The 119243-nt window shown below is 44.4% G+C and overlaps 1 protein-coding gene across 3 annotated transcripts; it reads left to right on the forward strand.

Moving 5' to 3' along the window:
* The first annotated feature begins 34635 nt into the window (after positions 1 to 34635).
* Positions 34636 to 112863, forward strand: ppp1r37 (protein phosphatase 1, regulatory subunit 37). Of its 3 annotated transcripts, XM_056283734.1 has the most exons (13): positions 34636 to 36371; positions 80381 to 80478; positions 92877 to 92922; positions 93420 to 93520; positions 96825 to 96944; positions 101481 to 101631; positions 101885 to 102040; positions 105520 to 105632; positions 109391 to 109532; positions 109625 to 109791; positions 110017 to 112003; positions 112146 to 112243; positions 112463 to 112863. In XM_056283734.1, exons 1-12 carry the CDS (start codon positions 35690 to 35692, stop codon positions 112232 to 112234), a joined length of 3852 nt encoding a protein of 1283 aa, XP_056139709.1. In that variant the 5' UTR covers positions 34636 to 35689; the 3' UTR covers positions 112235 to 112243; positions 112463 to 112863. The 3 variants fall into 3 exon arrangements, with proteins under 3 accessions (XP_056139709.1, XP_056139710.1, XP_056139711.1); XM_056283735.1 differs by lacking the exons at positions 92877 to 92922; positions 93420 to 93520; XM_056283736.1 differs by lacking the exons at positions 92877 to 92922; positions 93420 to 93520; positions 96825 to 96944.
* The last annotated feature ends 6380 nt before the right edge of the window (positions 112864 to 119243 follow it).

Consider the following 119243-nt stretch of genomic DNA (forward strand, 5'->3'; position numbering starts at 1 on the left):
AAGGGAAGAAAAATTAGACAATATGGAGCTATCAGGTAATGGGTTTTCAGTTGATTGTGAATTATTGTGTATGGCTTTTTTGATTCTTTTTCATTTCTCATGTTGCTGTAAGTATTAGTTGTTGAGTAACTGACTGACAGACCATCTATTCTGTCTATTTATGTTTGAGTAAGGGGCAGGCAAAATAAGATTTTCTTCTCCCTGCTCCTTTTTAATCATGGAATGTGTAAATTGAGTTGTGTTTGAATTGCTTGTTTCTTTCTGTAGCTGTGCATTACCATGAGCGGAATAAATAATAATGAAAGGAAATTTCAAGTTATGCTGTTCAGATTCAGTTTATCAATGCAGTTATCCAAGTTAAACGATACAAATTCAAATTATGTGATTCAACTTCAGTTTTTTAATGCAGTTATTCAAGTTGAGCAATTCAAGTAGCCATCCATCCATTAGCTGAACTGCGTATCCTGTTCTCAGGGTCGCGGGGATGCTGGAGCCTATTCCAGCAGTCATTGGGCGGCAGGCGGGGAGACACCCTGGACAGGCCACCAGGACATCACAGGGCCGGCACACGCACACACACACACACACACACACACACACACACACACACACACACACACACACACACACACACAAACATTCATACCTAGGGACAATGTAGTACGCAATTCAAATATAAATGATTCAAATTCAATTTCTAGTGACATATCTCTGCCCATAGATATGATATCTGATATACTTTAATGATCCCCATCGGGAAATTACGCTCTGCATTTAACCCATCCTAGTTGTGTAGCTAGGAGCAGTGGGCAGCCACCGTGCAGCACTCGGGTTCCAACTCCAGTTTGTCTTGCCATGCCTCAGTCAAGGGCACAGACAGTAGTATTAACCCTAACGTGCAAGTCTTTTTTGATGGTGGGGGAAACCAGAGCACCCGGTGAAAACCCACTGCAGACACGGGGAGAACATGCAAGCTCCACACAGAGGAAGAGCTGGGATGACCCCAAGGTTGGGCAACCCCGGGGTTCGAACCCTGGACCTAGCGACAGCGCTAACCACTGCGCCACAGGGGAGACAGGACAGGGAGATTTTGAAACGGCTCATCCACACTGTGGTGTTTTTGGGTAAGTAGGAACTACCGTTTAGAGGACATGACGAGAGCAGAAAATCGGCAGACAAGGGATATTTGGAGATGTTGGTCTACTTATCTGAATATGACGCAGGGCTCCAGGCAAAAAAAATATATATCTAGGAGCCCCTAAACCCAAAATATCTAGGAGCCAAATCAAATTTTCAGGAGCCAAAATATAGTTATATTGTATGCTACAATGTTAAAGGGCTGCCTCACTGCCTTTTCTTTCCCCTCTGTACCGTCTGCCTTTGTTTGCTCTGCCTTCCATAGTCTACACCGACGTTTCCCAAACTTCTCCTGGAGGACCACTTGTCCTGCATGTTTTAGAGCTCTCCCTGCTCCAACACAGCTGATTTAAATGATCAGTTTGTTATTAAGCAGCTTCAGGAGTTCATAACAAGTTGATCATTTGATCAGCTGTGTTGGAGCAGGAAGCAATCTAAAATATGCAGGACAAGTGGTCCTCCAGCAGAGGTTTGGCAAACGCAGGTCTACACAATAGGTGCAATGTTCAATATACTGCAATCATATAACCATAAATACTTAAATGGCAAGTCTTGTTTTTTTTTCGTTTTTTTTTTTTTTTGAGTATATACAATTAGTTCTTTCCTGCTTATTCAAGCTCAGAGTCCGTATCTCCCACCACCACTTGGCCAGCCAGTGTAGTCGGGTCTTTGCCTTCTTTGGCTTGCAGACAACCAGTGCTTCACACTGGGCTCTGGGTCAAACTGCTCAAGGGAGGGGCCCTCCATACTGATCCTCACCAAGTCTTCCAGTGTTGTAACACTTAGGGAACTGCGCACTTTTGACTTGATTCTTATTTTGTGCTGAAAATCCTCTTTTGCACTGAGCTGCAGATATGGGAAGCACCAGCATAATTTCAACTAAGCGAAGAATGTTCTTAAAATCTGTTTTTGGATGTGGCTGCCAGGGGCTCCATGTGATGATGCACAGCAGTGTATTGCCCCTGCCCTGTTGCGTAATTTGACTGAAGGAAAACCGATAGTGCCCGATAAATGTGTGGCAGCCAGCGCCAAGTTTTAACAGCCGAAGGGTTTTGTACTGTACAGCCCAATTCTGCACCCATTGCCTCCAGTTCCCGCTTGCTTTTAGGACTGAAGTGATATGTTTTCCACACAGGCTGCAAAAGGTCATAGACTCTCTTAATCTTGGGCTGAACTTTGAGTGCTTAGCATTGCCAGTTCCATATGATGAGGTAGACAGTCGAAGCACAGGACATGTTCACCTATATCACCTCTGAAACGTGCCCCTGTTCCCCCTGTTGCACCCATGTTAATGCTTGCACCATCTGCTCCAAAAGCACTCATTTTGTGTACCCACCAGTTTGGATTGGGTGGATCTGCATTTTCAAGCAGCGACTTGATAGTATTTAGGGTTCCTTCTGCATGACTGTGATCAAGTTCAGCCAACCCTACTAGACGGGTTACAGCTGTTCCATTAGATAATACAGTATACAATAACATTGTCTTTTCCTGAGACATCTGTTCCACAATCAGTTATAACATGTAATTTGCCTTTAAAGTGTCCTCCACCACACTGCTTTTCAATTCATCTGCAATGCAACCTACAAACTGCACATGCTATATCATTGTCAAAGTTATTTAGGAAAATTTGCTTCAGCTTCTGCCCAAACTTGAAAAAGGCCTTAGCCAACAACAGGGAATGTATGGCACAACTCAAAACAGCAATCTTCTTAGGCTTTTATGTTTTACTGAATTAGTTTCAACTGTTAAGTTTACTGATGATTGTGTCGTTAGGTTGAAAACCTTTACAATACAAAGAGGAAAAACAATGCTCTTGAATGAAAATAAAGCTCCTTTTATCCTTTTACATAATCATTCTTTTAAGTTTATGAACCAAATCACTCTCTCTCATTTTTACCAAATTAAATCCATATCTAAATCATACCTATGTACTTCAATTGCACATAACATGGCTAACTGAATTACACACGAGATAAACTACACAATAAGGCAATCTGAGTGATTAGCCAAACGTTTTAACATTAGCTTAATAACAGAATACTAACTAGCAATGAATTCTAACAGCAGTGCTAACCAGCAATGAATTCTAACAGCAGCAAAGGATTAATTAGCCCACCAGTGGCATCCCTGTAGACGGCCAAGAAGATGGAGCTCTCCTCGCTCCAATTTTGGTTAGTTGGCTCTCAGCTAGCACTTACCCGCAGCTCATGCCACACTCTCTCCACTCGCTCCGTCTTTTTGTTTTTCCTCCTCCTCCTCCTCCTCCTCCTTCTTCTTCTTCTTCTTCTTCCTCTTCCTGTTCCTCTTCCTCTGGATTAATGGTGAATTGCAACCAGATGGAGCATTATCGCCACCTACTGTTGCATTAAAGACTCCTTTAATTTATATCCTCTCCACCAGTCCAGTATCCCTGAGCTGAGATGCCACCTGGCAACATCTAAGGTGTTTGCATGTACGTCAAGCAAAATCCAGAATGACCAGATCAGTGCCTCTGCCGAGGTGTTATGAGATGCAATGAAAGATGAGGTGAGGAACACACCATTTGTAGCGGTCATGGTTGATGAGACAACCGACGTGAGTAACTCAGCACAGATGTCACTTGTGTTACGTTACATCACTGACAGGTCGGATGCACTTCAGAAGTAGTTGCTTAGTGTTATGATGGAGTTGCGGTGATGGCCTCTGGTCTACATGGAGTTCAGGCCAGGGTAAAGGAAACAATTCCACAGGCATTGTTCGTTCACTGTTATGCACACACACACTGTATTTGGTCATGTTTCAAGGTGCTGCAAAGATCAAGGAATGCAAAATCTCTTTTACCCATCTCAGTGGCCTGGCAGTGTTTTTCTCAAGATAACCTAAATGCACAAGATTATTGGATGCCATATGCCCGCGCCGACTACCCAGAGTTGCCCCAACACAGTAGACGTATTCATCTCGCTTGATCAACACAGTGTATGAAAGGACAGAAGAGCTATGAGAGCTGTTTGAGCACATTGTAGATCATCACAAGGACTTTGACGCTGGCAGCGTTTGCTATGTAGATGGGTATGTCAACCTTATGTCCAGCTTCGAGTTCCGTTTCCTTCTGGCTACCTTCAACTCCATCTTTGCACACTCGGATGTACTGTTTGACATTCTGCAGGCTAAAGTGTTGGACATGCAGTTTTGTCTGAAGAGGATTAGTGACTTTTGTGACACCATTGAGAGGGAGAAGATGCCATGTATGAGGAAACAGTTGGTGAGACTGGGGTACCCAGAGGGCAGCAGGCTGAAGCACAGTATGACGTGCGCACTCATTACCAACAACCACACAGTGGGATAGTGGACACCTCTCCTCTTAACCTAGCTTCCAGTACTCTTTCCCAAATCTTCATGCTGTGGCTGATCAACTTTATACCTTTGCAGTTACTACAGCTCTGCACATCACCCTTATTCTTGAAAATCAGTACCAGTATGCTTCTTCTCCACTCCTCAGGCATCCTGTCACTTATAATTCAGTTCAATTCAATTCATTGTCATTAAAAAAAAACGTGCAGGCACATGTGTAAAAATGAAATGAGGGCTGCGGCTTCACCAAACAGTGCAAGACAGACATGGACAAACATAGCAAACATAGTATAAGATCTATCCAAATAAACACTAAAAGCTAAAGATAAAATTTAAAAAAAAACATGAGTATAAACATATTTACAGAAATTCAGTGGGTAGGCAGGTTCAGGTAGGGAACAACTTGGGGAAAGAAGCTGTATTTGAGCCTGGTAGTGCGGGCTCTGAGGCTCCTCTAGCGCCTCCCAGAGCGCGGGGGGGGGGAGCACAGTCCATAGTTGGGGTGGGTGGGCTCTCTGCTGATGCTGAGACCCCTTTGAAGGCAGCGTTTGTGATAAATGTCTTTTATGGCTGGGAGCTGGGTACCAGTGATATGCTGGGCCGCCTTGACGACCCGCTGCAGAGCTTTCTGGTCTACTGACGTGCAGTTGCCTTACCACACTGAGATGCAGCTGGTCAGGATGCTCTCTATGGTGCAGTGGTAGAAGTTGGTGAGAATTTTAGGGGATAGACGAGCTCTCCTCAGCCTCCTCAGGAAATGCAGGTGTTGTTGGGTCTTTGTCACAAGGGCCTCGGTGTTTGATGTCCAGGAGAGGTCCTCGCTGATGTGGAATTTAAAGCTGGCGACACGCTCCACTTCCACCCCATTGATGTGTATGAGGGAGTGGCTGCAGCTTCTAGACCTCCTGAAGCCCACAATCAGCTCCTTCGTCTTCTGCACGTTGAGGACAAGATTGTTAGTGGTGCACCATGATGTGAGGTGCTCAATCTCATCTCTGTAGGCTGTCTCGTCATTGTTGGTGATACGACCTATGAGTGTGGTGTCATCTGCAAATTTAACAATTGCATCTGAAAGGTGGGTTGGTAGGCAGCTGTGGGTAAAGAGGGAAAAAAGGAGGGGGCTCAGAACACAGCGTTGAGGGGCACCTGTGCTGAGGGTCAGGGTGGAGGAAGTGTGGTCACCTAACCTAACAGACTGTGGTTTGTTAGTCAGGAAGTCCAGGGTCCAGTTACAGAGGGAGGGGTTGAGGCCAAGGGAGAGGAGTTTGGCGGGGATGATAGTGTTGAAAGCAGAGTTGTAATCTATGAACAGCATCCGGATGTATGTGTTGTTAAGTTCAAGGTGGGTCGGAGCAAAGTGCAGGGCAGTGGCATCCTCCGTAGACCTTTTGGGATGGTAAGCGAACTGATGTGGGTCGAATGTGTGTGTGTGGGGGGGTAATGTTTTTATGTGAGCCAGAACCAGTCTCTCAAAGCATTTCATGGCAATGGGAGTGAGTGCTATGGGTTGGTAGTCATTCAGATATGTGGGTGTTGATTTCTTGAGGACAGGAATGGTAGAGGTGGTGTTGAAGCATTCCGGGACTATGGATTGGGACAGTGAGAGTTCAAATATAGTTGTGAAGACCTCAACCAGCTGGTCGGAGCACTCCCGGAGGACCCGGCCAGGTATACCGTCCAGTCCTGCAGCCTTCCGTGTGTTCACTCTGCACAGTGATTCTCTGACCTCTGCGATCCATAGAGTTATCACCTGGTTTTCTGGATGGGTGGGGATTTTTGTGGGCTGAGTCAGTACTGTCCTTGTCGAAGCGGGCGTAGAAATGATTTAGCGCCTCTGGGAGGGAGGCATCATGGACAGTGGGACCGCTATTGGAGCTTTTGTAGTCTGTGATAGACTGAATGCCTTGCCACGTTCGCCGGGGATCAGAATTATTGTGAAAGTGGCCCTCTATTCATAGGGAATCGTTATGTTTGGCTGTTCTGATGCCCATTTTGAGGTTGGATCTGGCTGTGTTGTAGGCCTCGCAGTTACCTGACTTGAAAGCTGCACCCCAGGCTTTCAGCAGCTGCTGGACCTCACTGGTCATTCAGGGTTTCTGGTTTGGAAAGATGCAGATTGATTTTTTTTTTGACACTCTCAGTGCAAAAGTTAATGTAAGGTTGCACGGTGGATGTCTGTTCATTAATGTCTATATGGTTCTGAAACTTGGTGGTTTATGCTTATAATAGAAAGTCCAGTTACATGCTCTTGCTTCATGGTAGACCTCAGATATGTTTTTATCAGTTTAAGCTTAGAGAAGTTCCTCTCTGCAGCAACCATTGTTATGGGAAGCGTGGCAGAAATTCTCAAAGCTACCCACATATTAGGATAGATTTGCCAGCTTCTTTTCATATAGGAAAGGCAGAATTCACATTGTAGTCGTGTTACTTGATGGCAAGTTGGAAAACTGCTCCAATTCTGAAGCCAGTTCGCTATCTTTACCTTTTTAACATCTTTCTTCCTCCTCATTCTTTCTTTATCTCCCCTGGGCACCAGATAATTTAATTCAAGTTTTAATTTGTTTCCTTCATTAATACCCTCGGGGAAATTCAGTTACTGCAAATTAACCCATCCTAGCTGTGATCTGTGTAACTAGGAGCAGTTGACTGCCACCTTCATGCAGCGCCCAGGGACCAACTCCAGTTCTTTTCCCATTGCCTTGGTCAGGGGCACAGACAGGAGTATTAACCCTAACACGCATGTTTCTTTTGATGGTGGGGGAAACCGGAGCACCCGGAGAAATCCCACCACTGACGCGGGGAGCAAACTCCACACAGAAGATGACCTGGGATAACCCCCCCCAAGTTTGGACAATGCTGGGGTTCGAACCTAGGACCTTCTTGCTGTGAGGCAACAGTGCTAACCAATGGGCTATTTAGACACTTAACCATCATTGACATCAACCTCAACAGCAGAAGTCACTCAATCAGGACAGGTAGTTTAGGGTGGCAACATCCCCCCTTAATCACCGCACATTAATAGTGAGAATAGGGGGACAGTGCCAAGTCCAACATCCAATCAACAAAAGTATTTTGTTTGTATATAATGTAACATTTTTAAAATGTGTTTATATTATATTGATAGGGATAAAAAAATAAAAATAAAAAATATTTTTTTCGGTCAAAGTTGTACGCTCCCGAGGGCATCTCGCATCCCTAGCATTTGCATATGCTGCCTATGGAGTGGGCCGGCCCTGGCCATCGCAACAATGGCATGGCACTGGCGTCACGGGGTTGGTTGGCTTGGCTGAGTTCAACAGAGACCATGATAAAAGATGGAGAAAGTTTAACACTGAGGTGCCACAGGATAGAAGAAGACAAAAGAGGCCACTATTGTATTGTTCCTGGATGTAAAAATGTGTTTTACAGGGTTATAGCCAAGGACAAAACAGTCCATTTTCATCAACTGTTGCTGAAATGGAGAACACTACTCAATCATTTCTATACTGTCAGAATTCTTCATTCCGTCAGATTCCAGAATACGCCCACTGTGTATTGATGATTTCACTCAAAAGTTATTAAGGAAAAAACCAGCTGAAAGCCTGAATAGCCAACATCAAACTGTCTACACCATGGTGTTTTGACTGTGCTACCCAAACGTTGGTTACATAGCGTGCTGCGCAATGTGATGTAAACAAACAACACATACCAAGTGTTCATGTGGCATCATATTGTCATTCAACATAGCTACTTAAAAGGAGCTGGCCCTCCACACTTTTCTGCATGGACTCACACCGGAGCAGTTACACCAGCATGTTCGCTCTCACCTCTCCACGCCTCAGTCCCTCAGCGAGGCTCTCTGCAAAGCTGAATGGGCCGAGGTGATACTCTCCACGCGGCTTACCCAGCAGAAGGCCCCCGCTTTTCGACCACCTGTCAGGTTGGCCAACGATGAGGAAGAGGTAGAGGAGATCTACTAAGTTCGGCTTCCACCACAACGGTCTTGGCGATGGCCTCCAACATCCAGGCGACGTCCATCCCAGCTGACCGACTGCTGTTACCAGTGCGACGAGCCTGGACACATAGCCTGCAACTGCCCAGCACTGGCGCCAAAAGCCAGAGTCAACTGGCTGGTTGGGAAATGGCGGAGTGGCCTAGTGAGAGGACTGCCACTCCAGTCTCTAGCCCCCCTTCAACGCTGATGCATGCACACTGGTTGGCCGCCTAGGTCATACCAAAGGACTGTATTTGGACTGCCAACTCGATGGTCAAGCCTGCCGGGCCCTGGTAGACAGGGGGTCTACCATTTCCCTGATGCGACCTGACGTCCTCCCGGGCACCACCGGCCAACACCAACCAACACTCAGCTGATAATGGTGACAGGGGAGAGGGAGTGAGGGAGACAGCTAGGAAGGTACTTGGTGTGTCATCAGGACAGAGGAAGGAAGACAAGGAGACTTGGTGTAGGAATGAGGAAGTACAGCAAACGATACAGAGGAAGAGGCTGGCGAAGAATACGTGGGATTGTCAGAGAGATGAAGAAAGTAGACAGGAGTTCAAGGAGATGCAGTGTAAAGCAAAGAGAGAGGTGGCAAAGGCAAAGGAAAAGGCATATGGTGAGTTATATAAGAGGTTAGACACTAAGGAAGGAGAAAAGGACTTGTACCAATTGGCTAGACAGAGGGACAGAGCTGGCAAGGATGTGTAGCAGGTTAGGATGATCAAGGATAGAGATGGAAATGTGCTGACAAGCGAGGAGAGTGTGCTGAGAAGGTGGAAGGAGTACTTTGAGGGGCTGATGAGTGAAAGAAATGAGAGAGAGAGAAGGTTGGATGATGTGGGGATAGTGAATCAGGAAATGCGGTGGATTAGCAAGGAGGAAGTGAGGGCAGCTATGAAGAAGATGAAGAGTGGAAAGGCAGTTGGTCCTGATGATATACCTGTGGAGGCATGAAGATGTTTAGGAGAGATGGCAGTGGAGTTTTTAACTAGATTGTTTAACACAATCTTGGAAAGTGAGAGGATACCTGAGGAGTTGAGAAGAAGCATACTGGTACCAATTTTCAAGAATAAGGGTGATGTGCAAAACTGTAGCAACTACAGAGGTATAAAGTTGATCAGCCACAGCATGAAGATATGGGAAAGAGTAATAGAAGCTAGGTTAAGAGGAGAGGTGACAATTGGCGAGCTGCATTGTGGTTTTATGCCACGAAAGCGCACTACAGATGCAATGTTTGCTTTGAGAATGTTGATTAAGTATAGAGAAGGCCAGAAGGAGTTACATTGTGTCTTTGTGGATTTAGAGAAAGCATATGACAGGGTGCCAAGAGAGGAGGTGTGGTATTGTATGAGGAAGTCGGGAGTTGCAGAGAAGTATGTAGGAGTGGTGCAGGATGTGTATGAGGGAAGTGTGACAGTGGTTAGGTGTGCAGTTGAAATGACAGATGGGTTCAATGTGGAGATGGGATTACATCAAGGATCAGCCCTGAGCCCTTTCTTGTTTGCAATGGTGTTGGACACATTGACGGACGAGATCAGGCAGGAGTCTCCATAGACGATGATGTTCACGGATGACATTGTGATCTGTAGCGAGAGTAGGGTGCAGGTTGAGGAGAGCCTGAAGAGGTGGAGGTATGCACTGGATAGAAGAGGAATGAAAGTCAGTAGGAGCAAGACGGAATACCTATGTGTGAATAAGAGGGAGGACAGTGGAATGGTGAGGATGCAAGGAGTAGAGGTGAAGAAAGCGTATGAGTTTAAATACTTGGGGTCAACTGTCCAAAGTAATGGGGAGTGCAGAACAGGGGTGAAGAGGAGAATGCAGGCAGGGTGGAGTGGGTGGAGAAGAGTGTCAAGAGGGATTTGTGACAGAAGGGTACCAGCAAGAGTTAAAGGTAAGGTTTACAAGATGGTTGTGAGACCAGCTATGTTATATGGTTTGGAGACAGTGGCACTGACGAAAAGACAGGAGGCGGAGCTGGAGGTGGCAGAGTTGAAGATGCTAAGATTTTCATTGGGAGTGACGGAGGACAGGATTAGGAATAATAATATTAGAGGGACCGCTCAGGTTGGACAGTTTGGAGACAAAGCAAGAGAGTCAAGATTGAGATGGCTTGGACATGTGTGGAGGAGAGATGCTGGGTGTATTGGGAGAAGGATGCTGAATATGGAGCTGCCAGGGAAGACGAAGGCCAAAGAGGAGGTTTATGGATGTAGTGAGGGAGGACACGCAGGTGGCTGGTGTGACAGAGGAAGATGCAGAGGACAGAAACGGACGATCCACTGTGGCGACCCCTAACGGGAGCAGCCAAAAGTAGTAGTACTAGTAGTAGTACTAGTAGTAGTAGTGGTAGTAGTAGTAGTAGTAGTAGTAGATGATAATGCAGCCTGTATTTTCTGTGATTGTCATGTAGGCAGGCTTAATACTGAGCAGGATAGTATGGGTGATGGTGAGTTTTATATTAAAGTGCTGTTGTATTAAGGAAGCAGAGGGAGGTCAATGGCAGTCAGCAGGTGGGACGAGGTCAAGAGGACAATGAGCAGGCCGGACCTAGCAGCAAAGAGCTGAGTTACAAAGGAGACTGCACTGAAAGATGTATGCCATCATACCAGATATTTAGGCAAATAGTGCTTTCAGAAACTGATGGGATGCACAACAGTCATACCCTAGTCTTTCCCACTAATAAGCTCGGACTTCTGATGAAGTGTTGGCTACTGATAGCAAAGAAAGTTCTGGTACAGCATTGTGTGGGTCTGTGTTTGAGCAGAAATGATGGTCTGCTGTTGTTATGAGTATGTCTGACTTGCTGGCAGTTTTGCTCAAGAATACTTTGTTTGTGACCCCTGACTACAAAAGTTGTTGTGTGGTACGTGCCCCATGAGCTGGTGTAATGGATCTGATAGATCATCATCTACAGACTGCAGACATTACGTTAAACAAGCAAGACACGGTAATACTACTACTACTTCACAGACACAGACACACACTTCACAGACTACTACTTCACAGACATGTCAAGACACTGTAAGGATTGTAAAAGTTAAGGTCACTGAAGCATGTACCTGCACCTTACTGGGTTCCCTTTACACCCTGGAGAAAAAGTTAACCCCCCCCCCCCGATTGTCATTATATAATTCGCACTCTGGCGGAGTCGAAGGGTGGCCGGTTCGAGGGGCCCAAAGGGTGGTCTGATTGAGGAGCTGAGACTCTGGGTTGGGGTACCGTCTCCTTGCAGAGGAGTCTTTGCACTCCATCAATTCCCTCTGTGGTTGCGGTACTGAGAGGGAGGATAACAAAAGAGAGACAAAATAGAGCACGGGGTTGGGAAGGGGGTGAGATGTGAAAACTGAGGAACAGGGGGAGAAAAGGGTTAGCTGCACTTAAGTAGGCACAGGTGTAGGAGGATGGTTAGATTGTTTGAGGCATGGTCTTTGTACCTAAGCTTAGTTTAGCAAAACACCATGTAGTGTATCTGCACACAGGTATTTTAGATAGCGGATGATTTTCATTGATTACCTGAGAGCAATACACACACACACACACACACACACACACACACACACACACACACACACACACACACACACACACACACACACACTAGTGATGCGCGAGTCAGCTCTGGAGCCAACTGAACCTGCTCGCAGCTTTGATGGACCCGCCCACAACACAAACTGCAGTTGGCCAACAGACGTCAGCATAGACTTTAGGCTGCTTTGGCAGGTCCAGAAAGGTCAGGGTAACGCAAGTATTTAAATTGCAGATTTATTTACATTGAAAATCTGAAATTGTAAACCTGATCCGCCCACATCGGGTTTATTCAAAGTTCGAGTCAGCCCGCGCATCACTAGGACACACAGAAAGAAAGAGCGTGCCGGACACAGTGCAATCCTTCTGTCAAAAAAAATGTCTAACATTTTCCACCATGCTGCTGCTGGTCAGTCACCAGCACCATCGTTTTTATCGTCATTTCCCCGGCCACATTACACAATCATGGCACGAATTTTCTGACACTGCGAAACTCGCCAAAATCGCAGTGTGTGGGGGCCTTTTTTTCCCAGGTGCCAGATTACTACCAAGTCACAACGGGGTGTGTATTGTTGGAAGTGTTTGTGTATGGGGGGCGGGGGGGAGGGGAGGGGGCCACAGTTTACTATGAAAAAGAGACAGAAAAAGTTACCGTCTAATAACGCCTTGACTGCCAGCCTCGCCTGTGCTATAACAACGTGTACCTTGCCCCTTTCCCACGTACCCCTTCCTCTTTCAAACCACATTTTCTCTCCCATCCTTCCCCGTTCCAGGTGCGATGGTTATAAAGTCCTGAGGCCAAACTTGCCGAGCTACATGAAGCAGAAAGACAAGGCTACGGTAAGGCTTATCTTGTCAGCTGTGCAGTCTCTCTGAGTCTGGATAACGGCAGTCTTGACCCAGTCAGCCCCTGGGGAACGCCTTCTCTCCCATCCATAAATCACATGGAGGGGGGAACAAGAAGGTACTCCTATAGCAACAGGGGTGCATGTACACAACAGCCGCGGCTAGGACCAGGTGCCTGGATTTATCTGTGATGGGCTCCAGATAGGTGCGTGGGGAGGGTGGGGAGGGAGGGAGGGGGGGGTGTAAATACCTCACGTTACAGTGAGCTCTTCACCAAAGGGGAGAGTGTATAAGGACTTCAAGAGGGATTCTGTGATAACCAGAACCAGAGTGCGATTCGTAGAGGCAGTGTACTTGCAGCAAAATAGATGTGAAGTAATTTTGGAAATATCAGCAAAGCGACACAGTGGTTCAAACTCTGGAACGTCGCTGACATATTTGAAATTGTATGTTTGAGGTTTTACACGAGTTAAAAGGAAAAAAAATCTGTTTTTATTTATTTGTTATTTATGTTCTCGTTGACAACATTCAACACGGGAAATGTGTTTAACATTTCCCTGTAACGGATATGACAGCATGCTGTGGAGCTGTTTGACCAGCCCAGAGGACACATTCTGGTTCGGAGTAATACAGACTTGGTGTTGACAGAGCCCATAAGGATGATGCTGAAACATGTTTTCTGATGTCTGAGCTTGCCAGCTTTACCGCCCGTACTGACAGGACCAAGGTGAACCATATGAGCAGCAGCCGCCATCCTCAGAATGTCCTGAAGACTGACAGGGAGGTCCCCGCCCACCCTGGCACGTGAATAAATGACTCTCGATACTTCATAGTTTCGATTCCCCGGTGCCATTTGTGCTGTCTGAAAAATTACCAACTGTTGGCTCAACTGTTAGGACAGCCCCACTCTGCATATGAAAAACAAGAATGCACGGTGTCCGGCATCTGGGTAGCGTAGCGGTCAACACGGGGATCACCAGTTCAAATCCCCATGTTACCTCCGGCTTGGTCGGCATCCCTGCAGACACAATTGGCCTTGTCTGCGGATGGGAAGCCAGATGTGGGTATGTGTCCTGGTCACTGGACTAGCGCCTCCTCTGGTCGGTCAGGGCACCTGTTCGGGGGGGGGGATTGGGGGAATAGCATGATCCTTCCATGCGCTACATCCCCCTGGCGAAACTCCTCACTGTCAGGTGAAAAGAAGCGGCTGGCGACTCCACATATATGGGAGGAGGCATGTGGTAGTCTGCAGCCTTCCCCGGATCGACGGAGGGGGTGGAGCAGCAGCAACTGGGACGGCTCAGAAGAGTGGGGTAATTGACTGGATGCAATTGGGGAGAAAAGGGGGGGGGATAAAAAAAATTGGGGGCGAAAAAGGGGGTATAATCCAAAAAAAGAAAAAGAAGAACGCATGGTCTCACAGATGCGAAGCTCAGCCGTTGGCTTGCTTTGTTGTGAACAGAACGATATGGGATCATCGTCTCAAGTTTGTAATTGGAAGTAGGCCTAGTACAGACCGGGCATTTTCAGTTGAGTTGTTAACATTAATTAGCTTGTAAATAATATCCTGACTGGTCACTTGACATTGCCATTGTTAAATAGATGCTTTTGCACCAGTTCGACAGAGACAGCTCATGTGGATCATGTTTTTAGCTAACCAACAACAAGAGTGTGTCTGTGTTCCCACAACCCTGCTTCACTGAACGTACCTAAACTTAACCTAACCTACCTTAACCGGACTTAACCTCAACCTCTACCTAACCCTAACCTTAACCCAACACCTACCTTAACCTAACCTTAACCAATAGCTATTCGATAGCTAACCCACAGGGCTGAGGGAACATGGGGCTGACCCCCTCCTGACAACCCAGAAAAGCTAGCTGACACGTCAGAAACACTTCAAAACGTCTAGAAAAAGACCGATTTGTTTCAGCAGGTTAAAGGTGACAGAGCGCGTCTTGGGATTTCTGTGGAAGCCTACCTCCATTGACACTTTATGGGCAATACCAAGCGGTAGAATACGAAGGAAGGGCTAAGAGAGAACAGTTGTGGGGGTTGACAAAAGGATACATTTTTCCAATTTTCTAGTCAAAGATGAATATAGTGTTTATAAAAGAAAACCTGCAAAATGTGTAATATAGCCCCCCACCACCACCACCACCACCCCTAATCTACACAGGTGGTACTGCTAAACGTGAGACTGACCGTCACTTTGTGAGTAGGCGAGTTAGAGACCAGGTTCATGAGGTTCTTAAAAAAAATCACTCTATAAATACCTACCATAAAGAATAATACATAGTCATTTTGAATTTTGGGTTTTAGGTTTGGGGTGGGGGGGGCCCTCCAGTTGCTCAGGATAATGTGAATACTTTTTACAGTTTCCCTTGTAACGCAGTTTCCCTTTCTTTCAGCCATTTTTTTTTCTTAACCTAGCATTATTTAAGTTACATGTTGCATCCAACAGAAATTACTGGAGCGTTGGATCAAGTTGAGATAATTGCCAAGTGCTGGTTAGTGGATTACCATGTCATCATTTTGTAAACAGGCAGTTCAACAGTCTGTTCCCACAGAAATAATGACTAATTTAAACATAAGAAAGGGCAATTGATCCCAAGCGAGCACTTTGTGTCTTGGCGCAAGAGTTCACCCTTTGCACCACCCTGTCACATTGACACACCCAAGTAGACAAACGTGCGCACACACTCACTCAGTAGATTACATAGAACGGCATGAAAAGCTGGAAAGCCTCTGCAGTATTGGCTCCACTGCCAAAGAATTTGAAATGTCGAATGTCATGTCTTATCCCAAAGGTTTATTCAGATATTCTTTGGAGAACTTTATTTCCATTGCAAAACATCTGTGGGCTAAGCAAAGAAGGAGATACAGGGGTAGATTCCACAGATACTCCTGTGCCTCTAGGCCTTTTAAACAGTGGTGACATATGAAAGCCATGATGACATTGATATACCAGGAACAGAAGGACCAGGGCATCACTTACACTGCTGGGGTCACAGATCTATATGGCTGCAAAATATTCCATTTTGAACACCAGAACTAGTTTTCAATCATAGCGACCCCATAAGTACAGTAAATTGCAGTATGATACATATTGTGTGTCACACAATAAAATGATACCGTCCCAAATCACCGTAGCAGATGTGGACGGAGGTTCCAGTTCTGCGCTGCTGCTGAGTTGGTGGTTTCTGTGTGGAACACATAAAACAGATAGCGAGGGTTTTTGGTTTCTGCTCTGGCCTTCAAAGAGAGAGCCATGCTGAAACTCTGAGGACCAAAACTGGGACCTCTGGGTTGCAGAGAGAGGCAGGTGCAAAATGTCAAAATGTTGGGGAGGCTGACCGGAAAGAGACTTGTCATGAGGCGGAATGCTCACCCCAAGCCAGACGCTGGAAGTTTCTGCCTGTATACGTTTACCCCCCCCCCCCTTTCTCTCTCTCTCTGTCTCTCTCTTGCTAGCTAGCTAGCTCTCTCTTTATGTGTGTGTTTGGACATAGTAGGGCAGAGGTTGCATAAGGACCAGATGGTGGTCTCCATCATCTATGGGAGTCCATTTAAAATCTCACCATGAAGATATACTCTATGCAGGATGCTGGATAACATCCCAAGCAAAACAGAAAATAAAAGGCAATGAAAAGTGGTTGGACCAAAGGGTAATAAACTGTAGATAAACCCGCCTCCTAGTGCCACCAAAAGCCACAGTCATACCACATCCTCTCTTTCAATCTTATGTGGCCTGTCCATCTCCTCATTTACCTCACTCTCTTCATCTCATCTCATTCTCCACCCCCCACCCCCATCGCATTCCCTCATAGCGCAAGGATGAAAAATGATGTTTTTACAAGTGTCTCACGATGCGGATGTCAACCCTGCTTGAATGGAAATCGCATTCATTCCTTCCCTCCTCGCTCACAATTCCTACCTTCTCTCACCACCTCTGATTTGCTTCCGACGCTCAAGGCATACATTTAGAGGACTAATATCACAAGGATGGAGAGAAGAGGAGGAGGAGGAGTGGGGCGGGGGGGGGGGTTGCAATGTCCTTAAGTGCAGCTTTATAAGGATGAGTGAAAAAGTTTTTTTGGACACTGACGAGCTGCAGCCCCCCCCCCCCCGCCATCTCTCAGCTCTCTCCAGGCACAGTCTTTGTGAAGGCCCGCGGCTCCGTCGGACACCCAGAGAAGTACCAAAACACAGTTTGAAGAGGCACCCTGTTAATCTACTCAGCCTGTCAGTGAAGCCATCATTCAGTGTGTGTCCTTAATGTCCTAGCTCACTCAGATCATGAGGCTGTGCCCAGCGTGGTAACAGCGGTGTAAACACATCCATCAGCCCATGGCAGCTGGTCGTTGAGCCAGCGGGGAAGAAGTATGGGCTGGTATGGGAGGGTGGGGTGGGCGCGAGGGGCCGGGAGAGCGTGTCACCCAGACAGATAGACTTACAGGAAAGGAAAGTGCAAGATAAAAGTATGGAGAATAGAGTGACACAGAGAGAGATGAAGAGGAAAGGAGAGGAGCTGGCAGCCAGCTGTTGTGTCTGTTTACTCGGAGGATGTCACTCTTCTCCAGATGTTTAGAAGCGCACAGAGGAAAAGGAGTAGGGAGAAGGGGCGAAGGATGGAGGGAGAAAAGAGAGAGGGGAGTGACTGAAGGAGGGTGTTTGGAGGTGGTTGCCAGGGCAGAATCATCATCGGATGTGTTTTATGACTCTCACATTCAAAGTGCTGCTTGGTCGCGGACGGGGGGGGGGGGTCACCGGAGGGAATGCCCAGTCGCACTCACAGCCCGGCAAACACAGGAAACAAACACCCGGCCCACAAGCCAACGGCAAAGTCCCTCAATCCTCTTCAATCATCCTGAGAGGTGAATAGAATGCATTAGTTCTCATAAGGTTGCGTATCAGACAGATTTACCCCTGAAACATTTGAAAAGTGTTGCGCTGGACAATGGCCGTGCTTTCTATACGATGTAAATGCATTGAGATATGATCTGTCAACCCCATGAGTGATTGAACCCTAAAGTGCTTGTGCAGAGGGAATGATTTACTGGTCTATTTAGTGGTCTAGTTCTTCCCACTCTTTCTCATTTACCAAATTAACCTGTGGCTAGGTTTCCTGACTTTGTGACGCTGAGAACTTTTCTGATAATGCCTCTTTGTTCCCTGTCAGAAGGTGGAAGGAGGTTTAAAAACCACAGGATTTTGGTCTGCCGTTACACTATGCACAGCGAGAATAAGTCGCATACACATAACATCCGTTGAATCGGAGGGAGCTGTCGCTATATTTCAATGCGGCTACTGTGCAACGCAGAGTCCCCTTCCTCTCTGGCAAGAGATGGAAGGTGGGGAGGAGGAAGGGCGAAAAGGCAAAAGGGGGAAGTCGGGGCGGAGAGTGACAGCAGAGAGCGTTGACATTAAAAGTCAGCGTTTGTCCTCAAAACATGTTTATGTTAATTTCCCTAGAATAAGAAAGTTGTGGGGACCCCCCCCCCCCGTGGTTAATGAGAACCATATGATAACCACAACACTTTTCCCTTTTCAGTGTGTGCAAAACACCGCGAGCAAAAGCCTCTCGACTCGTAAGCTGTCCGAGAGTTAAAAGGGAGAGTTCATCTGTTGTAATGAACAATCACCATGGGGGGACATTGCTAAGAAAATGCCCCCCACCATCCCTGCCCCCCCCCGCCCATCCTTTCTGAGGCAACTTTGTGTTGAGAAGTTATCTTTCATTACGCTCGTACTCGTTTCCAGACTTCCTCATTGCAATTGCACATGTGTCTGAGTCAGAGAACAGGGCCGATAACAGGCGCATGAATAACCGCGGCCCATCTCCGCGCAACAGCACACGGTGCTCCTGAGATACATTAACATAGGCAGCAGCCTTTCCAACCAACCAGAAAAAAAAGAAAAAAAAACCAAGAGGAGGAAAGGGAAAAAAAACTCGAGCGCGGGAGAAGGAGAGGCAGAGAGAGGAGGGAGAAGGCCTGGCATAAAGATTAGATTAGCACTTTAAAACATCTGTGAACTTGTCCGGCCCAAGCTACCGCTTCCCCACAGATTTGGGCCTGATCTCACATTCTCCTTCCTTCCCTACCCTCCCTTCTCACCCTCACCCCCCCACCCCGCCGCCACAACCCCTCGTCCGCCCCCCCCTTCCCTCCCCCCTTCTTTTTTTCTGTCTGTCCGTCTGCTCTTATTCTCCTCTGTTAACGTGGGCCTGTTTGTTACCATTACTGAGCATTTCTACCATCATGACCCAAATTTCAGTGGCCTACGCCTACACAGTTTTTACTAAAGGTATTTGGAAAACACATGCGACGGTTTGGGACTGACACCTGGTCAGTACTGGTCAATATCAGCACCCAAACAACAAACCCAAACTCGTTATCCCGAACCAACCCGGATCAGCGATAGATTTAGGGCACGATGACGACGGTCTTAACTCGGCTCATGAATTTCCTATGGCGCATTCGCATTCTCAACACTCCCACCTGCCCCACGGGTAATGATATAGATCCAGCAGGACTGTTTTTGCAAAGTGTGTTAATGTGCGTTACATTAAACACCGTTCCCCAGGCCATCCATCCTCGGTAGCAAGGCTGTGGAAGGCTAACACTCACCTCTCCACACCATTCCTATCACCGCCGTGCACTGGAAAGAAAGCACAGGCCCGGGTTATAGAAGAAGAAAAAAAAACCTTCCTCCATTCCCATCCCCTTTAATTATCAGCTTGTTTCCAACACCACTGAGCTGTGACTCCAGTGGGAGGAAAGGGTTGGAACGGCATGAAGACAAAGTGATGGAGGGCCTGATAAACCCCCTCTCATCTCCACCGGTGGGCTGTCGGAGACTTAATTATTCTGGCGGAGGACGGGGTGAAGAGCTGCGACTCTGCTGGGAGGGGAGGAATGCTAAGTCATAACAGCGCTAACCACTAACATCAACTTAATATACCGTTAGAGGAACTCCATACCAATTCCTTCGTGCAAGGCTCGCACGCCCGTTTAGCTCCCACGCTGTTAAGCTGTCATTCAAGAAAAACCATTAAGTGTTGTTCAAGGCATTTTAATTAGTTGCTCAGACAGGCAATATCCGAATTTGTAATCATAAATGTTTCATCAGCGGCAACTTACGGAATAACGGGACATGCTAAACGACAGTGTGTAAACAAATCCTATTTACATGCACTTACTGAACAAGGAAATGTTACTTAGGACAAACACATGGAACATTTTTATATAAATGGTAGAAAACTGTGGTGATATTTGCTTGTTGACTTGGATATAAATTACATGACAAAGAAAGAAAAGTAAAAACTGAGTTAACTGGCTTGCACCACTCTGAAATGTTCAGCTTTAGAGAAACATTGACTTTGAGAGACCATACTGGTCTTTAAAGGACCATACTGGTGGGGTTTTGTTTTAGATGTTTTAGCTCATTTATACCAATAAAGTATACTTGACATTACTCCCAACCATCCCCAAAGCATACCAGAGTTGTTTTTTTTTATTACATTTTGAGAAATCACCCAGTTTCCCTCTTCCTTTTAATTCAAACATTCAGGTAAACCAACTTTAAAATTCCCTGCTTCTCCGGTTGAGTCATGCTCCCATTGAAGAAGTCGTGGATGTTTGAATTTCATGTGCAAAACAATCTTTTTTCCAAAGACTGGTTTATCAAATCAATCTGCGCTTTCAATGATGCCGTATAAAATTCCCAAAAAGATGCCTGAATAAATGTCCACTGAGGCGTTTTAATGCCGGCAGCCATACCAACATGTACCCTGGCTCTGCAGAGTGACAGAAGCTAAGCATGCGTCAGCTTGGCTAGTAGATGGATGGGAGAGAGACCTCCGGGAAGACCGAGTTGCTGCTGGAGGTGGTATTGGTGGGCCAGTAGGGGGCAGTCTTCCCTCTGGTCCTAATAAAAAAAAACGACAACAAAAAACCCAGTGCAGTGGCGATGACACTGTTGTAGGCGATGCCATCCTTCAGATGATACGTTAAACTGAGACTCTGGCTCGCTGTGGTCTTTAAAGATCCCATAACTCTTATCACAAAGAGTTAGGGGATCCCCCGGTGTCCTGGCCAAAATTCCCAACCTTGCTGTCTCCATCTGGCCTCCTAATCATCCCCCCATGTAATTCGCTCAATGATTCCTCCCTCTCCACCACAAGCTGGTGTGTGGTGAGTGTTCTGGTGAAAAATGGCTGCCGTGCATCACTCAGGTGGGTGCTAAACACTGGTGGTGGTTGAGGTGAAGCACTTTTGGTGCGTAGATAAAGTGCTATATACACTCACCGGCCACTTTATTAGGCACACCTGTCCAACTGCTCGTTAACGCAAATTTCTAATCAGCCAATCACATGGCAGCAACTCAATGCATTTAGGCATGTAGACATGGTCAAGACGATCTGCTGCAGTTCAAACCGAGCATCAGAATGGGGAAGAAAGGTGATTTAAGTGACTTTGAACGTGGCATGGTTGTTGGTGCCAGACGGGCTGGTCTGAGTATTTCAGAAACTGCTGATCTACTGGGATTTTCACGCACAACCGTCTCTAGGGTTTACAGAGAATGGTCCGAAAAAGAGAAAATATCCAGTGAGCGGCAGTTCTGTGGGCGAAAATGCCTTGTTGATGCCAGAGGTCAGAGGAGAATGGCCAGACTGGTTCGAGCTGACAGAAAGGCAACAGTAACTCAAATAACCACTCATTACAACCGAGGTATGCAGAAGAGCATCTCTGAACGCACAGCACGTCGAACCTTGAGGCAGATGGGCTACAGCAGCAGAAGACCACACCGGGTGCCACTCCTGTCAGCTAAGAACAGGAAACTGAGGCTACAATTTGCACAGGCTCACCAAAATTGGACAATAGAAGATTGGAAAAACGTTGCCTGGTCTGATGATTCTCGATTTCTGCTGCGACATTCGGATGGTAGGGTCAGAATTTGGCGTCAACAACATGAAAGCATGGATCCATCCTGCCTTGTATCAACGGTTCAGGCTGGTGGTGGTGGTGTAATGGTGTGGGGGATATTTTCTTGGCACACTTTGGGCCCCTTAGTACCAATTGAGCATCGTGTCAACGCCACAGCCTACCTGAGTATTGTTGCTGACCATGTCCATCCCTTTATGACCACAGTGTTCCCATCTTCTGATGGCTACTTCCAGCAGGATAACGCACCATGTCATAAAGCTCGAATCATCTCAGACTGGTTTCTTGAACATGACAATGAGTTCACTGTACTCAAATGGCCTCCACAGTCACCAGATCTCAATCCAATAGAGCACCTTTGGGATGTGGTGGACCGGGAGATTCGCATCATGGATGTGCAGCCGACAAATCTGCAGCAACTGCGTGATGCTATCATGTCAATATGGACCAAACTCTCTGAGGAATGTTTCCAGTACCTTGTTGAATCTATGCCACGAAGGATTAAGGCAGTTCTGAAGTCAAAAGGGGGTCCAACCTGGTACTAGCAAGGTGTACCTAATAAAGTGGCCAGTGAGTGTAAATGTAATCCATTATTATTTTGGATTTCCCCCCCTTTAATCCCCAATTGTACTTGGCCAATTACCCCACTCTTCGAGACGTCCCGGTCGCTGCTCCAACCCCTCTGCTGATCTGGGGAGGGCTGCAGACTTCCACATGCCTCCTCTGACACATGGAGTTGCCAGCCGCTTCTGTTCACCTGACAGTGAGGAGTTTCGCCAGGGGGACATGGCGCGTGGGAGGCTCGTGCTATTACCCCAGTCCCCCCCCCCCCCCAACAGGCACCCCGACCGACCAGAGGAAGCACTAGTGCAGTGACCAGGACACGTACCCACATCCAGCTTTCCACCCGCAGGCACGTCCAGTTGTGTCTGTAGGTACGCCCAACCAAGCCAGAGGTAACACAGGGATTCGAAATGGCAATCCCCATGTTGGTCAGCAATGGAATAGACCGCTATGCTACCCAGATGCCTCTATCCATTATTATTATTAAAGCAGTTGAGTTTCATACTGTACTGAAATGAACGTGGCTGCCTGGAATGCACTCAAATAAATCCCCAAAACACTATTAGGATCTTTGGAACATGGCTGGGGTCAGTGTAAAGTATACACCATTTGCAGTTAATGTGCAAAAAAAAATAAAATAAATAACAGTATGGTCCCTTAAGACCCTCGGTTTCTGTTGACTTTAAAAGTGCAACTCATCGTCTACATTCATTCTTTCAGCATTCAATTTCTCCTTTGTACATTTCTCCCTCCAGCCCTCCGCAGTTCTTTAACAAACACAGACCTCACCAGAACAATTCATCATCTCTCAAGACACCTCAAGCATCCGACCAATCTGGAGTAAAGATCAGCGCTTGACTGGAAGCATGTACGAGAAGTGCCCTCAGTAAACACAGACTAAACCACCACATGGCCTTGCTCTCTCCCCTAACTTGGCCTGAGTCACATTCAGGTGTGGGGCTGTTGTGTGCCTCACAATTGGCAGGGTCCGTCTAAAAGCTACAAGGAAGGAGGAGAGGAGAAGCCAGCCAAGAGGCAATGTAGCAGTTCCGTCCAGGCGCTTACGGGATATCAACAAAGCCCGTTGTAATAACAATGAGCGCTATACCAGATCTCCAAATTGTCCTTGTCTTAAAGACACCTGGCAGTGGTCAGCGATGACCAACACTTGAGAATTTCTATTCAGTATGAAAGCCTATTGTGTTTTACTGAAAGAAGTTGTCGTCCAGATTGTAACTCGTGACAGCATGGAAACATCAAAACATGCCATATAAACACCCCACTGGAACTTCTTATACTTAGGTGTCATACTTGGGATAAGAAAGGCCGAGAGTTGTGAGTCCTATCTACCCGCAAACAATTATCACCATTAGGGGTAAACGTGCTAGCACATCCATCACGTCCAAATGCAAAGAATCATGGTTAATCAAAACCATCAACAGCGTGATTAGCAAACTCTGGCAGCAGCGATGAACCAAGCGGTGAAAATGATGACCTCCACAGCTGCAAAATGTCCCATTCTTCATATTTTCCAACAAATCTTTATTCCATGAACTATCCATTTGTCCATCAAGAAAGGCTGGATGTTCGAACATGGGGCAGGCCTTGACCTCGCACAGCAGTTGCCTCTCACCGACCGACGGTGCAGGAAAATAACTCACTGCTAGAGGCCTCGCCGCTTACTGAGACTCGTTCCAGCATACGTCCGGCGTTATTATGCTCATATTGATATTCCATCTTCTCCGTTATTCATTACACACTTAATGTAAATCACAGTATTATAATGCCGTATCTACAACATTGATTTCACGCCAGTGTCGCGGTAAATCGAGGGGGAAACTCGGCTCTAAACAGTCAACATCTCAAAAGTCTCGCCAAGCTAGAATTGAGCAATCAACACCTGTCTCCTGCGAGCCACCTTTCCATCTCTGTCTCCCTCTTAATCCCTCTGTCTTGTTTTGGCCAACGCGAGAGCACAATAAGATAAATCACAGACCTGTTTGCAGCCAGAATGAGAAAACCAAGCATGAAGGTTTTAGAGCATCTGTTCTTTCCTCTAAGAATACAAACACACACACACACACACACACACATGCACCCACACGTACAAGCAAACAAACATAGTCCTGAGAAGGACCTTGGGCTGTCAACGGAGTAGCCTGTAACCTGCCACAGGTTACTTTCAATTATACTGACAGGCATGTAGGGAGCGATCCTACATGATCCAAGTAGGTGAGGGCAAAGGGTACCTTAAGGGTGTGGATGGACGGATGGACGGATGCATAGCTGATAAAAGTGCAAGAAAAGGCAGACGGAGAGCAAAAATTGAACATGAGCATCGAGGCAACGTGGGAAGCGCCACCGAGACGAGCCAGAATCAGAGTAAATTCAAATTCAGGCGAGTTCATCTCCAGAAATAAAATTCTGGGGATGAAGAAAAGTGGACATGTTCCCTCCCCCCTCTTCCCTGTGACACGGCAGACTGTGAGACAGGGTGGAAGGGATCCACCGTTAGACCAGATCCGTTCCAAAGACATCCATGTCCCCCTCTTTCCTTCCCTTTACCTCCCAGGCTACCGTGTGCTGTGGACCACCAGTGAGACGCTGGGAGCCTTCTTAACTCAGATTTGTGGCCGCCCTGAACAAGATGCGTCCCAAGAGCATGTGGCTTTTCTCGGCGTGTGTCAAATGTGTCAGCCTGGCAAATCTGATAAAAGAATTAGAAGATAAACATTCTCCAGTATGTCATATAAATAAATGTATATCTCTTCTGCGATAAAATGCATGGGTTCAATAACACATGTTGATGTTGAGCCGTTGGCCAGTCGCAGCTTCGTTTCTGGTATTCAGGAGCTTCCTGTGTGAAAACCAAGGGATTGTTTTTTTTCTGTCAGAAGAATTAAACAAATTCTTCTCACATTGGAGGTTGTGGTTGTGAAGTGAAGTAATATGTTGAGTTTATTAGAGGCAGGCGTTGTGTAGGTTGTCTTGTAAAGAGGAAGATGTTGTCTGGGAAAAGGCTTTAACAACAACAGTTTGTGTAACAGAATCCAGAGACTAGTAATATTAAATGGACAGTAACCTGTATGGCAGAATTCCATCATGAATATCCCTCTCTCTCTCTCTCTCTCTCTCTCTCTCTCTCTGTCTCTCGCTCTTGCTCTCTCTCTTTCTCAGTCGTACTATCTGTTGCTCTCTCTCTCTCTCTCTCTCTCTCTCTCTCTCTCTCTCTCTCTCTTTCTCAGTCGTACTATCTGTTGCTCTCACTCTCTCTGTCGCTCTGTCGCTCTGTCTTGTCCTCTCTCTGTCGCTCTCTCTCTGTCGCTCTCTCTCTCTGTCGCTCTCTCTCTCTGTCTCTCTCTTTCTCTTTCTCAGTCGTACTATCTGTTGCTCTCTCTCTCTCTCTCTCTCTCTCTCTCTCTCTCTCTCTTTCTCAGTCGTACTATCTGTTGCTCTCACTCTCTCTGTCGCTCTGTCGCTCTGTCTTGTCCTCTCTCTGTCGCTCTCTCTCTGTCGCTCTCTCTCTCTGTCGCTCTCTCTCTCTCTCTCTGTCTCTCGCTCTTGCTCTCTCTCTTTCTCAGTCGTACTATCTGTTGCTCTCTCTCTCTCTCTCTCTCTCTCTCTCTCTCTCTTTCTCAGTCGTACTATCTGTTGCTCTCACTCTCTCTGTCGCTCTGTCGCTCTGTCTTGTCCTCTCTCTGTCGCTCTCTCTCTGTCGCTCTCTCTCTCTGTCGCTCTCTCTCTCTGTCTCTCTCTTTCTCTTTCTCAGTCGTACTATCTGTTGCTCTCTCTCTCTCTCTCTCTCTCTCTCTCTCTCTCTCTCTTTCTCAGTCGTACTATCTGTTGCTCTCACTCTCTCTGTCGCTCTGTCGCTCTGTCTTGTCCTCTCTCTGTCGCTCTCTCTCTGTCGCTCTCTCTCTCTGTCGCTCTCTCTCTCTGTCACTCTCTCTCACTCTCTGTCGCTCTCTGTGATTCTCTCTCTGTCGTTCTCCCCCCCCCCTTTCTCTCTGTCTGTCCTCTCTGTCATTCTCTCTCTGTCGCTCTCTCTCTCTCTCTCTCTCTCTCTCTCTCTCTCTCTCTCTCTCTCTCTCTCCCTGTTGTCCTCTCTGTCGCTCTCTCTGTCGCTCTCTCTCTGTTGTCCTCTCTGTCGCTCTGTCTCTGTCGCTCTCTCTCTGTCGCTCTGTCTCTGTCGCTCTCTCTCTGTCGCTCTGTCTCTGTCGCTCTCTCTCTGTCGCTCTGTCTCTGTCGCTCTCTCTCTGTCGCGCTCTCTCTCTGTCGCTCTCTCTCTCTCTCTCTCTTTCTCAGTCGTACTATCTGTTGCTCTCACTCTCTCTGTCGCTCTGTCGCTCTGTCTTGTCCTCTCTCTGTCGCTCTCTCTCTGTCGCTCTCTCTCTCTGTCGCTCTCTCTCTCTCTCTCTGTCTCTCGCTCTTGCTCTCTCTCTTTCTCAGTCGTACTATCTGTTGCTCTCTCTCTCTCTCTCTCTCTCTCTCTCTCTCTCTCTCTTTCTCAGTCGTACTATCTGTTGCTCTCACTCTCTCTGTCGCTCTGTCGCTCTGTCTTGTCCTCTCTCTGTCGCTCTCTCTCTGTCGCTCTCTCTCTCTGTCGCTCTCTCTCTCTGTCTCTCTCTTTCTCTTTCTCAGTCGTACTATCTGTTGCTCTCTCTCTCTCTCTCTCTCTCTCTCTCTCTCTCTCTCTTTCTCAGTCGTACTATCTGTTGCTCTCACTCTCTCTGTCGCTCTGTCGCTCTGTCTTGTCCTCTCTCTGTCGCTCTCTCTCTGTCGCTCTCTCTCTCTGTCGCTCTCTCTCTCTGTCACTCTCTCTCACTCTCTGTCGCTCTCTGTGATTCTCTCTCTGTCGTTCTCCCCCCCCCTTTCTCTCTGTCTGTCCTCTCTGTCATTCTCTCTCTGTCGCTCTCTCTCTCTCTCTCTCTCTCTCTCTCTCTCTCTCTCTCTCTCTCTCTCTCCCTGTTGTCCTCTCTGTCGCTCTCTCTGTCGCTCTCTCTCTGTTGTCCTCTCTGTCGCTCTGTCTCTGTCGCTCTCTCTCTGTCGCTCTGTCTCTGTCGCTCTCTCTCTGTCGCTCTGTCTCTGTCGCTCTCTCTCTGTCGCTCTGTCTCTGTCGCTCTCTCTCTGTCGCGCTCTCTCTCTGTCGCTCTCTCTCTGTCGCTCTCTCTCTCTCTCTGTTGTCCTCTCTGTCGCTCTCTCTCTCTCTCTCTCTCTCTCTCTCTCTCTCTCTCTCTCTCTCTCTCTCTCTCTCTCTCTCTGTTGTCCTCTCTGTCGCTCTCGCTCTGTCGCTCTCTCTCTGTTGTCCTCTCTGTCGCTCTTTCTCTCTCTCTCTCTCTCTCTCTCTCTCTCTGTTGTCCTCTCTGTCGCTCTCTCTCACTCGCTCGCTTTCTGGCAATAAGGTGGGAATGAGACGGGATGGAGAGGGACTATGAACAAGTGCCAGGACTGCCACTTCCTACACAGCGGTTCTCAGGGAAGCAGGCAGGCTGGGAACAGGAAACTCCCCAAAACACATCACAGACAGACGGAAATGAATATTTAAAGAAATGGAGTGTGTGAATGCGCGTGTTTGTGCGCATGTTGGATGATGAAGTAGCAAGGGTGGAGAGGTGGAGGAGAAAAAGCACAGGAAGAGAATTAAATGAAAAAAATGAGTTATACAGTAGAGGATAGGGTGACAGGGAGCCAAAACAAGTTCTGGTTGAAAAGAAAGCGAGACAGGGAAAGTGGAGAAAAACAGATGGAGGAATAAAAAAATCAGAGAGGAATGGGAGCTTTGCACAGGTGGGATGGATGGACGGATGGGCGGTTGGATGGATGAATGAGACACAGTAGTGGAAAATGTCTTTCTCTCTCTGTCTCTCCCTCTCTTCTAATGACGTGGCCCAGCTCCTGGTCAGTCCTCACACACAGGTGCTCGGTGACAGATCAAATCCTGCCTTGAGTTTATATCTCCCAAGGTCCGCTCCATGTTTTCATGATGTTTAAAGAGGGAAGTGGTTTTATTGGGGAATCCGGGTGACATATGGTAGGTAGATATTGTAGCCATCGGAGATGACTTGGGACCTGAGGAGGACCGAAGATGAGGAGGGTGATGCAACATGGAGGGACGTTAAGCGGAGGTGAGGGATAAGATAGATGAGAGGGGACAGGGCAGGACTGGGTAATGTAGGGCAGGATAAACCCAAAAAACGGTAGGGGGGGGGGGACCCTATATAGTCTTGACGTGAAGACCGGGGAACTTGTGCTCGCCTCTCAAGTCCTCAAAAATCGAGAGGCTCCAGAAATAGTATGCACAGGAAAGAGGACTTCTGGAAACACATCTCTCATAGGCTTATTGCTTTCCCAGAACAAGACGAGGCCTATTTTCAGCCCGAGCGGAGTCAAACAGAAGTACCAAGCCTGGCCGTCCCTTTCTCGCGGCAGCCAGAGTCGGCAAACAGTCAAACCTTTACATTAACTGCATATTTTGTTTGCTTTACAATTTAGGGCGACCCTGTGGAGCGGTCCGTGCGACCTCTCAGATTCGACGTATACCTCGCGTGTGGGGGATTCAACTCTAGGAGGCACCACTGACCCTCCGAGGGGAGCGAGAACAAGTATACGAATTTCAAAAGGAGGTCGAAACCTGTGACTTGAGTCCGCCGTTGAGCCGAACACCAAGCGTCCCTGCGAGAGCACCGCGCTCGTGGACGAGATAAAACGCCGTAATGGGGGAGATCCTGAGTGTTTTGTGCGCCGCACGGTTTGCATTATTCTCTCCCGGTCTAGAATGTTCTATAGTGCCACATGTGACAAGAGGGATTCTCCTGCTTTGTTCAGCGTCCCCGGTGGTGTGTTGGAGGATCTGGAGCTCAGTCAAAGGACAAAGTTGGCCAATACATCAAGGACAAGGAACCGGGGAAACACACCTGGGCCTACTAACTCTGTGTGTGTGTGTGTGTTTTCAGTCATGTCCTTGCACATGAGTGTGTGCACATGTGTGTTTGTTTAGTTTGTTTACACGCCAGTCAATGCGCACTTGCGTCCCGTGGCTCTGCGGGAGTTTATTGTCAGAAATGTGGCGTATGCGATGTGTGCACAAAAAGGGCGGAGGCGTCCTGTCCCCTCTGCACGTCGCCGCCGTTTGTATTTGCTTCAGAACAATGACGTTCAGCCCAACGTGGTGGTACATGTGCGACGGCTGAGGGGTGTGATAAATCGAGGCAGTGCATTGGTGAAACATTTCATTTAGATCTTTGCAAGAGCATCCTTCCATCCATCCATCCTTCCATCCATCCTTCCATCCATCCATCCATCCATCCATCCATCCATCCATCCTTCCATCCATCCATCCATCCATCCATCCTTCCATCCATCCAATTATCTGAACCGCGTATCCTGCCCTCAGGGTCACGGGGATGCTGGAGCCTATCCCAGCTGTCATTGGGCGGCAGGCGGGGAGACACCCTGGACAGGCCACCAGACCATCACACAGGGCCCACACACACACACACACACACACACACCATACACACACACACACATACTCGCAAATCTATACTTGTGGTGCCCCCTCACTGACTACACTCATTTCCTAGCCCTTAACCCTAACCTTAACCACGCAAACTACATGCCTAACCCTAACCCTAACCCTTACCCTAACCCTAACCTTACCCTTACCCTAACCCTAACCTTACCCTCGTTCTAACCTTAACCCTAAAACCAAGTCCTAACCCTAAAATAGACCTTTTTACTTGTGGGGCCCCATAAAATGGCCCCACAAGGTAGGTGGTTTCTAGTTTTTCTATCCTAACGGTGACCAAATGTCCCCATTAGGATAGTTAAACATGACACATACACACACACACACACACACACACACATTCATACCTAGGAACAATTTAGTACGGCTGGTTTACCTGACCTACATGTCTTTGGACTATGGGAGGAAACCAGAGCCCCCGGAGAAAACCCACGCAGACACAGGGAGGACATGCAAACTCCACACAGAGAACGACCCGGGACGACCCGCCAAGATTGGACTACCCCGGGGCTCAAACCCAGGACCTTCTTGCCGTGAGGCGACCGCGCTAACCACTGCACCACCGCGCCGCTCCTTGTCAGAGCGACGCGTTAAAGCAAGTCACAGGTTTAAGTAGGGTGAGCTACTGAAGGCTGTTGATTTTATACACGCCATATGGCAAAAACCATGGACAATATAGGTCACTGTGTGTGTGTGTGGGGGGGGGGGGTTGGGGGGGGGTTGTAGAAAGCAACAGGTAAGGACCCGAGGACTTTATGAGGCAGTCTGGATGGCCGTGCAGTTTTCTCACTCTATCGATCACCCCCGAGTCACCCTCCAACTGTAGAAGCCCGGCAGTAGTAGCTGCCTCGTCACTCTCTCCAGATTACAAGGAGACCACACACGTGCGTTACCTGTTCTGCCGACAGCCCCTCCCCCCCCCCCCCCGCCCGCCCGCCGAGGTTACTGTTGTTCCAGAATCACTGAGAGGAAGGAAACATTGTTGAATGGACTATTAGCCATTGAGAAAAGTGTGTATTTGTCAAATGGACTTTAACAAATTTGAGGAAGTTCAGTTGTTTTGGCCCAGGGGTCATCGGCTTTTGAAGATTTGATTCAATCAGCAGTTTTTCCGTGAGTATATGTGTGTTTATCCCTGTGTGTGTGTTTATATGTGTGTATGTGTGTATATATATGTGCGTGTGTCATACATATACATATGTTTTTGTGTGTGTGTGTGTGTGTGTGTGTGTCCAAAAACAGGTAAAAGATTGACTCCTGGTTGTGGTTTATTCAAAAGATTGATTCCTTCCCTGGGACCTGGTACGATCTTCCCATATCCTGGGCCGACGTCTCCATAAAGCAAAGGAAAGGGAAACAGTAGGACTCAAAGTAGCAGCGCAATCTTGCTGGTCGCCACGTCCTTTGATTTATCGCCATCCAGAGAAAGCGAGACAGAGAGAGACAGAGAGAGAGAGGGAGAGAGAGAGAGAGAGAGAGAGAGGGAGAGAGAGAGAGAGAGAGAGAGAGAGAGAGAGAGGGAGGCCTCCTTCCATTGAGTGGAACACAGCCCATCCAGTGCTCACTTAAGTGCACCTGTCCACCTGTCTGGCACAAGTATACACACTGTACACACACAAACATACACACACATACTCCCCCACGCATGCTCTAGATGATGTCTTGTTAAGGCAATAAAGCAAATTGAATTGCAGGAAAAGACAGACGGAGAGAGACAAAAAGAGAGCGGGAGAGATATGAACCGTCTTTATGCCACAGGACTGTGGGGCAGTTCATTAGGATGCGATTTGTCTTCTTGTTCTTTCCCGTTTTTCCTTAAATCCCAGACTAATAAAGGACCTTTGCATGGTTTCGTATTGTCTTCCCTGGTCGTCCTTTCATCTCCTGTCTTCGCTCTGCAGCAGACTTCATGCTTCAGTGTTACTAGCTACTGTTGCTAATAAATACGGAGGCCCTTCCGCCCTTTTCCAGACAAAGACTCTCAGGAGAGCTACACCAAAAACAAATGGCTTGTCTCAATCCTGACAACTCACATGATGAAAACCTATACAGTCTTCTATACTGATATCTCCTCTGCTGAGTCAAATAAATCGTGTCGGGAACTTGCACAGCACGCAAACTGGCGTCGCTTCACACAGTCTCACCTGAAAGTCAGGCAGAGGAGGTACGTGGAGGGGAGCTGCTGTGTAGCAGCATGTGAGCCCCGTCCTGTCCTCCTCGTGCCAGGAGGATGTCGAGAGGCTGAACAGAATCACATCCAATCTGTCCAAGGACGACCTGCTGGGAAGGTCCCGGCTTAATTTGTCGTCCCACCACGCTGCCTTGGCCTCGTGCCACGCTTTAAAGTGAATATGAACTTTCTCTCAAAATGAGCTCTCTCCCTCTGTCCTTACTCTCTCTCTCTCTCTCTCTCTCTCTCTCTTGCGACCTCCATTTCATTCTTCTACTTATTGACTTTCTCTTCTCTCATCTATTTCCCCCCTACATCTTATTCTGTTCTTAGCCGAGGAAGGGGGGGGGGTACAAAAGATGCGATCGGCTGTGTTTAAACTTGGCAAGCGGGAGTTTGGCAGTGACAAGGCAAGCCATTTATGTTTGCAGAGGAAACTGTATAAGCCCAGAAAACCATTTTATTAAACAGGCGGCTTCATGTGCTTCCAAACTGATGTTAAAATATTTGCTTTTGCTCACCGGTGGGAGGTCTCGTTTTTCTAATTGACTGTCCTGGTATGCCACTGGCAAATTTCATCCTCATCTGTAGCAGAGGTCTGGGTGCGAGCAGATGAATTAAACTTGTTGGGTAACTGCTTTCAGGCCTTGTAAAAGCACAGCAAGTGTTACACAGCATATTGTGTATGTATGATAATGTGTTTGACTTGAGTGGCAGTGACACTGTTGGACGTACCCTAATTCTAATTAAGCTTTGCTTGATTACGGTTGAGTTTCTTTTTGTTTTTGTTAGTTAATTCCTGTCATTTTTATCAACGCTGTACCAGCCATTAGTTGCACAAGTTACAAAATTAGGCCAAAATGCTGTGGAAAATTAACAAAGCAGATAATGAGCTACAGTTTTTGTACTTAAATCATATTAAATCCTATTGATTTGAGGCAGTTACAGGAAACACGCTGTATTTTTAATATATGCTTCGTTCTTATTTGCTGAATACATAATCATCAAGATCTTAACCCTACCAGCACTCTTCACTGAAAACCACCATAAATGCTTCATTTGAATATAATGTAGCGAGCCTTTGCAAAATGACCCTTTTCTTGCGAAACAGCTCTGGCATTTTTGGTATTGGGCTATACAAATAAAATTGACTTGACTTAAGTACAATATGGGAACGATCCCAAATGTTCTCCAGACATGTCCAAACCAAAAGAAAAAAAAACGGGTTTTATTTATGAGGTAATCGCATAACGTAATTTTGAAAGACACACTGCTTTTTGCATGTTACGCATAAGTAGCAGATGAATCATCACACCCCAGTGCAGTTAGACATTTCTTAATGGACTCACTGAAGCAGTGCCATGAAGCAAGTGAAAGCAAATGGCACCAAGTGTGATTTTGTTACTGTTGATTATTTTTTTTGACAGTATGAGCAGCCGTAGAACAAAGGAGTATGCTGCCACCTGCTGGTGAAGTTTGTCTGCACTTGCACTACTGTACATATTGATCATATAGGACGAGAGCTCATACTCTGTTCTGACAAAAAAAGATTTTATTCTATATGAACATCCGGTTTTGTGTGTATAAAGGCAAAGCAACCGTTTCTCTACGTTTGTGTATCTTGCACTAACCACAGAGGTAGAATGAACCCGGAGTCACGCTTCAGCAGAATATTTAGCTACCATACTGGAAGATTTCAGTGAAAAGGTAGACTGTTAGGAGGAGCAAGGCTATGTCACTGCATAACCCTCGTGTGTTTACCTTTAAACGAACGAGGAAAAACGTGCCATTCAGGTTGGATAAATTAACGTGTTACTAAAGCCTGTTTACTTATTTTATGAGTTTTTAGAAATAGGTTGGCACAACATAGGTAGCTCTCTTCACATCCAAAGAAATCGTGTTAACATTTTGTTTACATACAACCGATTTATTACACCTAATTGACTTTTCTTTTTTAAATTTTGACATTTGCATCCAAACTGAATGGCTTTTAGGATGGAAGTATCGCATATTTTTTGTCTCTGAAATCAAATGTTATGATTATGCATCCTCTATTGCCGTCAGTTGATTCCACTAAACCATGTTTAGCTTATGACATCAATCGACTGTTCGAGTTTAACGTGCATTTTGAAAAACAATCAAACACAGACCTTTGTATATTTAAAAAAATACACACACAGAGACGAGATGGGAAAAAAGGGTGCAGATGAGAAAATAAACCCCGACAAAACAATCAACACAACAGGGGAAAAAAATCAGGACGCCATGGTCTCGCATACAAGAAAGTAAAAAGATAACAAAGAGAAGTACGCAAACAAGAAATTAAATGAGCAACTTGAAACGGTCTTTATAAAGACAACTTTCTGCAGAGAAACAAGACATGACTCTAAAACCATTTGCGCGAAATTCAGTTTCTCTGACACGGTTAACCGGAAACGCTTGAAAAAGTTAACCGGAAACGCGTTCTTTTTTCCTACAGGAAACGCATTCAGCGCCGCCGGAAATGAAATATTCCGTAACGCTGCGTCTTGCTGAACGTGCCCTCTGACGGTGACGCTCTGGTGACGTAGGGACGTACGAACAACAAACAGTCGTTGGACTTCCAGCTAGGGGGGGTTAGCCGCTAGCGCCAGGTAACGTCGGGCTAAACAGCGCCAGGTTCACCGGGGATACTGGTCACGCGAGAGAAACCTTTGCGTCGGAATATGTTTTTTTTTGTCTTTGTTTGAAACAACCCCCATTAAGCATCGCTAACGCTCGGCGGTCGTCTCGGGTTTTTTTCTTCGCCACCGAACCGTAGCGCTAACGTTAGCCACCAGAACCTGCCCCGTGCTGGGACTATGACGCCTGTTTTTTTCCGTCGCCCCTAGACGATGGTTGTGATGCTGCACGACACGGGGCGACGCAAGAGCGACGAAGCGGTCGTCTTTCTGTCTCCGAAGAAGAATGGACGTTGTGGCGGCGGGGGGCGCCGTTCCGAAGTAGGCATGCAACCCTACGTAGGCCTAGATGTCATTGCCGGGCGACAACTTTAGCAAGCTAGCTAGTTCGCGCAAGTTGACGCAAATGACATGGTCTAGTCTTAGGCTCCCTCACTTTCGCCGGCGCAATGGAGGTACCCTGAGGGTCATCCCGGTGTCTTTTAAAAACGCTGGCGATGCTCTGACGATCAGACAGCCGATTTTTCTCCTCCGCTTACCGCCAGCAGTGGCAGAATTGTCCTTTTGACGACAGGTAATATTGGAATAATTTGTGTGGGGGTGGGGGGGGCGGCTCTGGCTGGTGCAATAGCTTGTTACACGAGTTGGCTCACATAGTGTTCCGAACAGTAGTTTGAGTTCACAGTCGTATCGGTCGTTTCTTGTAATGTTTCCGGTGCGACTCCGTAGTTGACGATAGAGCAACACCGAGAAAACACGCAAAGCTGTCAGGATAGAAACCCTCTCTGAAAGCCCTCTTATGTACTGTGATATTGAGAGGTAGTCCTCGTCAGAGCGGTATCAGGGCAGAAGCACGCCGTACTACGCTTGTGGTCAGAAATTGCCATCAGCGGGCCAGACTTGCTTATCCCTGTGAATTGCCTTGCGGTTGCTTTTTAAATGAATATTCAGTCTGCCTGACACTACAGTTGAACATTCAGTTGTGCTGGAAATGAAAATATGAATATCGAGGAGCAATCTCTAGATTTGTGCAATGTCAAGACAAAGAGCAGTGTGGATGATGATCCAAACACAAACACCGAGGGGGTCATACCCTGCATCACAGAACTGATGATGGATGGTGATGTTGGCAAGCCCCCTGATACATATTTGCTGCCCCGGGTCACTGAAGCTGAGGAGGACAATCACCAGGCACAAGAGGTCAATGGTAATAACAGCAGTGTTCAAGACGTACATACGAGGGTGAAACCCGCTGAACTGAACAAAGGGGACATCCAGGTGGAGTGTATCAAGGAAGATAAGGACACTAGCACGGCAAAGGTTGTCATGGGGGAAGGGGACGACGGCGGGGATATGGACATAGGTGTGGATCTGAGTCTGAATGAGTGTGGGGTGCTGGAGGCTGAACCAACAACCAACCTCGGCCCTTCTCTGTCTGGAAAGAGATCAGCCTCTCTTTGTACCAAGTCAGAGCTTGCAGTCCAGGATGTCAACACTGATGGAGAGAAAGGGCCGTCAGACACAAACCACCAGAGTACCATAGCAGATCCTGTCCAAGACCAAGTCCTGCTGTCCGCCAACTTGGAGGAGAAACATAAACCAGGTGGCAAAAGAGTGACTTTCCCCTCAGATGAGGATATAGTCTCTGGAGCTGTGGAGCCCAAGGACCCCTGGAGACATGGTAATGCCATTTATGTCTTTGTTCTATTGTATAAATGAGAATGTCCATTTTTTTGGCCCAAACATTGATGTTTTTGTCACAAGCATTGTCAGATTAGGTAAGTTTAAAAAATGTCATTCCACATTTGTTGGGCAGTCTTTGAGAACCAGGGGAGAGTGAAATTTCGGCTTAGAAACGTGAGAAGTGTATTGATGTACTAGTTTTTCAGTGGAATTCTTTACTGTATTGTTTTGCCCTTAAGGCACCTCAGGGTATCCCTGGCTGCCAGAACTTCCTATCTTAAATCTCATGACAAATGATAATCTTTTTTGTCTTCAGGCAGCACCTTTACCGTATATTATTTTCCTTGGGGGGGGGGGGGTCAACTCACGTAGGTGTAACTATGAAGAGAGTTTTTTTCCTTTTGTTTTCTCTAAATGTAGGCCCAGGCCTATGCTGAGCGCTTCATAGTAAGTAGATCCAGCCACTCCTTGAGGTGTGCCATTTTAGTACGTTAGAGTCCTGTTTGTTCAGTAAAATGCTCTTGCAGAAAGCTAATACAATATATAGCACTGCCCTTGCTATACTGAAATTTGGTATCTGCCTTTAACATTGATTCAGTTTGATGATGACGACATATACTTCTTTTTTCTCTTAATGAATTATGTAAAGAAAATGCAACCTATCACAGTTTTTGTGACCTCTTAAAAGTGGATTATGTAGATAGCAGACTATCTGGACCAGGGTGATCAAAACCTGCTTTTTGTTTCCAATGCTTTTGTTTATAGTCGTGTTTAGCTAAGCCCAAAAGCCTTAGCTTCTTGTGTAACCAATGAGGCTTTAAGGTTAAAACAAGCATTTGAATTAGACTTTCCTTGTTATATAAAACCCCAAATGTAGGGGGCTCCAAGGCAAGGGTGACTGAGACAGGATGACCACATGGGGGATGGGGGATAAGGAGACGCAGACAAAGCAGCAAGGTTAATATGCATGTGTAATCCAGCCTCATGTTCAGTTAAGTATAGATTCTGGAAGTTCGCTTTTACTTGGTAGAATTCATGTCATTGTTCTTATCATATTATGCACCTCACAAAGTATGAAACAGATTCGTCAGCATGGACATATCCCAGTACAGATCTCCTTGCTACTTGACACAAAATAGTCTTACGCTGTTACTGATGAGCCTAATTTATCAATCAGGATACATATGTTTTTCCATTGCAAATTGTTCACAAGATAGTGAAAGTGACAGGAAATGTGGGCGAGACAAGGGTATGACATGCAACAAGGGTCACCAGCTGGAATTGAAACGGAGGCTACGGAGACACTAGAAATTTGGTATTTATGAAAACTTCCTTTTTGCTCTCGCTTCCTTCTTATTGGTTGGTGGAACCAAAAGCTGCATTGATGAGATGTGTGCACTTCAGCAAAAGTTGAAATTGTTTCAACTTTGGAATGAGGTGGAGCACTCACGGTGTAGGTTTTAAAAAGAGGTCAGATCACTGCATTGGGTCAAAAGAGCTCAAAGTGCAACCTTTCTGTAGAAAAAAATACTAATGTACAGGATGTGTTTTTTGACAGGGTCCAGTGGACACATGGCCTAAATCCACTGAAGGCAAATTCCCCAAGTCCTTGCTTGCTTGGACTCAAACAGTCGTGCTTTGCATCTGTTACACTGTGTGCACTTATATTTTGTTAAGGATAAAGTTATCCCAGAAGCCAACAATGCCAACCCTCAAACGGGGGCACCAGAAGATGTGGGTGCAACACGGTTATCAAATCAGTCTCATAAAATCACTCTCCTGTGATGGACTGACAGCCTGTCCAGGGTGTCTCCCTGCCTGCCGCCCAGTGACTGCTGGGATAGGTTCCAGCATCCCGCGACCCCAATTGGGACAAGCGGCTTTGGGAATGGATGGATGGATAGATAAAGTTTGCCTTGTAAGTCCATTCAGTATTTGGCTTTTTCTATTGATGCCATTTGAAACTTTATAACCAAATGTCATTGGACCAACACAAAGATCCATTACTTTTCCTGTGCACATCCAACTTCTTTCAGAACTTGCATTCTCAGCTACTGCCAGGTTCAAAGGAGAGATAAGCATACCTGCAAACTTGTCGCCTTCTGTCGACAATGAATGATGATGACTTATTTCGACGATTTATTTCGAACATGTAAATAAGCAGGATATAACATACAGATAAGCCATTGCCAATAACCTGAAGTGATCAACAAATCCACAGATCAAACTCGGTGAACAAATCTCCGTATGCATCAGATTATTTGTTACATGTTGAAAAAGGAGTAGGAGGAAGAATACACTTTTTTTTCCTACCCCTTCTCACCTACTCTTGAGTTAATTCAGCTACTATACATTTCAAACTCGATTCCCCCTGTACTGTATAGTTCAAATTCAATGCAAGTGGTGCTGCACAATACAAACCATTTTTGGTGTCAACCAGGTCATTCACATGAATTGTGTTGATCCGAAGAATTTAAAAAAATTGGGGGGGGGGGCTGAGTGAGTGAGGAGAGAATGACTGTGATTGCCGATTGCGCATTATATCTGTGTTTGCTATGAGATTGTCCTTCCCGGTGATCCAGGCTAGCATCAATCTTATTGGATTGTCCAGTCAGTAGTGTAGTTTAAAGCCCAATTTATGCTCCGAATGTCGGCTAGCAGACAAATGTCTCCCGGCAGACAAAAAAGTGTCTCTCGAGTTGTTGCTTTTATGCTTGTCGCAATGTCGCTGACTGTCTCCTGGTATCTATGGAAACGTTTCGCGTCTCGCGCTGTGTTGTAAACAGTAGCGAGTGTTCTTTTTATGAATGAGCGCACGTAATGTAAACAACGCTCTCAAGCAAAACCATGGCAACGCTCGGACACTTCGTCCCTTCAATCCAACTATCCAATCACAGCTAAGGGACATAATGTGCGCGAGCCTGCAACATAAGAAAATGTGTCGTGTACGCGACAGCCCTGGGAGACACAAAAAGTGTCTCTCATGACGTCAAAATTGTCGAGAGACATCTGTCTGCTAGCCGACATTTGGAGTATAAATTGGGCCTTAAGTCATTTCTGTGGCATTTCTATGGGCCAATCAAAATTTGTATCTTGTTTTACGTGACATCTGCTTGAAGACACCCTCTACCTTCGACCTTGGCAAATGTCTACCAGAACTCGAGGTAAGCATTTAGCTTTGTAGCAAACATTAACGTGCATTGTGACTCTTGTCATGTTTGGGCTTATCATGTTTGGAGGCTGTACAGTGCGGCACTTTTATTTGCTCAGGCTAAAGTGAATTACACAAGAATGATTGTCCGTGGAATGAGAGAGTTTGCCATGAGTCAAGTTTGATCACCTGCAGCCTGAGCAAATAAAGTGCCGATAACAGAACAGTAGCCACGGTCTTACAGAACAATTCCACTTAAATAATGTCGAGCGTTTAAAGCCACCTTCCTTCACGAAGCAACGCAAACGTGCATGCGAAACGCTTCTGCAGGGGAAGAGACTTAAACAAGCACAAAACTGCCCAGACCCACAGTGCACCTGTACTGCACATGTAAATACAGCAAGGCAGTGTTCAATGGGAAAAGGGGGGACAGCAGATGTCCCTCTCAGGTCGTCTGTGAGCGAGTGACCACAATTTGCCACGCATAGCCCACGGCAGTAGTTGCAGTGCATGCGCATCCTACTAACTGTTCCTACTCAACGTCCCTCTGAGGTCATACATGAGCGAGTGCGTGGGTGACCACAAGTTGCCATGCATAGCCCGCAGCGGCAGTTGCGCGTGTGAGCCGTGATAAAAATAAAAATATGGCGTGTGTTATCCCTCTTCTTCCCCTCTCTCGCCTGTAGTTATACATTGTGGTTAAAATAATAGAAAGTCAATAAAACCTAACTGATTATCAGAACAAGATTTCTTGTTGTATTCTACAAAAGGCTTCACTTGTGGATTAAAATCACTGAAATTTTCTTCTAGGGGAGAATGGCCCCGGAGCCCCTACCTGATTTTAGTTTCGTAACTTGTTACGTTTTTCACTACTGTAGTGGTGCCTATGGGCCGTACACTCCCTAATGTGCTAAATGCTATCAGAAGGCTCTTTCTGAATATATAATTTACCTCTGTTATAAAAAGAAACATACTGCTATGAAACAGGGCTATTTAACCTTTCTGGCCTCGTCTGGCACCATCGGTGCCACAGATTGCACTCATATGTAATTAGAGGTCCATCAACTGATATTTTCCCTATTTGAATAGGAAGTTCAAGTTGCTTTTTTTTTTAGGTTAAACCATTTTATTTTTCCCTCAACAACATTTTGTTGTATTGAGAACAGTGCATTAAGCTTCATTATTATTTCTCTCCAGTTTTTTTTTTTTTTTTGACTGGCAAGGTAATCGAACTGCTGGGGAATAAAATTAGTTTTGTGTCTTGTGATTGTACAAAGTTCAACACAACAGCAGTTCTGAATCTGAAAATTTCTTATTTTTCTGGCTTGTCTGTCATTCAACTTTTCTGTCAGATTAAAAGCCATCTGTCTTCCCCCATTTTGGGCATTAACTACTGGCAAAAAATGTATAACATGAACATGCTTTTCAGTTACAACTGACTGTATTAATCAGCATACATGAATAGGAATGATATATGAAATCCTGAAAGGTTTTATAAATTTGGAAAGAAAATGTTGTTTGAATAAATGTAAAGAAAACGTACACACATTTCAGCCAACAGATTGATAAGTGAGGCCCAATAAACCTGCAGAAATAAAGCCAGCAGGGAGTTCAAAGTCTGTATCGGTTTAACCTTATCCCTAAAGCCCTACAAACTCAAGAGTTTTAAAATACTGATGCAGAGATCCTGCCACAATAAGATTGTAACCCTATTTTGGTAGTTGGTTACAAAATGTTGAGTTACATAATATGGCTAGTATTTATTGCGCACAAAATTTAGCAAATATTCGTAATCTATACTCAAAGCAATACTTGTAATGCTAAGTGCCTGCAGTACAATCTAGCTATTCTTTTAGTAGATGGATATCAAACAATGAAATTCTGAAATGTAGCTAGCCAGTCTTAGAATTAAAGGCAAGGCCAGCCAGAGAGAGACTGATACGATAGGAACAAGGTAGTCTTTGGCTGGACTGGCTTGCAGGGACAGCCCCACAACCATGAACGTCTGTGACTGACCATGTTAGAGTGACTGAGTTATCATGTTAGACACGATTGGACCACTGGATCAGGTGAACAATGATATCACTGAAGTTACACGATTGGTCAGCTGACCAACAACATCACTGGCAAACACAGAAGTGGGCGTTTTCCCTATTGGCCGTTGCTCTTTCAAAATGAATCGGCGCAGCGGTTCCAGCTCATTCCACATTTGTCACACGCTAACAAACGGAATATATTGCTGCTCATTGATACTACCATTTACTATTACCGAGTGTCATTTGCTTCATTAAAAGTTCTCTTTCAAATCAAACATCTGGTTACGCACGGTAACAGTCCATCATAGAGCAGAGTAGGAGGGAAAACAGCTCTCCATGAGGCGAGAGGCACACAGTTAAAGTAACCCAAATAACAATTACTCTGACAAAACGCTCAATACAGAGTGAGTCTTAGAAAAACAAGAGACATCCGCAGACAGAAACAGATGAAAGAGCAGGGGGAGTTAATAGATAATTAGAATAGTTATAGTTACAATTAAATTAAGTTCTCGTTCAAATCAATTATCCCAAGATCTGAGTGGAAATTAAAAGTTAATTAAAACTTAAAAGGCATTCAAGTATTTATACATTGACAGTTCAGTTGGAAAGTATTGTTGTTGCAACGGGAGTTATGCCTTTTTATATTTACTCGAACGTAGTTTAACTATGTCATGTGATATGCTACGTCAGTACACTTTAACAACAAATATTACTGAGACCATCCATCCATCCATCCATCTATCCATTATCTGAACCGCTTATCCTGCTCTCAGGGTCGCGGGGATGCTGGAGCCTACGTATTTCCAGCAGTCGTTGGGCGGCAGGCGGGGAGACACCCTGGACAGGCCGCCAGGCCATCACAGGGCCGACACGCACATTCATACCTCAGGACTGAGACCACTACAGAAAATTGCAGATGAACATTTAGTATCCAGGAATTCACATTATAGTCAGTATTACTGACTATCCCTCTAACTAATCAGCCACAGTTGTGAAAATTGACCACACGGTCCAGCCATATACTAGGTTTTTACCTAGTCATGTTATTCAGTTGTTGCTCTGCCTGACTGTGGCAGTGACAGTCTTTAAGCAAGCATGTCAGTTCATTTTTTCTACTCGTCTTTGTATTTTTTTCTTTACCTGTTATTGCAGAAGACTAAAACCTGACTGTTACAATTCGCCATACTGACTAAAATATAAAGGTCCCATCAGATGGCGTTTGGCGCACCGCAAACTTGTGTGATTTGACGTATAGCCGTTATGTTGCAGGTAATTTTCCAGCTTTAGGAAAGCTAAAGTATTACACATAGAACCTTTAACATATTTCATAGAGTTGTAGTTTTAATACTCTTTAGATGCATACTATACACATGCAAGAAAACGAACTGTTTTTTTAAACAGGGGTGTCAAACAATGTGGAGTAGAGGGCCAATCACTACACCAGCTTATTTCATCGATGAGCCTCTCCCTCATGCTAAAGTTGTGATAATCAGTGAAATCAGCTGGTGTTGTGGTCAGTTAGAATGGAAACCTGCACCCTCTTGGCCCTCCATGGCAAATAGTTTTAAACCTCTGATTTACAATGTAGTCACGCAATAACCACACACCAGGGACTCGATGTTCCAGAGGTCCAACTAATTGCCATGGTTAAATGGTAGTCAATGTCTGGAATATCAATCACAAAGTGTATTATAGCGTTCTCCGGAAGGCTGAGATGTGACCACTTAATCTTTGTTAGGACTACTCTGTGTCAGTCTGGTGGATTAGGAAAATGGAATCAACTAGATAAGCAAAACAAAAACATATTGATCCAGACTGCCTCTTCAAGAGCGTTTGTTAGTATGAAATAGACAGCTACATAATCTTAAAATGGAGGCTTGTGGATGATGAGAGATGACCCCAAATTGCAGAAAAGAGAAAAAAAAATGTCAAAGGGTAATGCATGACAAAGTGGATAGTGCTGAAATAGTGTCATGTAGCATTCTTATAATCTCCACAAGCCGAGAGTGCCTCCTCTATAAATATATCCTTCTGTTAGCGCTCTGTGTTGATGCATAAACATAGGGAAGAGCAGTTTAATGTTGTGTTCACAAACAAGTTGAGCTGAATTCTAGGTCTTAAACGATTTTCAAGATAATTCTAGTTGTCTGATTTATCTTCTATGATAATTATTGTAGCAAATAAGGCTAATTACCTCCGTTGTTCCTTGTGAACCTGCCGCAGTGGTGTAGTGAGACCTGTAATCTTTCTGGTCTCATTGTTTGTGTGCATTCTGGTCTGACAGGATGACAAGAATATGAGGAATACACGATGCCCATTGTGACTGATCTCCTCAAAATCCACCAGAATTGTTCCAGTCTTGTAGTGTGTGTGTGACTAGTATGATGGAAAAACCTTCTGAAATAACCCCAAGCTGTTTAGTTTTCTGGCTGGCTTTGCCTGTCTGGCCGTGGGACATGCTCACTGTTGGACAAGGCTGTCTATGTGTGGTTTTTGCACAGCGGCTGAGACAAAGCCCAGGAAATTAAATGTATCTGAATTCTTGCCCCCAGTGCCATTCGTGCCTCATGTACAGTGACTACTGTGTCATAATAGGTCCCTGATCAACAAACTCTTCATCTACTGAGCTAGTATCAGGATCTCCAAATGTCCCCCTACCAGTGGTGGTTGGCCAGTACAGGGCACTGGGGCACTGCCCCCTTCAAACATCAAGAGATGAAAATCTACTTAAACATGTTAAATATAATTTAGTCGTATAATGCAAATAATTATGAAATAAAAGTGATTTTCAGTCTGTGAGCGCCTGTCAGCAGCCATTAAAAATTGGTTCCAAATAGTATTTCTGTCTGAATACATATACTTCCTGGGTGAGGGGCGCCGGCCAAACGATACCTTATGTAAGCCCTCAAACTTTTGACGAGCAGATGACCTAACTGATTGGTTTCTTCAGATTTTCCATGGGCGCAGTTCTGTGCGCCCCAGACACTCCCACTTTTATTGCCAGCGAATTGGTATTGTTTGAATGTTTTTTGATTAAATGTGATTGGGCAATTCTCGTGGCTGTCAATCATGTTCACACTCACCACCACGCCTCGTCTCGGCTGTCAATCATCCACTGTCTACGAACCCTGATAAAATGTATAGGCTACATTGTCCTTCTTAATAACTCTGTGACTGTGTGGGGTTTTTTTTTTAGCTCCAGCTGCCATTGTCCCCCACCCATGAGGCAGACCAGAGTGTAGGGCTGTCCCTGAACCCATAAATGGTTCACATCAAGTGTATTGATATCCCAGTGTGATGCACCATTGTAAAAGCAGAGAGATATTTGCTGCAGGGGATCCTTAATTCATGCAGCTGTTTTCACATCTTAAACTAAGAAGCTATGGTTTAATTTACATTGCCCAAATAATTGACATTTATAGGAAAATACATGGGGGGGAAATGAGGGAGTAGACTAACTGGAACAACAGAAATAGATAGGGCTGTCATGTTTCTGTTGTTTTTCCTTGCTACTCTTGAATAACAATGGTCCCACTCAAGTGAAAGTTCAGATTTAGCATCTTGGATTAAATCAAAGAAAGTTGAATCAGTTCATTTGGACACTACCTTTATTGAGAGAGAAACGTTTCATCACTCATCTAAGTGACCTCGTCAGTCTCAGCTGACTGCAGGTATCCCCAACCTCATAAACAATACAATGGCATAATGACGGAAAACGATCGGTTTCATATGCAAATTGCCATGAGCATTAACTAGAGTTTCAATGGCCATGCACAGAGGATTGGGAAGTGGTTGCAATCACAGCATTGTAAGATGGTGACAGATGTACTCTTAGCCCCCCCAGTTCAGGCATGGTTGTTCCCTCTTCACATCGATGGCCTCTTTGACTCCCCGTTCAAACCAGCGTTCCTCCATATAATAATAATAATAATCATTACATTTATGTAGCACTTTTCTAGACACCCAAAGCACTTATCAAGGATGTGCACATCCTTGAAAGAGTTGCCACTGGCCTGTAGAAGGGTGTAGATTGCGGAGTCCTGGCCTGACGCGTTAGCTCTTCTGTGTTGTGCCATCCTCTTGGCCAGCATCTGTTTGGTTTCCTCGGTGTATTGTACAAGTCACGGCAATCCTGCTGGCACTTAACAGCATACTCTATATGTGTGTTTATATTGTGTACGCTGTTAAGGATGAGGGTGTGCACATCCTTGATAGGGAGGAACACTGGTTTGAATGGGGAGTTAAAGAGGTGGTCAAATGGTACTATCAAAAGAATCGAATCCAAGTAGAACCCAGCCCAATGTATTTATTACACACAGTACTGGCAAAAAATAAGTCTATCAAGTACCCTAAAAGTATAAAAGTGAGTAAAAAGTTAAAAGGCATTCAAGTATTTATACATTGACAGTTCATATTTATAATCCAGGTACAAAATGAAGATCAGAATACAGAAACCTACAGTTATTTATTCCAGGAACATTTTGTATGAAATTAGAAAAATAAAAGACCGAAGTTGATCTAAGTAGTCCAGTTCGCATGAGCTTCTAAACCAGTGGGACTAGAAAGATCAGCAGCTTACTTGGATTATACAAATCCACACCAACTTGAAGACCTGAAGTGAATAGCGAATCATGGGATGTTTTCCATCAACTCACCTCATGATTCCCATGGCTATGCAAGTAGTCCACAATAGAGTGATTAACCACAACAGCTCTTATTAGAAATCCACTTAGTTCCATGAGACTGATTGGTTTGTCTTGATGTGGCCATTCCCAAAACATTTGCCTCGTAAGAACTAAGAGCAATCCTTCTACATTGTCATTATGCATGAAGCAATGTTAAAGGGACAAAAGAGAGTTTGTCTAATAAATACTTATTGATCCAAACATTGCAAGTTTGAGCAATTGTGATTCATTCACTGTGGTGGACTTGATGGTGGTTAACCTGATTAGTCCAAAAGTCCATTGCACAGAAAGCCTTCCAAGGCAGTGTTTTAGTTCAAATCATGAATGCTCCTCAACCACTTTGTGAGGCACAATTATCAATATACAAGACAAGACCTCTTCTGCTGTATCACAGATCTGCCTCAGGATTTATCAAGTATGGGCCACAGGGGACTTGCAGTATCTCCGTGGGTATACTGAAGTCTTAAAGCTTACTGTAAAATTCTAGGAAATGTTGTCGGTCTTTCATGACGGGCACAATGGGTTGCTGCAGGTACTGTACTCATGAATGCATGGAGCTGTGGGAAATACAGCATCTGTGTTGCTGTTAAAGGACCGTACTGGCATAATTACAAGTCATTGTCAATTTGCCACATACCCCATATATGTTAGAACTCTTGTGTATTTACATTTTGTTGTTAAAACATGACAGAATTTACCTAAGAAATTGCATCGAGGTTGGTGTTGGCTGATAAACTGCTGGATTTGAACAGGCTCTCATATTGAGAAAACACGGATTTGGAATGCAGAAAACGAAAGGAATTATTTTTCCACACGTATCACAACTCTGCGTAATGGCTCCTTACGGGTATACTTTGATTGATAGCTCGAGAGCAGAACAAAAATGTAGTGGAGGTCAACGGTTGGATGAAAGTTACAACTCAGAAGTTGCCCCGTTTGAGTAGGCTATCAAGTTCGTGTAAGCTGAAATAAAGTTCATTTAAAAAAGTACACACTTATATGGGTTTGTTCTCAGTCTGCTGGATGACAGGGGAGGGCAAATTAGTCAAACTTTTCTTTCATTGGCGTGGAAAAATGGAAACCATGCATTGCATTACTAACATGTAAAACCTGATTCTGTTCCTGTCATCTTCCCGTGGTCAAACAAAAATACCAGTTCTTATGCCGCTACAGCGAAATGTAACACATAATGTGTAAACGTGATACATAACAACCAAAGATTTCTTTTTAAAGAGAAAAATACCAAGTAAAACAATGATACAACAATAAAAGTCTTTGTAACAGAGAACGACCAGTAGAATAAATAAGATGAGGCACCACGGATAAAGCAAACAAAAATGAAGGATTATAGAATGGCCTTATAAGTTTATAGAAAAGATTTAAAAGATGATATCAACTTTGCAAGCCTGAGCTCTACAGGAAAGTAGTTTGAACCGCAAAACTCTGGTCACGCACCTTAAGTCTTTAGCTTTGACAATGGAGCAGCCAAATGTACCAGGCTGTGCACGACCTCTGAAGAGAGCAAGATTTCACAGGTATACCTTTGGGCAAGGTCATGAAAAGCATTAGAAGTCAGTTGATTCAGAATTATCAATTAAATCTTAAAATGAACTTAAAAATTGTAGAGTGGGACGTCCGGGTAGCATAGCAGTCTATTCCATTGCCTACCAACACAGGGATCGCCAGTTTGAATCTCCATGTTACCTCTGGCTTGGTTGGGCGTCCCTACAGACACAATTGGCCGTCTCTGCGGGTGGGAAGCCAGATGTGGGTGTGTGTCCTGGTCGCTGCACTAGCGCCTCCTCTGGTCGGTCGGGACACCTGTTCGGGGGGGGGGGACGACTGGGAGGAATAGCGTGATCCTCCCACGCGCTACATCCCCTTGGTGAAACTCCTCACTGTCAGGTGAAAAGAAGCAGCTGGTGACTTCAATGTACCGGAGGAGGCATGTGGTAGTCTGCAGCCCTCCCTGGATCGGCAGAGGGGGTGGAGCAGTGATAGGGACGGCTCGGACGAGTGGGGTAATTGGACAGGTACAATTGGGGAGAAAAGGGCCCCCCCCCCAAAAAAATAAATTGTAGCGTGAAGTAGATACATTGTCTCTGAGCATCATGTCAAAGTCTTTGCACAATTTTGAACATATTATCGGCTTTCTGCCACTCTGTGGTTAATGAAGGCTAATAAGGTATTGCAGTTGTCTTGGCATGAAGGAACAAAAGCATTTTTTAAGTATTTCTCCGTTGTTCACTTTTAGGGCCGGTTTTCTCTTATGCAGTTTTTATGAGCAGGAAAAACATGACTGAACAGTCTTTTGTCATGTTGCTCAAAGTTAAAACAGGACTCCTAAGTTCTTGGCAATTAGTAAAAAGTTCAATATCCAGTTAACACCCAACCTCCAGATAGTGACTGCTCCATCCGGTTCTTGATACACAACAGCCAGAGGAAGCATGCACATGGAAAATAGAATCTGACCCAAAACTGAGTCTTGTGGTTCAATTAAAAAACAACAGCAAAAGCGTGCCAGTAGAAAATCAAAAGGAGATGTATTATGTCCAAGGGCTGCTAATTGAATACGTCGTCCTGGAGTAAGCATATTGCTGCAGACCTACTTTTCTTTCCCTAAATATCAAATGGAAAAGCGGTAAAATCAAGAATTGTCATTTTGATCTGGGTTTGGAAATGCCACTAACCCGACGTAACGTGCTCTTTCTCGCTTCCTCTCTTGTTCGTTTCTCTGCCGTCTTCCTCCATCTGTTTAGCCATAATGGGCACTTGTTCTTTCCTCTCCCTCCTGGCATGGTCAAATATTACATCACATCCTGAGATTCCTAAACTTCCTAACATGTCGCCTTGCCTTGCTTCCTCTCTTTCCTCCTCTTTTTTTAATTGGATTATGTTTTGCTTTTTGTTTTTCGCCCTCCCTTGTGTCTTTTCTGGGCCTTTCAATATAGGCCCTGCAGAGGAAAACAGGCGACACATAATGTTTGCTCCATCATCATAACGTTGAATTTTACAACCGATATATGACCGGTCAGCTGTTGTTGTGGACGTACTGCTCAGTGTTTTTAAGCCGGCCAGTCAACGTAAGCGTTCTGAAACATCTCTTGTTCATAAGGTCACCACAGGGTTTGCGTTAACCAGGACTTTTTCATCATTTACTGAACTGTGAAAGTGTTGACTGGTAATTCCAGTCGTCATTTTATGGACTCAACATGAGGAATCTGCTTCGTTGGCTTTTTGAGAAAACGGATTATATTCCTGTCAACTACAATGTGGATACACTGGAGTAGTGTGACTCTCGCACAAGGAAATTAATGCACACAAGAAAGGAATTTTACTTTTTACTGAGCAGAATGTTGCTGTAATCTAGCAAGCGTTGTAGTTTTTAATGGCGTGTTTGTAAGAATGCCCTACAAGCAGTGCTAAAGATTGTTTGGTAGTGATGGCTTTGTCGTGCAGACAGCCAGGCTGGATAGCCTACGTGCAGTATGGACTCGTGTCAACAAACTCGAGGCCCACTTGGCAGCAGGCTTTAGTGGCTGAGTGACCTGAGGGTTTTTATGTGTTGTGGCGGTGGACCAAGTTAAAAGCTGATAGGCCTGTAGATCAGGACAAGTCTTTTGTTGGTTTACAGGTTGGTGCAATGAGTACATTTATATATGCCTCTGTGAATAATCTACGTATTTGCTGTGTTCTTTGTGCCATAAAGCATGCTGTTAAGAGGTGTGTGCGTGCATTTGTGTGTATGTGTTGTGTGTGTTAAACCCTGCTTTTAAACTGTGTCCGTCTGAATCTTATAAATATGCGATCGTAGACCTCGGGCCAGTGCACACACAGAGGAGGGGAACCGTTTTGGCAAGTGGACTGAAGTATTCAGTCAATGTAGAAATGAGGCCACTGCCCTCGTGTTCAAGTGGATCCTTGATTATTTCAGAGCAGAGTATAGGACTAAGAACAGGCTCAGGCCATTCAAAACATTTGTCATTACATTTACTCAAGGTCAAAGAACTCACCTAGCTTTCACACCAGTAAGAATTGGTAAACCATTTAAATGATTTTATTGTGCCTGTCGGGGTCGCCATTCATCGCAGAAGATCATTTTTGTGTTATGGCCACAAAGATTGACATTATGCCTTAACTAGACTTTTAAAATAGTGTTGCATCGTGGCTGAAAAGACAAATTTGCCATCTGTGGTAAAAGGTGCCAGCATTTGGCTAATGGCTGGCTTTCCTTGTTTGTTCTCAGGGCTCAGTTTGCATCTGCTGAAGACTTTGTCTGTCCTTGTCAAACAGGAAAATGTTCCCCCACCCCTTCCTTATCAGTTCTGAGGAGGCTGGCACAGGCCAACACTACTCCCCTCATAAATGCCCGCTCATCTATAAATAGAGCATCCACCTGTTTGCCAACGATATCACTCCGCTGCTTTTCTAGAGGCATTGTGTCTTTTGAAGGTACATTATCGTGTATCATGTTTATTTTTTCTTTTAATTATACACCAGTTCAGTTCATCATGTCCAGAGACAGGCTGCTGTTTAGTTATGGCCTGTCTTATACCTTTGCAGGGTTTGGCTGTGAGTGGTTGTCATAGGGTTATATTGTGAGGGGTTTTTAATGCTTCAATATGCTGTTTTGGAGATAATGCTTTTGTTTTGTTTTGCTTTGGGGATGGGGGGAGTTCAAATAAGTGCAACAGAGGAGCAATGAAGGGAATAGCTCTAGTCGAGGGTGGGGGCACTGAGAGCTGGAGAGAGAGAAATGGGTAATTTTTGCAAGTTTTACCTTTAGTCTGTACTTAGATCTTTGAGTTACTTATTGACCACTGCACCGCTAGTTCCAAATGATGTCTGGATATTTGCATAAGTGGAGCTAGTCCACTCATGCTCCACCCACACTTTACTCTGTATTCCCTGCATTTTTCCCACCTGATGACTTGTGCATACTTGCACCTAGAAATTTCATTCAAACTTTTAGGCATTGGGAGAGGTGTGCAATTACCTTTCTCATTTATATTCTATAGTTTTCCCAGAAATTTCAGTTTCAATTCAGATTTTCACACAACTGAAGTTAATAATGGAATGTTTAGCTGCTAGCATATAGGGTTGGGTGGTATGACGGTATATACCATGCAAGATGGGAATTTGTCCACAGGAAGAGATTTAGCTACATTGTTTCCACCGTGGTGGCCTTCCCCTTCAGTATGTCTAACGTTATGTTGCAAATCAATGGGCAGAACTGCTTTACGGCAATATTGGCTTTATGTGAGTTGGGCAGAATTGCTTTATGTGATTTCCATTTGAGAGCAAAATGGGGGAAAGTGAAATTGTAAATGCAGAACAGAACACCCCCCCCCAAAAAAAACAAAAAGATAGCACAAGATGACAGAGAAGAAATGGAATGCCACTTCCACTATGCACTATGTGTTTCATGTTTCAATTCAATTGTCCAATGTATGGCACTTCTCTTACTTTATCTAAGTCAGTATGGCCCTGTGGAAAAAAATAATGCCCAACCCTGCTCTGTATTCGATAATACTTTAAAAATTTTAGGTTTTCTTCTTTCAAAATTTCACGCCATTTTAATCCCTTATACTCTCTAATGCTTTATAAATTGTTATACTCATTTACTTCAGCAAACCTTCAGCTATAAATGTAAGTCATACTTTTTAATGATAACTTCAGTTGCGAATGTCACTTTTCTGTGCGGCTGTTTCAACTCCTTAAGCAACTAGCAGCCTCACATGTTTATGCTAGCTTCATTGTTTTAACATTTTACACTTTCATCTCCGTTGTAATGCTTAAAAAGTTAATGGATTATATTTCCATCTATAAATTTCACTCAATCATACTCTAGCTGTGTATCTCTGTTCTGGGTGGCTGCTTCAATGCCTACAGCTTTAGCAGCCATTCTATTACACACTATGAGCTTCACGGATTCTAACTTGCTTTCTTCTTTTAAAATGTTGCATTACTTTTCTACTATATACTCAACAATGCCTTAAAATGTTTGCTTTAAAGTATACAGCTACTTTACCTGTCTGTATGATCTGATTGGCTGCTTCAGCTTTTTTGGCCTTCGCAGTCATTGTACTGGTTATGTTCTTTTTAACATTTCACACTACTTTTACTTTGTCTTTAAATGTAAATTTCTAGACTTGGCAGCTTCCACATATTCTCATATTGGTACTTAATTCATACTTTAAAATATTCTGCTACTTTGGCTCTGTATTTCAGTGTTCTGTTTGGCTGCTAAAACATACACCTTTAGCTGCTATTCTATTGCAGTCCCAACAGCTTAAAAAAATCGTTGATGTTCTTCATTCAACATTTTGCCCTATGTTATGCTCATCCTCGAAAGTGATATTTATGTAAAAAGTTTAAACAACATATTTTCACTGCTTTCAGCTAGTCCTGCTTCCAGCTAGTTTCTTGGGGAACTGTACTTTTCTAGTTACATTCCTCTAGTTACTTTGTATTTTTTGTCTTAATGGTCCGAAGTCCTGCCTCTTATTGAACTATGTTATTGGTAGCCATTAAATTCACTTCGTCTGGTTCTGACCCTCTGCTACCCTGAAGACCTCTGTAAAACCCATCTGATCAAGGTTGTATAAAGAAGCTAACCTCCAACCGATTCTAGTTTAAAGTCGACATGAAACAGACAATCAAGTTAACATGATTTGCTAAATGTATTTCCATTCTAATCAACAATTGTATAACAAACATGACAAATGTAAACATTTAAAAGAAAAAAAGAAGCCCTGTTATATCTTTCGTGGTAAAGGCACCATCATCTTGCAGTGCTACAACCTGTGACATCATAAAGTTGGTTGGGTTGGCTGAGTTCAACAGATACAATGGTAAAAGATGGAGAAAGTTGGTGATTGAGGAGCCACAGGACAGAAGGAAACAAAAGGGAGGCCTCTATTGTATTGCTTTTGAATGTAAAAATCGGTTTTACACGGTAACAGCCAGGGACAAAACAGTCAATTTTCATAAACTGCCGCTGAAATGCCGAACAGTACTAAGTCATTTCTGTACTGTCAGAATTCTTCATTCTGTCTAGTTGCATATGCATTCAAGCCGATACGGCATGGGAACTGGGTGGAATAATGGTTATTTCAGACAGTGGGTCTCAATGTGCCCCTCATGTGAATAGATAGGCAGACAAGCGCTCTGCAAGTAAATGCCAGGTGCTCTACGCTTGGTAACCATACATAAAGAAGCCGTTTAGGCTTCTGTGCACTATTGTATCCCTGCCGTTAACAACTGTATTTTCTTTATAGGCTATAGCAACATATTAAATTACATCTTCTAGAAATATTGAAAGAAAGAGTCTGCAACTTAATAACATAACTAACTTGCACACGGCAAGGATCAGTCTATTGTCCATTTTGTGTGGTGACACTGCACATCATGTAGAAAAAAGTTCAAGACAATTCAACTCTGGCGGCGGGCGTGTGCATGAGATGACTGCGACAGTTTTAGAGGATTGCACCCGCTTGTCACTCCTCCTCACAGATTGGCTGTGCCTCCCTCATCATCACCGCATGTGGTGATCCCTCTGGACATGGTAATCCAGTCAGGAGGTTTGAGCCAGGCTGTTTTTAAGGCACCTTTTCTAGCCTTTTCCCCAGATGGGGTGAGTAGGGTGGATCCTAAAGAGGACTGCTCAGTTGTGGGTTCAGCTACCATAGGGCTCTTTCTACTTCATTTCAAGACCCCAGCAACTGAATTAGCACCCACCGCCTGATGTGCCGACTCATGACTAGGGGCTTCCAGATCTCACAATCTTGCCCCTGTTGCCACTTGCTGCTCACCATAGGACTTGATCCAGGATATTAGAGTAGATTCCCTTTATGGAGGACGCCTGTGCGTGACTTTGTTTAGCATGGGGAGACTGGTGCACAGACAGCCACCACATGGTCCTTGACAGATCTGGGTCAGGATCCGGTAGCATAGAGTCCAAGATGACTGGGGGCCCATTTCTGCTGCAGCCTTCCTCCGCCTTCCCAGCCATTATGATGCCTCCCTAAAGTCAGCCATCATCCTCCGCCTGTTCCACCGTTGAGGTCTTGGTTGGATTGCTCTTTGTCAGGGACCACCCTCTTGACCTTACCGCCTTGGGTGACATTACCAGGAGCATAGCTCCAGATGGCATTGCTCTCGAGATTTCAGGACCTCGCAAGCTTCTCCACCACGACAAGGTGACAATCCACGGAGAAACTGCGCCTCCCTACCTGCCCGCTCGCCTATCATTAAAAATTAATTGCTAAGGCGTGTCAATTGCTCCGCTTCTGAAAAGAACATAAGTCATGGAGCCGGTGCTTTGGGGTGAAGAGTGGGTCGGCAACACTACCTAATGTCAGTGTGACTGTTACCCACTGTATTGGAGTCCATCTGCTGTCAGTAGGCTGGTCTGAACCATGTATTGCATGGTCACGCATCACCATGGTGCACATATTCAGCATACTATGTCGGGAGGTGGGCGTGTGGCAATGCTTCCACTGAAACACTGGACCTTCCTGTCAATATCGGGTAAGTCAAGGTAGGTGTAACCACCGGCGAATGAACCAATAGCGTTAGCGTTATCCAATAAATAAAACATATACTACATGCTACATGGTGTTGGCTAGAGACAGGAATATGGTGGCATACAGTGTGAAAAATGTTTCCATGTACAGTTTGTTTACATATAATTGTTGTCTGACCGACACCTTTTTGTTTACCCTGCTCCCCCGGCACTAATTACTATACTAACAGGTCTTAGCCTACAATGAAGGTACCTAACTTTAGTTGTTCGCTGACTCACACAGCCGACTAGGTTACATGCTTCTGGTGAACAAGTCAGTGTGATGAAAAACATATCTGAGAGGTCTGACATGACAATACGATGCCACATTAATGCAGTTTGTTTACATCACATTGCACAGCAAGTTGTGTAACCAACGTTTGGGATACCATGGTCAAAACACCGTGTTGTAGACAGTTTGTTGTTGTTGGATATTCAGACATTCAGCTGGGTTCATCGTCAATAACTTTTGAGTGAGATCATCAGTACACAGTGGGCGTATTCTGGAATCTGACAGAATGAAGAATTCTGACAGGATAGAAATGGTTCAGTTCTGTGCTCCATTTGAACGGCAGTTTATGAAAATGGACTGTTTTTGTCCTTGGCTGTAACCCTGTAAAACTCATTTTTACATCCAGGAACAATACAATAGTGGCCTCCCTTTTGTCGTCTTCTGTCCTGTGGCTCCTCACTTTCCAACTTTCACCATCTCTGTCTCTATCATTCACTGTCTCTACCTTTGTATCTGCTGAACTCAGCCAAGTCAACCAACCCCGTGACGTCACAGGTAATAGTACTGCAAGATGCTGATGCCCTTGCCATGAAAGATATAACGGGGGCTTCTTTTTTTCTTTTCTATGCTTACATTTATCATGTTTGTTATATAATTGTTGATTAGAGTGGAAATGCATTTAGTAAATCATGTGAACTTGATTGACTGCTTCATATCCACTTAAAACTTTGGAACATCTCTTTGGAGTAGACAAAAGCTCATCCCTTATGTCTGGGCCGATGTTTTTCTGAATGCCCCCAGTCATCAGAGGCTCTTGGTAGAAGGACATGGGGAGGCTAGAGGTGGATTCAATGTGATCATAGTACCCCTCCACCTGACACAGACCTCACATTCTGGCCAGACAAGCTGCCAGCTGTCATGTGAGAATGATGCTATGGTCATCATCCACTACAGTGTGAAATGGTAGCGATGGGGACTGGGGAATGGGAAAGGCTAGCTATTTTAGGCACTAGCACCTTAATGCTAAGTAGGAGCTGGCCACAGTTTTCTCTGTTATTCCCTACTACTACCCCCACAACTGCTTCCATCCATTCCCGGTGGTTTCCCTAAAGAACTTCCCCTCTCGTGCAATTTATACTGCAGCTAGCGTAATAGCTTGCTGACTGGACATCTAACACTATCACTGTTGTGTCTCCTTAACTGGATCTCGTATCTCATTACAAACCAACACTATAACAGTGGATAAGAACCTTGGCCATACAACTCAGATGTATTCAGGGTTCATATGGTCATGTAAAAACCTGGAAAAGTCAGAAAAAAGAATACCATTTCCTGGCCCTGGAAAAGTTTTGGAAAATTATAAATTTTTAAAAGTCATGGAAATCTAACTAAAACATCAGCTCTGTTAAAGATTGACCAATTAAAAAAAGTAACAGTGAGTGGAACCATTGCAGAGGCGCTTTAAAATTCAAATTCTATGTATGCATGCAACAGTTTGTCTCAAGAGCCTTACATGGTCCCATTAGGTACGCTGTGTCAGTGTATTGACCTAATCAATGACTGAATGCGCCTGAATTTCCCTCAGTTAAAGAAAAAACTGATAACTGTCTTAATTGCCAAAGAAGAAAGGATAAAAGTTAGTATCAGCGATCATCTTGACTCTGTATTTGAAGACTAAAAACTAAGCTGGAAATCTTGGCATAATAATGGACTTGAATCTCAGTTTTAACACACATCAAGTAATGACCAAATTAGCCTGTTGTCGTCTTAAAAATTACAGGACTCGTGTTGACACAAGACTTTAGAAAAACTTACCAACCCATTTATCTCCAGCAGGGCTGCGGCTAATGGTTGTTTTTGATAATCGGCTAATCTGACAATTATCACAACAATTAATTGACTACTCAGTATTTAGCTTGAGACGCTGGTTGTAAAAGGCATGTGCTGTTAATTAATTAACAAAATAATGACAAAGAAGCCCACAGAAATGGAATAAAGCCTAGTGAAGCCCTCCTCCAGCAATGCCAGCAGCAGGGCTTTGCGGATTTATGCTCTCATGATGGTTCATTCCAACAATTCCACGTCCTGTTTTCATGTTATCATAAGTGGGGAAAACATCCCAATGTTGAATCATTTTGGGGAGGGAAGGTGTTGGAATAATGAAAAAATAACCTGCAGCCAAAAAAAACCCTAAAGTATTAATTTCATAATGATATAAATCAGAGGAAGGCAAGCAAATCTTAGTATTTATGAAGCTGCAACCAGCAAATATTTGGTATTTTTTCTTGATGAATGATTCAGATGATTAATTCACTACTAAAATTGTACTCGATTAATTTTCTGAACAGTTTCAGCACTAATGCTGATGTGGCATTGGTCCTGGTGGGCAAACAATCGATATTACTGTAGAGCAGTGTTACAATGTGAAGTTTCTAATACATTAGGCTGCTTGTGTTAGCTTTGGTCCACGGATCCCATTTTTACAAGGGTGGGAATAGGTAACTTCCCCACCCTCAAGTTAACTGAGGTGACTGCACATGAGCATCGATAGCTGCTACACCTTGTCTTGCCCTCCAACATTAAAATGAATTGGAACACTGTTCTACTGTAATATTGTTGCTATTCAACAAAATCGCCACATCATCATCACGTCTCAAATGGATAAAATAAAAACTTATTAATGGAGAAAATTTGTGGATTGCACCTTTAAAGTGTCATCTGGTTACATAACTGTTCATTCCTCAAACCGGCGGAAATGTGAGCCGGTTTGCAAAAAAGTTTGCTGGGTCCTCGGCGGGGCACCGGCCCAGCATCAGCACCAGCTTGTATTAGTGGACAGATCCCAACTAGTGCAACTAAAATATGTAAAATGGGAGGGGGAGGGGGGAACAAGATCTTTTGGTGCATGGCCCTTGCCTTGAGCTCACAGGCATGCTCTAAATGTCAAAGTTTCACCAATTTGATCAAGATAGCAGAATGAATTGCCCAACCCTAACCCTATAATTTAATTTGATTATTTCTCTTAGCAATAGAATAACCATAGAATAGAATGACTACATCCTAGGTTGTGATTAACAGAAAACATTTTTGGATCACACTGCTCACTACTCTGTATGTGTTTGCATTTTGCTGTCAGGGATCAGTGAAATTCATCTGCTTGTCAATAATAACTGTAGATTGATGGCTTCATGAAAAATGGCTGAAGATATTACTGGACATTAACCTGACTTTGGAGAATTGCTAACCCATGTTGTTTCTTCTTTTTTGGGTTTCTTGAGGCAAAAAAAGTCCATTTGATGGGATGGTTTTGTAGGGGTGGAAATGGCGTCGGAGATGGAGAGCAAAATTGGAAATGAGAATGAGGAAAAGAGAGGGTTTGAAAATAAGAAAAGGAGGAGGAATACATCAAATTGCTCAAGCAATTGTAGTTAGTCATTGGGAACAGAGGACACGTATCTCATTGGGATGATAGCCCTGACAAGAGAAAACGAGATTTTCAAGGACCCACAAGAGGTCAGTAAGTTTGGGAGGAAACTTGGAGATGTATCATCAACCAGGATAACTAGAAGTGGCATGGTTATCATTGATTGTATCTCAAAGCATCAGAGAGATGGAGCCCTTAAGATTGAGATATTTCGAAGTTATTTCTGTGACTTGCTTCCCACTTGGATTAAAAGCAAAGAAGAAGAGAGTGATAAGTGGCATACCGCTGTCAGTAAAGGCTGAGTCATTTCGGGATGTTGCAGCTGTGTGTGAGGCAAGAAGAGGGGACCAGATTCCGAGAAGTGGAGAAGGAATACAGTAATTCCGTGTGTTTGACTTTTGAAGGGGGAATTGCTGGGAATTTCCTTGATTAATGTGAGTTACAGGATGAGGCCATATGAGCGAGCTGTCTCTGATGTTTTTGTTGTCAAGAATATGGATGTGTTGCTGCAGTATGTAAAGGAGTCAGTAGATGTGAGAGATATGGGGGGGGGGACAACTGCAATGTGGAAGATTGTAAAGTTGAGAATGTGCAAGCAAAGTGCCTGCATTGCAAGGGAAATCATATCTGCACAGTTTCCAAAAGGACTTAAGGAAAAGAAAGTGAATAAGATGAGAGCAGAAAGGGGATTGTTGTATGCTGAAGCTGCTAAGAGAATGGAGAGAAACAAGAATGATGTGAAACAAGCTAAGGAGGACAAGTCAGTCAGGAAGCATGCATTGTTTTGTTTTTGTAAGGACCAGATGAAGTTTTTGGCCTTTTTGGAAATGGTAATGAACTACTGCTGGAGTAGAAAGAAAATCTGAGAGTTGACATAATTGTAGAGACAGCAAGGACATTTCTGGGTGTTGTGGGAGTTTCTGGTGAAGGTGTGCAGTAGCTGATGAGAGAGGCTTTTAGTCCCTCTCAGAAACGTGTGAAATAACTAGTTTAATTGGGAAGATATGAGTTTTGTTTTTGTTTTTTGCTTTAGTAAATAGGCATTCTGGCCCACTCTCCATTCCAGTTAGTGGCAGTAATGTACCAAATCGTTGTTTGCCAACCGCCAATAAGAAAGAAGAAAAAGGGTAGTCCGCGGTGGCGTAGCGGTCTAAGCATCGGCTTGGTGTCGATGCAGTTGCCCACTGGGGACTGGGGTTCGCGCCCCGGTCTCGTCAGATCCGACTATGGCCGGACTCCATGAAGCAGCAATCATTGGCAACGCTGTTTTCGGGAGGGGGGCGGAGTCGGCTTGTGTTCGTCATGTGAATGCGTCTCTGTGTGTGTCGGAAAAACAGTGGTTCGGCTTGGATTCGCCTTGTCACGAAAGTGGGGAGGCGCTTTCCTTCGAGACTGCCGGCCGGAGAGATGCAGTTGGCGAACGCATGCAATACGAGGGTGGGTGTTTGAATTAAAATAGGGATCAATTGGCCACTAAATTGGGAGAAAAAAAGGGAAAAATCAGAAATAAAATTTTTTTTAAAAAAAGAAAGAAGAAAAAGTGCGTTATTAATGTAACTGCATGCTTTGTTCACTGAGACCATTTTGAATGTCCCCCAGACCAAATCTCATTTTTACAGCGGCCAGGGTGGGCTTGGCATTGGCCGAGATAGCCGTGCAGTAGAGGACTGCATTGGGATTGGGATCCCGCGGGACCCAATGCAAATCTCGCGGGAGCGGGCAGTTTTAACATTGCTGCAGGCAGTCAAAAAATAAACTGCAGATCCCGTGATTTAGCTAGCGCTAACAAGAAAGATGGAGTCAACAAATGAAGTTGAAAAGAAACTCAAAGTTGGCCATTACAATACAAAAACAAAGCAAGGAAGTCTGATATTTGGAAACATTTCTCAGTTGTGACAGACGAAGATGGGAAAGAACTGGATTTTGTTAGCTGCGACAAATGTGCAAAAGTGTTGATGTACAACGGGCACGAGTCTGGCACCTCTGGGTTGAGGTGACGTACCTGCTCCTTTCTCGCCGGTCAGACTAAGCTGTCTTTCAAAGATAAAGCACGTCTCCCTGAACATATTAAACAAGATATAATCGAGAAATGTGTCGCACTTTGCAGTAGAGACATTCGGCTGTATGACTTCGTCGCCGGGAAAGGCTTTGTGGACATAATTCAAGATGTTCTTAATGTAGTCGCTAAATATGGCAAATTTGATGTAAAAGATGTTTTGCCTCACCCAACCACTGTACCCAGACATGATCATGATGGAGGGGAGAGCTCAGGCACTGCGGGCATCAGTGGCAACGGAGATAAAGCCCATCATCGAAACATATGGATGTGCCATCACAACAGATACTGCATGGACTGAGGATTACCACAAAACATCATTCATATCCAGCACCATCCATTACGCAAACAACGATTTCGGTCTCGTTTCAAGGGTGTTGTATGTGGCTCCCTTCGAAAATGGCATGTCAAAACCAGGAGAGAACATCAGCAGCCTGCTGTTTGGGAAACTCCGTGTGTTTGGAACAGACGCATCACTGCTAGTTGGTTGTGTTGTGTTTGTCACTGTCCGTGGAGCCAACATAGTTGCTGCTCTTATTCATGTTTGTTTATTTATTTATTCATTTTATCGGCTGAATAAAAAAAACGTAGTTGCAAAGCAGTCGATTCGTTTTTCGGTTGCGTTTAATGGTGAAATATTTTTGATATCTTAAAGTGTCATGTATGAATATAGAGGAGGAGAACAGAATAGAGGAGGCGCTACTCCTGATCAATGCGTTGAAAGACACAGGGAAATGTAAAACAACCTCAGCAACACAAACAACATAGGTTCTGAAATAATAAGTCAAATAAATACAGTTTAATTTTGCCCTAGAATAGGTGTACTTATTGCACTGGAAGAGCTGTAATTGTTGCACTAGTATCAATGTAATTATGCACTAGAATGTAATTTCACTCTGTATGCATCCCTTTATTAATAGTACACAGTAAAATAATGTGTTTTCCCTGCGGGATGGGAGAAGACACAAAATCAATTCTACTGTGCGGGCCTGAATGGTCAGAGTGTTTGCGGGCGGGGGCGGACAAGCACGTTGCGAGAGTGTAACACGCACATTGCGGGTGCGGGCGGTAATGGTCAGAAATCCAGCGGGAGCGGGATTAAGAAAAGAGTCCCGCGCAGGGCTCCACCTTGTGGTTTCTACAGTGTGACGTAGTCTCACTTCAACCCACACAGTCTCAAACAGAAGATATATATCGAGATTTTACTTGTCATCTCAAACACACATACTTGTCAATCACACATTAAAGGCAGTGCCTGTGGTGGTGTAGAGATCCATATTTGAATATGTTCCTGAATTGTGACATGGAAATTCCCTGCTTTTAATCTGTAGGGGGGGGAAAAGTGATAAAACTAGAGTAAAGATAAAGCAGGAAACCACCGAAGAGTTGGTGATTATATTTCTAGGAGTTGACCGCAAGGCTACCATCGTAACTGCAAGTTCACAATTTTGAGTTTCCTGTAACTTTACATTTCTTCTGTGGTCAGTGGGCACTTGTGGCAGCTGCTGCTGAATGTGACGTCAGGGGCAGTTCAGGTGATAATGCAAGCTGTAAACTTAATACGGCTCTTTGAATCCCGTTTCCTGACAGTGTTCTTTGTCTCTCAGTTTCTCTCCCTCCGTTTTACTGTCTTCCCATTCCCTGCCGAGTGTCGCCTCTCCCTCGCCACACACACACAAGCACTAGTTTCTGCTTGTATTTTACTGGCCACTGGAGTGAAGGGTGAGAACATGCAACACCCAAGCCGCGTTCACACTTGGTTCCATGTCACCGAGTTGGAGGGAGGAGGAATGACCGATTAATATACAAAGGTAGAGGTTTAGAAGGAGAGATGGGGATGTTGACGCCAGCAGAATGAGTCAGACTGCACTGGGGTGATTCTGTGGAAGAGTACAACTCACTCATCCTCATCTGTGTGCAGTAAACACCCCTCTTTCGAAGCGACGGACTTCTGTAATACAAATCTAGTTGATCCAGGGCAAATCGATTTTGCTTCCTGCTGGGGTGGGATTACTTTTACTCTTTTTTTTTTCTTTTTCAGAGCAGGTGGGACACGACATTTCAGCATCTTGTGAGATGAGAATTTAATGTCGTGCATTTTTGCCATTAAATGATGCCTCTCTCAATCAGAGTTTAAGAAAACAGTAAAAAACAAACATGGGACCAGCCAATCAGAATGTCAGTTTTATAGGTCGTATCAGGTCTGTCCTGGAAATCTGCCATGTAAGGAAGCACACGTACACCAGCCCCCTAATCTGCCAATGGGGCTCTCTGCTCCTCCTCGCCTCAGGGCAGCAGATTCAGCCTGTTCCACCAGGATTTAGTGCAGCGGCTTCTACATGCACAAGTCCTTTTCACAGATGTAGCCTACATACATGATTAACCTTAGTAAAGCTGTGCGTCTGTCTTCCGGTTTTTGTTTGTCAGTTACAGTAATGCATGTGTGACTTTGTCTTGTGCACATTTTCTATTGCCCTGTGAGGTTAGCTCAGCAGATGGCTGACTCATGGAACAACCCCCGGGTTTAGTCATTCAAAGTGTGAGGGTGGGGGTTGACAACACACGTGTGCATGCGTATACACAAACACACACACAGACACCCCCCAGCAACATCAAGCCTTTCTGTGTTTCATATTGGTATTCTATCAGTATAATTAGTATTCTATCAGTATAATTAGTATTCTATCAGTATAATTACTATTCTATCAGTATAATTGGTATTCTAGTATTTATGTAAGCACTCACTTACTTGACTTGCAGTCACAAAGCTAGTGTTTGTTTTTAAAAGGAAATTGTCAAATAAAATCAATAATCAATCAATCAGTGGGCTTAACCCTACCCTCAGGTATGTGCTTTGATCCGTGCTGTATAATATAGACCTTCACTTATGGAAACGGCGTGCCTTTGAATTTCCCGCTGGAAACCTTGACCTCATCCTTGCGCGTTATCGTTCCACCAAAGTTGGGTTGTGATTTACGTGGCAGGTTTTGATAAAATGTTCCTGCAGTTGTTACAGAAGACGGCAATCTTTTTTTGCTTTATGGTTTTATTGACAAGCTGTCATAATGCTCTCCTTTACAGTTTTTTCTGTACTTGTTGCTGGCCTGACAATTGTTCATTTTGATCCATGGGCTTGCAGTTCACCAACAAACCCTCGCTTCTTTGTTTGGTAGTTTTTATTTTCACTACCCCCCACCCCCACCCTTTTTCTCCCCAGTTGTACTTGGCCAATTACCCCACTCTCCGAGCCGTCCCGGTCTCTGCTCCACCCCCTCTGCCGATCCGGGGAGGGCTGCAGACTACCATATGTCTCCTCCGATACATGTGGAGTCGCCAGCCGCTTCTTTTCACCTGACAGTGAGGAGTTTCACCAGGGGGACGTAGTGCGAACAGGCACCCTGACCGACCAGAGGAAGCGCTAGTGCAGCGACCAGGACACATACCCACATCCGGCTTCCCACTCGCAGACACGGCCTATTGTGTCTGTAGGGACGCCCGACCAAGCCAGAAGCAACACGGGGATTCGAAACCGCCGATCCCCGTGTTGGTAGGCAATGGAATAGACCGCTACGCTACCCGGATGCCCTTATTTTCACTGTCTTGCCGGTCCAACTGGCTGTGTAGCACAGACATAAAGGCCATACCTTGTCCTATCTGGCTGTAGGCCACGCCCCCGTGTGGATGCGATGTCCCATTTTCCTCATTCATGCAGCTCTCCTGAAGAGTGTGTGTGTGTGTGTCTGTGGATCTGTGTGGGTCTGTGTTTTTGCCTTTAAGTGCAGCTTGGGCTTAGAGCTTTTTGTGCTCATGCATCCTTTTGAGTAGGCTTTCTTGTAGCCCAATAGGAAGAGCTCTCACGTTTAGACAGAAGTAGGTTGATCAATGCGTGGTAGTAACCACACAGACCGGGCCCTCTGAGAAACCAGTAAAGACCTGTGATGAGCCAAATCTCATTCGACATTGTATTCTTCCAACATTCTCTTCATTCAAATACTGCTTATTACAAAATGCTGGTATTTGGATCGGTAATCCCTTAAGAGCTAGATAACCTCATATTGATTTCATACCGACTTTGTATTCCTGTCATGCCAGTACCGTCTAGACTTGATTGTGGTGATTTCTTTTTGACCACATTTAACCCATCTAGTTTATCATTGGAGGTGTAAAAGGACAATAAATGAGCAAATTAAACAGTTTTTCAAATCAAATCAAATGTTTTTATTTCAAACATGCAAAATAAAAGAAAAAAATGACCATGCATAAATAAAAAAAACAACAAATGATAAAAATAAAACCAGAAGAATTCAACAAATATTCTCAATAGAGAATCCAACAAATATTATATGTTCGAAAAGGAGCAGAAGGAAGTTACTACTTCCTGCCCCCTCTCTAATGCTCGATTAATAAACCTAAATAATTAACTTAGTCTTTCACACATCAGAGTATGTCATTCTCAGTATTATCTCAGAATGACTCAGTAAAAAAACCAAAAGTAATAAAAATATAACAATAAAAAAACAGAAACAAAAAACAAAGAAAACAACAACAATGATATCCAAATAACAGCAGCCACCATAAGAGGAGCAAAACCTCCTCCTCATCCTTCTACCTCTTTAATTTTTGCTTGGTTGTTGTTGCGTTGATTAGTTTCACTCATTTGTAAACATATCAATGATATAGTATTTTCATGACTTCAGTATGAACTCATCTTTTCCTGAACAGTATCAAACCATTAGTCTTGCCAGAGGTGGGCTGAGGCTCTGGTTGTATGGGGAAAGAGGGAGACGATACTTAGCCTAGCTCCAGTGCCCTGAAAATCCTTTATAATAACTTTTATTCCACTTAAAATAAAATGAAAGACATGCTTGCTTCGCTAACGGCAAGTAACTGATCAGATGGTTCATTCTCGTTCTTATCCATTAAAGCCACAACAGTTAATTTACTGTTATCGATCTAAGCCTTCAAGCTGAGATCTGTCACTGCAGCCACTCTTTTATCAAGCTCAGAACCACACCTATGATGGCAGCACTTGATAAACATATGTGGTGTGTGTGTGTGTGTGTGTGTGTGTGTGAGAGAGAGAGAGAGAGAGAGAGAGAGAGAGAGAGAGAGAGAGAGAGAGAGAGAGAGAGAGAGAGAGAGAGAGAGAGAGAGAGAGAGAGAGAGAGAGAGAGAGAGAGAGAGAGAGAGAGAGAGAGAGAGAGAGAGAGAGAGAGAGAGAGAGAGAGAGAGAGAGAGAGAGAGAGAGAGAGAGAGAGAGAGAGAGAGAGAGAGAGAGAGAGAGAGAGAGGCTGGCCAACAACAACGGGGAGAAAAGGGGTGTGCTACAGTCATGTGGCAGTTTGCAGATACAAATGCAGAAGAGCTAATTCATGCCAGTGCCTCCTGTCTCCAGACCTGACATCCTTTTACCAGGTGTATTCAGACGGTCTGTCTCTGTTTCTCGCTGTTCCTCAATGCAACAAGCATAGTGTTCACATATCGTGTTTAGTCAATATATTGTTGTAATATGATAACTAAGTTTTGATGGGGGTCAAATTGTGAATTGCAATAAACACTTTGCAACTCACCACATTTTGCCAGTACTCCAACTTGATTGCTTGTAGGGCTGCATGACAACTGACAAAACCAGAAATGGAATATTTTCCCAATATCAGTGTGATTATGTTATTGACTTCTAGAAATGTATGCACCTTTTTTCGAATTGTTTTTGCTTTGGCAGTTTTTTTCCCGTGTTTGAAATAACTCCCTCCGGGTTGGCGATGAGTTGTTGCCTCAAGTGAAGGAGTTCAAATATCTTGGGGTCTTGTTCACGAGTGAGGGTAGGATGGAGCGGGAGATTGACAGGCGGATTGGTGCAGCATCAGCAGTAATGTGGATGTTGTACTGGACTGTTGGGGTGAAGAGGGAGCTGGGCCAGAAGGCAACGCTCTCAATTTACCAGTCAGTCTTCGTTCCAACCCCCACCCGTGGTCATGGGCTTTGGGTAGTGACCGAAAAGGTGAGATCGCAGATACAATCTGCTGAAATGAGTTTCCTCCGTAGGGTGCCTGGGCTCAGCCTTAGAGATAGGGTGAGGAGCTCGGAGTAGAGCCGCTGCTCCTTCGCATCGAAAGGAGCCAGTTGAGGTGGTTCCGGCATCTGATTAGGATGCCTCCTGGGCACCTTCCTTTGGAGGTTTACTGGGCAAGGCCAACTGGGAGGAGACCCCGGGGTAGACTCAGAACTTGCTGGAGGGACTACATGTCCAATCTGGCCTGGAAACGCCTTGGGATCCCCCAGGAGGAGCTGGAGGGCATTGCTGGGGAGAGGGACGTCTGGAGTGCCCTACTTAGCTTGCTGCTTGCCCCGGAGAAGCGGCTGATGATAAATGAAAAAAATTAATGAATGAACTAACTCATCCGCCCTGTATTGTATTTTCAAAGTAATGTATTTTTAAATCAAGGAAGATTGGTGTTTCACAACTAATTAGATATTTTTGTTCTGTTGTTTGGAGGATGTAGGCCAATTTCAGGAAACAGGAACACTGTCATTTCACCTCATGTACTTGTGCACATGAAGTAAAACGAAGTGCTGTTTCCCCTAGCCCACAGCAGTGCAACATACAGACAAAAAACACATTTAAGAACTACAAGAACACACATATTCAAACATTTACCTCTTTATCGGGGTATAAATTCTTGCGTTAGCTTTAGTCAGATTGCAGCTACTCATTAATTGTCCTTTCCATTAGCACTCTGCCCTTTATACCTCTATGGAGCTATGTGTTGGTCTTGAATGGCTTAAACAGAATGGTAGTGACTGGATGCAGCACTCATCCTGAATAGCTGAGGAACATTGTGGAGCTCTTACCAAACAGTTATTTGCTGTGGGAACCAATATTGCATGAAACGATAAACAATTTATTATGCAACTGTTATTGCTTGCGCAACCTGAACCGAAGTGGATTTATGTAGTCTGCTAATACATGACGTGTTGTCAAGTAGGGCAAGTGCTCCATTGTGGAACTGTAGCTGAATATAAGCTCTGTCATGCTGAAAGCCATTTTAACTTCCTTTATCAAAGGTTTTCCTCAAACTCATAATGAATCTGGCAGCTAGAGGGCAGGTATTTTTATAGTTGCTGTGTCAAGTCAAGTGTGCGTGTGCGTGCGTGTGCGTGCGTGTGTGTGTGTGTCTGGAGCCAAAGCCTCCTAAACAAGTTGACACTGATAATCCAAGCAATCACTTGTTCCTTATAAAGCTGTTGATGTGTGCTGTTAAAGGAACATGTAGGGATTTTCCCCATGCTTATTTGCTATTGTTGCAATCCGGCCGTTATTTTAAATATGTGTAACTCCCCCGTTCCTTACCCTCCCTCTTCCTCCCCATCTCCACCCTCTCAGAACATGCATTGAGTGGGGCTAGGTGGGGTTTAGTAAAACAGTCTGATTAGCAAGCGGGTTGTGGCTCAGCTGTTTATGGTTCTACGGGGCTAGAGCTTATGTCTCTGGCTTCTATTTAACACCTTGCTCAACCAGGGGAGAACAGGGTACACCATGTACCTCTGGCTTCTGAACAGCAGTCTCTCTATCTCTCTCCTCTCACAAAAACACACACATATACAAAAACGCACACACTGTTGTTTGTTATCGCTGAGGTGTGCGAACCAAGCTCCCCCTTACACAGCAGCCTTTGTTGCCAAGCATGTTGAAGTGATAGACTTTTATTGATTAAACCAATGGGGAGAGTATTTTTCCCCCCCTCACTTTTTGTCATTCATTCTGTCTCGCTGGTTCTTCATTTTCTTGCACAAACTTGCACACATTGGCTAGCACCGGAATGCCATTTATGCACTGATGAGCCAAAACATTATGACCACATTATGACTAATATGCTGTTGGTCCTTCGTGTGCCGCCAAAACGGCATCAACCCGCCGAGCCATGGACTCTACAAGACTCCTGAAGGTGTCCTGTGGTACCTGGCACCAAAGCATTAGCAGCAGATCCTTCAAGTCCTGTAAGTTGTGAGGTGGAGCCACTGTGGGTCAGACTTGTTGGTCCAGCACATCTCACAGACGCTCAATCGGATTGAGATCTGGAGAATTTGGAGGCCAAGACAACACCGTGAACACTTCATCATATTCCTCAAATCATTCCCGAATAATGTGTTGCAGTGTGGCAGGGCGCATTATCCTGCTGAAAGAGGCCACTACCATCAGGGAATACCATAGCCATGAAGGCATGTACCTGGTCTGCAACTATGTTTAGGTAGGCGGCACGTGTGAAATTAATGTCCACATGATGTCCGGACCCAGGGTTTCCCAGCAGAACATTACCCATAGCATCACACTGCCTCCACTGGCTTGTCATCTTCCCACAGCGCATCCTTTTGCCATCACTTCCCCTGGTAAATGGCGCACAGAAATGGCCATCCACGTGATCTGACAGAACATGGGTCTAATCAGACCAGGTGACCTTCTTCCACTGCTCCAAGGTCCAGTTCCAATGCTTGTGTGCCTATTGTAGGCACTTTCGAGGGTGGACAGGGGTCATCATGGGTACTCTTAGCGGTCTGCGGGTACGCAGCCCCATACACAGCAGGCTGCAGTGCACTGTGTTGTGACACATTCCTTGCGGAACCGTCATTAACATTTTCTGTGACTTGTGCCACAGTAGACCTTCTGTCGGTTCGAACCTTCTTTGCCCTCGCGCATCAATGAGCCTTGGACACCCAACACCCTGTCAGCAGTTTGTGGTTTGTCTCTCCTCGGACCACTGTCCACAAGCCTTCCCATTTCAAAGATATTCTGTCCCAGTCATCCAGCAATAACAATTTGGCCCTTGTCAAAGTTGCTCGGGTCTTTACTCCAGCCCATTTCTCCTGTATCCCAACAGATTGACTATGACAACTGATTGCTCACTTTCCATCTTATCTACCCAGACCTTGACTTGTGCCCTTGTTTGGAGATGATCAATGTGATTCAGTTCGCCTGTGCGTCAGTGTATGCTGTGTGTGTGCATATTCTGTTTAGTAAGTAGCATTTTTGACAAGAGCAGACATGTACCTGGTGCCAGAGAGTGACCCTCTGTCCCTATGAGTGGATGCAGCTACCATTTCGGTCTAGATATTGGTTTTAAAGCATATGGTTGCAAAATTCAATCCAATTTAAATTCTGCTTTGGTGATTTGAAGCATGTTTTGGGGAACGTAGAATAACAAACACTATCAAGAATACTAGAAGAGCAATCTGGTGATGGAGTTGATTCATTCTTTCTTTTATAAAGATATAACTATGGCAAACATTTTAAAATGGCAAATCTCTGACACATGCAGGGCTCTATCTACCTCATCCTGTACATGGAAAAGGTAAATGAGATTCAAAAGATTAACAGAGCGTACATATGAGCACGTTGTGTAAGCCTATGTTTTTAGTTATATCCTCCAGTTATCTCTTCTGGGAAGTTACTGTAATTCTTTGCTTGGGTCTTGCAGGTATCTGCAGGTATCTCTAACAGCTTGGCTTGTCCTAGTTCACATAACTAGGTAACAGGGGCCGTATTACAGAAACGGAATATCTTAAGATAGGGTTTTTCCCAATTTGGTATTACAGGCCCTGTGTGATGGCCTGGCAGCCTGTCCAGGATGTCTCCCTGCCTGCCGCCCAATGACTGCTGGGATAGGCTCCAGCATCCCGCGACCCTGAGTGCAGGATAAGCGGTTTGGATAATGGATGGCTGGATGGATGGTATTACAGAAGCAAATTTTAACTAACTTAAGGAATCTCATCTCATCTTATCTTACGTCATCCTATCTTATCTCGGGTTAGGAAATCCTAAATACTTGATCCAACATCGCTTATCAACTTTTATGGCTGTTACCTAGCAAATGTTACTTTTCTCATCTCTCCGAGCTAAACAACTTTGTAACCATTGGCTTTTCTCATTGAAACATATGTTGAAACATACAAAAAAATGGAGCAAAAACAACGACGGGCACTTAACCTCAAGACAGATGTATGTGTGTGTGTGTGTGTGTGTGTGTGTGTGTGTGTGTGTGTGTGTGTGTGTGTGTGTGTGTATCCATCCATTATCTGAACCGCTTAGCCTGCTCTCAGGGCCGCGGGGATGCTGGAGCCTAATATATATACACACACACACACATATATATGTATATATACTTTTATATATATTTTTGCTGTCAGCCACTTAACTTTGAACATGTACTTTTACAAAAAACCAAAGCACATTTGTCAGTTGCACCACAACTGGGACAGCCCCATGTCGCTGGGTCGGCTTCTCCAAAGTTGGTCATAGTTCCTCAGCTAACTGCAAGATCATGGACCGGGGTAGCCCGTAGTTATCTACTAACGAGTGTTTAGTTGTTAGGGTCTGCCATAAGCCTCTCACTGGATAAGTTCCACCTCTTGACGTGTAGTTTGCTTTTTAAAAGCAATTAAAGAGCAGCCATACAGGTTAAGCAAGTTAGCTAACACTACCCGGTGGAAAAGTGAAAGTCAGGACAGCTTAGGCAGTCTGCATCTAAGTTTTGTCTTCGTTTGATGGCTGGGAGAGCTGGCGCTGGATCAGCTGGGAGAGCGGGACAGGCTAAGTTAACTGCTAGCCCATGCAGACTGGCGGTTCTGATAACATCGAGGGCGGTCTGGGGGCAGCCTCGCCTGGCGTTGACTGTGGTGCTTTTGATGTCGTCGTGAGGAGTGCGGGGAGGTGTGTCGAGGGTGTCTGGCTGGGAGAGCTGGCGCTGAATCGGCTGGTAGAGCTTTGTCTGCTGTGTCCGGTGGGCCTGGGGACCACGTCCCCTGCCTGGCGCTGGGCCCGAGGAGGAAACGCCAAGGGCGGTCTGACAGGAAGCGGGGCGGGCTAAGCTATCTGCTAGCCAATGCAGACCGACAGTTCCGACAGCCATCCTGGCTGGTGTTCGTTCGTTGGACAGTGTTTTTTTTTTTAGTTTGGATATATGTGTTAGTTTGGGTATGTGTGTTCTTGTAGTTTTTGTATGTGTTTTTGTGTTTGTGTTGTACTGCTGTGGGCTGGGTGGGTGGGTGGAAGATGACTTAGGAACTGTTCATCCGCAATGGCTTTTTTCCTAACCTTACTTACCATGGTTACCAAATAGTTAGGCTAGGATCTGCCAGTTAGGAAGTGTCTGTAATATGGCCCAGGTACAGATGAGTACCCACCATGACGTCAACTGTATGATTCAAGATAGTTGCAAAACTCAGTAACACTTATAGATATTCAAATCCTTTTATATCTTGATAAATGTATGTCATTTTTATCCTGTGTATATACTAATGCATAAAAAAAAACCGGGATGCAAATTCTGTGCTGAACGTTTTTGGAAATACTGACTCAACAACAAGCCCTTATGAACGACTAAAGCTGTGTTTTTTTCCTACTTACGTGGCTATATATAGATTTCATATTCTCTTTACTTCGTTAGCCTTCTGTAATAATGATGTGGTGTCTTTGCTTGGCATGAATGTTGTAACTTTCATAATAGTCTTCATCCACACCCTAAATTCAAACTGTCGGGTCAGCCTGCTCTACTGCTCGAGGGCTAGTGTTTTGATTTCGGAAGATTTACTTCGACATTTGGATACCTTTAATATATTTATACCCATTTATATCCTGTAATCCTAATTTTCCACATTTAGATGCTTATTTTTATATTTATTGAATTTCTGCTTTATTTTTATGTATTCCTATCCACATTTCTTCTACTTTGGTATGTCCATTTTAAATACCGAGGATGTTATTCGATAACTAGTGAAATATTATTTCCCCTAATACAGTTAAAAGGTGAAATTAGCAATTTTTGCTCTATCAAGAAGTTGTTATGTTATCCATTTGAAACGTGATGATGATGTGGCGATTATGTTGGACAGTTAAGCAATATTACAGTTAAACAGGGCTGATATATTTCACTGTAGCGGGCAGCGACAGATGGACCCATTGCAACTGATGTTCTTGAACTACTAAAAAGGTGCGGCAGCCATTGTCACTCGTGTGGTGTTGGCTCAGCAGTAAACATTGCCCACCTTTGCAAAGTTACCACAGGATAGCTGATGTATTATAAACTTCATCAAACTATATCAGAACGTTGTTCAGCAGTAATGTTGGCTGTCAAACAAGGGCATCACCACACTGGCATCGCCTTTCAGTCTTGTATCCTGCTTGGGCAGTTTAAAACAGGTACTATGTGTTTGCCGCTGTGCCAGTGTTTGTGCGAACCAATTACATTTCGACAGCGGTATGTAGACTGGTTAGTGTCGTGGCAATTATTTAATTCCACACTGACAGTAAATGAGGAGTGAGTTGAAAATGTCTTATAGTATTGTCACACTTAAATGTGCTCATGAACAGACACACAAGCCTAGATACTTAAATGCGCCCCGATCAGTACAGTACAGTCTGTGTTATAGGGCAGTTGTCTGTTCTTCCCCTCCTTATCTCGCGTCTCCCAGCTCACATCCCACCAAGGCCGTTTCTCCAGTTACTGTGTACAGACTTGCTACACTCGGTGAGTTTCTCACACATTCCTCTGCTATCTACCAACAGTTCACAATAGGCTTGTATTTGTTCACATGGAGAAGACAACTTGTAACACTACCTTAGCTCTGTTACATATGAACTTCAAGCATCTATCCAAGCAATGTAAAATAAAGTTATACATGATATAAGTCATACATGGTCAAATGTTAAAAGTAAGCAAACAGCATTGCCCTCACAATAGTGTCTCCATCCTCCAACCATGGTAAAGTCACCAGTTAGTATTATGTAACCTGACTATGTGGTCCCAATGGATAGAATAATGAGTTTTGAATGGAAGAAATCTGTGTATTTCAGCTTTAAGAGTTCATCCTTTCTACCATATGAAGATGGTAGTTAGCCCAGGGGCCGGCTATGCTATACCAAGATGTGATAACTGCAGATTAGGAATGGATTTTTGGTCCTCAGACCTACAGAATACAATACATTTTCTGCTTGGCTCGATCAGTTCTGCTCCGCTCATTCCCGGTAGAAATGCCCTGTCTTGACGAATATTTGGAGTGCTTCCTTTCACGTCTGAGCCAGCATATCTGCATCTTGCCTATTATGGCCCTTAGGGTGTGTGTGTGTGTGTTTGACACAATTTATTTTCAGAATAGGCTAGCAAAATATATACCATGGATGACGTGAAGGGCCTCTATTAAAATTCAGTTGTCAATAAATTGAGAATGCCACTGACATGCATTTTAACACTGTGAAATATCCCAAATTGGTTTGTATAAACCAGCTTTACTCATGCATATATCCTTTAGTTACCTGTCTGTCTGTCAGTTGGGTTGAGTATTGAAAGCCAGTTTTGACTTTGAACTGCTGCCAAATTCCTGACAACTGGATATTCGTTAAACCTAGACCTCATTAAAGCGTTTTTGGGCATCCTTTAAAATTGTACAGACAGCTTCAGTATTGTTAAACTTCCCACTTTGCTAAATCTTCTCACTGGGCTTCAACAGTCAAGTGGTGCTGTCATTTGAGCCTTAAAAAAATCAGGATATATCTCCTTTTTGAAAAGAACAAGCTCTCTGGACCAGGCATGTCAGGCATGTCTTCATATGTTGGATTTTTTAAATAGCCAGAAGCCATGCTTTCTATTGAGTCAAAATCACTTTATTCTTCACTTCCACAAATACATTTTTCTTGCTAGAATCCGCATCATATCTGCAAGTACCGGCATCTGGAAGTACATATCTGAAGCTGACGTTATGGGACTGCCAGGCCAGGACTTTATGCTCCTGAATGCATAAGATTACAGGTGGTTGGGATGTATGGCATCAGCAGCAAAAAGTTGTTCCCAGATCGAACCAGGTTTTGCTGCTATTCAAAATATTCTAATATTTAGAGTTTCCGGGTAGCGGAGTGGTCTATTCTGTTGCCTACCAACACGGGGATCGCCGGTTCGAATCCCCATGTTACCTCCGTCTCGGTCGGACATCCCTACAGAAAAAATTGGCCATGTCTGCGGGTGGGAAGCTGGATGTGGATATGTGTCCTGGTCGCTGCACTAGCACCTCCTCTGATTGGTCGGGGCACCTGTTGGGGGGGGGGGATAGCATGATCCACCCACATGCTACGTTTCCCTGGTGAAATTCCTCACTATCAGGTGAAAAGAAGCAGCTGGCGACTCCACATGTATCGGAAGAGGCATGTGGTAGTCTTCAGCCCTCCCCGGATCGGCAGAGGGAGGTGGAGCAGCGACCGGCACGGCTCAGAAGAGCCGGGTAATTGGCCAAGTACAATTGGGGGGGTCCAAAAAAAAACATTCTAATATTTAATGAGTTGTTAACTAAACAAATCCCAAAATGTAAATGTGTACAAAATATCTATTTATCTGTATTTCTTGGCAGATAATACTTCCATCCGGCCTCACAACTATGATTCATATGAACCACATAGAGCTGCTTCATCTGGCTGTTTATCTGCTGAATTGTCGGAGACTTGCCGTCTGGACAGCTCAGTTGTTAGTTAACACAATCAAGCAAATTCCTGCAAAACCTGTCAGAGAGCATCTCAGAGATCCTCTTTTACATTGTATGTAGCTGCTCCTCGTCAACATCGTTGTTTTGTAATTGCATCAAGTTTTAACTAATTTTATACGTTAGGGTGGCAATCTCATTTATGTTGATTATCTAATAATCCATGTCTTCCAGGGAATATTGAAATAATCTCCTAGTCGTCCATTAAGTGTAATCTGCAGATGATAAATGCAACAAAATTGGCTTCTTTTTTTTGGAATTTGTTTGATGTTATGGCAAATTCACCTGTTTTGTAGTCAAACTGTGTATTTGGTGATTTTCGTTTTTGTACTAACAGATGAACAAAAGTTAGGCTACATGATTGAAAAATACAAGTACGACCAAAGTGTGCTGGATCACAGTAGCGCACATCTCTTGATACGTGCTCAATAGTCCAGGTGTAGAAATACCCCCCCCCCCCCAAAAAAGTTGAATCAGTTCATCTGGACACAAAGTTCAGTAGGACAACGTTTCATCACTCGTCTAACTAACACCGAACTTTGTGTCCAGATGAACTGATCCAACTGTTCCGTGGGGAGGACAAGTGGCCTAACGTTACTGAAATCTTGGTCGAGGAGATGAAGGCAGTTGATCACATAGGAAGCCAGAGAGCTTAGATGAACCACCAATTAACTAGGTTCCTACACAATTTGTACAACATCATGGGAATGTACAGCATCTACTTCTTTTTTGCTTGTAACTTTGGTATCCCCTCTCCTTTGTAAGGATTTTATTCGATTTTTCAGTTTTGTGAATGGTAATGATATTTTGTGCGTGCACATGTTTACTTTGTTAATGGACTCTGGCTGTTGGCTGCTGCTGACTAGGCTGTTTTATGCTTCTGTTGGATCTTCGTTGAAGAAATAAGAAAAAAAGAGGCATCAAAGGTATTCTTTTTGCATCAGCAATCTGTCTATTACCTTTCTCTCTTACATATTTACACACAGTCACTGGTCACATAAGGCACACAAAAGATAGGTCCTCTGCTGGTACCCTGCAGCCATGAGGTATTTATTTGTTTGTTTGTTTGTTTGTTTAGACTTAATTTGGTACTACTAGTTATGCAAAGACTTGCACCTTCATGATTTGAACTCAGTGCTTATATGCACAGTCTTCCCCAGTTTATACATTAACATGTGCTGTAGACCATGGATGTCCCGTGATACTGCAATTTGTTAATCACTTGATTGAGCATAGAAGATTTTCTAACAACCAGGAAGTATCTGGTGATACTAAGAACTCGTTCAGGGCAAAAGGCCTTAAGGTCACAGTGATGCCCAGGTGTCTGCACCGTATTTATAAAAGGATGGTCGCACATTTAGACAGGATGTTGAAATATATATATACTACATTACACTGAATTGGTGGGAAAAAATTTTTGGCCATTTCAGTCGCCTGGAGAAATGTTGTCACAGTGAGTCACTGAAAAGTGAGTCAGAAGAAAAAAGACCAAAAAAAGAAAAAAGTTTCCGTCTTCTGGGCGGTCTTGGTGGCTCACTACCACATTAGGCTGAGTCCTTACCGCAGCAGCCTGGGTTCGATTTGAACCCAGGCCCTTTGCTACATGTAATCCCTTCTCCGTCCCCTGCCTTTCCCGTCTCGCTCTCTCTCTTGACTATCGCTATCGAATAAAGGCAGAAAATGCCAACAAAAAAAAAAGTTTGCATCCTTTGTGTTGAACGTTGCCTGGCTGACTAAGCTAAAACAACAGCCTAAAGCACAAAGGCGGATTAGGACAGTCTGTTAGGAAATTATTATTTAACATGATTTCAACCACCTCCCTTCAACAGTAAAATCCAGCTGTGCGTGATGCTGGAATCCTGGAGATAGATTCAGGTGTAATATCACAGCAGGAAACCCTTTATATATACCCTATATATATAATAATGAAGTACATAATAAATAATGCGCACTCATCAGCTGCAAATATCAGCAGATATTAGCAGCTGATGAGTGTGCGACGCACAAAACAGGCCTGTACTGCTATGTATTAAAACTTTTTTCCTGCATCTGTATTGGTGTGTGTGTGTGTGTGTGTGTATATGTGTATATATATATATATATATATATATATATATATATATACTATAACTACTGACTATATATTGACTATTGACAACTCTATAGTTCCTCCGTCAACTCAGGTTAAGAGTCTGGGTGTCATCCTGGACAGCACGTTATCTTTTTTTTTTATATATAAATTTATTTCTAGTTTTTCCCCTTATCCCACCCAATTAACCCAATGGCGTATGGCCGGAACTCTTGTCGAATAACTCCCCTGGCTCACATTTTCACAGGAAGGAGATAGGCGTAACACCAGCTTCCTTCAAACTCGTGTCGGCTGCTTTCACTATTTTACACGCTGAAGCCTCGCATGGATTGCATCACCTTCAAGCTGCGAAGGAGGCATAAGGAGAATGCTTTCAGTTGCTTGGCTGCAGGCACCCGGGTGGGCCAGAGGGGTCGCTGGAGAACGATGAGTCCCCGAACACTACACCCACTATCCCTCGGGTAAGGGTGGCCTAATGAATGCCTTACCCCGTGGACGCTCTGGCCGTGACCGGTTACGGCGAGTCTGGGATATGAACCTCCCAGCCACATGACGAGCGGATTGCAAGAACGGCGGTTTATTCCGCTCGGCCACCAGAGCGGCAGCACATTATCTTTTGAAGCTCACATCAACAATGTCACTCGGTCTGCATTCTTCCACCTACGCAATATTAATCGTCTTCACCTGTCACTTACACCTAAAAGTAAACCCATACTCACTCACACCCTGGTTACATCCCGTATTGACTACTGTAATTCTATCCTCTTTGGTCTTCCCCTAAAGTGTCTTCATAAACTTCAATTGGTCCAGAAGTCAGCAGCCCGTATCATTACCAGAACTCCTTCCATAGATCACATCACTCCTGTTCTTCAGCAACTCCTCTGGCTCCCTGTTAAATACCGTATTGACCTCAAGATCCTGCTCCTCGCCTTTAAGGCCCTTAATAACCTAGCTCCTTCATATCTTTCTGAACTCCTTCATATCCACATGCCCTCTCAGATCCTCCTCTACTCTCCAACTCACTACACCATCGGCCCGCTTGACTACCATGGGGTCTCGAGCCTTCAGTCATTCTGCCCCCCGCCTATGGAACTCTCTCCCACAAGACATTCACAACACTGACTCTCTTTCAATCTTCAAATCCCATCTCACGACGTACCTTTTCAAACTGGCATATTCAGTCTGATACACGCTTCATTGAGTTTTGTGCAGATGATGATTTTATACTCATCTGTTGTGTTAACTTTTTATTGTCTACCCTGCTTGTTTTGATTTTATGCTGTCTGATACAGCGCTGCTTGTTTTTTACTGTGATCTGTAAGGTGTGCTTGAGTTCTGTGAAAGGCACCCACAAATAAAATGTATTATTATTATGACATATATATATGTGTGTGTGTGTGTGTGTGTGTGTGTGTTGTGATAACATTGATTGTCTTATTTGGGAGAGAGATCCCTCCTCTGTTGTGCTCCCTGAGGTTTCTTCCTATTTTTTCTCCCTGTTTAAAGGTTTTTGGTTTTTTTTAGGGAGTTGTTCCTTATGCGATGCGAGGGTCAGAATGTTGTGTTGCTGTAAACCCCCTTGAGGCAAATTTGTAATTTGTGTATTGGGCTATACAAATAAAATTGACTTGACTACTTTGGGGGGGGGGTCACTAATGAAAGTAAAGGAAGAAGAGAGGAATAAAGTGAAGTGAAGAGGACAGAGTCTAACCTTGGTGTCAGCAGTCAACTTGCTGAGAACAAAAAGTCAGATTCCCATCTAGTACAAACCCATACACCATGCACAGCCTATTTATCAAGTACGTTCTCACTGTTTTCTGTTAACAGTGTTGCTCTTCAGCTTTCTGAATGCCTACATTCATGTTAACGCTATCTCTTCGTCTTTCTTTCCCTCGCTTACAATCACAATCTGTTTTTTTCTATTGCCACTTGTCGGCTCACTGCATACCTACATACTCTTGTAATCTCTTTCTGTGTATCTATTCTGGTGCCACTCTTACGGCGGTAGCGTTCCTCACAATAAAGGCAAACCACCTCAAAATCAAACCACAGTCAGTTACGGTGTCTCATACAGATCTGGGCGTACTTGCTTCGGCTTTGTTGTGGGCCTTGAGTCACGCTACGTGTCAGTGGAGGTGTATGATTGATACCTTTTTACTGTTCTTGTAATTCCTGCTTGATCGTCCATAAAGGTGCAGATCCTATCATGTCCCCAGCGGTGTACAGAGACTGTTTGGAAAACTGACTTTTTAATGTTTACGTGGAAATCTAAATGGGGGGGGGGCAGTCTAGTCAAAGAGGAAATGGAGGCACATTGCCGCAAGGTCAACACAACAAACTAGGTGCTTTTAGCCCAGTTGCAGAAGATCTGTCACTGGAGGCTGCTGTGCAGACCATGTGACCAGTTGAGTCTATAAGCCTGTTCACACTGCAGAGGCAGTTGTTCCACCACGAATGTCCTTTTGCTTGTACAAGCTAGACAAATTTAGTTTCCACCGTAAGCAAACTGCTGGTTTTCACTTCTCCAGAGTCTTTTATGGCTAGACCGATGGCATTAATGTCCCTTAGTCATCTGACAGGGGTTAACTCCTCAACAATTCAAAAAATTCAAAAAAAAAAAAAAAGGACTGGTTGTTAAAATCCCTAGTGTTTGCACTGCAACAGATTCAGTGGAGATCAAACTGGAGATGTCTGCCAAGGTGACATTGCCACCACCAGGACACATCATCAGTTGTGTACCTCAGCATCACAGGGTGTTTCGGCCTTTTATCACAAGACCATTGTTGAGGAGTTAACCCCTGTCCTTAGTCATCTGACAGGGGTTAACTCCTCAACAATCTTATGTTGGGAGCAGGGGCCGCCCATACACAGGACAAGAACAATAGCTCTGTTGAGCGACTTAAATAGAAGTGTTTTTTTTTTTATGGGTTTCCTATTTCGGATCTTCTGTTTTCTGACAAGAGTGCTCCCCAAGGCGGACACAGCATAGACAAATACACACAGACACATACATACACACACCGGTCTCACACACACACACACACACACAGAGGTTGCTAGAAGACTTTATCGGCACAATGCTCAAACCTGATTTCGTTATATATTACCGGGGTCATGTTTTCTCTCACTCCTTGATCCCGTTGTGTGTGTGCCTGTGCATGGATGCTTTTGATAGAAAAAAAAAAGACAGATCCACACAGTGGGCAGTGTAAAAACAACGCTAACCTTGTTAATTTTATCTTTTGCAGCCCAGAATGTGACGGTGGAGGAGATCCTTTCTGCCTATAGACAGGCCTGTCAGAAACTCAACTGCAAGCCCATCCCCAAAGTGCTCAAACAAATACAGGTAAGGCTAAACAAAACACACACATGTATTAACCGCTACAGACGTGCCAGATTAATGCACATACACACACATAGAGTTAAGTACTGAACGCGATACTTTTTTTTTAAAAGGTACCGACCAAATTACGTCAGTACGACCGATAACCTATTCATGTCAGAGCAATCGGCGCCAAATTTCGATACTTTGAGAATGGGTTGTTTTGTGAATTAAAATAAGTATTGATTAGATTCCATATGAGCCTTTCGAAAAATCCCTTAAAGCTCGTTGCAGAGAGAGCGAGACTATGTTACCCCGCCCCTAAACCTACAGCTTATTCACATTCAACACAGTCAGGGCAATGATGAGCTAAAAATTGTTCATTCGTTTTTAGGGTTTTGGTTTTGTTTTTGTTTTTTTGTTTTTTTTAATCTATTTCCTCCCCATTTTTTCCGCTTTTTTCCAACGCCACTACAGTCACTAACCTCGCTGCTATGAGTCCTAGATCAGGATATCACGTGCTTCCTCCAAGACACACGACAGCATTCTCACACTATGCCCTGGTGACTGTGACAGGCTGGAGGTTATAGGGAGGGGTTTGGGAGGAGAGAGGGAGGTAGAGAGGGGTTTTATTTTGTGTGGTGTTACAACAAAATGGTCTAATGATCTAAAAATGTTGAAATTGAGAAGTTTGGACTTATATTTTACAACTGGGACAGCACAGTGGTTAGCGCAGTCGCCTCACAGCAAGAAGGTCCTGGGTTCGATTCCCAGGGTAGTCCAACCTTGGGGGTCGTCCCGGGTCGTCCTCTGTGTGGAGTTTGTGTGTTCTCTCCGTGTCTGCATGGGTTTCCTCCGGGGGCTCCGGTTATCGGTTCGGATAATGGATGGATTTTACCACTGAAATTACAAATTTGTTATTACAGAAGGAGTAAAGTACTGAAATACTGGTATCGGTTAAAATGTGAACGGTGCTCAACCCCACACATACACAAACCGACCTGAGTGAGTGTTGTAGTCAAACTAATAATGTCAGGTTCACACCTACTCCTACGGCCTGTCTCCCTGGGGCAGAGCTGACTGACCTTCACAGACACGTATCATGAGACAATGGCATTTGGTCAAATCCCTCAAAACCACTCTTCTTCTTTTTTCTTTTCTTGTTCTCTTTGCATAGCTCTGGCATTTGTAGTAAAGTTGTACAACAAAGTTATAAGGAGAACACTACCACTAATTATCAACATCTTTAAACGGTGCCCAGTACACTGGAAAGTCGAAACTGTGGTTTTAAATTGAATTTGTATTGTTGCAACCTTTCATTGTTCTCTCGTTCAATTTTCCAGGATTAGGGTAACCTACCTCAAACCTAACTGGTTGAAGCCATGGAACAATCTAGTCGTGTCCAGGCGAGGCGGGGAGGGATTTCTTTTCCTAGCTGAGGCAGTTTAGCAAAGGGGGGGGATGGGGTTTCGTGCTGTGCCATGTTTGTGGCTCTTTTGTGGTCGCTGTAGGCTAGCCAGTATGGCCATGTGTGCCCTAATCCCTTTGTTTAAACGGCTCTTAAGATCAAGAAGGGAAAGCCTGAGGGCTGTTTGTTTTTGTACTGCGGCCTACCTATGTTTGCCCGTTCAAGTGTTTTGTCATTTCTGGGAGTTGATAAAGTGGCTAATAATAAAGATAATAATAAAGTTAATAAAGATAACTATTTTTGCTTATTAGATTAATTTCAGTAGCATGATTTGATGGTGTGATGGCTATGGAAGAATGAAACAAATGTTATTTTACATCAGTTCCCTAAGCGTCATATTTTAGCTGTGCATTTTGTCTGCCACTGGGTGCAAAACCTGCTGGGAAATATCAGGATTGCTTACACGCATGTAAATATAGAAATGCTACTTTCTCCCGTCGGTGAACTTAGCTCCTCTTCTTCTTTTCTTACCTTTTCTCTTTGGACCCGTGTGGAAAACAGAGGTGGGTGGCTGTTAATGAGGAGAAATATGGTAGAATATCGGGAAGGAAACAAATAAGGAAAGGTGTTCCTTTGACTTTTCACTGATTCGTGCTGCCTCAGAAGATTGTGTCGTGTTCTGTGTGAACACACAGGAAGGGGCTGTTCAGACCCGGCATCACAATGCGTCCTTAGTGATCCAATCACAAGTGGACAGCTCTACATACAGGTCTGAATGCACACAATGTGTTGTCAGGACGTCTTGAGATCCAATCACTCGGGACGCATTTGGAGGTGGCCTGGGGCGCATATGTCCACATGTACTCTTTTAATGAGGTCATCTTGTTGCGCCCCTGGCACATGAGTGGTGAATTATCACCAACAAACGGTTTATCTTGAGACACTTACTCTATAATATTCGACGAGCATCTGTTGACATTAACATCGTGGACATAGTTGCAAATCCAGACACCATGGCACCGCTGTGGGTACATTTTGGTTTTAAGCCAAACGGAAAAGGAGAGCCCAATAACTTGGAGGAGGCGATTTGTCGGATTTGCAGCAAAAAGGTGGCGGTCAAAAGCGCTAACACCACAAATTAAAAAAAAAACATCTACGGATCCACCACCCCACCCGATTTGCCGAACTTGGAAAGACAGCCACCACCGCAGTTCCGTCCTGGCAGTGGGCTTGTTCCTGAAGCTTTTGGACGAGCGTCGAAATATAAACGTGACAGTACCAGATGGTGCACGTTAACAGTGTAACGCTGTATATAGCCAAAGAAATGCAGCCGTTCAGTACAGTTGGAAAAATAGGATAATTGGCCAGGTACAATTGGGGAGAAAAAGGGTGGGGGGAGCAAAAAAAAGAAAAGAAAAGAAAAGACAATTAAATCATTAATCGAGGTTATTTATATGACAATTAATAGTTAACTACAATGTCATGATGGTGACAGCCCTGATCCTGTGCTGTTGTACTGCGTTTCATGAAAAGGCGGTTTTGAAGACAGACAGATGTGTGATTAATGCTAGATGGCATCTTGGCTAAGTGGACACAGTTTCCTGTCCAGCAACCGCACGCTAGTACAGTACCGCTATGTTTCATTAATGGAAAATTTTAATCACCTTTTCACAACTTCCAAGTCTTCAGGATGGCTCACACACATAACAAGCAAACACCTAACGCACACACACGATCAGAGAAAACACTTAACTCCCAGTTTGCTGCCCCTTTATGTAGTTTGATTCGATCACTAACAAAGAGAGTAGTCATACAAAGTGATCAGACCTCCCTGCTGAGTGTCCTCATCAGGGGAAGACAAGCTTCAGATGTCTCATCGTTCTGTGATGTGAGGTAGGCAGGTGGTCTTTGTCTTGCTCTTAATCAAACCACAATGTTTTGTGTCGTTTTCCTTATCAGCCTAGACAGAGATTAAGATGGCACTTTTAAAGGAGCTGTTTGAAGTTTGTGTGTCTGCTTTTGTGTGCGCGCGCATGTCTGTGCATGTGACTTTCCCCAGGGTGGACATCCTCAAGCACATAGGACACAGGGTTTGGTGGGGGCTGCCTTTGCAGCTATGACACATTATTGCTGTCTCCTGTTTGTTCGGTACACACTGTTGCAAAACACACTCATAAGCCCCTCGCTGGGCCTCCCTGGCCTCTGTGTGTGTATACACACTTGAACGTGTGATGGGGAGGGGCAGAGAGAGGTGATGTTGACGCAAGGTAACACATGCATGGCATCACATTCGTGACATCACGGTCTCGGGGGGGAAAATCCCGACCTCCCCCCTACACGCTTGATCAGCTGAGAGAGAGAAGCTGGTCTGACATCGTAGCCACTTGTGGAAAGACACATCAATGTGCTAAGCTACTGCCCTGGGCCGAGCTGCCGTGGGCCTCATTTGGGCTTACCGTCTGGGTAAATTTCCACTGGGAGTTGCCTGGCTGGCGAGTCATCGTCATCAGCGGTCTCTCCCTCCATGTGTCTCTCTACCTCTCTCTTTGTCTTTATCTGTCTCTCTCCTTGTCATACCTTTCTTCACTTACTTCATGCTCTTTTTTTAGTCTTACTTTTCTCAAAGCTCTCTATGCCCTCCTTTTTATCTCTTATTACAATATGGCCTCTCAGTTCAGTTGTGTTCATTATGCTTTATTGGTGTGAATCTTTCATAAACAATAAAGCCAAAATTGTCTTAAATATATTGAGAAATATACTTGTTAATGTATATGAAGGGTTTCATTGAATCTCTCATACACTACAGCCCCTCTCTACCCCCCCCCCCTCTCTCTCTCTCTCTCTCGCTCTCTCTCATGCTTAGTCATCCTTGGTGTAATTCAGCCATATAAACAGCAAGTTAAAGCAGGGTGGGGGGGGATTAGGACTAATGAAGAGTTCAGCCATTTACATTTTTGCCCTCCTTACTGTAAATGCTTTCTTTATTAAGTCCAACAGGACTGCACACGTGGCAGTTGGCCAAGGGCCAGACCGTTTATATATGTTTAAGGGCAGTTACTATGTGCGTTTAAGGGCAGTTAGTGTTGTGCTTATGTGTCTATAATAGTGAGTGCTTGGCAAATCTGTGTTGAATGCTGGTCACTCCAGAACTCCCTAGTGAAGTCTTAAGACCTGGACATTTGGCAGTCTTGTGTTACATATCTGTAGCCGCAGTACCTTAAGGGACAATTGATTTCCCTCTTACACAATCTCTTACTCACCACCAGTAGTTGTACAATCCATTTTCCTGATTATACCAAAGGACTTTTCGCTTCGGTGGTTGCACATTGTTTCCCGAGTAAAAGTAGCATCAACCTAACCTTTACCACACGTGCACCCACACACGAACATACAGACTACTGTTTGTCTATGGACACACACAACTGTTATACTATGAAGGCATATATGCTGAGTACTAGGGCTGGGTATTGGCAAGGACCTCATGATACGATTGTATCATGACATGTGTCATGATACGATTGTATCACGATACATCACGATACGATACATATTGCGATACATTGCAATACTCTACATATTTACTGAAAATTTCAAAATATAGCTGAAAAGACAACTGCTGTGTACCACCTGGGTAGTCTAATATTTACATCACATTATATTTTGATAACTCGACAGACAAATGGAGTCAAAACCTTTTAATTCAACATTTCCATTCCAGTTTATTAGAGCGGTGTTTGCATCGCTGTCATTGACATCATTGTCATTGCTCTCAATTGTGCTTCCTGGGCGTGACGTTAAACTGCAACCGTCGGGTCGTCGGCGACTAAACCGGCACCCCCACTTCAACCCTTGGGTTGCTGTGAGGAGGGTGTGTGGACACCCAGCAGGACTAAAAACAAAACCTGTCAAAGGGCGGATGAGTTCTTCTGTGAACCAACAGCCATCCATACCTGGAGAGGAGATAGGGACCACCAGGTACTCCCCCTACTGAAACGCAACGATGACTCGACCTGTTGAGGCATCAGCTGTGCTCCTACAACCTCCATAGGTTATGGAACTGATGATGATGTTTGCATTGCACAGCACACGCTGTGCCGCTGAACACATTGAACTGAAATGTAGATGCCATAACATATGAAAATAAGTGTGCATATCAAGTATTCTTATTGTGTCACTGAACACGTTGAACTGAAATCTGTTTAAAATATGCATAACTGGTTTAATGTATCGATACAAGGGGCTGGAAAATCGATAAAGTATTGTGGGAAAAATGTGCAATACTGAGCTGTATTGATTTTTTTTTTTTTTTTTTTTTTGAGCAGCCCTACTGAGTACAGGTAAAAGTAAAAGGCATTTCCTTTTTAATTGCCCTGTTTTCACTCATATGCACAAAATACATGTGAGAGGTAGGTGGGCCTCTAGGGCCACAGACTACTGCTCACAGACAGTTCTCTTGCTTTGCCCCTCACTCACAGACATCATGTGCTTTTCTTATACACACACACACTCCTCACACCACCGCCGTGCAGCCACATCCTCCTTGTACAGGAAGAACTATTACCTTAACCTCTGCTACTACTGGCAGAGAAGTGCTGGAAATGGTTAAGATGTTTTCAGTGACGGCTGTCTAAATCCACTGTGTGGTAGGATTTACTTTCCGATGGAGTGCCTAAATAGTATATATATGTCTGCTTGTGTTCAGTTACTCAAGTCCACCTGTAGGCTAAAGAGCAGGGAGGCTTTTTGGGGGTAGACTATATTGCAAAACAAAAATGGTTGAAAGTTCTGCAGAAAGGTCATTGTTCTCATTAATGGTTTTTCCAAGCTTTCCAGCATTTATTATATTTTTTGCTATAATAGTGTTTGTGCTATGCAAATATACAATAATGCCATAATATAGTGTTTGTGCTATGCTAGGCGGAGCTGGAGGTGGCGGAGTTGAAGTTGCTAAGATTTTCACAGGGAGTGATGAAGAAGGACAGGATTAGGAACGGGTATATTAGAGGGACAGCTCAGGTTGGACGGTTTGGAGACAAAGCAAGAGAGGCAAGACTGAAATGACTTGGACATGTGTGGAGGAGAGAGGCTGGGTATATTGGGGGAAGGATGCTGAATATGGAGCTACCAGGGAAGAGGAAAAGAGGAAGGCCAAAGAAAGGAGGTTTATGGATTTGGTGAGAGAAGACATGCAGGTGGCTGGTGTGATAGAGGAAGATGCAGAAGACAGGCAGAGATGGAAATGGATGATCCACTGTGGATAGTAGTGTTTGTGCTATGCTGTTTCCAAAATGGAATAACTAAATAATTTTTAAGACCACAGCCATTACTAGGCCAGTTTCTTTGAAATAGCTATTGCTTGTGTCTACAGTAGACATTCGTGTGGCATTTCTTACATTTCCTACCAATGTGAAAAGTTTTCCTTGGCTTTTTGGGTGGCAAAAGAAGCAAAGAGTAAGCCGGTGTTTCATCAAGAGTGAACCTTTGTGCTATGGTGTGTACATCTTGGAAATCTGCTTTTCACTTGTCACAGTCCCTGTACTTCTATGTAGTATTATTAGAAGGTCCTAGGTTCGAACCCCGGGGTTGTCCAACCTTGCAGGGGGGGGCATCCAAGGTCCTTTCTGTGTGGAGTTTGCATGTTCTCTCCATGTCTGCGGTGGGTTTTCTCCTGGTGCTCCGGTTTCCCCCACCATCAAAAAGACATGCATGTTAGGGTTAATACGCCTGTCTGTGCCCCTGACCGAGGCATGACAAAGACGAACTGGAGTTGGTCCCCGGGGGCGCTGCACGGCAGCTGCCCACTGCTCCTAGCTACACAGCTAGGATGGGTTAAATACAGAGGAAGAATTTCCCCACAGGGATCAATAAAGTAATAAAATAAAATAATAAAAAAAGAAAATATTATAGAACGATATACAATACACACATGCATGAATGCTTCAGAATAGTCCCATGTCACCCAGCCATAGCTTGTGGCCCATTCAGGATCAAATGTATTTTTTCTTTGCTCAGCCTTATTCTTAGTCCTTCTCAGCAAAACATAGGAAATGTTTATTGTAAATATCCTTAGTCTCAATTTTCATCCTCTCAATCAATGGTTTATAACCTTCACTATTACTATCATCCTTAAATCTCTTCTTACCTCTTTTATGGGGACTGTCTCATCATTTTCCTCATAATGAACTAGTTCCTCCATGTCTATCTGTTCCTGTAGATCTTCTTTAATTATATAAATGTAGGATTTATTCTGTTCTGTCAGATATACTGGATATATTGCAAGAGTTTTGTTCATAAAGGTCAGAGTGTATGCTAAGAATTTGCATTCTATGATTCACTTTTCTCTTTTGTCATCTCTAGTTACTGCAGTGTAGTTTCCAGTGTCACATTTCATTTATGACTTCATACTCTCAGTAAGTACAGCATGTTGGTAAGTGTCAATGCAAATGAAAGTAAGCTGATGATATTAATAGCCTAATCGTGTCCTAAATGAGCTGCAAAAAATAAATAAAACTTCAAGATGTGAGCACAGGTGGTTCCACCTGCCGGGGATTTCTGCCTGACGCGCTTCCGACAGTGCTGTTGTGCTGGTTGCAGGGTCGTCAGCTGGGAGCCATCCTTCACTGAAGTTTCACTCCGTTAATCCCGGCACAATATAAAGATTAGGCTTATTAATTTAATTATTGTTTTGGTTAAGATTGCAGCCTGTTACACTTTGGAGACCAACAGTATTAGACAGGGGGAAACTTGTCTAATACTAGCTTCTATCTATCTATCTATCCATCTATCTATCTAATGTTTATTTAGATAGGGCCAGATACATACCATTTAGCATTAAATTAATAATATTTTGTCACATACCGCATAACATTTGCAGCCAAAGCTAATTTGCAGTGTTTGTCCCTAGATTGACTTTTGTTAGAAACAGAAAAAAATACATGGTCACACTCATATACACAAATACACACCTACAATGATATAATCAGCATCATGTTGGTATCCAGAAGTGATAACAGAACGTATGAAATTTTGGGAGGTATAAATTAACTGAGAGCAAAAGAGAAAGACGGAGAAAAAGGGAAAGGAAAGAACAGATAAAGAAGGGACAAGGTCAGCCGTGACTATCATTGATTGCTCTTCAGAAGCTGTTAAAATTGACTTTTAAAATGACCCATATTATGTTCAACACTGAGCTGTATGGGTAAGGAGTTCCCCATGTTATATCCCTGTACCAAAAAAAGCTGTCTGACCAATACCCCACTTACAATACCCCACTGCAGTAGTGATGTGCCGGTTGACTCTCGGTTTGTGGGACCCGCAGCACCCACGGTTTCGGACTTTAAAAAAAAGGGTGTCGGTGAAGGGGGTTGTGGAAAAAATATATATTTTTAGATTATCAGTACAAATGAATCTGCAATTAATATCCCTAAACTACCTGAGCTCTTTTCATTCGAATAATTTATCCTGACCTTTCCAGACCTGCCAAAGTAAGCTATGCACGCACAACACATGAGCACTGATGCGCCTTTTCCACTCTTCGGCCGTTTCATTTACACAGTAATTCAAAGGGCTACAATGCATTCTGGGTTTCAGCCCAACCTTGCAATCAGCTGAACAAATTTGCGGTCAACTTCCTTAAGATGTGCTGAGCAGCACTGATTTATTTCATTTCCATTACACACACTGCACTGCGGTTTAGAGCAACAAATGACAAACAAGTGAGTTCAATGAAGAATTCTCCAAGCTTAGACAATTCGTTTTTATTACAGGGTTAGTCCCTTTACAGCCCATGAAGTGAGCACATCCAGTATGTTCAAGCTGTAAAAAAAACACACACACATATGCTCACACACACACACACACACACACACACCAGTGGCGGCTGCTGACCAAAATTTTTGGTGAAGCAACCATCCAAGCAACCCCCCCCCATTATATTTTTAAAACATCCCTCACTGATTTCGAATGAGCAGCCAGAACATCATCATAGCGGGAAAACACTTCTACCGTCTCTCTGTAGTCTCCTTTATTATCGGACTTTTCACTCTCATCGTGCCCCCTAAATGCTGCTCCTGACGACCCGATAATGATACCGAATCAATCAACTTTTTCACAAAGTCACGGTTTTTCCGGACCATGTCATTATGCTTTGCCAACTGGAGACGTTTGCCTTCATCAATCAGAGTATCAATCCTTACATTTCCCAACAGACTTGATTGCACGGCTGCACTGACATGCTCCTTTGATTTTTCATGAAGCTCAACGGATCTGTCAAAATTTCGTAGCTCCTCAAATCCATCTCTTGAAACTTTGAAGAACACCCATCTCCTGCAGCAGCACACTTAAACATCACGCAAGGCCAGCAATACAAGTGGTTTGTTAGCACACTCCCCGTTAGCCACTCTACCGTGTCATACTTAGAACACTTAAAACCCCGACTTACCAAGCCCACTCTCTGCACCAGCTTGATGGGGGGCTTTGGGCTCCCCTGTGCTTTCACTCCTAGTTTTTCCTCATAGGAGAAAGTGTGAAAAGATTCCCGTAGGATCCGGTCCACAACGTTTGCATCCATCATAATTCTTTGCAAAAATTGTGAAAGACAGGACAGGCGCTAGCCAAGCTAGCAGCTAGCTAGCTAAGCTAGTTAGAACAACTAACGTTAGCCTATAGTACAGAGCCACTACATGAGGTCAAGATCAAAATCCAAATATAAAGTTGAACAATAAAGATCTGAACAGATTAATTAATTATTATGATATTTACAATATATGTGCAAGAACCACCAAAAACTACTTTAGTAATCACTCATTTATCTTAGGCTAATCTCTTTTTCTTATCTTTCTTATCTTATCTTTCACCGTGCTTCGAATACCAAAAGGTATGATGGAGGTTGGAGAACAAGGCAATATAGGATCGGAAAGGCTGAACTGGTGTTCTCTGATTGGCTAGACAGGTGTCAATCATTTTCAAGTCGAGGAAAGACTGGGTGAAGCTGGGTGGGCATTAAAATGCGTCATAAACCATAACTGTCCAATCAACAACGTGTAAGGTACTACGTCAACTTAAATTCACTTACATGGGGTTAGTGAGGCAGAACGCTCCTCTGTGTCACCTGAAGATGGCGCTGTGTTCCACAATACCCACGACACTTTTTTTTTAACAGTGACCCTTTTTTTGTTTGAGTCACAGAGGAAATAGTCATTCTAATGAAACATGGCATCTAAAAAATATGTTTTATGTGATATGTGTGTTGTGGTTTTTTTTTTTGTTGAAGCACTGCTTCACCTGTTGCCTTATAAAAACCTCCTCTGACACACACACACACACACACACACACACACACACACACACACACACACACACAGTGAGCCTGGGTAGTTTTTCTGTGTTTCAACAATATACCTAAATACTAAGCTAGTCTGCCATTTTATGTTAGTACACAAAATAGGCTACATTTATTAGCATGAAGAAAAATTCAAAGCATTTTTTAAAAAGCGTGAAATAGCAGGTTGCGGGTTCACTGGCATTCGTTTGTGAGCTGCGTGTTGGGTCGCAGGCGGGTCCATTAATGCTCTGAGCAGGTTTGGGTGGCTCCAGGGCTGACACGCTACACCTCAGCAGCCCTAGTGGCTGACCCACAAGTCGAGAGGTTTCTCCATGTCAAGGAGAACCTGAGGAGCCTGGTTAAGTAAAAAAATTATGGATTAATTTAGCACACGCAAGTCAATGAAGTTTTCAAAACTTAGAATATTTGTTTTCTTTCGGACATGACAGCGGTCGAGTCAAATACAAACGGGCTTCATATCCAGAATTTTTATTGCTTGGTTGTCGATCATCTTCAGAGGTTTTATAATATTAGAGCGAGCTTGAGACTGTCAGGTTACACAAGAACTTGAGAAAAAATCAGTATGTATGAAGATATTTTTAGCATGAAATTGTAAACCATTTTGTTGCATCTAAATTTGCTTTTGCAGGCCTGTACATAATTTCCACGTTTATCAAATTTCAAATGGGTGACTTGCATCAAAGCTGAAGATTTGACCTCTGTGACCTGTTTGATGGATTGCCCATTGACCTTTGGAGTTAATTCTTTTACTTCATCAGGCGAGGAGCGTCATCTAGATCAGAAGTGTACGGAAACAGTCGGGCTACTTGCGTGTCATATGACAATAAACCCCAGCAGTCTTGTGTATTCTAATAAATAAAAAAGAGAATACTGTGGATTGGAGGCTTGTAATCCAGCGAGGGAAACCTAAAAGTGGCGCTAAATGTGTGCTGCTAAGATAGCTCCACTGTGCTAGGCTAACACAAAGATAACTGATGGCAGCTTGGCACGGGAACGGAGGTCATGGGGTGCATGTTGAAAGGGCTGAGTGGTGAGCTGTAAAGGGATTTTGCTGTTACACTGTGTGTGTGTGTGTGTGTGTGTGTGTGTGTGTGTGTGTGTGTGTGTGTGTGTGTGTGTGTGTGTGTGTGTGTGTGAAATGTACCTCTGATATGCTGATGCGCTGGTCTTCAGACTGTATCACAAGACAGATGTTCAATGCTTTTGACACTTGCGTGTGTGTAATAAACACATGTACCACTGTGAGCAGTGCATACAGAGTTTAATGGGTCAGCTGGCAGGCTTGAGGTGTCCATAGATTGAATGTCATGGCACATTTGTGGACTACACATGTGCTGTCCATATCTAAACTGCTGTCTACAGGACTCTCTGTTCAGACCGGTTCTAAAATCAGCTGTTACTGCAGTACATTTACCTCCTTTAGCCTTGCAGTTTTTACCCACCGTGCCAGAACTCAGTGACACTGTACACAGGGGTCGCTCGCTCTCTCTCTGTCTTTCTCTCGCTCTCTCTGTCTCTCGCTCTCTCCTCTCTCTCTCCTCTGTCTTGCATAATGTCAAATATCCATCTTGTGAAAAGCAATATCATGTTGAGAAACTGCACTTGTTGTTTTTCTCTCATCTGACAGGCATGGTGTCTTGATTTCTTTCTGTTTTTAATTTTTTTTTCTAGGAACTGAAAGACCTGACACAACGAAATGAATGCTTAGATCTCAAAGGTAATCACAGATAAAACTCTGACACATTTACAAACGATAGTCAGTTTAGTCAAGTCAGAGTTCATTTAAGGTGCATTAATCACACCGAGGTGTCCCAAAACACTTTACAATAAAAGCGGTATTTATAAGAGAATCAACACACCATACTGTAAGAACATTAATGAAATGTTAAAAACAAGAGAAAATAAAATGGAACAAGATGTCAGTAATAACAGCAACAATAATAACATTGAAAACATAATTAAAATACATGTGAATTAAAGAAGTAGATATTCCTACTTGATTGAGCCATGAGGTAAAATATTCATAGCACCCTTAAGGTTTTGGAATCGGCAGGTATTGAAAAGAGCAGTTATCATATTGAGAGACATGAGTCACCTTCAGTCAACTTACTTTTTGACAGGAGTCAATAGAAAGCACGAGACTCACCCATATTGAGCATCACCTTCTCTTTCATTGTCAAAGCTACATGTTGATGTGACTGATCTTGTGTCCAGGTGAAAAGCTGGACTACAAGGCCTGCGAGTCTCTGGAGGAGGTGCTAAAGAGAGTCCAGTTTAAGGTGGTGGACCTGGAGCAGACCAACCTGGACGAGGACGTAAGAGGATCTCATCAAACCTCACATTTCTTTATCTCTCCGTCTCTGTCACTTCCCCTTGCTTGTCATTCATCTTCCATTGCCTCTAAGTTTTCCCCACTATCTCTCTCTATCTTCCTCTCGCTCTATACTGGCAGGATATGGAATGTATTTTGTTTTTTTCTCTCATTGCACCAGATTATGAATATATTGCTAATTGTGTACATTGCGTCACTAAATTCCCAGCCATTCATTTCAGTGTAGCTTGCTTGTCCAGTGCATACATAATTTTTCTCATTTTCGAATTCCAGTATCTATCTGGCCCATAACATATTTGAGTTGGAATATTTTGTATTTGTATTATGTATTTCCTCCATTTGTTGCACCACAGTAAGCATGCCCAGTCGTGATCTTATCAGCCTGAGTGAGTAGCATCTCTAGTGGGATAAAAATACCCTACACACACTGCCTGTTGCACAGCTAGTTCCTCTCACAAACATCCATGTGGTCTTTGCAGAAAATCATAGCAGTAAATTAAATACAAAAAACTCATATGCTATCATTACATGCTACTATATGTCAGCATTCAGAGTTCAATTACAGTCACACTGAAAGCGGAAAATCTAACTAATAAAAAATGACTATGCAGCTACCTGCGTATATATTCATGCTGGCACACCGCTCTGAAGTTGGTAATGAAATGGTTGTTGGTGAGTCAGTCACCACAGTGCAGCATCTCGGTCAGAGATGGATGTCTCGCCTTGGGCTGGGTTAGAATAAACATGTAGGAGTGAGGTGTAGGAAAGTAAAGTAGTGAGAGATTGGGGCTGGTGTAGTGAAGGATGAGCCAGATTGGATGGAAGATGAGCGAAATGGAGGGCTCAGAAGATGGGCTGGTTTAGCAGAGCTCTGTTACCGGCAATACCACTGCTGTGGTAGGAGTGATGGAGCTGGCTCTATAAACTGCAGTTAGATTGGTGGGTTAGGAAGAGCATGAATTGGGGAGTGCTGCCATTGGCTTCCAGTCAGTGTGACTCATCTCTGCCCACGCTACCGATAGATATACGCTTCACACTTGCGTATACACAATTCTTTCTTCGAATACACACGAACTACATAGCAGAGCCTTGAAGTGGTCTGTCTGTCTTTCTGGAGTTGGTCTCAGTTTTCCTCAATGGAAGACTTTCTTGGTTCAGGGTCCTTGGGGATCTATAAAAACTCTTAAAATGTCTTGATTTTTTTTTTTTAATTCAAGTTCTAGAAAAAAAAATTTTTTACATGTCTAATTATAGGAAGGGAGGCATTAAGTTTATTCTGGGGCACAATGAATGAGTGTATAGCTATTTTTTGTTCAGTTTTTATGTTTTATTTTATATTCCACGACAGCCTGATCATTTTTGCAAGCAATGTACAGTGTGTTTGCACTAACTAGCATACGCTAGACTGCCAGGGGTGGTGGGACTGGGAGGCAGTAGCTAGTGAGCCACAGATGAGGCAGCAAGCAAAAAGAAAATGGCTAAATGTAAATTCAATCTGAAATGGTTAGATGATGACAAATATTGTGGGTGGCTTAAAAATTCCAGCAGTTTTTGCGGGGCACTATGTGAACTCTGTCGCCAAACATTCAAACTGTTGACAGTGAGTTGGAAAACCCTACATTCTCATATTAAATCCGAGAAGCACAAGCACTGTGCTACGCTAGCACTCGAGGAAGTAGTGTGGCCATCGAGTCATATGTTGACATATGTATGTCATGTAAGCCCATTGCTGGTTTGGCTGCTTGTGGTAACGTTGTAGCTAATTCGTCTGCTGCAAATGTGTCCACATGAGCTACAGGCTCCGTAACTACCACTGCTGTGCTGAGCAGACAACCTTCAGCAGATTTTCTCTGACAGCCAGGTTGAATGCAGTCATACTGTGGGTACCTAGTCCACAAAAGAAAAGCAGATGACTTCACAGAAATAGCAGAGCATACTGCAGGGGCAAAAATGGCAACGCTGATAACAAAACCAACACACCAAGGAGACAAGCAGAGGAAACGCGGGACCGGTTGCTAGTGCTAGATGGGGAAATTGATAAAAGACGGCTGATGAGCTGTGACGCGTAATGAGAGACGTAGCGTCCAGTGACAAACAGGGTCAAAGAAACTTCAGATTGTTTTTGCTGGAGAGGGTCTGAAAAGGGAATACATTTACGTTTGGTTTAGCTTGTCAACTTTTGACCTGTCTCTATAGCGCCCTCATATGTGTATTTGATGCTATTGTTTTCCATTTGACTGTCTACCTCCATAGTTTTATTTTCATTAATTAAGGAAGCTATTTGCAGCTAATTTGCACAGAAAATTGCTTTTATAGTCATATTCGTTTTATTTGTTTGTTGTTTTTTTGCCATAGAAATGGTATTGTTTTTTCCATTTAGAGGTATTAAAAGGCCTTAAAAGTCATTAAATTTGTACTTTGTGTGCAGATACCCTGTTGGTTGCTCTTGCACTAAATTTTAATCGGCTAGTTGCATGCAGCGACTGTTTGCTCATGTTTTAGATGTTGAGTCACAGGTAGGTAGGGACAGACAACCAGTAAGCCTATGGCTTCATCGTGCCTGACAAAATAGCCAAATTTTTGTTTTATCAGAAGTAGAAGTAGAGCAATGAAATGATGGAAATCTTCTAAGAAAGGAAAGGGAGGATGAGCAGACATCTGCTGAGAATGCAGTCGGTCGGTTTAACTAGGCCCTGCCATTTGGTGGCCATCGGGGTTTAACCTAACAGAGACGGTGCTGCACGACCAAACTCCTGACATGACTTCATGCCCCCTTGATGTTTCATTTTAGGTCTGCGCTTGTCTATTCCTGTCAGGTTGATCTTGCGTAAGCTTTTTTTTTTTTTTTTTTTTTCAACAAACGGTTAATTTGAACAGGTGATGTAGTCGGTAGTGAACGGAGTCCTTCAGTAAGGATTATTTTTAGAACTGAAAAATTATCAAGGTTAATGTTTTAAACTGTTTTATAACATAGATGTTTCTCTAGAGAAAAGACCCCCTCCATCTGCATCTTGTCTCTGCATCCACAGACCAAGTCCCTCATGGCGTCTCAGCATATCTCGCCTAAGCTGAGAGGTTGTTAGCATGGGCAACCACTGGCTGCTGTCAACACTGCCTGGGCCATGTTCCTCACCACCTTTCTGTCTACAGGTCTCATAGTAAATGGCAGAACAGCAGTATATGATGGCACTGCCATTTGAACTGTTAGTCTAGAATTACGTCACATTTAATAACCTTCCTTCTCTGTTGTGCTTCCGTCTCTCCTCCTTTCTTTATTTCCCTTTCAGGGCGCGTCGGCTCTATTTGACATGATAGAATACTACGAGTCGGCCACACACCTTAACATCTCCTTCAACAAGCACATTGGCACCAGAGGATGGCAGGCCGCCGCCCACATGATGAGAAAGGTGAGGCGTTGTTGTCTCCACCACCCAGACACAGAGGAAATGGGACAGAGGTGGGATCGAGGTGGACCGCTGTTTTTATACTGAGCAAAAATTTAAAGATACAAAAAAAAAAGGGAAGACGTAGCTGGAAGGGTGAGATGTGGGCAGTGGATTGGGTGATGGATGGATGAAGTAGGTTTGATGCTGGCTCTCTTGGCAGACGTGTCAAATCAACCTTTACTGTTGCTGTCTGCTCATCTCATGTACACATTTTAGAGATGTTTTTCACTAATAGACAGCAGTAAAGAAAAAGGACTTGTGCGTGCCTGAGTGTGTGTGTGTGTGTTATCTCCTGGTCCCAGTGAGCGAAAGGGCATTTCTTAAGCCTTAGGTCGGTACTGTGGAATATCACATGATCTTCCTTTAGGCATTTAGTGGTTTTATGATATCAAATCCGCTGCTGCTGCACCCTGCGATGCATGTGTGTGCCTGCCAAAGATGTGGCATTACATATTAAAGTCATCAGCCTGTAAAGGTACTGCCTTAAGGCGCAATTCTGCTATATTTAAACCTGGGCCTTATTTTCCCCATCATTTGAGGTCTAAATGACTAATATGGACAACAGTTTTTGGAATTGGTCAAGTGTTGAGGGAGAACACTTCGGCCAGCAGCCGCAAAACAGGCTGCAATGTAATCCTTGGTTGCAATTGCCCCTGTCGAAGTATATGTCCACTAGGAGTGCTTGTTTTTGCCACTGATAGGCTCAGATTATTATGATAAGTGTCTGAAAACATTCTGGAGAGGATCCCTACTGAGAAAGACTTTTTTTCTTTACATTTTCTCTCTTATTGTCTCAGTCGTCACATCCCTTTTCCCGCTGCTGCTGTCTGCACGCGGGGCGTGGTTTCAGATGTTTACAAAAGAAAGTCACACCGAATCTCATCAGAACTGACCGTTCATTTGAGGTAGCATAGTCTTGAGACACAGAGGACAAGCATTGATTTCCAAAGTCATGGCTGAATATTTAGCTGTTTCAACATTGTGGGTAAGGCATTCAAATTCGATGGCCACCTGTATTTATTTGAGCTAGAGTGTACAGATGAGGAGGTCCTAGAAATTAAGGAGAAGATGAGGAGAGAGAGAGAGAGAGGCAACAGGCAGAGGAGGGTGAGCCAGCTTTTTTGGCTAGCAGTAGTCATCGACCGAAACCAGCAATCGGCGACTGCCAGTTTTATATACGCCGGTTTCATCACCGTCATTACACATCAGGATGTGATCCCAGAAAGTTGAATCGGTTCATCTGGACACAGCGTTTAGTGGGAGAAATGTTTCATCACTCATCTAAATGACTTTGTGGACGTTATGCAACTGTGCTGTTTGTAAGGTTGGGGGTAGCCCACAGTCAGCTGAGACTGACAAAATCACTTAGTTGAGTGATTAAACATTTCTCCCACTAAACTTCGTGTCCAGATGAACCGATTCAACTTCCTGGGCTCACATCCTGTTGTGGAATGACGGCGACTGGTTTATGAAACCAGTATATGAATGCACGTGTATGCATATGAAACTGACCCGCGGTCGCCAACTGCATAGGTCAGTGATTACCGTCAGCCAAGGAAGCTGGTTCACCCTCCTCTGTCTGTTGTCTCTCTCTCCCTCCCTCTTGCTCTCTCGCTCTCTCCTCATCCTCTCTTTAATTTCGAGGAGTTCTTCATCCATCCAGTTGCCCCCAAGGATTACATTGCGGCCTGTTTCGTGGCAGCCGGCTGAATCATTCTCACTCAGTACTGGACCACTTCCAAAAAAAATTGTCCCCATTAGTCATTTAGACCCCAAAAGATGGGAAAATCGGGCTCAGGTTTAAATATACCAAAATTACCCTTTAAGGCCCTTTCAAGCTTTCGCCTAAAAAAAGAATAATAATTTTTTAAAAAATCCTAAGGGAAAACTCCAGTATGTTTTAACTTAAGCCGTATCTTCCTATTATTAGGAGTCAAACCTAGTGATGAGTACAGAATGTTAAATGGTTTCAGTATTGAGTAAGCTCTCATTAGCTGACTGCTGCACACTGAGCTGCAATGTAATCTTTTGGAGCATTCGCCAAGTAACATCCACTATAACAGTTTTATTTTTTTCTTCTTCTTTTTTGGCACCTACAGGCTCAGAAAGTTTTGACGGGTGTCTGAAAACACCTACCATTACGAAAAGACAATCCAAGTCAGCCTTCAGTCAGCACAGTGATACACCTTTTTTTCATTTTATGTTTTCCGCTCCTCTCCAACTGTCACACTTCCATTGTTATCCCCCTGCAACAACTCACTCCTTGCGGGATTACAAGCAAGATTTCTGCTCTGGGTTAAAAATGGATGGATATCTGTATGGTGGCACGGTGGCGCAGTGGTTAGCACGGTCACCTCACAGCAAGAAGGTCCTGGGTTCGAGCCCTGGGGTAGTCCCAACCTTGGTGGGTCATCCCGGGTGTGGAGAACATGCAAACTCTGTGTGGAGTTTGCACGTTCTCCCTGTGTCTGCGTGGATTTCCTGCGGCGGCTCCGGTTTCCTCCCACAGTCCAAAGACATGTAGGTCAGGTGAATCGACCGTACTAAATTGTCTCTAGGTATGAATGTGGGTGTGTGTGGGCCCTGTGATGGCCTATCCAGGGTGTTTCCCCGCCTGCCACCCAGTGACTGCTGGGATAGGCTCCAGCATCCCCGTGACCCTGAGAGCAGGATAAGCAGTTCAGATAATGGATGGATGGATATCTGTATATAGCTATATAGATATACGTAATTCCATGACTGATATTGTGGCTAAGGCTCTTCAGACTCCACTCATAACATTCTGAGCCTGTTGGCGCTAAAAAAAAAAAAAAAAAAAAAGATTGATTTTAGTGTATGTTATTTGGTAAGCATTGTTACCCCAAAGGTTTATGCACAGCAGTTGGCTGACTCTAGCTCCTCCGAGCCACTGCTCGATTTGACTCATAATGATAGTAAAATAGGGCTTAGGTTAAAGAATATGTTTCCCTTTAATGTTTGCTTTCTCCTCGAGTTGACTACAGAGGAACCATCCAATGATCTGTGGGTGATCTGCACTCTTCTCTTTTACTGGTGATGCAGCCCCGCCGTTCTCTGTCAGCACTCTTAAGTCTTGTCAGGAATCATAATTTTTTTTTTTTTTATTTCTGATTTTTCCCCTTTTTCTCCCAATTTAGTGGCCAATCGATCCCTATTTTAATTCAAACACCCACCCTCGCACTGCATGCGTTCGCCAACTGCATCTCTCCGGTCGGCAGTCTCGAAGGAGACCGCCTCGCCACTTTCGTGACAAGGCGACTCCAAGCCGAACCACTGTTTTTCCGACACACACAGAGACGCATTCACGTGACGAACACAAGCCGACTCCGCCCCCCTCCCGAAGACAGCGTTGCCAATGATTGCTGCTTCGTCGAGTCCGGCCATAGTCGGATCTGACGAGACCGGGGCGCGAACCCCAGTCCCCAAGGAATCATAATTTTGCCTCTTGTCAAATGGGTGTCTGACCAAATACAACGTCTTCAGTGTAACACAACAGACTTCTCATGGTACCGTTTTCACACGGCTGTCACTACCCTGTTATACTGTTAATAACCACCATTGTGGCCTTGCACTAGTCAGTACACTGATATTTCTCAGCGTTTTCTTAGTTTGGAAATGCCTCCGCTTGCATGACACTAGAATTGACCTGAGGTGATATTGTATACACCAGCAGGCAGCATCATGAGCCATGTGGCAGGACATCAGCTTTTTCATAGTGATCAGCGTGCGAGGCCCAGTGTCGTTTGCATTTATTCATTCAACTTGGTCGCCAAAAATACGTGTTCAAACAGTGAAATTAGCTTTCATATTATCGTGATAAGGAATTGCCATTATTGTCAGAGTTACTCCCACATCATTTGCTCTGTACCTCTTGCCAAAAGAAAAACTGTCTTTGTGATAAAGCTAAATTAATAAATGCACATAATAACCCCCCAAAAATGCAAATCCATTACATAGGACTATGTGATAAAGAGTTAAGTCTGTCCTCAAGTCAGTGTTGTCCCAAAGGGTGTGTTCCCTGGTTACACATGTTAATGAGTGCTCAATGGGTGACAGGATTTGTTTATCTCAGAGAAGCTTAGGGACCACCCCTCAAAGCCTCTTGTAGACTGGTTGAGCTCCTCCATAACACCCTTGAGCAAATTACCACAAAATCCAATTGGTTTTTATGTGCAGCTGCAGTCTGGCTGTGTGTGATTGCTTATAATGGATGGGTGGGGATGCCTCTATATGGATTACATTTCCTATTTTTCTGTTTGGTTGTAACCTACACCTGGCTCTTATAATTCTGTTCATATTATGCTCAAGAAGTTCACGAAGTTGTTTTCATCATGGCTGTGTGAATGTTTTTTTCTTACACAATTACATTGTATTATGTCTGAGGTGCTTATTTCTAGTGTGCATACTTGTGTATTTTTCTATCTGTTTGTTTCTGATCTGTTTGTTGTGTATCTGTGCCTCTATCTCTCCTCATTTCAGACAAGTTCTCTGCAGTACCTTGATGCCCGGAACACCCCCCTGCTGGACCACTCAGCCCCCTTTGTGGCACGGGCCCTCAGGATCAGTGGTAGCCTGGCAGTCCTCCACCTGGAGAATGCTGGCCTGTCTGGTAGACCTCTCATGTTACTGGGTAAGACGAGGGATGGACTGGAGGGGGAGGAGAAGTACCTCCTCTCTCAAAGTCGGGTGTCATTGGAGTGTTTCGTCTTACTTTGTATGAATAATAGTCTCTGAGTATAAAGTCCCTTGCCTACTTTTCTCTTCTGCCAGTTTCACGTTCGTCCTTTTTCTTATCCTTCCTTGTGTTCTCCTCTCCTATTTCTTATTCACTTCCCTTGTCTTCCTTCATTTTCCTTACCCTTTTTTTTTCTCTCTTTGTGCAGCCACTGCCCTCAAGATGAATATGAACTTGCGGGAGTTGTACTTGGCAGACAACAAGCTGAATGGCCTGCAGGACTCAGCCCAGCTGGGAAACTTGCTCAAATTCAACTACAACATCCAGATCTTGGACCTGCGCAACAATCATATCCTAGATTCTGGTATGGAGGAAGGATGAAACCCTCTGAATCTGAATTACCTTTACTCTTGTATTCTCTGGAAAAGGGAGTTGTTCTAGTAAAGCAGGGTTTGTTAACGTGCATATATTTCAATGGCGACGTTCAAACTGCACCTTAAATCTTAAACAGTTCTGGATTTGTTCTCTAATGTGACAGAGATTGTAATTGTTTAAGAGTGGGAATACAAAAAAAAATTCAGTTCTGATTTGGGTCACTTGCAGAGGTGGTCCTGGATCAGATTTGTGTCTGACTCTGCAGCTGTGCGACTCAAGGCTTTATGGTGAAGTTGGAATCCGTACACATTTAATGTCATTATTCATAGTACAAATTGCCGGGCCTGTGGCAACACCAGGGCTTGATCTCCACCGACTTCTCACTGTTCATGGCTCTGTAAACTATGGTCCAATGAGATTAGGAAAAACTCCTGCGACACACGTGGGGCACTAATGTGAGTGTGGTCATGGCAGATGTTTGTTGGGGGAAAAAAATTATACAGATTGAAGTGATTGGAAAGACAGCAAAGTCTGATTTTATATTTACTTGGGGAGCCGTGTCTATTGAAGCTAAACTAGAGAGCACATGTCACAATCAGTCTGCATTTGGGGAAAAAAATGATTGGCATGCACTCGGTCACAAGACATTAACATTGTTTACGCGTGTGAGGTTTTTTTTTTTTTTTCTATGATGGATGTCTTTTGGCACTGATATCAGATATGCCCCCCCTTTTTTTTCCCGATTGTACTTGGCCTATTACCCCACTCTTCCAAGCCACTCCGGTCACTGCTCCACCCCCTCTGCCAATCCGGGGAGGGCTGCAGACTACCACATGTCTCCTCCGATATATGTGGAGTCGCCAGCCACTTCTTTCCACCTGACAGTGAGGAGTGTCAGGAGGGGGGACGTAGCACGTGGGAGGATCATGCTATTCCCCCAGTTCCCCCCTCGAGTATTCGCCCCGACTGACCAGAGGAGGCGCTAGTGCAGCGACCAGGGCACATCCCCACATCTGGCTTCCCACCTGCAGACACGGCCAATTTTGTCTGTAGGGACGCCCAACCAAGCCGGAGGTAACGGGGATTCGAACCAGCGATCCCCGTGTTGGTAGGCAACGGAATACACCGCTATGCTATCCGGGCGCCCCAGATATGGGTCTTTTTTTGACAATTAACATGAACGATAATACAAAACAATGAATTTGAGCAAAAAATCGGAATTGAGCTTTAAGTCCTGCAAGGCTGAACATATTCAATGTCTTTGCAAACCGCGGGCAAGGATGTTGACTCTACTGAATGTCATTCAGTCCTAACTATGAAAAAACCAGGAGGGGGGAATTAAGATTAATTCACTTTGCTGAATTATTGGCTGTCACTGGTGACTTAAACATTCATGTTGCCAACCCCGATGACAGTTGCACCAAGGAACTTTTTTGCCATTCTGGAAACCTTTTGGTGAGCTCAGCATATGAAAGTGCCCACACAGGACTTAATTATCTCTGTGACCTCGCTCTGTCTGACAACTCCTGTGTTTTATTCGATATGTGTGGTACTCCCGTCACCCGTGTTAGAACCGGTTCAGACAAGAAGTGTTTTATCAATGAGAATGCCGTCTTCATCCGAGCCGGATCTGTGCTACTGGCACTCACTTCGACTCCTGTTAATGAGGTCTTAGATCATTTTAATTGTAAAATTTGAAGTGTCATTGCACCAGTCAGTGTTTTAAAAAAAAAAAATCTGGCAAGCAAAAAGCACCTTGGAGAAATACTCCCTCCTTAAACATTCAGAAGAGTGAGCGCAGGAGAGCAGAACATGAAGGCGGAAAAGAACATTTCAGATCTACCATGGCATTTATAAGGAAAGAAATGTATATAAAAAGGAACGCGTATATTTAGTAACCTCGAATTAAGAAAGGCTAGACAATGCTTATTCCCTAACAACATTAACAAAAACATTAACAATACACGCATTTTGTTTTCCCGCTTTTAATAAACTGACAAATTTCTCAACAGCATATTTAAAATATTTGCCCACTTTTATAAAGATCAAGTTGAGAACATTAGACAGGTCAGTAGCATTGTTATGGCAGCCAAAAATATGAGGCCACCTATATCAAATGGATTGCTGGAAAATATCCAGTCAGGATTTCGGATCCACCTACTACTACTTTTGGCTGCTCCCATTAAGGGTCGCCACAGCAGCTCATCGGTTTCCATCTCTTCCTGTCCTCTGCACCGGCCACCTGCACGTCCTTCCTCACCACGTCCATAAACCTCCTCTTTGGCCTTCCTCTTTTCCTCTTCCCTGGCAGCTCCATATTCAGCGTCCTTCTCCCAATATACCCAGCATCTCTCCTCCACACATGTCCAAACCATCTCAGTCTTGCCTCTCTTGCTTTGTCTCCAAACCGTCCACCCTGAGCTGTCCCTCTAATATACTCGTTCCTAATCCTGTCCTTCTTTGTCACTCTCAACGAAAATCTTAGCATATTCAACCCTGCCACCTCCAGCTCTGGCTGTTGTCTTTCTGTCAGTGCCACCATCTCCAAACCATCCAACTTGAGCTGTCCCTCTAATATACTCATTCCTAATCCTGTCCTCCTTTGTCACTCTCAACTATTTCAGGATTTCAGGTCCGCCACAGCACTGAAACTGCATTTATTAAGGTTTTAAATGACGTTCGTCTAAACACCAACTTTGGCAAAACCTGTCTTAATGCTACCTGATCTTAGTGCTACTTTTGACACTATCGACCATGCATCACTTCTAGACAGACTGGAGAAATGGGTTGGACTTTTCGGACATGTGCTAAATTGGTTCAAATCTTACTTAGGACATAGGGACTACTTTGTTTCAGTTGGTTATGTATATGATCGCAAGAAAATGACTTTGGAAGAGGAATATGAGTAAGTTAGGAACTCAAATCTGCCAAAAGTATTGAAATGTGCAGTGCTTGGTATCAGATAAGTAAACAGTCATAATGGACTGATCATAGTAACGTAGGTCCAACAATGAGTTTGTACATTCATCAGAAAATTTCTCATTGAAATAGTCTGCATGAAGATGACGGGGATATGTACAAACCCATGTATAAGGATATTTACAAGAATATGCTGAATTTATGTGCATAGACCAGCGTTGGCTAACCGTGTGCCATGGAGAGCCATGCGTGTGCAGGTTTTCATTCCAACCCGACTCCAGACCAGCTGATTTCACTGATACACTCTTCCTCTTTAGTTGAAGGGTTGCTAGTCAGTGAAATCACCTGGTGTGGAGTCCGGCTGAGATGAAAACCTGCATACACATGGACAGCCACCCCTGGCATAGACAGATCTGATGAAGCATGCAGTGTAGTTCATGGGAGTGGAGAAAAACACTTGAAGGTCTTTCCTTCTCAGTCTTTCTCATCATTGTCATTTCTCTCTTGCCCCCCCCCCTTCCTCTTTCTTTTCTCTCTGTCTCTTTACAGGTCTAGCCTATGTATGTGAGGGGCTGAAAGAACAGAGGAAAGGCCTGGTCACCTTGGTGCTGTGGAATAACCAGCTCACACACAACGGCATGGGCTACCTGGCTGCTGCACTGGTAGGCTTTCCCATCATGCCACAAAACTGCCAGTGTCACACAGTGAGAGAAACTCTTCTAGTCAACTGAGGCTACGTAGCAAGCTAAAACACTCTGAATATCATTACATTTTCACTGAAAATAGCAGAATTAAAAAACCCTCCACTCATTTCCCTGTCCCCTTTGTGTTATTCTTGGATCTGTTTACATTTTGGCCGCTGGAGTTCTGCTTCCATTCACATGCGACTCCTTCACCTAGGAATGTGTCCAGATAGATGTTGTGTTTGTAAAGTCCAGGTGTAAATACAACAAAAGTGTGTTCCACGCGGAGTAGTCTAGTTACTCAAACAACCTCAAGAGGTGGTAATAGACTTTTTTTGGACATGGCGTCATGAAAGCACAAGTGTATGAGTTTTGCTAATGTTTATTTGGGGGGACTGTAATAGTGGAGAACACAGTGACTGGCCTTGCTGCATCACATCAGTAATATTGCACCATTTAGGGACTCTCAAACTTTTAACTTGTTTTTTTTTTTTTTTTTTTTTTTTTTTAATTTTCCCCCTTTTTCTCCCCAATTGTATCCGGCCAATTACCCTGCTCTTTTGAGCCGTCCTGGTCGCTGCTCCATCCACCCCCTCTGCTAATCCGGGCGGCGCCCCGACCAACCAGAGGAGGCGCTAGTGCAGCGACCAGGACAAATACCTACATCTGACTTCCCACCCGCAGACACGGCCAATTGTGTCTGTAAGGACGCCCGACCAAGCCGGAGGTAACACGGGGATTCGACCCGGCGATCCCGTTTTGGTAGGCAACGGAATAGACCGCGACGCTACCCGGATGCCCCTAACTTGGGGTTTTATCTAAGTTTTGTTGTTAGATAAGGTTTAATACGCCAACTGAAACTATAACGGTGAAATGGAACAATAATTAGAAAAACAATTTGAATATATTCCTTCAGTGTACTAACCTGATCCAGTCTCTCAGTTAATTCTCTTTTTGGCTTGACCAGCCGGCGGGGCCAGCCCTACAACCACGAATCTCCATGACTAATCATGTTTAGAGTGACTGAGAGAACAAGCTACACGATTGGACGGCTGGATCAGGTGACCAACAACGTCACTGAAGTTACACTGTTGGTCAGCCGACCAACGACGTCCCTGGTAAAGACGGAAGTGGGAGTTTCTCTATTGGCTGTTGCTCTTTTAAAATGAGTCGGCGCAACGGTGCCATCTAATCCCACATTTTGCATGCTAGCAAACAGAATATGTTGATACTCATGGGTACCACTGAAACGTTAAGAACGGAATATGTTGCTGCTCTTTCCACATCTGGTTACACACTGTAACAGTGCAACATAGAGCAGAGCAGGAGAGAAAACCGCTCACCGTGTACTGAGAGGCATGAGGGAGAGGGCACAGTTAAAGCACCCCAAATAACATGAAAAAACACTCAAAACAGAGGGAGTCTTACAAAATGAGAGACATCCGCAGATAGAAACATAGAAGTAGATGATTGTTCCTGCAACTGTATTTTTAGCTCTTTTTTTTTTTTTACTCTAACGTAGCTTAACCGTGTCATGTGATATGTTACTTCAGTACACTATAACAACAAGTATTACCGGGGCCACTACAGAAAATTGCAGAGGGACATTTAATATCCAGGAATTTACATTATAGACACTACTCCTGACTATCCCTGTAACAAATTGGCCACAATTTCGAACATTGGCCATACACGGTCCAGCCATATACTATTATATACTATTTTGTAATCATCTCGTCACTTATTTTTGGGGAAATGGTGTTTGTGCGACATTCCATCAAAACTTACATTTTCAATAGCGGCTAAATCACTCGAATTAAACAAAAATTCTCTCACACCTTTCACTAACCAGAATACAGTTCACATGAAGCAGACCCCAGCCTCTGCGTTTCAAGTAGACTCAAGACTACATTTTTTGGTGCACACCCAAGTTTTAAAACAGCTTTCGCACTTGTGTAAACATACTGAACTCTCGGGGTAAATGATCTCAGGTGTGGAAACCCCCAAGCCCACCATCAGTCCAAGTGTGAAAGCGCCCTTGTTTTTTTTTGTTTTTTGTTTTTTTGTCATTTCACTAATACACCAAATATTTTGTTTATTCAAATCTTGGTCAACAAATAGATATGAACTCAGGCTTATGTAGGTGTCACTGTGCTTCACCCTCTGGCTCTGGCCAACATGGCGTGAGTTTACCATTACTTCAAAAACCACATCCAAGGATGTAGGGTAGCACTCACCAATTGGTAAAGGGCAGGGACAGTGCCTCATTTTCACCAATTTATTTTGGCTAGCAAAACATGCTAACGTTTCGGCCTACGGCCTGTAGCAGTAGGCCAAAATAGATTGGTGAAAATTAGGCACTGTCCCTGTCCTTTTTCAAATTGGTGAGTGCTACCCTACATCCTTGGATGTGGTTTTTGAAGTATATGTTTTTTGGGTTTAGCGCCACAGTAACAGTTTCTTTTTGGGAAGGTGCATCCAACTCCTCCATTACAACAATGAGTTTACAGTTAGTCACAGCAGGGAAGGCCTGTTTAGATAGTGTGGCACTGAATTCAGTAGTTCCTTTTTTGTTGAATGGTGATGAGCATTGTCATCGCCCATCTGTCTTCCTCTGGGGAGCTGAGTTCAGTGTTGTGGTTAGAAAATGACACCACTGAGTCATATTGGGGGACAGCCCTAGCCTGCAGGACGTATATACGCTTAAAGCTATAACATTCATTCATTCATTCATTATCCAAAGCGGTTATCCTTAATCAGGGTCGCGGGGATGCCGGAGGCTGTTTGGTCTGTGAATACTTAATCCGTAATGGCATAAGGCGACATGGCCATGTGGAGTACTGCGACAACATGAGTGCACTACTGACAACAAGAAGCGCGACATAGCTCACCACTGGATCAGTATTGTGAAATTGTTTGAGAAACAGGAGACAGTCGAAAGCCTCAAAAGGAATTGAATGAGATGCTGCGTTGACTGATTTTCTCGTCTGCAAATAATAAAGTAAACAACTTACAGAGGGTTTTAGATTATTTTTGGAGTTTTCATTCTGGAAAATTTTTAATTTCAAAGCTTCTAGAAAAGCAATGAATGTAGCTGAAGTTGTCAGGAGCAAGAGGGAAAGAGTCGTTTCCCATCGAAGTATAATTTTCACACTTAAATTATACATTGACTTCAACCTCCCACATCACTTGTGAAAGATTAAGACATGGCAGTCCATGTCCTTTTTGGAACAGATAGTTGTCTTCTGTTGATGTCTCACTGAAATTAAAACCAGCACTTGTTCAGGCCTTCTGGGGAAGTTGAAGCCGAGACCAAATAATCCAGGCCTTCTAAGAAGCCTGTCCAACAGTGTTTTCATCACTGGAGCTTGGGGCAATGATGCAGAACACACAAAATTACCCTCAGTATTCCCTTTTTACTGATTTACTATATCCCATGACTGTTTTGGCCACTGATTCATAACCTGTACAATGTTGTGTAAGATGTTCACAGATTAAATTTATCACAGTAAAAACACAGTAAAATAAATTTGATTGTCACCAGCAATATTTTTTAATGGGGGCAACTTGTTACTTAAGTTTAGTGTTGTTGCTGCAATGTTTGTATTTCTGACTATTTTGAGTTTTTACACTCTACCAATCCTCATCATAGCGTTGAATTTTCAAGTATTTAACCCAAATCCTCTGGTTCCACCTTCTGACTTTTTCTCCTCCTCTGTTTCTCCCTTCTCCTTCAGCCATGCACCCAAAGTCTGGAGACTCTGAACCTGGGCCATAATTCAGTGGGAAATGAAGGGGTCCACAAGCTAAAGGATGGACTGATTGCCAACCGCTCTGTACTCAGGTTGGGGCTGGCCTCTACAAAGCTTTCCTGCGAAGGTTTGACCAGTTTTCTGTGCAACTCTTTCAGTCATTTGGTTTCTTTTTGATAGTCATTAAACTGCCCTTTCCCTCCCTCGTCTGTCCTCTAGGTGCTGTTGCTGTAGCTGAGTTTATTGCTGAGAGCCCCAGGCTGCTTCGTCTCGACCTAAGGGAGAATGAGATCAAGACAGGTGGACTGATGGCTCTGTCCCTGGCCCTGAAAGTCAACACCTCTCTGCTGCGTCTCGACCTGGACCGGGAACCCAAGAAAGAGACCGTGAGAGAGGGAGGGGGAAGAGCACAGTCGTAGACAGTTGTGTGTAAAGAAAGTCGAGACGAGTAAAATCTGTAAAGTAGATGGCTTCAAGGGAGAAAGCCGAGGAATTGACATGATTACTGAAAATATAGATGGTACAAATAACACTGGCAATGTCGGACATCTTACATTAATAAACCTGTGGTTTAGGTCACATGTTCAGGACGCATTCCTTTCTGTTCTCAGGTGAAGAGCTTTATCGAGACCCAGCGTGCCCTGTTGGCGGAAATCCAGAATGGCTGCAAGAGGAACTTCATCCTTGCAAAAGAGAAGGAGGAGACAGAACAGAAGATGAGGCAGTCTGCCTCCATGGCAGAAATTGCGACCGAAGACACAACAGGAGCAGAGGAGGGGGAAGCAGTGGCAGAGGAGCAAAGTGAGGGAGGAGGGAAAGACAGTGAGGAGGTAAAGGGCACCGAATGCAAGGAAGGACAGACCAGCAGCCAAACGGAAGCATGCCCTAAAACAGAGACTACACCAGTGATCCTAGAGTCAGAATCAGACACTGAGGATGAGGAGGAAGAGGCATTACAATCTAAAGTCCCTGCCATATCCATCTCTTCTCCAAATCAGACTACTTCCCCTGCCCAAACAGCAGTTGTGTTGCCCCCTCTCAGTGCCTCACAGATGACTCCTCCCCCGTTTGCTTCACACAGTGGGGGGCAGAGCGTTATTTCAGGGATTACTGTCACAGAGTCCAAGATTCCACCCGGTACCCCTCCCTCCCCTGGGCGCTGTATATCTGTCTCCAGCCCAGGGAGAGGCCATAAGATCTTCATGGTGACTCGGGTGGAGAGCCCACCTGACCAGCAGCAGGTACTACTACAGCAGCAGAAATCCAATGGACAACCCAGTGCATCTGCAGCACCCATGAGGGAAGCTGTTGCAGAGACCATAAACAGGTCTACAGATCCTGTTGCACCTGAAACGAAGTATGCCCATTCATCAGTTACATCACAGCCTAGCCAAGAGGTGAATCAGAGCCTTGCAGACCAGTCACCGGCATCCACACAAACACAACTCATGACAAAGGAGGAGGGGATCGAGAGTTCATCTGCTCTGTCAACAGACTGTAAACCAACAGAGCAGAGTCCCCCAGTGCCCTCACAAACAGCCTTTCTTTCCACACAGAGTGCAGTAGATAGTTACCAGACCCATATACTGGAACCACAGTCATCTAAACCATGTGAACCCACAGAGGGCATAACAGCTAGCCATCTAGAATCAGAAGTGACAGAACAGACTCACCCAGCATTGGTTGTACCTTCTTATTCATCACCAGAGCAGGCTGCAGTTCACACTGATCCTCTGCAAACACAGTTCCAGATTACTCAGGAAGTAACTGAAAGTACTTCAGACACCCAACTACATCCTGCAACTGTAGAGCAGCAGTTTTCACAAGGAAAGCAGGAAGGGATGAGGGAGGAGAGTTGGGGTCTTGAAAAGGAAGAGACACCGGTGATTTCTCCAGATAGTACAGAAGGAGAGTGTAAACAATCAGAACATGATCTGGGTGAAACACAGACTAGTATCCCAGCAGACAAAACAAAGCAAATGCCCCTGGCTGTCAAAAAGCAGCAGCAATCAATGGCCCCTGTTGAAGCACAGCTACTAGCCTCTTCATCACCGGAGCCACAGACCCAAAAAAGGGAGCAGACAGAGACACTTGCACAACAAAGGCTGCAGGAGGCACCAGTGAGTTTGTCAGAGAATCAAAGTCCCGGAGAGGGTGCTGCAGAAAAAGAGGACTGTCAGAGGACAAGAGAACCAACACCAAAGCTTGCCAGAGAGCAGCAGCAGCAAACTGAACCAGATCAACAGGAAATGGCGCAGCCAGTCCTTCCTGTCCAGGAACCTGCCCTATGGTCGCAAGAAGAAACACAGAGGCCAAATCTTCAGCTAGGGCAAACCTCTCAAAATTTCACCATGACCACATTATCACATGCTTTGACTGGGTGTGCAGCGGCCTTGGAAGTGGGTCCCATCTCCTTGCTCAAGGCAGAGGAGTCATTTGATGAGCGCTCTGCAGACAAGGGGGAGCATGTTGCTGATATGGGGGAAGTGGAGGGGGAGGTGGTGGGGTCAGTGCTGCCCAATGGCCTGAAGCCCGAGTTTTCCCTCCACCTTCTGGATCCTGAAAGCCCCAAGCCCAGCAGCTGTGTGATGGAGCACGGTGAGTGTGTGAGACTGATTACTTCTGACAGCTGCTTTTTAGGGACTCGAGTCTAAAACCAAAGAAAAAAACCCACTATTTAAGTCACAATGGAAAACACTGTTCTTGAATATGATAAATGTGTTGTGTGTCACTTGTATAGTGAGTGTGACGGCAGAGCTCAGCTGTGGACAGGATCTGGAGGAGCTACTGCGAGATGCCAGTTTAGAGACTGGGAGAGACACACCATGAGATATAGAGGTTAATGTCTTCTTTCTCCTTCGGCACAAAAAAAGCTTTTTATGAGCAGATATAGTATTCATCTGTACACATTTACCAGAACATTCGCAAAGCTCATACAGTAAACATTATCGCTTGCAATAAACTCACAAATAACGTAATCACATTATATTTTATATTATTGGAGGACAAATTGGTGCCCACCATATTTATTAATTTATGTCCTCTCCACTTCAACAGGGATTGCGAGGAAGGAGGTTGCGAGTATGTCTGGCTCCTTTACACGACTGGTTGCCTCACGATGTTTCTGTTGTTCCTATCATTTCTTCAACAACCAACCTGTTCTTTAGAGAACCGAAGACCCGGGGCTGCCATCCAAGCATTACACGTGAAAACACAAGAAAAAGCTACAAAAAAAATAAAAGACACCAAAATGTTAGAAATGGAAAAAAAAAATTCTTTGTCACTACATATAAGGAACTTCGCTACGGTCACACTTCATCGACTACTGAAACAAATTTAAAAACTGACTTAGAAAACGAAAAAAAAAACAATGGAAGGAAGAAATAACACTTATATCACTACATTCTGTCAGTCAAGACTACACACAAACAGGTGCCGGAGAGTCCAAAAGGAACGAAGTGGTGGTGGAAGGGGCGGGTTGGGTTGGGTTGGGTTGGGTGGGGGGGGGGTTGTATAACACTAACCAAAGACAGAACACAGGCCTTTCTCACGCTCTGCTCAACAGTATGTGTGTTTGTGTAGATCCCTGCCATTTACACTGTAGTGGGGAAAATATGTATGAACTAAGATTTCTTCTCCCCACACACACACATACACACACACCCACACACTACATATGCACACAGCTCTGAACTCCCCTTCTGAGGAAAGCAGGGCTGGCAGCACAGTCACAAGTGACAGTCATGGACCTCGCTGACGCTGTTAGGACCCCGCTGCCTTCGAATGTGCTGAACACTTCATCGAGAGGTGACAGACAGTCCTTGACAGAGGCTTTTTATAACCAAGGAAGCCGAAAAATATTTGTTTTCGTCTCCGTGTACGTATATGTCCGTGCCCCCCCCCCCCCCGGAAGCTCCTAAAAGGGACCTCAGCAAAAGTGACCTCCCTCGTCTGCTCCCCCTTCTCCACTGTTGTTCACTTCGGCCCTCAGGAATCGGCAGTCCGCTCCAGCCAGTCTCCATGGATCTGATGTGGAGAAACTGGAGCTCTTTTTCTCACCTGCCAAAAACCGCTCTTGTGTCCATAACAAACATCTCCGGGTTTGCTTTTAGAATCCCAATGTGGGCGATTTACTCCCTACTGAAGCTTTTTAGTAAAGGACATAAAAAAACAACAACAACAACCTGCGAATGTTGGAAGAAGGAGATGCCTGCCTGGGTTGGGTTATGCCGTTCATCACACGGAGAGAGTCTACATTTCTTTTCTCTCCACCATTTCCGGACACTTTTACTGTAGGCTCGCTCGACAGTTTCGTTGCTGTATGTCCAACTGGTCATTGTCGTGTGAAACTCGATAGGAGTATAAAGAAAACTAGGTCCGCCTCTTCGGCCTTCCCCGCTCGTTCTGTCTGTCTTTGCACCCCCTCATTCTTTCAGTCTTCCACTGGTACAATGTGCCATCACACGTCACCGCTCCAGCTCACCGTTACTGTTGCCTTCAAGTTCAGCATACAAAGTTTTTTTTTTTTCTCTCCTTTTTGGTTTTGCTGCTTTGAGAAATCAGTTGCTTTGTATTTATTTTATAGTTACACGGCCCCTCTCTGTGTGTGATTTCTTTTTCTCCCTTAATCCTCCTTGTTTTATCTTTTCTTTTGCATTGGGGTTGGCTTTTAAAGATTTACCCCCTTTTTGGTGTATATTTCAAATAGAGCAAATATATAGTTGAGGTTTTTTTTTTTGAGGGGAGGGAATTGGAACAAAGATAACAATGTTGGGTGGCGGGTTAGATAGATGATTGAATTGATGACAATGGCAATATTTGGGGGGGGGCAGTCATGAAAAACTAAGAGTGAACATTTTGTTCAGGAGGGACAGCATATGTGATGTTTAGCTGCAAAACCCATATCATTGTAATTGAAACACTATTCTGCAAGGTTATCCTACTGTATGACCACAGGGGGCTGCTGGCGTGTACAGTGTTTTCAGTGGCTGTGAACACTAGCCGGTGCAACGACGGTGGGCAACAAAACTTTTCATTCTGTGTGTAGGCGACCCCCACGACATGTTTGAGGCGAAGTGCCCCCCGACGCGGCACAGATACCGAGAGCTCGAAACCTGCTGCGAAGCGGGCGTTTCCTAGAATGGCGCACACTGTCGTTCTCATCTCCAACCACCAAATCGTTTTGAGCTGAAAATCAACATTGCTGTGCTGCTCCCAATGTTTGTAATGCTTTAATTTTTAGCATTTTTTAATAATTTGTTAACTTAAGGAAAAATGTGCTGGTAATCACAGACATGTATGGCAAATTTTGTTTCTCTCAAATAAATGCATGTAATGACTAAAGACGTGACTGTGAATGTTTCCCTGAAATGTTTCGGCGTAGGGTTTTCTTTTGAGTTGTCTGATCGCTGCAAATTTTGCGTGGAGATTGAAAAGTTTCACGTTCCGGTTGTTTTGTTTTTTTTCTTCACCAGTTGCCCACCCACCCATATAGACACGCGGGTTATACATGTACGAATACATGAAATCACATCCGCATCACGGTCCCTACAGTGCTGTTGTGATGGAGGTTGTTAAGGAGGGTGACCCTGGTGACGAAGAAAGGCGGCCGTTTGCCGCGGCGGGGCATTAGAAAGGAGGTGTGGCCGTGATGGCGGTGGCTGGTTTTGTTTTTATTTTCTTCTACAAGAGGTAAATTGGGGAGCTGCAGGTTTCTTTACACTTCTCTCAGGGACAAGCCTACCACCGGTAGGTGTGTGTGTGAAGAGCGGGAGGGTTCACGGTTCAGCAACGGAACGAGCTCTGGACCATTTGGCCCAGAAGTTCCCTAATGGGATTCTTGTTTGTTTTGTTTTCCTCCATAAAAGAAGAATGCTCGTGAAACGCTTCAGCACCGCTACCGCCGAGCAAGCGGAGACTCGGCCGTAAAGCGGCTGTGATGGAAACGTGTAGATGGATCGATGGGACGGGTGTGTGTTGATGAGGGGTGAGGCGGTTCACGTCTCCCGGAGAGAGGGTGTGGGGCAGGCTCAGTGGCAGGGGGGCCGGCTGAGAGCTGGACTCCATATGTATTACTGTAAATCTCTGCTGAAAGAATTCCAGACTGCACTAATCCACCCCTCTACTTCAAGCGGGTGGGGGGTGGGGTGGGGTTGGAGAGGGGAACCGTCGAGGTGTAATTTTCCTATAACCTTCCCAGGCTCGAAAGGAAGGCCCGAAAACGTCAAACGTTCCTTACAATAGGAGGGGGCACGTCTAAGAGGAAAACAAAAACACCGCTCTTTTAACGCTAGTGCGTGTGCGAGCTCGCCGCCCGGTTGCCGGGCGGACCGACGAGAAGGGAGGGGTTTTCAGAAACGATGTGAAAGATCGTTCAGTTGAGTCGGTGTGGGATCCTTGTGCTCGTCCGGTCGGTGACGTCTGTGGTTCATCCTGTGCCCCCCTTCCTAACTATGCAAGTGTCTTCTTCCGTTTGACCCCACACATTCCCGCCTCTTCCAGGCTGATCAGACCTTGGCACCGGGGGGGGGCGGAGCCGAGTTAAAGTGTCCTTTTGACTGGAAAGATCGGATAGCTACAAATTCTGTGCAATACTGCAGTTGGTTGACGTTGTAAACAACTGTTGATACACAACGACTGTCTTGTCCTCTCACCGAGTCGGTTCGTGGGGCCTCAGCCAGGCCTCGGTCCTTCACGCCCAGCATCATGTGGTGAAGCGTAGTGCGCCGCCGCCGCTGGTTCAATGTGATCGCTTCGAACCGTTATGTCCAGTCTCCACTCTGGCTGCTCTGCTGTGATCTGAGCGATGGTGTTGTCTTGTGAAATCTACTGTAGAGCAACAGCATAGGAGTTTGATTTCATTGAATTCATGGGTATCTTGTGACCAAATCTTGGTTGAAATAAAATGATTTCCTACTTCCATTGCTCTGATGTCTTGTGTTGTGCGTGTGTGTGTGTAAGTAATATATTCCAGCCAGAGAGGCTGGTGAAGCACAGTTCTCCAGTAGGGAGGGAGGAAAGGCAGACTGACTGAAACGGGGGGCTGGTTAGACCGGTGTTCTTGTTCATCAGCGATGGCCCCACAGATCAACACAAACAGTCTGTCAGCCTCCTCTTTATCGACAGGGGTTTGGGTGCGTGTTGGCCTCTCTTCCCAGTCTCACCGGGGGGGGGGGGCATAGACATATACAGATACACAGGACAACTGACTAGCCACCAGTGACGGCTGGTGCTAACAATTTCTGACAGCTGCTGTCATGGCCACACGGTGACAGGGTTATTAAGAGGGACACTCTAGCCTGTGGATTTATCAGGGGTACCAACCTGGGTAAGATCCATAGGCTACAGTGTCCTTCTGAATAACCCTGTGACTGTGTGGACATTACAGCAGCTGCAACCCCCCCCCCCAGAAATTGTTAGCACCAGCCGCCACTGCAGTAACCACCAACCCCCATGTGGAAACACACACACACACACACACACACACACATTTTGTTATGTTTACGATTAGGGGAGCATCTGCAAAACACTTGGGGGGGGGGGACACCTCTCGTATCGTTAAGATGTGGGTGTCCCGATCAGAGGACTACACAGCCCCGTCATGGTGGGACGCTCTGCAGACAGGGGAGGCACATCACTGAGTAGCACAATAACACCGGGAGGGCGGGGCTGCGGTATACATCATCATATAGAGACTGTAGGGCCTCACCAGACGTCACTCAGGCTGACATTTCTGAAGCACGCGCAGTTAAAGGGACCCGCCGACACATCCTCCCTTTCGCGTCCGTTGCAAGGCTTGGGGAGGGGGAGGGGGAGGGGGTTGTTTGGGGGGGGGGTTGTACGTATGTACTGTATGACTGAATGCTTAACAAGTTGAAGTTCAACTTTGTTGTCACGTGTGGAATACAATGAAATGCTTGTGCTCTGGCTGTCTCTACCTTAACAAAGAGGACACAAAGGACACCCCCCCCCCAAAAAAAATGTATGTATATATATATATACATATATATGTATATATATATATATATATATATATATATAACTTTGCCAAAGAAAGAAAAAAACAGAAGAAAACAAGTTTGCATGTTCAAGGGTTGAGCCAACTTTGAGTATTCAGTCAAACAGTAAATGTTAATAAACCACATTATTGATAAACCACATGCCTCATAACCGCGTCATAACTGCTGCCCACCACTCTCACCAGCAGTGGTAGTGATGAAGAGGCAGTACTGAGGAAGACGTAGTGTTATCTTCTCAGTAGAGAGCAGGTGGCTTTTTGCTGAGTATGCCTTTAATGACACAACACTTACGAGACCACTATGGCTCTACATTGTAGATAGGACCCCCCCCCTACCCCACCCATCCCCAAGGTATTTGGTGAGCTGCTGCTGTGGCCTGAATGTGTGGGCAACCCAGTGTCATTGTCTGACCCCCACCCACCCTGTGTTGAGTGACAGATGACCACGTCAGGAAATAAAAGTGTCATTATGAAATGGGGGTAAACAGAGGAACTCATGCATATGCAATTTGGAAAGGTACCATTAAAAGTAGTGTTATTTTTGGGGGGAGGCCATGTTGAAATAAAAGCTCTTATTATGAGGTTGGGGTGCCACATGCGTGATGGGGCAAAGTTGAGGGCCAAATCCTGTTTTGGGAGAGCGGCTGCCCAAGACAAGAAAGACGTATCGCTGCCTTATTCAATAGCTAGGGCAGTTTTAGTGGTTAATGAGAGCGCATGATTCTGAATGAAATCTCTTTATTTTAGCAATTGTCTCTCTCTCTCTTTCCACTCTCGCTCGTTAATATCAAGAGGCTTACAAATCAGTGGCGTTTTCTTCCGGAGGCCAAGGGAAGCCAGGCTTCCTCTGGTTTTTCCCCCCTCTGTAATAGTCATTTGAATAAAAACAAATTTTTTTAAACAGTTTGGCAGTTCTGTGCTATTGCTGCCATTTCTTCTCCATTTCTTACTGAGTGTTTTACAACGAGTGAAACAGCGCCCCTCTGTGTGTCAACACGCGGTGAATGCTAGCCAGTGTGTGTGGTGAAACACTGTATTGCACTCCTACTGTAGACGTAGTCGTGTCAAATCCGCGAGGAGGACATGCCGGAGTTGGTTTCCCTTGGTGAAAAAAAATGGAAGGATTAACCAGTCAGGTGAGGCTGCCGCCATGTTGCCGCCATGCTGCGACTAGTTAAAACGGATTGGAGGAAACCGGCGGTTCCTCCGGGGGCTCCGGTTTCCTCCCACAGTCAGAAGACACGTAGGTCAGGTGACTTGGCATTACTAAATTGTCCCTAGGTATGAATGTGTGTGTGTGTGTGTGTGTGTGTGTGTGTGTGTGTGTGTGTGTGTGTGTGTGTGTGTGTGTGTGTGTGTGTGTGTGTGTGTGTGTGTTTGTGTGTGCGCCTGGCGGACTGCCCAGGGTGTCTCCCCGGCTGCCGCCCAGTGTCTGCTGGGACAGGCTCCAGCATCCCCGCGACCCTGAGAGCAGGATAAGCGGTTCGGATAATGGATGATGGATGGATGGATGGATGGATGGATGGGGATAATGGATGGATGATGGATGGATGGATGGATGGGGATAATGGATGGATGATGGATGGATGGATGGATGGATGGATGGATGGATGGATGGGGATAATGGATGGATGGATGGATGGATGGATGGATGGATGGATGGGGACAATGGATGGATGGATGGATGGATGGATGGATGGATTGAACCTATTGCCAAAGGAAACCAGCCGCCCTTTGGCCTCACACCAATCAAACCATAGTTTGTCCAACATCATTGAAATGAAAAGAAAAACTGGACATTTAACCGTTAGTTTTATGTTT

This window comes from Lampris incognitus, chromosome 7 (assembly GCF_029633865.1).
Source record: "Lampris incognitus isolate fLamInc1 chromosome 7, fLamInc1.hap2, whole genome shotgun sequence".
In the NCBI taxonomy this organism is placed as follows: Eukaryota; Metazoa; Chordata; class Actinopteri; order Lampriformes; family Lampridae; genus Lampris; species Lampris incognitus.

What these genes read in the sequence shown, in the direction of transcription:
- ppp1r37 (XM_056283734.1), top strand. Translation starts at nt 35,690, where the DNA reads ATGAATATCGAGGAGCAATCTCTAGATTTGTGCAATGTCAAGACAAAG. An exon ending in GCTACCTGGCTGCTGCACTG is followed by an intron (nt 105,633 to 109,390) that starts GTAGGCTTTCCC and finishes CTTCTCCTTCAG; the next exon opens with CCATGCACCCAAAGTCTGGA. An exon ending in GGGAACCCAAGAAAGAGACC is followed by an intron (nt 109,792 to 110,016) that starts GTGAGAGAGGGA and finishes TTCTGTTCTCAG; the next exon opens with GTGAAGAGCTTTATCGAGAC.